The sequence below is a fragment of the Acomys minous genome, assembly GCF_964271855.1.
Source record: "Acomys minous genome assembly, chromosome: 12".
NCBI lineage: Eukaryota > Metazoa > Chordata > Mammalia > Rodentia > Muridae > Acomys > Acomys minous.
The window spans coordinates 52,391,167-52,513,062 of NC_140493.1; the positions used below are offsets into that span (position 1 = coordinate 52,391,167).

Sequence of the window (121,896 nt, forward strand, 5' to 3'; positions counted from 1 at the left end):
GATCACTGGTGTCAAGCCATCCTGTGTATAGATCAGAAAGAACCAATTTTATAAAATCTCTTTAGTCCAAATGAGTAAACTCAAATCAGCCAAGTAGAGGGAAGAAAAAAATAGGATTTTTTAAAAATGTTATTTCAAAAATCACTTAAGGCCATTTGGATCACTCAGCAATGGTTCACTTTTCATGTTGTTAATATTTATGAGTTTTTTTTTTTAATCAATGCCAGGTTATACAAAAGCAAGCAGAAACATGAGGGGTCTCCCAAAAGCCTATTGCAAGATGACCATCAAACAAGGGCTTAGGACTTCTTCTTCTTCTTCTCCTCCTCCTCCTCCTCCTTCTTCTTCTTCTATCCTGCTTTGATGACATGCAATTGAAAAATAAAAACTGAGTCTATTCACCATGTTCCACTCGATGTTTGGATGGATGTATATAGTCCGGCAGAGCACCCTGGACCTTTATAGCCCATTCTGATAAACATGAGCATTTATAACTAATCAAACCCCACTCTCTCCTCTCCTAACTTCCAGGGAAGTTAGAGTCTAAGGTCTGTTCTCAGTATTTAAAAGGAAGGTGAAGATTTCACTCCAAGGCAGACACAATGATAGCACAGCAGGGACAGTGACACCTTGCACGGGGAGCAAGGGCTGGGGGTGAGGACTGGAGCTGACAAGGATAAGCCCAAGCTGGCAAGTGGATCTGAACTCAGTTTTTTCACAGGAAGGAGTAGGGTTGGTGTGCTGTCACCCACAGGGAACAGCATTGACACATCCTTTCAAGGCAGCCGACTGGCCCATTGCTCCAAAAAGAACTTGCTTTAGTGTTTATTAGAAACACGTGAAGAGACTTCTCATCCTTTCGTAATTTAGTCCTTCTGGTTCAGAAACTCGTTAAGTCACTTGAAATGTTAGCTCAGCTACGCGCCTCTCTGGAAGTTATCCACAAGCCTCAAGCTGCAATCCTAGCAATGCACCCACCCACTCGCTGCCTCTGATTTACCCAGAAAGCCCTTGGGCTGCTGAAGAGTTAGGACACCTGAGACCTTAGGACCTGCGTGGTCTAGTCTCAGGTACCAGCAGCCTCACTCTTCCCACTGCTGCTCTTTCAGTCAGCTTGGCTGGTGGCAGCTGCTCTGGGGGATCCATCCTTGTAGGTGAGGAGCTGTCAGGCTCTGTGAGGTAGAAGTGTGTTTTCTTTTAAGCTGATGAGGTTAGCCAGTATATGTTCTCTCTTCTCTCTCTCTCTCTCTCTCTCTCTCTCTCTCTCTCTCTCTCTCTCTCTCTCTCTCTCTCTCCCTCCCTCCCTCCCTCCCTCCCTCCCCCCCTCCCCCACATAACTGTTTTCTCTCTCTCATCCCCTAAGACTTGAGGAAATAAAGGCTCTTCCTGGTCTGCCTCCACCTGAGGCAGGCTGATTTGCTCTAGTACCAGCCCCGCATGCTCTTTTCTTCATACAAAGGACTCTGAGCTGCCTCGGGCCTTTTATTCAAAAGATCATCCATGGGTCCAAAAATCAGAAGTGATGGTTGGCTGTTTAATTCAAAGCAGGTTAGGAAGGAGCAGGCTGAGCATTTAAACCCAGGCTCAATGCAGAGATGGGAAGATGGGCCAGGGTGTGTGACAGAATCTTATGACCAGGAAAAAGAGTCCCTTCCAGGTTAGGAAGCAGGAGTAGGTTGCCCCCAAGTTAAGGCATAGGAAACTGGGAGGGTTTTTTGGTTTTGGTTTTGGTTTTGGTTTTAAATGGCAAACCCTGTTCCTGAGCTCTCAGTATCTGAGACAGGTTCCTCAGATCAAAAGAGAAGTGCTCAGAGCAGGTGACTAACTAAGCCAGGAAGCCAGGTGCTTATTCTCTTTAGGCTGTTATACTCCACAGCTAGTGACATCAGCTGTGTAAGGCCAGGAAACCTGCATCTGGGATCTTCCTAAGAGTGCTTTCACTTGGAGTTTCTCAGATGGGAACTTCACATAGACATGGCAAGACCATCCCCGCCCACAGCCTCATCACCCTCAGAGCCAGCAATTTAGTTGCTTAATCTGAAAGATCTCAGATCAAGGCAGTTCCCAGCAAGTCAGATTCTGCAGGAGCCGAAGTTCCAGATACTCGCTGCGTCTGTAGCCAAAGATGAAAATAGCTTCTGGTCCTCTAAGACTTCAAAGAACTGAGACGCCTGAGCCCACTGTGGGCTGTTTCTGGCATCCAGGAAGGTAGTGATGAACGTGGCTCCCCATTCGCTTATGAAGTGTGAGCCTTGCTGCTTCTGCCACAGAAATACATACACTGGACTCAGAACACTCATATCCTACGGTTTGTGTTTGCTGCTAGGTAGTACTTAGTGAAGTTCAGGCTTCCTTTTTGAGCAGCATACAACAGAACAAGACTGCCCTACCCAGCAGGACTCAATGTACCTTATCAGCTACAAATCCTGAGGATGGCCAGCATCTCTGACACAAGGAAAAGTGTTCTAAACATCCCATTGTTTCAGGGAGATGTGTTCATTCTCTTATATCCTCCTGCACATACAAGGTCAGCAGAGCTCACCTCCCCACCTTGGACCTTCCTCAAAAGCTATACAACCAGTGGATGGCAGAGGAGAGACGTAAACCTACTTCCATTGAGTCCTCCAACCCTTGAGCCCTGACGCCAGGAGCCAAATGAGCACAGGTATGACTTAGATTCTTCTGTAACCTAATATATCTTTGTAGGCATAAGGTTATTGTATAATTTAAATGCTGATTTTTGTACCACCCATATCTGGCTGCAATCCTTGTTCTGAGAATCTCCTGTCTCAGTGTTGTGTAAACCTGCTCCCCAATTGTCCCTTTAGAGCCAGAGGAGAGAATAGGGCTGGACTTCCTGCCAGCCAGGGGAGGAGGAGTTAGAAGAGAGAGTAGGGGATTCAGTCACAGGCAGTGGTCCAGGAAACATCAGGAGACATGAGCGGGAGCAGGAAAGCTACACCATACAAATATCACTGGATTGCACCCTGTGAAGAAGCCGAATTAACTTAGATGGTTAATAATAGAATAATGACTGCTCAGTTATTGTGCTGTGAAGCTTACTTTGAACAAATATTATAGAGTCTCAGTTATTTGTGTGATATCCGGGTTAAAGGAGAAACTAAGAGAAACAAACACGGTTATATAAAAAAAATAATCTTTAACATGTCTGGGGTCTACCTACACTGACACATGCCCTCACCTGAGAGACCAGTGATTAGGGATGAACTTTGCCAAGGCTGCTTTGGATCCACTTCGCTGTCTAGCTTTAGAGGGCAGCAACTGAAAAGCTTCTGTGGGTGTAGCCAGATGAAGGCAGCTAGAGGTAGATGCTAAATAGATGACTATATGTAAACCCCTTCCTGCTGCTACAAAACCATCCACAGGCCCAGCTGGCTCTGAATCATCATGGGGGAGGTACACCTTCCCCATGAAGATAGAGGCACAGGAGCTAGAGGAAAGGGTTTTCAGCATGCTCCCTGCAAGTAAGCCACTATAGGGTGCTTCCACTGCCTATTGTAAACTCAAGCATAACCTTCTAGTATCTTCAGTGGCCAGAAAAGGATAGGAATCTGGAGTCTTACTCTCTGCCAACTCCTCCAAAGCAAAAGCAGTAAGACTGCCTACATCTGCGGGGAAGGGGAGGATGCGTTGGGTGTTCATGACTTATACAGAAAGAGTCTGGTGTAGTTCCAAGATACACGGAATGACACTACTGTAGCTCAAAGATACAGAATGAAACCAGGGTAGTTCCAAAGACTTAGCACTGATGTAACTGAACTGTGTTCAAGCCATTTCCAGGGGGTCACCATAGACCTAGTCTACTGTCATGGCATTAGAGGATGAGAATACTAAAAAAAAAAAAAAAAAAAAAAAAAAAAAAAAAAAAATATATATATATATATATATATATATATATATATATATATATATATAATCATAGGAAGCTGGAAGGTACATGCCACTCAAAAAGGTATCCATAGATCCCTTTGGACCAGTTTAGTTTTACTGTAACCAGCATTGTCTGCAGAATTCCTGGTCTATCTTTTCCATAGAATATCTATATGGTCAAGTATCACCAGCATATATGCGCTGGTCACAGGATTTGCATGAATGAGAGACAGCAAGACCAGAAAGGGAGGAGAGGGATGGAGGGCGGATTGGTAACACCTCTGCCACCTCAGTGCAGCTAATCTTATACACATGGAGGTTGTGTAGAGGCCTCTCTTGATGTAGGAAGATGCACTCTGCTGGCCTTTTAGGTAGTACACATGGCTGGGAGCTCAATATCTGAGAGTGTTATAGTTGGTGTCCTAGTTGGCCTTAACATAGCTGAGTAAAGCAAGCCCTTTGTGCGTATCAAATCCTTCCTAGGATAAGGGCGGTCCTCCTCAAGCATGAGGTTCTAGTATGAACTGGAACAGGGAGGAGTAAATGTGTGGTGACAGGTACTACAGGAAATTAGCCATGGGAGAGTCCAGTGAGTTTTTGCCATTGAAAGTATGTGATGCTCTGACTGAGAGAGATGGAAACTAACTAGGTAGGAGATAACTAGGACTTCTATATAAGAAGCACAAGAAAACTTGGAAAAGTTCAGGTTGAAACACGCCATATCAGGTTAACCAAAATGTCCCTCATGAAGGCCAAAGCCATCCTCTTGAGGTTTATAGCCACAGGCTAAGGAGAACAGGACACCAACTGGTACCTCTGTAAACCTGATTTAGCTTAAGAGATAAGGGGCCTTACCCTGAGAACTCGGAGCTCTTCAAATATTCCCCTGACCAGCCTCTACCATTCTGAATGCTGATATCTGGGCCCAAATTAGAATTTTGTCGTATTTGTAAAGAGATCAGTTCAAAACAAAGTTCCTGGATAAAAGAAACATAAAACTATACAAGTGGACTTAGATTCCAAGGGTCAAGAGCTGAAGGCCACGTGCACAGGGATGGCATTGCTGGCTTTCAGCTACTAATAAAAACCTACCATAAAAACTTTGAATTGGACATTGCAGAGGCTTCACATACCAGAGTATGAACACTGTGATCCACTATTGGCAACTCTTGGCAGAGTGGAGAGATCATATCAAGAACTGGACCTTGAACATAGGTCTTGAGACCCTTTCAGGGAGATGAAAATCTCACACTCCCAGGCTAGTGTCACCTGTGCAGCTGGGACTGAGTACAGCCTCTGAGATTTTAATGCTATGCCTTTGATGCTTAATTTGGCTACAAGTCTTGGGGAAGTCAGACTTGTATCATGTGACTAAAAAGGGGGAAGCGGAGCAACCCAGAATTCTGGATAGTTAGTGGGAGGGGCTACCGTAGGGCCTGAACAATAAGAGCTCCTAATGTCTGGATCATGGAGAACTGCTTTGTACTGTGAAAATGTAAAGGAAGGCTCAGCCAGGACCCAAAGAATTAGATTCCATTTTACACATGTTAACCGATGCCTGATCTCAGAAACCAGATAAGCTTCCTTAGAGCTGGCCATACGTCTAGGGTCATGAAAACAATGGGACTAGACCATGAGAAGCAAGTGTCATCCTGGACACTTACAAGGCCTTTTAGAAACCCATTTGTTCTACTGTAACACAGGAGAATGACAGCTTCAAGAAGGCTCCCTGGAGAGCTGTCTTCCTAGTGTGTACCACTAGCACCAGGTTTTGAAGTGACTGCTGCACTGAGCTTAGCTGAGGGTGCAGCTTGGCAGTAGAAGATAATATTGGCTCCTCCAAAGTTACTGGCAGCTCGCCTAATTGTGATTTGTCATGCCATGTTCAGCTGATATCCCTTGGAGGCCTGCTTTTGTTTTTTGTTTTTTGTTTTTTGTTTTTTTTAGGGAAATGGAGGATTTGGAGGAGAGGGGAAGTGATAGTGGGAACTGGGAGGGAGTGGAGGTAGGGGAAACTGAGGTCAGAGTGTAATCTATGTAAGGAATAACAATAAATAAAACTTAAAACATTGCTGGCAGCTCCAAGACTTCACAATGAGAAAGGTCCTTCAGTATCTACTGCCGTGCTACCTAACATGAGCTACCTCTGCAGGCTTTTGAAGTCCTCTGCTTCCTGTTGGGCCTGGGGAAAGCTCCCTAGACAGAATAGATGACAGTGACTTCCAAGGACTTTTGCCTCCATCAGAGGTTATTCCCCAGATGGATGTGTCCCACAAGAAAATTGCTGGAATTCAAGACATTACTTCTCAGAATATTCGAGAATGCACCTCTAGGTCTCCTACTGGCAAAACCTGTGTTGTAAAGTGCTGGATGAGTTTCTCCAAGAGTTTTCCCCTCAGATATTAGTTATTATTAGTTTGAAATTTGTGAAGGGCAAATCAAGGGGAGGCATCTAACAGATTTCCTCTTGAGTTCCTCAAGAGAAGTTGGTAGTTATCATCTGAAGAGTCCCACTGTAGATGATATCCCAGGACTGTGTTCCTCTGTTCTGAGTGCGGAGGTCCTCTGAGACTATGAGGCCCATCCCATCTCCTTCCCCAGGATAGCCAGCCTCTATCCATTGTCTGCAGAGTCCAAGGCTGCATGGGTAAGAACACTTACTAAGAGGAAGGTATATGTTAGAAGGCAGAATTCTAACAGTCTGTGGGAGGAACGGGCAGCTCTTCAGTCTTCAGAGCAGAAGATCTGGAGAAGGATCTTCCTATGAGCCTTGGCTGCATCCACAAAGGTAGAAATTAAGTAAACCCATTGCACTTCAAATAGACCGTTATGACTGAAAATGCCATGGTTACTTTCTTCATGGATCATTGAAGGCCTTAGTAACCTTTTGACACTTTGAATTCATGTTGCTAGGAAACATTACACAAAACATCGCAATGCTGTCTAGAAGTCAGGATTAATGTTTCCATGACATGGGAGTAAGGGATAAAGTTCCGCCGACACTGTAGTAGCTCAGGCTTTCCCATAACAATGGCCCTATCACTCAAGCACTCAACGTCTGTCTGCCTTGTTTGAGTTGATGACCAGCATGTGATGTGAATGGAGGGAGCAAGAGAGTGAAGAAGCCCTTTGTTTGTGTATAGATGAGCTAAATAGTGAAGCCCCGCCACGGAATGTGGCTCAACAGGGCAATCACCTGTACCCGTCCCTGACACTTTATATTCTGTATTTAAGCCTTTATTTGGACCACATAATCCTGAGCATTTACCAAAAAGGGCTAATAGCTGTAAGCAAGTGCCTCTTGGATGCCAGAAGCATCTCTCCATCCAGAATCTGAGCGTTCTCAAGTGTGCTGTCGATCCAAAGCTTGATCTGCCTTGGAACTTCTGTGATGGGTAATCTTGCTTGTCAACTTGAGAGCATCTGGAATTAACTTAAACCCAGGAATGGCTGGGCACAACTATGAGGGACTTCTGCTCAATAAAATCATTTGAAGTGTGAAAATCATTTCTAAATGAAATATTTGATATGGGAAGACACAACTTTAAGCCACATCTTCTGAGGTGGGAAGACCCAACTCTAATCTGGGACCACACCTTTTAAGTCTTTATTTGTTTCTTTGTTTGTTTACATTGCATCTCCCTCCTTCCTCTCTTTCTGCTCCCACCCTCCCTCCCTTTGCCCCCACCCCCTCTCCTACTCCTCAGAGAAGGGGACCTCCTCCACAAACCCACCCAACTCCTTGAGTAGCATCAGGACTGAGCGCATCCTCTTCCCCTGTGGGACACGCCTTCTGCTGGAGGCCTATGTAAAGGTTGTAGAAGAAGGAAGCCTCACTCTTTGCCTGCTTGCTCTTGCCTTCATTTGCAAAGCCATTCTTTCACTAGTATTAGGGCCTACTTCTTGAGGATTCCACCAAAAACTAAAGACCAGCTGAGACACGCAGCCTCGTGGACTGAACCACTACTGAATTCTTGGACCTTCCATTCATAGGCAACCATTGTTGGATTAGCTGAAGTATAGCCTCTTAAGTCATTCTAACAAGTCCCTTTCTATATAGAGATTCATTCTATAAGTTCTGCAGAACCCTGACTAACACAACCCCAGAAAAGAACAGCAACTTGATTCTGAGCAGTGCCCCAACAAACATCTGGCCTCTCCTGGCTAACATCTCCTACCATTGCCCTTTGTAATTCCTCTTTGGTCTTTGACCCCTCTAAAATGACTTGCCAGGATGGAGGACAGCCCTTTCCCCTACAACCAGGCATTCTTAAACATTATGTACCACAGAGTAAAAAATGGTGAGTTTTATAGAATCACAAGTGGTTCTCTTTAAGATCTAACCTAGGGATTAACTACAAGAATTATCAAATTGATGAGAACTTAGACCCAGGACTGGGAGAGCAGCAAAAACCCAAACCTCAAAAAGCACAGAGATCTAATGCCACTCAATCAAAACCAGAGATGCTATAGGATCCTGTTTCCACATAGGAACTCTAAATCCTTTAAAACCCTTCCATCAGTCTAGTGTGGTTTAGTGTAGTCTCCCAGATGTCAGGTCAACACTGAATGTGGCTTCTGGGATAGCTGGTGTGTAGTGAGCTGCACTTTTAGGATCAGGAGCCTTCACTTAGTGTCATGTCTGTTCCTGTGAAAGGGTGCTCCTACCCCTGCTACGATCCCTTTATGTGAACTTGTTTATACTCGGTGAGGTATAGCTATGATCTGTAAATACCCGATAATTTGCCAGAATAGTCCAAAACCTCTGCACCTCCTGCTTCCAATGCTTTGTCTTGGTTTTTGTTCTGTGTCTCTGGGCAGGGGTGGATAAGCTCTGCTTGTGACATTGTGAGTGTGTTTGCTTAACCATCAGATACCTGGGAGTGGTTTAGAAACAGAAGCATTACCGATCTCCAAACAGCATATTGGGGGAGGCTTAAAAATCTGTCAAATGCTTGATGTGAGAGTATGTGTCTGGTCTTATTGTAGCTTCTTATGCCATATTTAGTTGGTGTTCTTGGAAGGCCTGCCCTTTTCTGAGGGGGAGAGGATGGGGTGTGAATCTAGGAAAAAGGCAAGGTAGGGGAGAGAGACTGGAGGAAGGGGAGGAAGGATAAACTGCAGTCAGGATGTAATATTAGAGAATAAATTTAAAAATGAAATGTTTCATTATAATCACACAAAACTCTTCCAAGTGCTTCAGGGTGGCAATGATTGCTATGGCCTGAGCCTCTCTGTTTATAGGTGAACGTGCATTCTTTTTCCATATGGACACTCTCTGAAAACACTGCTTGAGCCACATAGCTTAGAGTTATGTATTCTTAGTGACAGCTGTCTGATACATCAGAAATCAATGGGGTCACAGTTCTGTTGCGTCTTGAAACCACTGAGGGGTGAAAGGAGCACAGCAGGCCCAGCATGTTATGATTTGGAACTAACCTTTCATTAGATGTGATTCCCAGTGGAGCATCATAGTCTTCCATCATTACTCAAGAGGCATAGGCATTCTGGCCTGAGGTTTGTTACATCTGACATCAGAAGGCAGCCTCAGAAACAGGAGGCTCTGATTGAAATACAGTAATCAAAGTTCTCTTTTGTCTTGAGGCTACATACCTCGACTAATTTGCCATGGTTTGCTGTCCCTTAATGTTACTTTTGATGACAAAAGAGACTTAATCACCTCTACCTCCATCACCATTGGTGAGGTCACATTAAACTCAACCTGTGAGATTCTGGGTTGGTAGTCTTCAAAGAAAAGCTATGTCAATATTTAAAGTCACAGACTTTGTTTGATTGCTATCAGAATCTTTAAGTACATGATCCACTCTTTATGTATAGGGGTTTAGTAGAGCCACAAAAAAGATACTCTGGGCCTTATGTGTGATGTTATGTACCTGATTACTTAGACCATCAATAGTAGGTTGCACACTTGAGTAGAAAGAACTATTGAGTGATATCATAAGAAAATAGGCTTGGCTTTCTTTCTCAAATATTCTGTGCTCTGAACTTGTTGGTAATCTCTGCCTCACAGAGAGGTCAAAGAGAAAGATGACTTGAGGAAATATCTGCCAGGTTTCCCTTCCCCTCCTTAGAACCATGGGTAGGAACTAAACCTCAGTGTGAGAAGTGGCTTAATGTCATAGGAACCCCTTGCTGAGAGTGTTTTCCCTCGGCCTTCCAGCCTGAGCCTGACAGCCACACTGACTACCTGCTGAGCAGTACAACATCACACCAAGGCAGTACATCCAAAGACTGCTTGTAGTAGGTGTTCCTCCAGGTAGTCCTATAATTTAAGTGACTATCCTTAGGTACTTATGGGGTGCCAAAAGTAGCATTTGTATTCTTTGTATTCTCACAATATGATGCTTTGCTTGTGTTGAGAACACTGGAGAAAGATAGGTCTCTGATCAGAACAAACAAATTTCCCAACAAAAGTGTCTCCAGACCTTGTCAGCAAGGTCAAACCTGAAGTTGCACTTTTCTCAAGAGTCTTGGGGCTGGAGAGGTGGCTCAGAGGTTAAGAGCACTGACTGCTCTTCCAGAGGTTCTGAGTTCAATTCCCACAACCACATGGTGACTCACAATCATCTATAATATGATGGAATGCCCTCTTCTGGCATGGAGGCATACATACAGGCAGAACACTGTATACATATACATAAATCTTAAAGAAAAAAAAAAACAAGAGTCTCCAGCCAGTGTAAAATGATGGTTATAAGCCACTTGTCCCCAGATTCTTCTACTCAGTGTGGTACAGAGAGTTCACTATCTCCATTTTCATAGCATCCTCTAAGTCTTAAAGTCTAAGGACATAACTGATATATCTGCACTGTTCATTTCCCCATAAGCTACAGGAGATATGCCATGGTCTGCCAAAGATTATCTGTTTGTCCTAGAGTCCTTGACAAAGTGACATGAGCCCACCACAGTTCAGATGGTATCTACAATGAAGTTGGTTCCCCTGAGCTGAGCTGAAGTTACCTGGAAACGGTGGGTCTCAGTCTCTTTGACGTTTTCTCACCCACACTATGGGTGATTAGGGAGATTGAAAACCCATGGAAAATGGGAAGAAGAGCAGAAGTTAAAAAAAAATCTCTAGACTGACAAGAATTCCTTCAGCAATGGGGGTAGGGCCATGCTGGTGAGGAGGTAGAGCTGGTACAGCCTGGTGTAGTTCAGCAAGTGTCATCTGCAAATCCCTCTCCTCCAGTAGCTCTACTAAAATTCCACACCAGAATATAGTTCAGCCCATTCTTCTACTACAGCCGTTCTTAAGCTTTCTCCTTACACCTGTGGTCAATGATATTTGACAGAACACATCTTCTGGAATATTCTAAGTGAGTGGCAACTAAAAGGCACATGCAATTAAGAACACAAACAATCAGGAACTTAGATTCAGAACTTAGAAAACCAGATGCCCAAAGCAAGAGTTTGGAATTCTGCTGCAAAACACACCACGGGGTGACATAGTAAAAGACTCTCTTGCCGATTGTGATCCAGTGTGTTGATTCAGTTGATTCAAAGCAAGTGAGAAGATATTTTTTGTATGTGTTTGGGTGAAATGTTTTGTAAGTCTATGTTAGAACCATTTGGTTTATAATGTCAGTTAGCACCAGCATTTGTTTATTCCTTGTCTTGGTGAGCTGTGTATTGGTAAAGAGTGGGGTATTAAATTCTCACACTATCGGTCTGTGAGGGTCAATATAGTATTTAAGCTATAGTAGTGTTTTACAAACTTGGATACCCTTGTGTTTGGTGAATAGATGTTAAAAATTGAAATGCCCTCTTCGTGGATTTTTTCTTTATATACTGTTTTTCTCTATGTATTATTACTTTTGTTTTGAAGTTTATTTTGTCAGATATTAAAATGGCTACGCAAGTTGATTCTTAGGTCTATTGGCTTGAAATATCTTTTTTTATCCTTTTACCCTGAAGTGATAGCCATCCTTGATGTTAAGGTATGTTTCTTGGATGCAGCATAAAGAGAGATCCTGTTTTCAGATCCATTCTGTTAGTCTTTTTATTGAGTAACTGAGATAGTTGATGAGATCAATGACCAATGATTGTTGATTCCTGTTAGGTTGTTATTGTTAATGGTGGTGGTATGTGTATGCGTGTCCCTTCTTTGGATTTGCTGGTCTACTCAGGTGTTTGTTATTCTAATAGGTCTTCCTCTATGTTACTTGGTCTATTTCCCTTGAAGTTTTCATCTTTCTGTGTTCCATGTGTTTAGTGGTTTATTATGTGCCAAGAGCACTTTCCTGTCTGTTCCAATCCATTTGATGTTATGCTTCTTGCAGTTTGGTAGGCACTTCCTTCTTTAGGAAATTTTCTTCTATGATTTTGTTGAAAATATCTTCTCTGCTTTTGAGCTGGGTTTCTTCTCCTTCCTCTATTCCTATTATTCTTAGATTTGGTCTCTTTATAATGTCCCATATTTCCTGGATATTTTGTACCAGGAGTTCTTTAGATTTAATATTTCCTTTGACCATGGTATCCATTTATCTACTGTGTCTTCAGTGTCTGAAATTCTGTCTTCCATCTCTTGTATTCTGTTGGTAAGGTTTGTCTCTGAGGTTCAAGTTCCTAAATTTTTCATTTCCAGATTTTCCTCAGTTTTGGCTTTCTATATTCTAATTTTCACTTTCATATCTTTGAATGGTTTTATTCATTTTCCTCAACTGTTTGTTTGTTCTTGTAGATTTTTTAAGGAATTTATTCATTTCCTCTTTAAGGACCTCTATCATGTTCATAAAGGCTCTTTTAAAGTCTTTGTCTTGTGCTTCAGCTTTGTTGAAATACTCAACGCCTGCTCATGTAAGTTTGCTATGGTTTAGTGGAGACATTCTACCCTGCCTGTGATTGTGTTTTCACATTGGTTTCAAGGCATCTAGGTTTGGGAAAATTGTAATTCTAGGTGCTGATGTCTTGTCTTTGTTGAGTAGGTGTTTTGCTCCTTGGTTTCTGTTGTGTTTTTGGGTTCATAGGAGTGTGTTGTGGCTGTGTGTTGCCTCACAGGAAATTCTTCTGGAATCCTGCTAGATGTGGCCACTAGGAGTTCCCTGTAAAATATGTTTTAGGTATTGGAAGCCACCATTTATACATTGGGATGGGCTAGAAAGTGAGGAGCTGAGGCAGAAGGGTCCACAGGAGGGAAGGAAGCAGAATGTTCCACCAGTATATACTTAGTTCACTGATAATGGGGGAATAGATTAAAGAGAGGCTACAACAGTGTAGACTGATACAGAGCTGGGGATGATGGTGAGGGATTGGGTATGGAATAGAAAAGTGAGAGGTGAAGATCTAATTTACAGTTAGATTACCTGCTTCTCTGGATGGGGTGGCCTTTTGTGGGTTCCTAGGAAATGCCTGCTGGAGTTGGAGACTTGGATAAAGGTAAGAGTAGGGGGAAGCAAATTTGGAAGGGTACATCTGCCTGATCCACTAGAGACAGAAGGATGGGAGTGCAGCAGCCAGTAGTCTGAGGCTAAGACTAGGGTCATAGATTTTTGAGAAGAGGAGTTAGGGGTGAATATCTGTAGTTATCCTACTTGCTTCCCTGAATGAAGTCACCTTGTGTTTCCATAACTTCTCCAGGCGACCTAAACAAGATGGGCCAAGCCTATTTAACAGGTGCTGAGTTAGGTCTGCAAGTATACATTTCTTTATAGAAAACATGGTTCTGCATGTATTGTCCTTGGCTGGTGCCATAGCTTGAGCAGGAACCCTGGGCCCAGATCTGCCTATCATAATGTTCTTCTTGTAGGTTTCTAGGACCCTCTGGATCCTTCTATTTCCCTATTCTCCCATGCTTCTCTCACCTAGAGTCCCAATAGGATGTCTTCCCCTCTGTCCTACTTTCCTTGTAAGTGAAGACTTTCATGGGAATATCCCTTGGGCTAGTGTGCAGATATAAGTGAGTATATACCATTTGAGTCTTTCTGCTTCTGGGTTTACTCACTCAGTATGATCATTTCTAGTTCAATCCATTTGTCCACAAATTTCAGGAATTCCTTGTGTTTAATAGCTGAGTAGTATTCCATAGTGTAAATGTACTACAGCTTCTTTATCCATTCTTCTACTGATGGACACTTAGGCTGTTACCAGGTTCTGGCTATTATGAATAAGGCTGCTATGAACATGGTTGAGCAAATTTTCTTGTTGTGTGCTGGAGCATTTTCTGGGTATATTCCAAGGAGTGGAATAGCTAGGTCTTGAGGAAGCCCTATTCCCATTTTTCTGAGATAGCACCAGATAGATTTCCAAAGTGGCTGTACTAGTTTGCATTCCCATCAGCAATGAAGGAGTGTTCCTCTCTTTCCACATCCTCACCAGCATGTGGTATCACTTTAATTTTTGATCTTAGCCATTCTGATGGGTGTAAGATGGAATCTCAGAGTTGTTTTGATTTGCATTTCCCTGATGACTAAGGAGGTTGAGCATTTCTTTAAGTGTTTCTCAGCCATTTGATATTCCTCTGTTGAGAATTCTCTGTTTAGTTCTGAGCCCCATTTCTCAGTTGGGTTATTTGGTTTGGTGGTGTTTAATTTCTTGAGTTCTTTATATATTTTGGATAGTAAACTTCGAACCCTTACCTAGATCTAATCAATGGACAGGATATTCTCCACAATTGAGTGGAGAGTGGAGTCTGACTTTCACATGAACTCTGGAGCCACATATTTGACCACGTCCCCTGGGTGGAGATGACTGGTGGCACTCAGAGGAAGGATAACAGACTACCAAGAAGAGACTTGATACCCTATGAGCATATACAGGGGGAGGAGGTCCCCCTCAGTCACAGTCATAGAGGAGGGGAGTAAGGGGAAAATGAGAGGGAGGGAGGAATTGGAGGATACAAGGGATGGGATAACAATTGAGATGTAATATGAATAAATTAATAAAATATATTTTTAAAAAAGCATGGTTCTGATACCAGAATCTTTAACATGAGTTGAGTAATGTCATATATGTGTAATGGTTCCTTTCCAGGTTTCAGTGTATAGTCTTGGGAACCACCTCATGAACTCTAAAGTAAGAGTTGTTTGAAGACTCATTTCTACTTGAAGTGAGAGGACTCCAATGTTTGTAACTTTGAGCTAGAGTCCAGTGAAACTGGTCTTACTTCAGGAAGTGGGAGGTAGAACATCCTTCACTGTCTGAGTTGAGAAATCCTCTATCCAGTGGTGCTCTGTGCTGTGTTGCCTTCCTTGCAGGTTTTACAAGACAGTGTTCTTATTATATCACCTACTAGAATCTAGTGCCATAATTTGGATGTAACTATTTGACTACGAAAACCTTTGGTGTCACTAGCAAGATGAAGAAATTGTTTCTTGGCCCAATGCTACCTCTAAGTCATAACAGCTGCTGAGAGCCTTAGAATTTCAGGCAGCTTCAGAAGGATTATTTATAAATACACTCCAAAATCACTCAGCCTGGTCTCCAAGAAACAAGAGAGTGAACTACTACATCAGAAGGAAGACTCCATGGTGACAGATGACACTCACTAAACAGCAGCTAGGAGAGGCTCATCTAAGGGGAGAAACTGTTCTAGAGAGTTTCTTGAAGGAAGCCCATGGTCACATTAGAAACCTAAGAAAATGTGGGAAACTTGAGACAGGATGCTTAGTGTCAAACTGAAATGTATTTTCATGACACAGCAATCCCAGGTCTCTAGAGCTTAGAGTACCAGGCATATTTGGTAGACAGCAAGGTGAGCCCCTTGTGCTAGGTGAAGTATATTGCAGATGATTGTTGGCATTACCAAGAAGACCTTGTCTGGCCTCAGGTCTGAAACAGTTAACTTCTCTTGGGGTGCTTGGACTCTGCCGGGTAAACTATGAGTTTATGAGAAACAGAAATAGCTGAGAGGCCACATCAGAAAACCCAAAAGGGTCAGTTCCATGAATGGTGGCATCAAAGCCTGTCCAACTAGAGCTTTGGTTTTAAAGTGAAGATCAGCTTCATGTACTGCTTTCCAAGCTCTGCCTCCAGTGCCACCACTATCCACTGTGGTGCTGTGGGAATGAGAGATGAAGCTCAGCATGGTCAGTTTCCCTGGTGTTCAAAGCCCCTGGTGGGAGTTTCAGCTTGCCTGACATTATGAGCCTCTATATCATACCAGGTCTCTTGTGTCATAACGTCAAAGTGCAGTTGTCCTGTGCTACCCAGCTCACGGTATTTCATCCACTGAGAAATCCCAGGTTTCTGGTGGTCCATCTTTTGGTTCTTATAGTAAGAGGACTCCAAACATTAGTAGGCCCCCAGACCTTAGCACAACTGACTCCATAATGAAAGAGCCCTTGAGGCTATAAAACTCAGCATGCAGATAGCACCATCTGCCAAAAATGAAAACAAGGACCTAATTCTGGGGAAGTTCTAAATGTACTAAACCTTGATTTTCAGCTTCTGTAGTTCGACTTTCTGGCTAACTGCTCTTGTTAACTGAAGTACCTCGACCCAGAGTGTGGTTTGTGTCTTAAAAACTCATCCTGGAATATGGCTCAGGGCTACACTGGGATTCCAAGCACCCAGTGTAGTGTCTGACTAATAAATACATTTTATTGGCTTGAATCCACACCCAAAACTGTCTTCTTTGAATACCACACAACACTTATATGATTACCAGAGCAATTTCCGATGTAATATAGTTGCTGACAGATGAGGGGCACTGTTTGCATTTCTATAGGAGTCCATGGTATAATCATCCAGCTGGCACTCTCTAATGGACCCAGGTGGAAATTCTGTCCTAGTTTCATCCACTGATGTATGTAGTGAGACATGTCTGTGTGACATGACAGTTCATATTATAGCCAGTGCTTAAGATGGAGGCACCTTCTCTTGTTCTGTGCCCAGGTCAGTAATTTTGAGTTTGGTGCCTCAACGCAATGGCCCATACATGTACAGCCTATGATCCCTAAGTCTAAGCCAGTAGTGTATTACCAGGTTATAACTCAACAGAGCAAAGGAAGTCACGTGACTTCTTTATGTGATTCTCTTAAGGAGATACAGACCACTGCTTGCTGCAGGGATTTTGGGCCCTTTCTCTAAGGAACCCTCATTTCATGTTCTAAAACTATGGCCAAGTTCTTGGCCTCTCTGGCCCTAGAGGCAAGATATTCTATTGACTTCTCAACATGAACAAACCTGAAGTGTGGCTAAAAGCAGCTTCCTGAATGCAGAGACGAATGCATCAGATGTGTCTGGACCTGCTCAGTTATTCGCTCTTACTGCTGTTCTTTCTGCCCAGACATACCGGACCCTTCCTAAGCAGTAGGAACTGCTTAGGAACAAGCTACCTACCTAATATGCGTTGCTTGTCATGGTATGTGGAAAATAGAAGGCCTCCAGCCATAAGTTGCCTATTAAAAATGTGGCTGACAGTGTCCTTTAGCATGACAGTGATGGGTTAAGAAAAATGACCTCATTTCAGAGTTTGCCTTAAGTGGAGACATGGGGCACCTCCACATTAATGTTATGTCCAGTGCAATTGTTTCTAAACTCGAGTCCACTTGATGCAGGCGGTACCCTGAAGCATCCTGGGGAAGCAGCTCAAATTGTCCTGATCCTGATCCTTAAATGTGCAATGACCCATGTTCAGCATGGAAATGGTCGTAAAAGTGAACTCCAGAAGCTCATAACTGACCTAGCATCCCGTCTCTTATGGAGTCAGGAGCAAGGTGTTAGCTGGAAGGAAGGTCCTGCCTACAGACCTGCCTGCATTTCTTATTATACTTCCCCCTCCACAGACTTTGGCTTTTCTCTTAATATCTTTCTTCACTGACTATTCCTCCCATCTCCAGTCTTTTTTGTCCACTCTGCAAATTTTAAAGTTCATATGAGAGAGATTCCCATGATAAAACCTTGACCCAGGGGTATCCTATATCTCTCAGATTTTCTTCCCCATTCATTCACTTCAGGGGTTTTCCTTGGTGTTGGGGGAACTCAGTATAATAGCACATGACTAGCATAAGAGTTTCATCTCCCAAAGATTTTGTGATTATTCTTTGCAATTACCTAAAAATGACTGTAGATATATATACTTTCCAGGTATTATAGCTCTTAGCTCATCGTCAGAGATGGCTTGTTTCTGAATCAGATGCACTGTGTAATCTTAGACTGTGTCATGGACGTTTGAGAAGATCATATGCAATTTAGTGTAGGGGACACTTGACCCACAGCCTTGGAATATGCTCTGTATTTTGAGTGTGAGCATGGACACTGCCTTGTTGCCACAGAAAGGAAGTGAGGTAGAAGATACAGTTCTTCCCACAAGCTGTGGGACAGTGGGGCAGCCCCTCATTATTAAAGGGATTGTTATGGTTTATGTGTGAAATAAACCCTAGGGGACATGTAAAATGTCCTCTGTAGGCTCATTCATTTAGATACTTGGAGGTTTAGAGCCTTGCTATTAGAGATAGAGCAGTGCAGGGCTTTTTTGTATTATAGCTTATCCCTGCTTTACAGTACAGTGATCTGCATCCTGACCTGCCAAGGTTGATGAGTCTATGCCCCATGCTCCCACTGCCACAGATTCTGTCATGGGTGTTCCGCCCTCTGTTGCCATGAGCTCCATGGTCCTCCTGCCTTTCCTGCAGTAAGCTGAAAGGGAGCCAGAATAAACCACCTCAAGTAATTGCTTCCATCAAGCATTTTGACAAATATAAGAAAATTAACTTATAGGGCAGAAAGAAGGGTTTGTGTTTGTTTTGTTTTTTGCATGAAGTCTGTTTCTTTACTCATCATGTCAGGGAATGGCTTTTCTCAGTTCAAACAGATACAGGTGTTTTTTTTTTTCATGTTTGGATGTCCTTTCCAAGAACATCCAGAATGGATCTTCCATATGGTTATTTCTTATATGTGCTCTGTTAGCACTGTCTTTCTGGAAGAACATAAACACAGGAACATAACTGAGTTGCAGATCGCTGTCACTGGCTTAGGTTATTCCCTACAGTAACAATTCATACCGGGGTTTTCAGGATATTTTTATGAGAATCATGTTAACCTCTAGGGATTGTTACTCATATCTGAGAAACTAATAAGTCTTTTGCTTTTGGCAATTTCCTCAGTGAAACTTGGTGGCTAAATTATGTCCAGATGGTTCATGTGTAGCTGCCAAAGCAGGTGGTCCTGCTACTTAGGTTGGTAGAGGAGGGTGGTGTAGGAACTCTTGTCTGACTCCAGAACATCTTCTAGCTGGAGTTGCCGCTTTGGTGAGGCAATGGATGGTTTGACCTTACCTGCCCTTGGCCAGGGCAGATAATGATGTGGGGCACCTTACAGCTTTCAGCAGATTTGTGGAACCAAAGCTAAGAGCACTAAGGCTACTTGAACAGTGATGGGGTGAGGCAAGCAGAGTGCTCAACAGTTTCTGGAACATACAAAACAGGTGAAAAGGACCCAGATGACCATCTAGGCCCCTGCCCTCTAACCAGTTCTTTTTCATCTGATTTTTATATTTCCATCACTGTTTCACTGATTGTGTGGGTTTTTTATAAGTAGGTATCAAGAAATGGTCAGATAATAGGGATACTTGTTAGACTTAGAGTTTTGGAAAAGATTAGGAAGAAAGTAAGGTTAGGCAGAGTACTGAAATACTGAACTTTATGAGTCTGAGACCTGGGGTCAAACCAAATAAATCCTTTCTTTATACTACCCTCCCATTCTTGCCATTCACTGGGTGTTGTCAGTTACTTACTGCATGCTGTCGTCTTGCTGGCTGCCTGAGGGAGCTGTGACTTGGGAGATGTAAGTAGCTCAGATAGGCAGTCCCTGGTAGCACTGCCACCTTCTAACTCCATCACACACAGCTGAGCAGAAAACCTTCCACAGGACTGCCTCGTTGAGGTTTTTACAGCATCTCCCACTTACCCCACTCCAAGAAATTGTCACATGACCCTGGATTGTAGGCATATATTACAAGTACATAAAACAAATATTTGCTTTTATATCATAAGGAAATTAATCTTTTGATATAAGAGGAAATAAAGAAATAATCATTTGAAATAAGAGGAAAGAAGGTCTGAGCTCATGGTTTAATGTGTTTTTACATGAAGGGCTGAGTTTTGATTTAATGCTGCTGCAGGACGTAGAGCATCTTCATTTTTCATAGATGATCAATATTTTGATTAGAGAATCAACAATGCTGAGAACACTGCTTCATATAAATATGTATAAAATAGAAGACACACGTTAGGGGTCATTTCAGAAATTATTGACAATTCTGTGCTATTCAAATTACAATGTAATGATTTTTTTATAATGAAACTCGTGTTTGCAACTCAAAGAGCAATTTTAAAAATCAAACATTCTAACACAATATAATCTAAAGCTACACTAATTTGATGCATGATGAAAAATGGTGGTAGGCAAGTGATCCTTGTTTCCTGAAATTAAGTCATTAGGTTTCTATAAGAGCAGAAACTTTTATGTACAGTAACAAAGCACAGTTTACAGCACAGCAGTTTCCTTTGAGCTGAGGCCTTTGACCAGCATCTGTCAGTGTTTGGGGAACATTGTGCATATCATATTAAGAAACAAATGAATTCACAGGATACAACATAAGTGAACATCCCTAGAAATGCTTCAGGTTCATGATATATTTGACTGATAATTTTCAGTAGTTGTGTATTCAGTGAACCTGCCCCCCTCATGTGGCTCCAGTTTAAGAAATCCTGATCTAGACACAAAATAAATGTAGAAAAAATAAACTGTCCATGAGATTTAGGACAGGAAAAACTATTCACATTATATTTGCTTCTGTAGCTCCTGTCTACTACCTGCATTCAGTTCTTCCTCATTGCCTAATACTTAACTTTACTCTATTTTCTACATTTTATACTGTACCCACATGTACACTTGTTTACATATACACAGATATTATTGGTTGGTGTATATTATTGACTAATGTATACACAAATTGTTGGACTTTTCAGTTTGAGTGGTAGATAACTTCATACAAATATATTTGATAGTAAAAGCATAAAGTCTAATGTGGAGCTATAAGGCTTCCATCCCAAGTGTTTCTTCTAACTGAACAGAAGTTCATTGGGATGTACAGACCTTGAGTCTGGTTCATTTGATTGTATTTTTTTAATTTGATAGTTTACAATAAAATTTATAGATGAAAATTTCAAACTTGACAGTGGTGGAGTCTACGCATCCAAAAATGGGCAATGAAGGTTTGCCACAACCTGTAGAGCTTAGAGGTTAAGCTAACTGAGGCAATGGGTAATGATGCACACAACAGAAAAGCTAGGTAAGGTGGGCCATATGCTCTGACAAAGACAGCAACAGAATCCCAGAAATTTGGTGTTTATTATATGCTTTTGAGTGAGGAGGCAGGGTATTGTATACAGTTAAAGGAAGAAACAAGCTTTTTTATATACAGCTGAACAAGGAAGAGGAAGGTTAGCTAACCTCAGTAGGAGGAACTATAGGGAAGCAATTCCAAGTTGCTATCACACAGGAGAAGAAGCTATGGTTGGTAATTTTTGCATACTGTCAACATCTGCATATGGACCAGGGTGAGGCATTGACATTCCCATGGGTCTGAGGCACTGGGGTCCTTGAGATGGCCACACATTCACTCAGGACTCATCTACTCCTTACTCTTTCACTCAGGGATTCGTCTGCTCCCCACAACTCAATGTTTTGCACGTCTGGGATGTACCAATGTAATTCAACCATATCCACCCTATTATTAGGGGTCCAAACACCCAGGAACCCCAGTTATATTTTCTTCCATTATAAGAAGTAGATGCAGCCACCTGGCAGTGGTAGTGCACACCTTTAATCCCAGAACTCAGGAGGCAAAGGCAGATGGATCTCTGTGAGTTCAAGTCCAGCCTGGTCTACAGAGTGATTCCAGAACAGCTAGGCTACCCACAGAGAAGCCTAGTCTTGAAAAACTTAAGGAAGGAGGAGGAGGAGGAGAAGGAGACAATGAAGAAGAAGAAGAAGAAGAAGGAGGAGGAGGAGGAGGAGGAGGAGAAGAAGCTGTCATACAAATGTGTCCATACAACATACTAAATCCAGTCTAAATCACAAGGCTTGATATAGAACACCAGGAATAGTTGAACAGAGCCAGTTGGGGCTTCACATGGTTAGGACTGCCCCCAGAATGGAGGAAGTCATTAGTATAAATAGGTATGGAAGGACATGAACAAGCTATTGGATGAAAAAGCAACAGCATTCATTGTAGATCCTCTAGATGTCTCTCCTGCCTGGACTTAACCTGAATGGATGACAACACTAGACACACCATAAACACAACTTCTGGGTTATTTGCTCCTTCTCCCATTATTTGCATCAGCCTTTTTGTCTCCCCATGTTGGTGGTGTCGGCCTTGTAGTTTGGGCAGGATGCCCCTCTGGATTGCTTTATTGGCTTCAGAGTGCTGCCCTTTTGGTTCTCTGTGGGCTCTGGTGTCATTTTGTTTATAGCTAGACTGGGGCTCTGCATTTAACCCAAAGTGTTCCATTTTTTGTGGGAAAACACACACATTCCCTCACCCTACCACATCAGCATGGAGGAGGGACAAACAATTTTCCCATCATGACATCTTCCCATCACACCTTAGCTTTTACTCGCCTGTACTTTGGCCACCAGTACCGTGTAGTGGCAGTGATGTCTTCTTCTGATCAATTCTTAAAATTTAATGTAAATAAGACCATATTTACAGAATCTGTAGGGGTAGGGAATTATTGCTTTTTGTTTTCTAACTATTCAGACATCTGTGAGATCTTTCTACAATAGCTTGCCCCTATGGGTTGTAAGCTATTCCCTGTTGTACATGAAGGTTTTTTAATGAAGAACAGATATAAGCAGGAACATTGCCATACTGGGGTGTTATGGATGGCCCATAAGGGCAAATGCAGCAGGACAGTGAGCCGCAGTATGTTTCATAGCCTCCCCTGTGTGAGCAGAACATGTATCAATAGAAACATACACAAACTGTGCCCTCTCACAGGAGGAGGAGGCAGGAGGACCATCCGTCTGCCAGAGAGCACTGAGTTCTAACACTCTGTGTCTAATGCCACTGTACACAAGCTGAAAAGGAATGCACTAATTGTTTGCCTGAACTGTTCCCTGAAAATAGCAAATTCTCCGCATCACGAGGAAGTATTTTGATGGTACATAACATGACTGTCATGGTATGTACATAACATGACTATCAAGGCAGACTACACAGCAGCAGGGAAGAACAGGGACCCTGAAGACCAACGCACTGGTGTGACTGAGTATGACCAATGTAGCAATTATTCTGGCAGCAATGCAAGAATTCCTGGGTCCTGTTGGAAAGATAGTGTTCTGGATAGATTTATTTCAACTTGACACAAACTAAAGTCATCTGAGATGAGGGACTTCAGTTAAGAAAATGCTTCCGTAAATCAGGCTGTAGGTAAGCCTGTAGGGCATTTTCTTAATCATTGACTCTGGAGGACCCAACCCATTGTAGGTAGTACTATCCTTGGACTGGTGTTCCTGAGTTCTAGAAGAAATCAGACTAAACAAGGCATGAAGAGCAAGCCAGTAAGCAGCACCCCTCCATGACCTCTGCATTTGCTTCTGCCTCCCAGTTCTAGCCCTGTTTGAGTTCCTGTCTTGCCTTCTCTCAGTGATGGACTATAATGTGGAAGTATAAGCTAAATAAACCCTTCCCTCCATAACTTGCTTTTGATCATGGTCTTTTATCACAGCAATAGAAACCCTAACTATAAGAAGAAAACTTGATCATGGGCCAGCTAGCCTGATGTAATCAAACAAACTAGGAGGTAAGGACCAGTGCTTGAAGATGTCCCCTAACATCCACAGTTGTCCACAGCATTCACATGTGCTCATAAATACACATCAACACACAATTACAGTTTAATATCATCCCTCTGATGGTCTTGATCATTTTGAACAATCAGAAGCAAACACTGAAGTAGTATTGATGTCTTCTGTCTCCTGCTTGCCAGTAGCTATATTCTAGATTTAGGAATGATTCTTTTATAACATGAGCAATTTGTGGTATTGATTGTAAGTAAATGTTGATATCAGTGTTAGAATTAAAATTACTTGCACTGGAAAAAGAAGAAAGATAGAAGTCAAGCTGCTCCGGGTAATTAGCCAGTTGGACAGTGGACTATGGTCAGAACCAATACTCTTGCTCTCCTGGATATGGGACAGTAAAGCTCTTGACCTTGCATTTTGACATCACATTTGTGTTCCCCTCTTGAAATGAATTTTGCCACCAAATCCTAATTAAGATTTTAGAATCCTGGGCAGGGAATGTCCCAAATGCAGCTATTCCAAAATACCCTGCAATTGCCAGACTACCCCAATATAGGGGGCAGTAGATGATTTTAGAAATGCTAGCATAAGAGGCTTGGCTGGGTCCCATCTCTGTCCTTGATTATTGGATCCATCCTAGCCTCCAAAGTTAGATGGTGTGGTGACAAAGGAGATCGCTGTCCCCTTCAGAAATTGGAGAAAGCTGAGAAAGTTCCAGTGTAAGCTTACATAACGTCTGAGCCAATTAAAAATCTCCCAACAGGTTTTGAAAATCAAGAATTTTTAAGACAATGTTTGTGAATTTTCTAGCCCCTGAGGGGAGGGGGGGTCATAAAGATGCTCTTATACACATATTTTTTAACTTTTCTGAAGCACTAGACCTCAGGTCTGAAGGCTGATTTTTGTTGTTGTTGTTGTTCGTCTTCTTCTTCTTCTTCTTCTTCTTCTTCTTCTTCTTCTTCTTCTTCTTCTTCTTCTTCTTCTTCTTCTGTTTCTTCTTTTTCTTCTTCTTTTTTGGTGGGCTGTTTGTTTGTTTGTTTGTTTGTTTGTTTGTGGTTGACAAAGATGTCCACCAAGTCTACAGAGGCAGAATGGCTGATCAGAAAAAATATTATCCATCCTACACAAAATTAAGATTGTATGAAGACAAATCGGAATGTAAATTTTGAAGGCGTTCCCTGGGTCACTGAAGTTGTGATCTGGACAGAGGACAAAATGAAGAAAGTTACTGTGGTGGGCTCTCTTAGTGTGGAGCTCATGACCCCGTGAGACAAAGGAAGCAGTGAAAACCCACCAGATATCAAGAAGGGCTGAGCTTTGGTAGAGGTTAGGGCTTCAGCCTTGCCATAAGATATTTCTGCACTTGGAGAGAAAAGAAAAACTCCTTAGTTAGTTATGCACTGGTAGTCTATAGCTATTGCTTAAGGAGCACCACTCTTTTTAAAACTTTATTGTAATTTGCTCGTATTAAATCCTGAATGTTGTATCCCCCACCCCACTTGTATCTTCCCTTTCCCACCTTTCTTCTCTCTTCCACCCTATTCCCTCCCCTATATCTCTGACAGAGGGAACTTCCTCCCCCACCATGTGGCTACAGCATATCAAGTCTCATGAGGATAACCTGCTTCCCCACCAAGGGGAAGTGATCAAATTGTGGGCACCAGTGTTCATGTCAGAGGCAGTCCCTACTCTCCCCACAACAGTGGAGAATGGGTCCATTGGGTAGATCTAAACGGGGAGTCTATGCATGCATTGCCCTTGGTTGGTGCAAGTTTGTGAAGGCCCTCCTGGGTCCAGATCCAATGACCTTGATGGTCTCCTTGTGGGACTCCTGAACCCTCTGGGTCCTTCCATTCACTTCTTCCATACCATTCTCAGCACTCTACCCAGAGTCCAGCAGTGAGTCCCAGTATCGGTCCTGATTCCCTGCTGGGTGGAGTCTCTCACAGGAGATCTATTTTAGGCTAATATCAACTTATAAGTGAGTATATACCATGCATGTCTTTCTCAGTCTGGGTTACCTCACTCAGAATGATCATTTTTAGTTCTATCCATTTGCCTACAAATTTCAAGATTTCCTGGTTTTTGATAGCTGAATAGTATTCCATTGTGTAAATGTACCAGGGGGGGGGTTTTATCCATTCTTCAGTTGAGGGACATCTAGGTTGTTTCCAGATTCTGTCTATTATGAATAAGGCTGCTATGAACATAGTTGAGCAAGTGTCCTTGTTGTATGGTGAAGCATCTTTTGGGTATATACCCAGGATTGGTATAGCTGGGCCTTGAGGTGGCACTATTCCCAATGTTCTGAAAAAGGAATCTCACTCTTGATGAGAAATAGTTCATGGTTTATATAGGGTTAGACACTGTCATAATCTTGTGACCATCATAGAGAGGTCTTTTTCCTGGAGCTTAGCAAACTTTTACAGAAGTTGAGAATTGCAGGCTTATGGCTAAGAGTTGTATCCTTAGTAAAAAGGAAGTTCTAGCTAAGTGGACATTGGTTGTGGTCATTTCTCAAGGAAGAATAGTGGATGCTACACTTTTCAGAAAGAGAGAAGGAGCAAGCAAGTCCACAAGCAGATATAACTAGTTCAGGGACAGCTTATTACTGCTTTCTTTTTACTGTGTAAAAGAACATTTCCTAAGGACCCTTTGTTAATTGATGTCTTTATGTAATATTACAGATTGCTGTTTTCCTTTCCTTCTTCACTACCAATTCAGTCAGACCATGGGAATTTGGGGGTGGGAGATTCCACCCTTCTTTTTGGAAAGTTTAGTTATGGCCAGTCTAAAGGAAGGCACACATAGGTGTCAAGATGCCAACCAGACTTGCCACTCAGACTTGTGAGAACCTGGGGTGTATGGAAGCCTGGGTGCTCTGTATCCATCTTCCAGGACCCCAGCCTATAGAAGGGTGCTGACCATTCATAGAATGGCTCTTCACCCTTAAGTTAACTTCTAGAACTTCTTCACTGTCCCAAAGACTGGTTTTCTGGGCAATTCTAGATGCCATTACATTGACAGTATTAACCAGACCCACCAACTTAAATTATCCTGGAAAAGGCTGGTTGTCTGTACAAATTATAATACATAATGTCTATCTGATATGCTAATGTGCCACCAGGGACACTGGTTTGGGTGTGAAACTGGCTCTGCCAGCTCCATTGTCCCTCAAAGCTAGGTTTTTTTTTTTTTAAGCTGACTACTGTCACAAAGTTCCCAAATGTTAGGTTTTGATAGACTTCTCTATTCTCTTTATCACATCACAGGGGGCTGTTGGGATTGATCTCTAGGGCTTCTGCAGAGCTAGATGAAAGGGCTTGGTGCAATATCAAAAGGCGAGGTCTCTGAATCTCAGATGTCTAGATAACCCTGAAGAGAAATCCTCAAATCATTTTTACAAATTGCTTAAGAGCCTATGGGTGTAAGTATGTAGGCTTGGTTTGTGCTGCTCTAGGATGCTCCTTCCTTAAATCTATGCTCATCTGACACACAGTGGCCCTTCTATATTGCCCTGATTAACATACCATGAGAAGACCATCTGGGGCTGGCAAGTATTTCATAGCTTGATGGGGGATCAAAGGGATTTAAATGATGGGAGTGTTGGAGCACGCTGATGGGCTGTAGTGCACACTAAGTTCAAAAGAGCAAGAAAATAGACATAACATCTACATAAAATCTACCCTCTTGTGCTGGTGTAACAGAGACGTCAACAGAGGAAATGGCTCTTCTGGTAGGCAAGTTTTTCAGTGTTTGGTCCTTTCATTTATTAAAGGCAGCTCTATTCTTTCAACATTCACTTACGTGGGGATATAAACAAAGCAACCTACTTGCTTTCTTCTTCCTATAGTGCAAACTTCTGAAGTAGAATGGTAGGGTGAATTTTAGAGATGTTAATGGGGATGGATGGAAGCCACTGAAAGGCCATATGAGGATTAAATTTGGGTGAATTTTAAGAGAGAAGAGGGTAGACTCTTTAATGAATTTCTTCCCTCTTTCCAAACTCTCCAAGTGCCTCTTCCACTCTGCAACGCTTGGAAACTCAATACACTGCTATCCCATACTACACCCAGCACCTGCCCAATGTAGGATCGCAATTCAACAAGACCTTTTTGCTAAGCTTAGTCCCAATCTCCTTCTCAACAGGCCCCATTTCTACCTTAATGTATGTATAAACTCTAGTTCATACACAGGACATTTCTCCTGTCTGGCTTATTCTGAATAATATGATAATGTATAATTGTATTCAGCTTTCTGCACACAACATAATCTTGCTCTTTATGGCTTGAATAAAGTTTATGTTTCTGCACCCATTTAAACTTGGTCCTGTGAGCCTGTATCACAAGGGACAGCATGGACCACAGATCATGGATGCTTCTCTTTCCAAAATGAGACCATTTCCTAGTCCAGCACTCCTAAATCTGGGCAGGGAGAGCACTGGATAGACCATGTGGAATTGAAATACTTGGGTCTCCTGAAACAAGAACTGCTTCTCCACTTAAAGCTATTTTTATTTTCCTTTTTTTTTTTTTTTTTTTTTTTTTTTGCTATTTTTACTACTCAGAATCAGTGTTGTCAAATTACTTCTTTATTCAATTATCTTTTATTGGTGTATATTATATATAGTTTCATTATGAAATACATTAACATATTGTTACATTCACCCCCATTAGCCTCTTGTATTCTACTCTGGCTGATCACCTTCTTCCCAGATATTCTTTTTCACGGTTTTCATACGGTTTTCTTTTTTAAATATATTTTAATGCAACATATTCTGATGAGTTTCCCCTCCTCCAACTCCTCCCAATCCACACAAATCCACTTTCTTTTTCTTTCATTAGAATAAAATGTACATGATAATAATAAATAATAATAAACCAGAATAGAACAAAACAGGAAAAAGAGCCAAAGAAAAACTGAAAGCACATATAGATGTTGAGATAAACACATTAGCACTCAGAAAACACACAAAAATATTACATTCAGAACTCATAATATATAATCAAAATATCTGTAAGGAAAAATATACCCAAACAAAGCATTGTGAGCCAAAACCTCAAAAGAAAAACTACCATTGAATTCATTTTGTGTTGGCCATTTATTGCTGGACTCTAGAGTGTGGTTTGTATATCCAATGAGATTCCACTGGAGAAAACTAATTTTTCCTTTGTGAGTAATTGTCAGTTGGATACCTTCTGGGTTATGAATGGGTCTTCTGTCCACTTTCCCTTTCAGCACTACGACTCCACCTGGGTTGCAGGCCCTGTGCGTGTTGCCAGTGTCTCTGTAACTTCATATGTGTATGTCTTAGTGAGCAAGAACAAGTTGGGGAGGAAAGGATTTTATTTTGCTTACAGTTCCATATAACAGCGGAATTGTTTCATCATCAAAGCAGTGAAAATGGAAATTCACACAGGGCAGGCACATGGAGGCAGGAGCTGATACAGAGACCATGGAGGGGTGCAACTTCCTCATGGCAGAGCTCAGTCTGCTTTCCTATAGGATCAAAGGCCACCGTGCAGGGTGGCACTAGCCACAATGAGGTGGACCCTCTCTCATCAATAACAAACTAAGGAAATCCCCTAAAGGCTTGCCTACAACCAAATTTTATGGAAGCGTTTAGTCAATTGATGGATTTTGGATGACTTTATTATGTGTCAAGTTGACGTAAAAGTATCCAAGACAGTCTCTCTCTCTCTCTCTCTCTCTCTCTCTCTCTCTCTCTCTCTCTCTCTCTCTCTCTCTCTCTCACACACACACACACACACACACACACACACACACACACTTTTTTAAAAAGCCAAACATGGTGGTACATGCCTGTAATTCTGGCACTGGAGAGACAAGGACAGGAGGATTCCTCAAGCAGCTGGCCTGCAGGTCTACCTGATAAAATGTTCTCTTAGGAGACCCTGTTTCAAACATAAGGTAAGCAGGGATAGAGGGAGATGTTAGACATCCCCAACCTCCACACAAAAACGCAACTGTTATAACTCTAAAATAAACATTGGATACTTAGGAAGAAAAGAGTCGATGGATGTTTTAAGTTGGTAATGACAAGATATGATAGATACTGATTTACATTCAGAATTTTAGACACACCAAGATAGGAAAGATGTTTTCTTCAAGGCTTCCAAATACAAATAGCCAAAACACTATGAATGTAACATTTATATAATTCTTGATTGTTTTGTGGTTCTGTGTGCTGTAGGTAGTTTGTTGTATATATGGGTAATAATATAAATGTATATGAAAAAAATTTTAAGTCTTAACAAACTCAGAAAATTGAAAACAAGTAACTCATCTTGAAATTCATTAAAGGTTATTAGATTTATAATAAAGCAAGTATTAGAAAGCATAAAATAATGACTAAATGATAGATTGCTATAAAACCATTTTTTCCATAAGGTAGATTTTTTTAGGGTTTTAATTTTTAGATGTTTTTTTAACAGTATAAAAAGGAAAGCAAACTATAGTCCAAGTAAGTGCCAGGAAGTCACAGTTGAGTACTTAACACCCCACACATTAGCCTTTCCACACTTAGAAACACAGAATTTCCAGAAATTACCTAGCCCTTTTCTAATTGATTGCATTAAGCCATAAATCATTACTGTACTGCTGGAAATAAGGAACCTCAGATTGTGTGAAAATAAATTATCATCATCCATCACCTGAGACATTGTGAGTAATAGTGAAATGGAAATACCAACCACTTAATTGGCCAACACTTGACATCGTCTTAATTCTCCCAACAGACCCCTAGGCAGCTATTCTAACCTCGCTCCCCTTATGTGGAAACTCAGGCACAAGTCATTTGAGCCTCAAGCAAATTAGAAAAAAACTCAAGTCTTTCTCAAACTTAATAATTTAACATTTTATGCAAATTTAAATAATTCCAAATTGGTAATGTTATTGACTATTATTGAAAGCAAGTATGGTCAAGATATAGAAATGCCCTATAGGTTTTTCTTAGTTTAATTTGCTACTTTTCTGTATGTGCTTCATCAGATATAATGATCACACCAAAAACTGTTTGCAACAATAACAAAATATAAAAAACAAGGCACAACACACTGGAGTTGGGTGTTAATTTCCACTGAAATGTCTGTCAAATGACCAATGAGTTGAAGCAAATTCTAAGTTGCCAAAATTAGCACAGCACTGAATTTTCCAGAAGGAAACTGAGTGTACCAGAGTGTTGCTAGGATGTCATCTGAGCAGGGATGTGGGCAAAAGAATTCAGTAGTGGTTCAACCAGTCTGACTGACATCAGTCTTGCCTCTGCTGCTAGAGCTGCTTGCTGCCTGCAGCTTTCTGCCCACCTTAGAGTTAATGCTGCCCTTTCTTGATAGTTCTGGTCATTGATGAAAGGAACTGGCCCATGTGGAGAAAGGGAGCCCTTAAGATAGGCTGTCCTGTTTTTGTTGAGACTCCAAAGCCCTATTTTGTGGCTGAGAGACTTGACACAGGACCATAGCTTAGTGAAGGAGGAGGCAGGTCAAGACTATTCTTCTCAAGGTTCATGTGTGGTCCTAAATATATGATCGTACGGAACTTCTAAAATGCCCTCTGTACACACTGTGTATTCCCAAATAAGGAATATAGGGCTGGGAAGTACAAGGTCAAAGAAACTGTTTTGTAGAAATATTCCAAGAATATAGATATCCAGACATTACTGAGAGGGTCACATGTGTTTCTGGGCAGAGCCAAGAGTCCCTGCCATTGTCAGCATTAGGCATCCCAAAGCTTAGAGAGACAATGAGGTTTCACCAGGCCCCAGCTCAGTCAGGAAGAGAGCATCATGAAAAGTAGTCAGCCTAACAGGCTTCTTAGATGGTCCTTCAACTCATACCCATATCAGCTGGCTCTCTCTGCTCATGATTACAGAACCCCAAGGTCATCACTAAGAAAACCAACCACATGTGTATGGTGCTCCCCACATTAAATTCAGGGTCTTCCCAGGAGGTGCTTCCTCCCCTAGTAGAAGAAGAACAAGATGTATTTATTCTTGCTTTAGAGAGTCTCTTGGCCAATGTCTCCTGGAGAACTTTCTAGGCCTTCCAGAACTCAGCCTCATTCTAGGTATAACAGACTGTGGCCTTGGTACAGAGGAGCCCGGGGAGTCATGACTGAGCAGCTGGCTTTTGAAAACAATGGCCGTATTTCCATGATAGGAGTCCAGCAAACAGATCAAACCATGGCATGTTGAAATAAGATTTAAAATGTACCCTAAGGAGACCAGGAGTGTAAGGATGGCTAGCTCTACCATACCTCTACTTTGTTCACCTATCCTCCCTATTCAGAGAGGGAGGACTATGTAGAGACTGACTCTAGATTTCCAGGGACTTCCAGCTGGTCTCAGAAATCCTGAAACTGAATTCAGAGCAGGCTGAAAAGGAAAAGTCAGGCTGTAGCATCTCTCCTCTTTCCTACAAGAGAGCCCAGCCTGGTTGGTGGAGGTAGAGCAGCAACATCCTCTGAGGGAAAAAAAAAATAATGTGGTCCTCAGTGAGCCACTTGGACACAGCTTGCTTGTCTTTCCCAGTTGTGAAGAAACAGGCACAAAACCTTAGGCTGAGAAGTGGTCAGTCATCACAAGGAGCCAAGACCTCAAAGATAAAGGTCTGCTCACACTATCTATGCTAAAGTTGCTTAAAACTATAGGGTACAGCTCTTCATGTACTAAGCCCGGACCTCTGAAGAGATGGATGTGAGAACAATCAGGATGATACATCAGCTTCAAGCCCTAATGAACACAAATGATAAGTAACATCTGTGTCAAGTTGTGTCTGCTGTGGCCATGTCTCCAGAATGGCATGGTATTGTTTTTTCATCTTTCTTAACACTGCTTTTCACCTTGTCCCTATGTTTCTATGCTGGGTGAGTCCAGACCATAATGTAGGTGTGACTGTTTTAATAAATCAAATCGGAGCTACCTGATAATAAACCTCTCCCATATGAGCCTTGAGCAGAGGTGGCCAAGCCCCTGGCCCCAGTATGCATGGTCATTGATGGAGAGTTCTGAGAAGGCTATCTCCAACCCAAATGCCAGTATCTTGGGGACCGAGTTTCAAAGACGTGAACTTTGATTCAATCTACAGCTCCACTGTAAGCCAGTTACACCGCATGCCTAGCTCTAGACAGATACTAACCCCCATAGACATCAATTCTAGACAGTAAATTTAATTCTATAGTATATGGCCACCAGGATCCTTCTCCCACATAATACAATGCTGTTAAAGTTCATTCAGCCAGTGACACTTATTTTTCTCGGCCTCTAAGGTCAATCAAACATACAAGTAACTCACCCTCATCCCATCACATATGAGACAACTCGCTTTGACAAAGGGCTTTTAGCAAGAGCTATAGCCTCTGGTATGAAAGAAGCACAAAGACCTTGAAGTGCTGGCCGCATCCTCAGTTGGAGACTTCTCCTACAATGTATCAAAATGAGTGAGTTGGTGACCTCAGAGTTGAGGCACCCTCCAAGGGCAAACGCCACTGTTATGGAACCTTTGACTCGTTACTTAAAGGCAAGAAGTGGTACTTATTCTTCCATTACCAGTCTGAGTCTGGAGTGGGAGAAAACAAGGACTTTAAGTGCTTCCAATAAAAGGTCTTTGTCCCACAGGCCAAAGCAGCATGAAGCACTCAGAAAATGGTCCAGACCCCTTTTAGGGTGTATGCAGAGAGCCCAACTCCGGTTTTAGGTCCTTTGTGCTCTCACCACCACCGCTGCCCCTGCTCTAAGTCCTGAAGCAGAGCAGGAAGAGCCTGGTGTCTGGATAAGACAACTCCTTGCTTTAATCAGTTCTGCACAGCTCTCGGGGAGACTGGAAGTAGCTCCTTAGTCCTAGGCTAGGCTTGCCACAGACTCCTTTCAGGGCAGAGTCTCGTAAGGAGGTTGTACTAGCTGTATTTTCTCATTACTGTAACCAAATAATGTCATGATAAGTGGCGTGAAGGGTTTGCTTTGGCTCATGATTTAGGAGGATGCAGCATGTCATGGCAGAGAAGGCACGGTATCAGGACACGCCCATCTCTGGTGGCTAAAGTGTGAGGCTACACACTTGCTCACATCTCCATGGACCAGGAAGCAGAGAGAGGACAAAAAGTAGATCTAGGCTTATAAACCTAAACCTCAGAAACCTACTTCCTTGAGCTTAAACCTCCTCTTTCTGAAAGTTCTAAAACAGTGGGATCAAGTAATCAAACACATAAGGCTATGGAGGACAATTCCTATCCAAACCTTAAGAGATACAATGGGATTGGAGTGGGGGTGGCCTAGCTAAGCTGGCTGACCAAGGCTGCAGAGTGCAAGTATGAAAATCCAGAGATGCTGGTCCCCAAGGTAGCAGCAAGCTCTAATGGGGGACTCTGATGATTTTAAAGCAGCAATTTGGACCAAAGTCTTTGGAATATTCAACAACTTGACAACAAAATACTCAACCCAACTTGGAAGGACCAGAAAGGATCCATTTCCATGTAAGGGCAATCAGCAAGTGAACAGGTGACAATGGAAATGTTAGTCAATCTCAGGAGAGACAAGAACAGACACACTTCTTATCCAGAGAGCTTCCAATAGCTGCCCTATCCAGACATGACTTCCAGCGCACTTTCTCTAAGTTCCAGAATTGCCTCTCGGAAACACATGCAACCTAACAACACCCAGGAGCTGTAAATGGATGGCCTGTATCAGGTGGTGGATTCATCCTTGGAATTAGACCTTCCATCACAGAATACATGGATGACCCCCTCTGTGTTGGTGTTCTGCACCTCTGGTCTGCTCACTTGTACTGAAAGATGGAGAAGGCATGCCATGTACTCTGAACATTTTCAGGCTTCCAACTTCTTTTTCTTATAAGATGTTGAATTTTATGCCTCAAAACATCTTCTCTAATAGAAGTTGAGGAGGAAAATATAACAGAAAGAGACCAAATAAAGGACATGCATGTGGTTTCTCTCCTCTATCCTATCCTACCTGCTTTCTGACAGATTCTATTGTGCAGATGTGGGTGCAGGAAGAGAAGGCAGTCTTGGTAACAGAGTATTAAATGATATTCAAATCCCTCTCAAGAAATCAAGTTATTTCTGCTCAAGTACTCTAAGAAGCTATAAGAACTATTTACTTCAAATACATACACTATAAAAACAATATCAAAGAATTAAGATAGGATTCTCTGAGTGTTCCGACCTTTCCTGGACCTTTCATCTTATATTTCTCTTCACTGACTGAGCGCTCTCCCTCTCCCTCTCCCTCTCCCTCTCCCTCTCCCTCTCCCTCTCCTCTCTCTCTCTCTCTCTCTCTCTCTCTCTCTCTCTCTCTCTCTCTCCCCTCCCCCCTCTCTTTCTCCAGTCTCCAATCACAGCAGTGCATTTTTGTCTAGAGTGCTAATAGTCACTTTAAACCTTAAGGCCTAGAGTCAAGGGGTGTTAAGCAAAGGAGAATGGTAGGGACGGGGTCAGTTGGCTCAAACTGGATTGCTCCTCGCTGCCTGCCTAATCCAACTGTTCCTGATTAGGGAGTTTCAAGAATCCAGAAGGGCTCCAGATCTGTTAACTCGGGGCTATACTGAGGGAATGTTGAAGGAAATTGCCCCTTGGTTGCTTTGGCCTCGCTTGAGGGAAAAATAAAGATTCCATTCTTAGTTCCAGGCCAGGTGCTACAAAGCCTTTCCTAAGTCTCTTGACAGACATACAAAAGTGGATCTCTGTTGTTGGAGGAGTTCCTATAGGTAATAGATTCTGTGCTGGGCAACCCAGCTGTCTGATATACTGTTTACCAAATACAATCACACGTCATCAACAATTAATAAATGAGACCTCATGAAATTGAGAATCTTCCACATGACAAAGGACACCATCATTCAAACAGTGTCAGCTTACAGACTGGAAAAAGATTTTCACCAATTCTATATCCAAAATATGTAAAGAACTCAAAAAAACTAAAGATCAAGAAAGCAAATAACCGAATTTTAAAAAGGGTAAAGATTTAAATAGAATTCTCAATAGAGGAAACACAAATGTCTGAGTAACACTTAACCCTTAAACATCCTTAGCCACTGGAGAAATACAAATGAAAACTACATGAGATCCCATCTTACAGCAGTCAGCATGGCTAAGATCAATAACTCAAGTGACAGATCATTCTGGCGAGGATGTAAAGAGGAACACTTGTATATAGCTGGTGGGAGTGCAAACTTGTTTAGCCACTGTGGAAATCAGTGGCCGTTCCTGAGGAAGCTGGGAATCTATCTACCTCAAGATCCAGGCACTGGATCTTGGGCCACTCTTGGGCATATACCCAAAGATGTTTCATCCTACCTCAGAGACACTTGCTCAGCCATTGACTACTGTTCTCTTCATAATACCAGGAAATTTGAAACATTCTAGATGACTCTCAATAGAAGAATGGATTAAGAAAATGTGGTATTTTCCACAATAGAGTATTACTGGGCCATCTAAAAATGACATGAAATTTTCAGCAAATGGATAGAACTAGAAAAATTATCCTGAGTGAGGTATCCAAGACCCAGAAAGTTAAAAAATGGTATGGATTCACTTATATGTGGGCATCAGTGATAAGCAAGCTACAATCTATAGAAACACAAAGGGTATGGATAGAGTAAGGGACTAGAGGAGATAGGTCTCATTCGAAAATGGACATAGAATAGATAATGTATGGGTAGATGGGGTAGTTTGGAAGGAGGGGATCAAGTATAGATGATGAGGAGTAGTGGGAGGGAATAAGAGAGAGACAGTGAAAATTTAGGGTCATTTGAGTGGTATTATGTAAATGTAATACATACATATATGAAGGTTATCTAAATGAAATCATCAAATAATGGGGAAGACAGAGACCCAACTGGCCACTTGTTGTTAACATACAAGCTTCCAGTACCAGGTTTTGGTTATATATAATTGATTGTTGGCCAAGTGGACCCCACAGGAATCGGCAAACAATCCGGGCTATTGCCGAGACTATAGGTTGCTCTGCACAAATGGACAGCATTTTCCCATTGCTGAAGATAACACCTACACAACTCATTGAACATGAAAACATTGAGTTTGTGCCTACATAGAGCCTTCACATCTATGTTCAAGTGTCTTAGTTCCCATAAGGTGCTCTGAAAACTATCAAAGGAGAAGTGTAAATATCAAGCCAGCCACAAACCCTTTAAAGTAGTGTACAACCTGCAAGATAGATAGCGCAATGGTGGCACAAACTTGTGGAAGTAACCAACCTATGTCTGATCTGACTTAAGACCCATTCCACGAGATAGAACCCACACCTGACACTGCTTGGGTAGCAAAGACCCTGAGACTAAATAGCCCAGGGACCTGTGACAAAACCAAAATTGCTGGTTTAAAAAAAAATGAAAAATGTAGTAATAAAATGACTCCTAATGATATTCTGCTTATACTCATAGATTAGTGCCTTGCTTATTCATCGTCAGAAAAGCTTCCTTCTGCGGCAGATAGGAACAAATACAGAGACCCACATCCAGACATTATGCAGAGAGTGAGACACCTTGGAACATTTAGCCGTAAATGGAATGTCTCCATCAAATCCTTTTCCTCAGAACCCAGGGAACCCTATGAAAGAGGAGGCAAAAAGAGTGTAAGAGACAGAAGGGAGGGTAGATACCCCGAAAACAAGACCCTATAAATCAGCATAAGCAAGGCTCATATGAACTCACAAGCCTGAAACAGCAAGCACAGGACCTGCGTGGGTATGCACCAGGCCCTCTGCATACATATTATGGCTTCCAGTTTAGTGGTTTCTTGAGATTCCTGGGTGTGTGTCTTTTGTGCCTTCTTTTGGACTCTTTTCCTTCTATTTGTTTTGTCCAATTTCACTATGACAGTTTCTTTTATCATATTTTGTTTTGTTATTTTTTAAATGAATGAATGTGGCACTAAAGGAAAGGTTAACAACTGTAAACTGTCTTTTATATTTCCCAGGAGAGAGAAAATCAGTTTCCTCCAAAGGAGTGACACTGGGTATATCAACCACTCCAGGGCGTGTCTCATGCTTAGAAGTATTTGAACAACAAATAATGGACTGCACGTGTGTGTGTGTGTGTGTGTGTGTGTGTGTGTGTGTGTGTGTGTGTGTGTTGCTTTTTTATTTGGTTACAGTTTGGTGGTCTTGTTTGTTTCTTTTTTCTCTTTGGTGTATTTTGTTTTCAAGGTTTTTAGGTTTGGAGTGTTTTGTTGTATTGGATTCTTGGCTTGTTTTTTGAGAAAGAATTTAAGTTGGGTGGGTAGGGAGGAAGAGAGGATCTGAATGCACTAGAGGAAGATATGATCAAAATATATTCAAATTTAAAAATTATTTTAAATAAGGAAAAAGAGGGTGCCTGGCTTATGCAGTTCTACCCATGGAGCTTATCACTGTGGTGCCTCACAGATGTCAGGCTCCTGGATGCCTCTACCTACAAATGAAGCTGTGCACGGGGCCCAGCCATATCCCCTCTATTTTTTTTTCTGCCACTTATAAAAGTGTCTATCTTATTTTAAGATTATAGAGGATGTAGAGTGTTCTTGCCATACTGTGCTGACCATTTGGGATTTGTTTCTAAAAACTTAAAATGAAAACAAGATGTGTGGCCTCTCAAGGATTCTCAGTCTAATAATTAGGCCAGAAATAGCTAGGAAGACAGTTTTTTTTCTTCAGATGAATTGTTCAAAACTGGTCAGGTATCCGTGCCCCATGCTTGCTCTCTTGGCAGTGTTTCTGTTCAACCTTGTGTTCATTTCTAGTTATCACTGAGCACGTCGTATATTGCAGTTTGGTTTGTGTTTGGCGTATTTTTTAGCTATTTTATTTGGGTTCTTATACTTCTACCTCCTAAGCCTTACTCCTTCCAACCTCCCAACACTAAGTAAGAGAGAAAGAAGGTGAGCGGGGAAAGGGGACATAGCCCTCTTTAGACTGCTTACTGCTGATTAGGGACTTCAGGTTCCTTGGTGTAAGTCCAGCCTTCCTCACCAGATCTCCAGTTTCTCATCAAATAGCAGCAGCAGCAACCAGGAGCCACCCTACCATCCTTCGGGCTCTGGCATGTCTACCCTCTCAAGAGTCCCCAGAATTTCAAATGTGACCTATCTGCAGCTGCCAAAATTGATGCCCCTCCTGCTAGTGCACAAGGCAAACCGTAATCACCTACTGTGAAGCAGCCTCTTATCCCACATCTGGGACTAAAACAAAAGCATGTTCACATAACACAACTGGGTTTTTTAAAGAACCCAAAACTCTCACTACAGGTTTGGTTCATAGTCATAGAATTTCCAAAGTGGCTTATGTGATTCTCACTTGTATCCAGTTTAGCAAGGTGCTTTGAATTCAGCTGCCAAATGTATGATATATATTTCTAAGAATCGCATATTTAAATTTTACTGAACATTCTGTGTCTCTTATTTACTAGGCCTAACACACTTACTTTAAATACTAAGACAAAAAAAGAAAGAAAGAAAGAAAGAAAGAAAGAAAGAAAGAAAGAAAGAAATGGGTTCCTGCAGCCTTCACATGGAAATGCCCTCAAACTAACACCTCTTTTTAAACTTTTTACATATTTTATGTGTATGGGGTGTGCCTGTATATATCTGCATATACGTGCCCAGTGCCTTAGGAGGACAGAAGAGAACATTAGACCCCTGGGTCTGGAGTTACAGACCGATGTGAGCTAGCTACCACATGGGTGCTGGAATGCAAATCTGAGTCATCTTGAAGAGTAGCCAGCACTCTTAACTGCTGAGCCATGTCTCCAACCACAGTATCCCAACTGAGGACAGAGGACAGATGTCTGGGCCACTAGTGAAAGAAGGCTCTGGAATCAGAGGCCATCATCACAGCTTTAGTGAGAGTTGGGTGCTACAGCCCAAGGAACCCACATGAAGCTCATTTGAAAACTTGCTGTCCAAGCCCACATTTCTGTTGGTCCCTAGTCAGGTGGCTTTCAGGACCACGCTGGGTCCTGAATCCAACTTTCAATACCAGCATTCATAACATGCTGATCCAGTATGCATCCTAGGTCTAAAAAAAAAAAAAAAGTCAAATTAAGTCTTAATTTTCAACTTGGGCATGATACACTCTTCTTTTGAACAAAAATTAGAGTCTTTTAAATTTTTTCATACAACATATTTTCATCATATTCTTTTCCAGCAACTCTTTTCAGATCCTCCCCACTCACACAACTTCATGCTTGGCCCCACCTGCCGCCTCTCAAAAGTAAAGAAGATACCAAACCAAACTCCAAGAAGGCAAAATAACAAAACAAAATGTGCACAAAAAATAGGGAGTCTGTTTTGTGCTGAGCAATTTCTCCTGGGCATGGGGCCTGCCCTTCAGTGTGGTTGATACACCCAGTGACACTCCACTGGGGAAAACCGACTTTCCCTTTGCCAGCAGGTACTAGCTGCAAATGGCTTCTTGGTTAGTGAGACCCCATGTCTTCATTTGCTTTTCTATGGCAGGATTTTATCTGGTTTGACCCTGTGCAGATCTTGTGCAGGGTTTCAGTCTCTTTGGATAAGCATGTATAGCTTCCTGGTTGTGTCTGGGAGACATTGTTTCCCTGAGGCCACCACCTCTTTTCCTTTATAATCTTTCCACCTCCTCTTCAATGTAGATCCCGAGTATTGAAGAGAGGGGATTTTGACGAAAATATACCATTCAAGGGCTGAGTGCTCCGAGGCCTTTCTTTCTCTGCACCTTGCCCAGTTGTGGTCTCTGTTGCTATCTACTGTGAAAAGCTTCTCCGAGGGTTGAACAACGCACTGACCTACGTGTAGAGCACTGTGCCATTGGGAGTCATCTTATTGCTATGTTCCTTTAGCAGAATAATAGCAGGAAGTCTTCCCTAGTGCCCATGACCTACCTAGTAAGTACTGGACACTTCAGCAGTGTCAGTTCTGGGTTCCATCTCATGGAGTAAGCCATAAATTCAATCAAAACGTCATTGGTTACTCTTATAATATTTGTGAAGTGGTTGCAGGCAGGCTGCTGTTTTTAGGTCACAGGGTTTGCAGCTAGGTAACGTTGATGATGGTTTCTGTCCTCTGGTACTGTGCAAAGTACCATCCAGCACTGTAAATATTAGTTCTAGTCGGGTACCAGCCACTTTTACTAGGATCAATGACAGATGTGACATCTTTAGCAATAGGACTTTACTGTTAGATTATAGATGATAGATAATTATGAATTAACATATAAAACATTATACTTTCTAGTTTCACTTTTTCTGAAAGAACTAGATCTTTGCCCCTACATGGTTGATTAATTCAAGGGCCTATCCTTTTAAATTATACTGTTATTATTTAAAATAAATTTAATTTAAATATATTTTGATTGTATTCTTCCCCTCCTCAAGTCTTTCCAGATCCTCCTGTCTTCGTAACCACCCAGCTTTAAGTTCTTTCTCAAAAAACAAACAAAGAATTCAAATATAACAACAAAATCAAGAAAAAAAACTATACCCAAAAAGCAAAACTACCAAACTGTACCAAATAAATTTATGCACACATGCATGCACACACAAAAAAAAAAGAAAAAAAGAAAAGAAAAGAAAAAAACCTGTGGACTCTATTATACTTTGGTCAACTATCCTGAACATGAAGTTTGTCCTGGAGAGATTGATATAATCTGTGTCACTCTATCAGAAAAAAACTGCTTTATCCTCTCCCTGCAGATACAAGTGATAATTCAGTGATTGATCCTTACTCTATTGGCTAAGTTTTCATATATCCATATGTTACTAATTTTCAATATGAACAGAACAAAACATAAAAAGATAACACAAAAACTGTCACACCCTTTAGGTATGTGCAACTGAGCCTAGAGGTAAATAGATTTCTGTAATCTTCATCAGGAACTGCCCACACTGTTTTTCCATAGTGGCTGTACATGTTTGCACTCCCACCAGCAATTTGTGAGTGTTCCCCTTACTGTACATCTCCACTAGCATGTGTTTTTTATCTTAGCCATTCTGATGCATGTAAGATGGAGTCACAAATTTGCATTTCCCCAGTTGGCTAAGGATGTTGAAGATTTAAGTCCTACTCAAACATTTGAGCTTCCTCCATTGAGAATTCTGTTTAGGTTTGTGCCCATTTTTAAATGGGCTATTTGTTTACTTCATAACTAGGGCTCTTTTTGTTTTGTGTTTTAGTTCTTTAAATATTGCTGATAGTAACTCTCTATCAGATGTGAGGTTGGTTTTAAAAAAAAATATTTTCCCATTCTGTAGGCAGCCGCTTTGTCTGAATGACAGTGTCCTTTGCCTTGCAGAAGAGTCTCAATTTTTGATGGGGATTGCATTGAATGTGCAGGTTGCATTTGATAGGATGGCAATTTGTACTATGTTAATCTTATTGATTCATGGGCATGGGACATATTTCTATCCTCTGATACCTTCTTCAGTTTTTTCCTCAGTAACATGAAGCTTTCTTTCACTTATTTGGTTAGAGTTGCCCCCAAAATATGTTATATTCTTTGAGGCTATTGGGAAAAGTGTTGTTTCCCTTATCTCTTGTATCTCTGGGATGATCTCTGCTTGACCATGGTGGATAATCTTTTTGATGTGTTCTTGGATTCATTTTGCAAGTATTTTATTAAGAATTTATACATCTTTGTTCATAAGAGAAACTGGTCTGTAATTCTCTTTGTTTGTTGGGTCTTTATGTGGTTTGTGTATTAGGGTAACAGTAGCCTCATAAAATGAATTGGGCAATGTCCCATCTGTTTCTATTTTGTAGAATAATTTTAGGACTATTGACATTGACTCTTCTTTTAAAGTCCGCTAGAATTCAATGCCAAAACCCCTGGGCTTTATTTTAGGAAGGGAGGGACATAATGACTGCTTCTATTTAACGAGTGGTTATACACTTGCTTAAATTGCTTATTTTATCTTGCTTTAACATTGGTAAGTGGTATGTATCAAGAAAATTATTCATTTCTTTTAGGTTTTCCAATTTAAAATGTAAAATTTTGGCATATTCTTATGATTCTCTGGGTTTCCTCAGTGTCTGCTATGTCCCCCTTTTAATTTCTAATTTTGTCAATTTGGACATGCTCTCTCCAACAAGTAGTTAATTTGGATAAGAGTTTGTTAATCTTAATTGATTTTCTCAAGGAACCAACATGTTGAGTCTTAGTTAGGGTTTCTACTGATGTGAAGAGATACATGACCACAGCAACTCTTATAAAGAAAAATATTTAATTGGGCTGCCTTATAGCTCAGAGGTTTAATCCATTGACATCATGGCAGAAAACATGGCAGCGTGCAGGCATACATGTTATCTGGAAAAGGGGTGTAGAGTTCAACATCTGGATCCATAGGCAGAAGGAAAAGACCATCACACTTGAGCATTTGATACCTCAAAGCCCACGCCCATTGACACTTCCTCCAACAAGTCAACACCTCCTAATAGTGCCACTCAATGACCAAGCTAAATTCAAACACATGAGGCTATGGGAACCATTTCTACTCAAACCACCACACTTTGTTTCATTAGTTCTTTGTATTATTTTTATTGTTTTCTAGTTTTATTTCATCCCTGAATTTGATTATTTCTTGTTGTCTGCTCCTTTTGGACATTATTTCTTCTTTTTGTTCTGGAGTTTTCAAGTATGTTGTTAAGTTACTAATATGATATCGCTCCAATATTTTTTAATGTAGGCACTTAATGCTATGAAATTGCCTCTTAGAACTGCCTTTATTGTGTTCCATAAGTTTGGGCTTGTTGTTTGTTCATTTTCATTCACTCCTAGAAAGTATTCAACTTCTTTCTTAACCTATTTTTCACTCAGTAGAGAGTTGTTCAGTTTCCAAGAGTGTGCAAGCTTTCTCTTGTTTCTGTTGTTGATGACACCGTGCTTTACTCCATAGTGGTCAGATAGGATGTAGGGTGTTATTTCAACTTTTCTTGTATCTGTTGAGACTTGCTTTGTGGCAAAGCATGTGGTCAGTTTGAGGGAAAGTTCAATGAGGTGCTGAGAAGAAGGTATATTCTTTCGTGTTTGAGTTAAATGGTCTATAAATGTCTGTTAGGTCCATTTGGCTTATGGTTTCAGTTAGATGCAGCATTTCTCTGTAGTTTTGTCTGGATGACCTATTGGCCGGAGTGTAGAATAGCTAAAGCCTCCCACTGTCGGTGTGTGAGGATCAATATGTGGTTTAGGCTATAGAAGTTTGGTTTGGTTTGGTTTGGTTTGGTTTGGTTTTTACAAACTTGTGTTCCCTTGTATGTGTAACATAGGTGTTAAAAACTGAAATGTCCTTTTGGTAAATGTTCCTTTGAGTATATACTATCTCTTCTGATTAGTTTTGGTTTAAAGTCTATTTTGTCAGATATTGAAGTAGACCAGGATATCCCACCCTATTCTGTACATTGGCTTGTTGACTTTTATTGGCAATACAGAGAAGAAAAGGTGAGATGTTTACATAAACGTGAGATAGGAGATGCTTAGAATAAACATCACAATGCGATGCTTGGATTGAAACCAGATAGTGGGGTAGAGAAGTCAGAATTTGAATGAACAAGGGTAAACTGTACACAGTTCACAAGAACATTATGCCACCGGGTTTTGGTGATTTTAATAAACTAGATTGTTGAGTTTTGAGGGTTTTCTGCATATTTTGAATATAAGCTCTTTTTGAGACAAGGTAAAATATTGTCTTAGCTAGGATTTCTATTCCTGTGAAAGGACACCATGACCATGGCAACTTTTAATAAGGAAAGCCTTTAATTGTGTCTGGCTTATAGTTTCAGAGTTTTAGTCCATTATCATGGTAGGAAGCATTTTGGTATGCAGGCAGATATGGTGTTGAAGAAAGAGCCAAGAGTTCTACATCTGGATCAGCAGGCAGCAGAGAGAGAGAGAGCAACACTGGGCCCAGCTTGAGCATCTGAAACCTCAAAGCCCGCCCCCCAGTGACTCAGTTCCTCCAACAAAGTCACACTTACTCTAACAAAACCATAACTCCTAATAGTGCCACTCCCTATAAACCTGTGGAGGCAATTTTTATTCAAAACACTACAGATCTTTTCTGCCAGTCTGTGGCCATATTTTCATTCTTTCAACAGCACCTTTCACTGAGGCAGAGTTTTTATTTTCCATAAGATTCAACCAAAATATCCTGGTGGATGATGGTTTGGGTATTACATCTCAAAATTCACTGACAAGCTCAACATCTCCATTTTTATCCACAATGTTTTCTAGAATACTTGTAGTTTTATGCTTTACATATGGATAACCAGTTGTGCCATCCTCATTTTTTGAAAGCAGTTATCCTTCAGTCTTTGACTCTGGGCCTTTGGCAAAGTTGAGCGAACTGTGTAGACCTGACTATACATTATTCTATATGATGAATCTGTGTGACTGTTATTCACAAATAACACACTATTATGATTATTGCAGCCCGATACTTTTGCCCTTTGGAGATAGTTAGTAATGATGTTTTAGTTTATCTTCCTGTTACCCTGATTTAAAAAAAAAATGTCCTGACAATGATAAATTAAGAAAGAAAGGGTTTATTTTAAAATCACTTTTTCAGGTTACAATCCATCAGAGCAGAAAAGCCAAAGCATTAGGAGCTTGAAGCTGGTGGAAGAAGAGTGCAATGAACACATGCTTGCTAGTACTCAGCTTGCTTTCTCCACCCATATATAGCCTAAGCTCCCTTGCCTAGGGAATAGTACCACCCATGGTGGGTGGTGGGTCTTACCAACTTATCAACATCCCCACAAACATGCTAAGAGGCCCATGTGCCAGGTAATTCTAGATTTTGTTAAGTTGGTATTTAGCACTAAGTTGGTATTTAAGTTGGTATTCTCACATGTGGTTATTTAAACATTATGCTTTTCTATTTCTTCTCATGATTTTATTTTCATTTTTGTGTATGTGTATATGAGCACATGCGTTTCTGTGTAGATAAGATACACATGGATACCAGCAGAGGGAATAAGATCCCCTGGTGCTGCCATCCCAGGCAGTGTACGTTGCCCAATTGTGGGTGCCCTCTGGTCCTCTGGAGGAGCAGCGAGTTCTTTTGAGTTCTCAGACATCCCCCTAGCTTCCCAATCACTGGAGTCTTTCACTCTAGAAATCACCATCCTTTGCGCTAAAACTCACTCAAGAGTTTTGCTGTGTTATTATAGCTTTGTTCACATGCTTTTGTAAACTCTGGATTCCTTGTCCCTTGAAGTTACTGGAAGTCACTGCTTTGTGGTCCTGGCGGTCAGGTGATGACTGGGCGAATCTTTAAAATTAGAAGATATGTTTGTAAGCTTTTTCCAAAGGGATCTGCATACATTGGTATACTTACCAGCTGGGGCAGGCAATTTACAACTCTTGCTATGGGTTTTATTTCTCATTTTGCAAAGAGCTTCAATATTTATGCACAGGGAAACCTGAAGGTTTTCTGGGTCTTCCCGGGCACACAAAAATTCAGTACTTGAATGTGCAAAGATTACTATCAGGGCTATGTGTGTGTTACCACATAGGCATCCCAATGCCATTTGTTTAAACTTTAGAGGCATCCTCCTCATAGCCCCATGAGGAGGGATGCTTCCTCAGCCATTTCTGATATCAAGTGTTGGTCCCTGGTTATTTTCAACATATTGTAACACAAAGATGGTCACAGAGTTAAGAAGCAGCCCTGAGGTTGTCGCTTTTCAAGTCAAATAGTAAACAGTCAGGTTGGGGGTTCTCAGACCCTCCCTTTGTTCTGTCCTCCCCAGTGACTGCCAGGCTCTGGTTTCCACAGCTACTGTGCTTGTCCAGCTACGATGGCTTTCAAAGCTACCAAGGAGTCAGAAAGATGGGCAGATGGCAAGTGTAACATCCCAGATGGCACTGATCTTAGTGAGGTTTGGCTATTTCTCTCAGGTGTTCCTTAGATTGTTCAGCATTCCTTTGGTTAACGTTCATAGTTCTGAAAATGGTGACTTCTGATAAAGTAGCCAGTGTTGTCTTCAGTTTTTCAGAGCCTATTCCTCACCTGTGGAGGAGTTTCTGTGTTCAGCCTTATCAATTTCTAATGTTTCCTTCATGTTTAAAAAAAGTTAAATTAGCTTTTTTTAAGTTTCTGGGCCAGTTTTCTTCATGTTATAGATAAAATCTAGAGCTATAGCTCATTGTTTGGCATTAAACTCTCAGTATTCTCATGAGAAAATGAAGAAGTTAAATGTTTAAAACTACTAATTTAGTTAAATCAATATGAGAAGGTTCGTGAACAAAACCTTAAGAAACTGGTCCACATGAACTTCAGAAAGGTCCATTTATTATTTATAAATTAGGTCTTTAAAAAAAAAAAGCAAATGTAACAAACATCCTGTACTAGTTACTTTTCTCTTTGCTAGGACCAAATATCTGACAAGAAGCAACTTAAGGGAAGAAGGGTCACTTCGGCTTGCAGTTTGGGGAATACAGTCTGTGCTGGCAGGGAAGGTACGGTAGTGGGTGGGGCCAGGGAAGTTGGGCCTATGAGACACTTCTTGCTTACATAGCTATGGGCTAGGGAGAGAGAGCAAACAGGAAGCACGGCTGGGACTGTAAACTTCAAAACACCACTTCCTCCACTAAGGTTCCACCTCCTAAAGATTCCATTGCATCCTAAAACAAATGGTACCAGCTGGGGATCCAAGTGCCCAACGGGCACAACCAAACTATACCATAATACAATAACTATTTTGGCATTACAGTAATGCTTAAACTTTATTAATATTGTGTTGAAGTACTCCAAATTAATAATTATGTATATATGCCTTGTTTCTATAGAAAAGCTGTTCACAAAACAATGTTTAAATATACAGGCACAGGAGATCATCTAATCTTATTGCATCTACTCAAATTTTTCATGACTTACAGGGGGAGATATCTGCACTTCAATTTTGTAGGTTTTTTTTTTACACTTTTAAGGGTGAAGCGAGTAATCACAGCTAAAATCATTGAAGCCAATTAGCACTTGACTACAAAAAGAAATACCTCCCTAACTCAATTAGCAACTTCTGGCTAAGAAATTGCCAAAATGAAATCTTAAATTTCTCACTAGTATTCTACACAATATTTTAATTGCTTTCTAATTATTCACATTTTGGGGTATTGACTCTTTTCATGATTTATTTACAGGATTTAAGGGGAATTTTGAAGCTGGACATGGTGGCACACTCCTGTAATTCCACCACTTGAAAGAGAGGGGCAGTGGGACCAGATTCACAAGGCTATCTTCACTTACATACAGAGTCCAAGGCTGCCATGAGCTCCATGAGACCTATCTGAAACCACAGCACACCAAAAGACCAAAATCAGATCAAACCCCACCCTCCTACACAGTAAGGGAAATTAGTCCCAAATTAGAATTTGCAAGACTTGCAAATATTTTCACTTTATTTTTTCTACTGAACTCAAAGCTTTTAGCTCTTGATTTTAATCCCATCCTCTGTCCAGGTCTGATTGCTCTATAAAAGACTTTATCGTCTTTAATGGAAATTTTAATTGGGATTAAATAGAATTATGGATATGACTTAACTCCTACCTTATTGTTGACATTTCTGCAGAATACATTTTACCCTGGGGTACTGATAAACCTCGGATCTCTAATTTTTCTGAGTGAATAATTAAGAAACTCATAAGGTTTATCAAACACCCAACTTGCCTGTGACACAAACATATTCTAAATAGGAGGCTGGAATAATCATCTGACAAATTTACCAGTGGAAATTTCCTGTCTCCAGTTAAGCATTATAATTGATTGTTGAGAAGGTATCTTTCCAAACAATTACTCTCAAGTCTTCACCAATGCTGAGCACTAATTTCACCCAATTATCTCTGTATATTTCAAGATGAATCAAAAAAATCTAAGACCACTGCTCTTTAGTAAAAAACAAAAAACAAAAAGACAAGACCAAACAAAAACACATTTTCCTTCCTATTCTACTTTTTTGACGAATTTGGGGATTTTTTTCCCACCATTTTAAAACATCTGCATTTTTCAATCCAACAGAGTCCGGTTGTTCTTTGTGTTGACTCCTGTTTGCTTAAATGAAATCAGATAAAATTCACTACCTCCCCTGTGTCACAGGAACTAGAAATCTAGTCACTATATCTGCCAGGGCCCCTTACCTCTGGGGCCCTGAATACAATTTACATATTTTTAATAAGAAATACTTATGCTACGCCTCAAAGCAAAGCAGAAACTGATCTGTTTCTTCATCTCTAGTGTATTGACTTGCTAAACTGAAGCTTCACTGTGCTCAGTTCCCTGAAGACCAGCTTCAGGCCTTAGGGAAGAGCTGTGATGCTTCTAGTGGCTGCCTTAAGGACCTAAACTCTGGCTAGCAGGTGCCACCGGCTCTCTACAGCAGTGTGCCTCTAAATTAGAGTTGGTGTTCCCCTAACACTTGTTCTTCTGTTTACTCAAGTAGTTTCATAGGTGAGCGATTCTTTAAATTAAATCATTTCTGCTTGAAATACCTACACCGCTTTTTTCTGGAATTTTGTGCCCTAAATTCCATGGTTTGATGTTATCACGCCCTCCCACACAAAATGGTCAGCCCGGGTGTCTCCATTGCACTGGAAGATCTGAGTGACCTGAAAATGACAGGTGTGGCTCTTTACATTGTCAATACCAGGCACTCTCAGAGAATCTTGGTGCTTCTAAGGCTTCTTTAATAGAATGGAATGTCTTACCTCCCATAGCCGCGGGATTCAAGTGCTGTAAAATCAAACCCAAATTGTGGTCCCTCGAGTTACGAGGCAGCATTTTACTTAGCATCTACACTGGAACTCAAGCGAAAGTCAGGCTCATTTGAATAGCTCCAGTTCAGTGCTCAGGATGCTAGCGTTTCAAATTAATCGCAAACTCCCAAATCCTACAGAGCATCATGGCTGATTGAGCACCCACCCCCTTGTCTGTCTGAATTGTCAATCCTCCTCTTGCTTCCCCTGATGAAGTGGCCCTGCCAGGGGGGCTCTCAACCTCCACAAAACCCACCTTTACCAATCAATATGCTAGAACTTACTCAAGAAAATGTGGAGGAAAGAATAAAAAGACCAGAAAGCTATGGGTATTGATGTGTCTGTTTCATAACCTCTTATGCACTGTCCATCACACTGTTAACCTCTCTTTTGCTTCACTAACAGAAAAATGGCCTAACAGCATCCTGTCTTGGTGGACCCCATGTACCTTGCATGTATCCCCATCTCCACGTTTGACTCAAACTCACATCTGGGATTTTGAGGTAGTTATTACTGCCAAAGAGTGATGGAACTTACCAGAATTGTAATCTTCTGTACATTCTACTTACATCTCTGGTTTCCAAAGAGTTTAGTTAGTTCCAGTTCCTAGCAGTGAGAATTACAAAAACCCACCAGAGCAGAAGCATTGGATGTCCCCAACACTGACACATCTGTCTTCTTCACCCAGGGCTGTCTGCAGGCTGGGACTGCATGTACCACAGACATGCAGCACCTGAGACTCTGTGCCTCCCGACATCATCCTAGACAAGAACTGACAGTCACTTGATTAGCTGCACTTGGACAAAGTAACCTTGAGCTGCTGAGTCCTCCAGGTGTAAGCAGGCTGGTTGCACATGGTTTGCCTGCTTGACAACATACACATTGTTTGGAAAATGATCCCAGGAAACACTCATATGAGAAAGAAAAGTGAGAACCTAACTGGCCTAGGAATCCTTTTCCCAAGGGCTGCTTGTAAAACCCTGCAGTGGTTGCCTACCTGAAATCCCCTCAGGAAGAAGGTCTTGAACTGGGTCAACAATTGTCAGGTGGCAGCAAGGACTACACTAAAGGGGTGTAATACCCATGGCATGTCAATCATCATATGACGTGACTTCTCAGTTGAGAGTCATTGGAATGGGACCAAGGAGGAAGGAATGGACTGTCTCACACATCTTATTTACATAGTGTATTTGACCATGTCTGTGATAGCTTGAGTTGTCACACTGGGTGGAGGGTGTTATTGCACCATGTGGAGGAAAGGGTAATACTAATACTGCATATCCTATAATGTATGTGAAACTCTCCTTCACTGGGAAAAGGCATCTAGCCTCATGTTACCCAGTGAACATTAGCACACCAAGTATCTCTTGAGTTTATCATTGTGCTTGTCTAAGCTGTCTATTTCTTGAACACTAAGACATTTACCTTTTTAAATTTCTTCTATGTGTGACTACCCAGTTCTACCAACACCATTTGTTGAAACTGCCTTTCCTCTAATGTATTTTTGTCATCTTTCTTAAAAATCAGGTTGCTATAGCTGTACAGTTTCCAGACACTGTGGAAATCATTAAACTAAACAAACTAAAAGACGAGCTTGGTGGTAAACACATTTGATCCCAGAACTCAGGGGGGCAGAGGCAGGTGAAGCCAGCCTTGTCTCCAGAGTGAGTCCAGGACAGCCAAGGATACACAGAAAGACCCTATCTTGGAAATAAAAACTAAAACTAAAAACATAACCATATGATCCAGCTATACCACTCTTGGGCCTATATTCAAGGATTCAAAATCAACATCATACCTATTGACTGCAGCCCTATTTGCAATAGCCTACCAGTCAAGAGGAATGTATAAAAGCAAAGTGCAAATACGCAATGGACTGTTATTCAACCATAAAGGAGAATGAAATTGTATCATTTGTAGGAAAGAGGAGACAATACTATTAAGCAAAATAAATCAGATGCAGAAAGAAAAATATCATATACTTTCTCTCTGTAAGACCCCCAGCACGGTGGTCTTAACGTGGAGACCCCCACCAAGAACCAGCGAGACCAAGGTTTCGGTTGCAACACGCAAGAGGCTTTATTGCAGGGGGTCGGGTACCCGGGCGTCTCAGTCTCTGGAGAGGCTGGCGCGCCGAGCGAGTCTTTCGGGGGCCTTTTATAGGGATTTTAGCGGGAAGCGCGGGTACAGAAGCGAGAAGCATAGTTACAGGGCTCTGATTGGTAAATTTAAATGAGGCGAGGTTATGGCCTGGTCATCAGATGGGCTCTAGGAACAGGGGAGTTTACCCGTTCTCTGGGCCAGATGGCCGACCATAAATACCTTGTTTGACAAGGACAAACTGTTTCTGTTATCTCTGGGCCCCAGGCCTCATCTTATTCCGGGAACCTATTATTCTAGTCTTGCCTTGCAAGATAGTGTTACTGCTGTTATGCTTGCTATGGCAGGTGCACAGGGGAGGGGGTCTTACACTCTCAACCATGGGCCTAGATTTTATGTAGATACATAAATTCAAACACTTGCCCGGCCCAAATTCTGTACATCACAGTGAGCTTTGATACAGTTAGATGAATTGCTCTGAAGCCTTAAGGTTTTGCACTTTTGCTGTCAAATACATTTTTATGTACTTATCTACCACGCAAAAAAAAAAAAGTAGAAAACAGTTAGTTTTATAGCTTCTTTCATGGTCCTGGTGTCCTTCTACCTGTACTCTGCCCCTCTCCTCACCTAACCTCACCTTCCCAAGGTTCCCTTCTAACTGTTATACAGTGCCCGTACTGTTTATGCCTGTGCATGAGTACACCATAGGCCAAAATCCCAATAAAAGTGAGAACATGAAGTATTTTTCTTTCTGAATTTCTGTGACCTCACTTACTATTGTATATTCTAAGCCCATAGATTTACCCTAATTTTGAAGACTTGCATATCTATATAAGAAAAACACTTAAAATCCTCAACTAGGGGGCAGATGGCATGTGTGGGATAGCACATGGCTGAGAAGGGTGTGGTAAGGGATTCTCACTTTGAGGAAGCAGAACTGCTCTGGTATGTCAAGTAGGTAAGAACTTAAAACAAGGAGCTAGGCATTTAGAAAACAAAAGGGAAGCTGGAGAAGGTGGGGCAAGGGAAGGGGGAGTACCAGCACTCAGACTTTCCTCCAGAGAATCCCAAAGTCACTGTTGCCCTCTAGGTCAAGAACAGCAAGCAATCGACTCAAATGGTCATTGTTTACAGCTGGCAGCCATAGGAAGACAGATGACTCAGGAAGACAACAGCATCCTGCAAAGTCGTCCCTAAATCAAGACCATCCAAGCTTTGCCCCTGCCACCTACCTCAATGAGAACAATAGCTTATGTTCCCTTCCATATCTTTCTGGAGGGATTAAGCCTAAACAAGCAGACTGCCACAAAGGGATTCTGGGAAAATGTAGCTTCAGGTGAAAGAAGGAAGGAGAAGAGATATGTAGGTGGAATGCAACCTACAAGGTCACCCCTTACACAGAAATGGCACACGGGCAATAATAGCTGGCTACAGTCCAGGATAAAGTCACCTGACAGTGCCGCTAACCACCTTCAGGAAGTGGGACAAAGTCACTTCTATCGTGAGTTTGGTTTCTACTCATAAAATGTGGCCACGCACTACAGGTGTATCAACTGGCACATGGATCCAGATCAAGGTTTTAATTTTAAGATATTTATAACACGATTTTTTTTATTTTAAGTATATATGCCAGCATGCTTTATGGTATTTAAATATCAAAGCTTAAATGTCAGTGGACACAACTTGGCTTCAGCAGCTAACCAGCATACCCTGAACCCATTATACATAATGGTGCACACTCATATCTATTAACACGTGACTTTTCTGTGCCTTCCATTGTCATTGGTTTAAAACACCAAATCCTTGGTTATCTTCACATGATGTCCCTCTCAGCTCTCCAGTGTCATCTCATGCATCCCATGCTTCTCTCTGTTAGGGGACAGCTGAATCCATTTTTGTTTTGTTTTGTTTTTGTTAAACATAATGTTAGACTTTAATTTATTTCTATATTGTTCCTTATGGTGTTTTTCTCCTCTATAATCATATCCTCAGTCAAAGGTCAATTTTTTAAAACTTGTTCTTCCTCCATAACCTTGTGGTTCACGTGTCATAAATTGTTGCCCTTGTTTCATGGTATGTTCTGGGAACTGACTGATCATAATGGGGCACACTTTGGCCCAGCTGTAAAGTAAATCTTACCTAGCAATATTTTGATGTTTGCTCATGGTTTTTGACACCACAACACTATTCCTTGTACCAATATATCTTGGCTAACATTGGTAACTTCCAATGCCTCTTTTCCTACCCCAGGACTTTCATTCATACTCTTTCTCTGCCTGAACATTCTAGATTATGTGTAACAGACTTGAACATTTAAGTCAAAGCACATTGAAACAATTGCATAGAGAAAATGAGGTTAGGGGTTGAGGAGATAGCTCAATCAGTTCACTGCACAGAACCTGCTTGTTGTTGTTGCTGCTGCTGCTGCTGTTGCTGTTGTTGTTGTTGCTGCTGTTGTTATTGTTGTTGTTGTTTTAATATATAAAAAGCCAAGTAATGCATGCTTGAAATTGTTAATCCTGAGACTCATGAGAGAAAAACCAATTCCATGATTTTGAGCCATATTTGAAGCAGGTCCATTCCTGGACTTCAGTAAGTGGTCCAAGTCACATTTTGCAGGGGCTTAAAAGGGCAATGCCCATAACTTATTGCATTTCTCATCAGGTCCCAATCCAGGGCAAACATACATCCTGACATATTTCCTGCCTGCATGTGGTCAAGTAAATCTTGTACAGTTGATTCAAACAAACTTGTTTAGGGTAGTGATCACATGGCTTATTCCCAAGAAATACAGCTCCCAGCATTCCAGGAAGTTACCTTGTCCTTGGAAAAGTGAGGCTTAAAGAGTTAACTTTGGTTTTTTGATAGTCCCAAAACTGGAGAGGCCAAGACAGGATTCCTGCTACTCCTTGAACAGCCAACCTAAGCTATTTGGCAAGCTCCAACCCAGTAAAAAACCCTGTCTTTAAATTCAAAATGTGTGACCCCATGAAGTATGAAACCCAAGAGTCCACTGGCCCCTAACACACACACACACACACACACCAATGCATATAAACAAAGAGAAAAGAAACAACACATGAGTTTTTAAAAGATGTGGCTTGAGTGTGCCTGACTGTGGAGCACTTGCTTAGCATGAGCAAGGCCCTAGAGTTCATCCCTAGCATCATGGAAAAAGAAGAAAGATATTTTTATATTTTGGTATGGTTATATTCGACACTCTACAGAAGCTTATTAAATTACTTTGAAACTCCATGACAGCTAATTTGTAGGTACAGAGCAAATTATCTGTGTAATTTGATGACATATTTTTGTATCTAGTGAAGCATATGCTTTCCTCTTGAAGTCTTTAAAATGGAGTGATCCAACATGAAGGAGAAATTTTTACCAACTCCAGGTTTACAAGTTGCTCAGGAAACATCCCATCCAGCAAACTTTGTTTCATGATCCAGCTTGAGAAGCATGGTCTTCATTAAATGGTAAAATACATCAACTACACCAGATCTCACAGGCATCTCCATTTTCTGTGTGTTTGCATTCAGATTAAAGTATGAGTTGTAAGCCCTCATGTGTCTCCCTTACAATATCTCTTTTCTCCCAGCACCCAAGAGAATACATGGAAGTTAGCAGACTACCTGAGTTCTTTAATTAAAGATTTATCTATTTTATGTTTACATATTAGTATTCTGTCTTTATGCACACCAGAAGAGGGCATCCAATCCTATTAAAGATGGTTGTGAGCCATCATGTGGTTACTGGGAATTGAACTCAAGACCTCTGGAATCTTGAGTTCTTCTCACAGACTGTCCATCTCACAGACTGTCCTTCTCACAGACTGTCCATCTCATAGACTGTCCTTCTCACAGACTGTCCTTCTCACAGACTGTTCTTCTCAAGACTGTCCATCTCACAGACTGTCCATCTCACAGACTGTTCTTCTCCCAGACTGTCCTTCTCCCAGACTGTCCATCTCACAGACTGTCCATCTCACAGACTGTCCATCTCATAGACTGTCCTTCTCATAGACTGTCCATCTCACAGACTGTCCATCTCACAGACTGTCCATCTCACAGACTGTCCATCTCACAGACTGTCCATCTCATAGACTGTCCTTCTCACAGACTGTCCATCTCATAGACTGTTCATCTCACAGACTGTCCATCTCACAGACTGTCCTTCTCACAGACTGTCCATCTCACAGACTGTCCATCTCATAGACTGTCCATCTCATAGACTGTCCATCTCACAGCCTGTCCTTCTCACAGCCTGTCCATCTCACAGACTGTCCATCTCACAGACTGTCCATCTCATAGACTGTCCATCTCACAGACTGTCCATCTCACAGACTGTCCATCTCACAGACTGTCCATCTCATAGACTGTCGATCTCACAGACTGTCCATCTCATAGACTGTCCTTCTCATAGATTGTCCATCTCACAGACTGTCCATCTCACAGACTGTCCATCTCACAGACTGTCCATCTCATAGACTGTCCATCTCACAGACTGTCCTTCTTACAGACTGTCCTTCTCCCAGACTGTCCTTCTCCCAGACTGTCCATCTCATAGACTGTCCATCTCACAGACTGTGTATCTCACAGACTGTCCATCTCACCGACTGTCCATCTTGGCAGAGCATGAGGAACAGAACTGAGCAAGCATTTGTAGATTTTAACTTGGGCTATTGACTCTGGCTTCACCTTCAGTGCCCCAATCTTTGCATTGTGGTTTTAGTCATCATTTTTGTTTTATTTCTTCTCAAGTCTCTGATGAGGTTGAAGACCAGATAGTTTAGTTTTACAAATAAACTTAGTTGCTTACGGCTTAATATGTTTTTAAGTCTAAATAGATGTTTTAAGTTGATAATGATAAGATATGAAAGATATTGATTTATACTCAGAATTTTAGACTCACCAAGATAGGAAAGATGTTTCCTTCAGGGCTGTCAAATACAAATAGCCAAAACACTAAGAATGTAAAATTTATGTAATTCTTGATTGCATCATGGTTCTTCTTGTTATAGGTAATCTATTGTATATATGTGTCATAATATAAAGGTATATGCTAAAAAATTAATAAAAAACAAACAAAAGAGAAAAAACAACTTTGGTGTGGTTAAGTGTGCCAGTTATCCCAGCTAAGGACTTTTGTCAGAGCCAGAATTTTGCTAGGAATGCATGGAGAAGTCTCACATTTCATCACAAGTTGAGCATCATTCCAAAGACACTCACAGAGTATTTGATGTGCCATCAAGAAAGCCAAGTCCCTGACCAAGCCTGTCTGTCAGTTCTCAAAGTCCACTATTCACAGTGTTTGTCACACTTGACTTGACAATTGCATCAGAGGTTGTTATTTTTAGGTACAGGAAAGTTGTACTTGCTTAGTAAGCATGAAGGAGTATTTCAGGCATGTTCTGCTTGCTTAGGAGGAGTGGTGTACATTTTTTATGTCTCTAAAACAACACTCCCAGAATGTTATTGTGATTTTTTAAACACATGACTCTCAGGATTATCTGATTTTCCCATCTTACCATGCACAAGCCAGGGAAGTACTCTAATGACTTTTTTCAAAAGTCTGCAGCATGCAGGATCCTCCTCACGGAGCAGTCCTCTCACCTAGGGTCCTCCTTGCGTCTCCAAGACAGGCATCAATAGCCACATGCCCAACACTAAAGGAGCTTTCCTATAGGGAGCTTTCATGAGGGATGCCCATGCTACTCTCCTTTTTTTTCTTTTTAACTTAGAAGGCCATTTGCTTACTCTCATAGCTGTTAATCTTGTCGTTGTCTGGAATCGTCACGTGTACCACTTCAAAATGTTCATCACCTGCAGTCAATCTGCAAATTCAGGTGGAGTCACTTTTCCTCCAACTCCATATCAGCTCCCAGGTTTTCACTTGTTTCTGGAGGAAAGATCTGAGCGGACTTCTTCTGTGTTACTTCATTGCTTATGGAAGAGTGTTGGCTTTGACTTGAGGCTATTAAAAAACAAGGGAATCTTGAACTTTGCATGCAAAAGGGTGGAACTAGAAAAGATCATCCTGAGTGAGGTAACCCAGACCCAGAAAGACACACATGATATATACTCACTTATAAGTGGATATTAGCCCAACATAGATGTCCTCTGAGAGACTCCAGTCAGCGAGAGATGAGAAACAGATACTGGAACTCTAGGAGGAGCACTGAAAGTGATATGAAAGAATGGGGGAATGGAAAGACCCAGAGGGTTCAGGAGTCCCACAGAGAGACCATCAAGGCCAGTGGATCTGGACCCGGGGGTTGGGAGGAGAGGTTGCTGCACAAACTGTTGCACCAACCAACAACAGTGCATGCAGTGAACCTAGACAGAACTAGCCAGTGGAAGCTCATTTGCTAGGAGAGCAGCCTCTGACATGAAGTCTGGTGCCCCATGATTTGATCAGTTCCCCTTCATGTGGAGGCCCTGCGGGCACACTGAGGAAGGAGAAGCAGGCTGTCCAGATGAGACCTGACATGCTGTGGCCTTAGGTGGGAGAGGAGGTCCCCTTCTGTCAGAGGTCTAGGGGAGGGGAATAGGGCAGAAGAGGGAGGGAGGCTGAGAGCAGAAAGATACAAGTGAGGAGCTAACAACCAGGATGTAATCTAAATAAATTATAATAAATTAAAATAGAATAGAATAGTGATAATAGATTCTTTTAGAGGCCTAACTTACAGGGTAGTTCAGGAGGGAGGGTGAATCAGGAGAAGGCTTTGGTATGTATTCATATTACAGAAAGGCTTAGTAGGGTGAGCTCCAGCATGCAAAGAAATTTTATCCCAAAGGAAGTAAGCAAGCTGTCATGGATAGATCTAATATAATAAGGGACACTCCAAGAAAACTGTGACCCAGAATAGGGGGTGCCGCAGAACATCCTGATGAGTCACTGCTTGATGAGTCATATTCGTCTGCTTATTTGGAGTGTCTTCTGAAGAACTTCATATCTTTTACTGGTATTTAGAGGAATATTTTGACTGAGAGAAGCTTCTAGACTCTTCCAGAACAGGATCCTTCCCCAACACATTAGATCACATACAAAGGGAGGCAACAAATGGCTGTCTAAAGCACTTTTATAGCCCACAATAATTTGACTTTGGGTCTTTAACCCACAGTCATTGTAGTATTCACCAACCTTGGCTATTTGATACAGGTGCAGCTTTTTGGGGGAACCTCTATTGGCCAAGCATCACATTTTATGTGGAAGCCTTATAAACTGACCTGATGATGTGACTGCTCCATGATGTGGTTAAAGGGAAAAAGAACCTGGGGGAGGGAAGCCTATGAGCTGGAGGTAGTTTAGGGTATGATAGGGGGTGAGAAGGTCTTTGAAATGTATAACAGGTACATGTAATTCTGAAGGAGCCACAGATAGCCACTGGTCCCTTCTGTCATTGGTAAGGGAAATGACTCTTTTGGTAGAGGGGAGCAGGGCTCACAAATTCTGGAGGAATGCTGGCTTTTATCTTAACTGCCAGAAGTCTTGCTACAGTCCAGGTTGAGCTAATTTGTGGATATCTGGGCTGCCTTTTGGATTTTGGGGAACAGGAGTTTTCTTTGGGCCTGACAGAGGCCAAATAGTCTATGTCTCTTTTTGCTATAAAGTCATCCGTATAATCTGATAAAAAAGGAAGCAGCCTGGCTAGGAAGGCAATCTTCCAGAGAGAGCCAGGATTTAGTAACCCCATTGAGGAAGAAATCCTGACCACAGGGTAGCTGAAGTAAAAGCATCTTAATCAACTGACACCAGTTTTCTTTCAGAGTATTGACCTTTGACCCTCGGGATGTTAATGACCCTTAAAACTTCTGTGGTGGGGTGAGCCTGTAATCCCAGCACTCAGAGAGGCAGAGGCAGAGGCAGGTGGATCTCTGTGAGTCTGAGGCCAGCCTGGTCTACAGAGTGAATCCAGAACAGCCAAGGCTACACATAGAGAAACCCTGTCTCAAAAAAAAAAAAACCCTCAAAAAAACAAACAAACAAAACAAAACTTTCTTATAGCCAGGTTATCTAAGTTTTAAATTTCATAATAATTTTACAGACAGAGTAATTTAATTTTTTAGTTGTGTTCTTATTCCCATTTTGGAGCAATCCTTTATCTTAGGGGAAAAAATCTTATCACATAAAATTTATTTCCTTTTCCTTTAATCTTCTTTATCAAAGACACATTTGATATCTATTAGTTTATATTCTCATTAAATGATTCCCTCTGTCTTTAAAAAAAAAAAGTCCTTGAAATTTTACATATATATAATGAAATATAGTCATATACACCCCTTATTTGCCCCTGCCCATCTCTTCCAAGATTTTTCCCCAACCCACCCTCTCCCAATTTCATGTCTTCTTTCTTTGTTTAATAACCCACTACATCCAATCAGTGCTGTACACATGTACATGTATATGGAGCTCATCTTTGTTTACAAGATCCTGAAAACACTTGTATTTTCAATAAAACAATTATATTTAAATGAAAGCCTGGGGAGCTGTGACTGAAATTGGGAAGCATATACATCATATTCCAGTACTTAGCATTCATAAGCACAGGCAAAACACGTTACATCTGAAGGCATACACAGTTAGGTTGGAGTAAAAGAGGAAATATTTTTGTATCCTAGTGAGACACATTAGCATCACCAGTAACCCTCCAGATAGCTTTTATGTCTTTAAGTGGGTGAGCTGGGTGTTTGTATTTTTCTGGACAGGAGGATGAGACAGGGTCTCTCTCTACGTAGGCCTAGCTATCCTGGAACTCACTATACAGACCATTATCTGCCTGTGTCTCCCAAGTGTTAGGATGTGCCACCATGCCCAACGTGCTGTTGTTGTTTTTTTTTAATGGCCATTTGTCCCCAAGTTTAAAATTGTATCATATCTTGGCCTGACAAAGATAAGGAAGCTAAAAAAATCTGTTCTTTAGACAGGCAAAGTTAGTATCCATTAAGTTTAGCGGAGATTTTAAATAGTGGCTAGCCATTAAGGATAGACTGCCAATAGTCTGAGTCCAGTGGATCTGGAAAAGGAAGAGAAAGGAGCAACTATCTCGATGACCTCAGAGTTCTCCCCACTGGAACTCTGTGGCCACACCACAGTGACCAACTCAAATTCAAGGCATCTTAGTATTCTGTCATTCTGAGCAAGGTTTGGAAAGACCACTGACTCACTGCTAGAGTCTAAAGGAACACTGACCCCGTGTTAGGGTCTGGGGATTGTGATCAGCGTTATGGAAAGAGATATTCTGGTGGAGACCTAGGGACTCACCAAAGGTCTACTGCTGAAGAGTAGAGTAGACTTAATAAATATGTTTATAGGGGGATGATTTAATCAGCTTATGAAATATTGCTGGAATAGTCCAGCAGGTGCTATCTTGAACCTGAAAGGATAAGACCCAGTAATCATTCAGTCTACGAGGCTAGATGCCTCAGCAGGGCGGATATAATTAATACTGAAGGCCTAGAGAAGTCCTGGATATGATTGGTCCTCAGTCTATAGTGGGAGGCCAGAAATGATTGTTCTAGCATCAGTGACAGAATCAGCAGCAGCAGCAACAGGGTAAAGTGACCTTGTGGTTGGTGGGAACACACGTAAATGAAGGTCAATCATTTTTCTTCTTACATAACCTTTTTTATTCAATCTAGGCTAGGCTGTTACCAAAAGGCACCATCTACATTTGGGGTGGGTCTTACCTCATCAATTAAGGCATCCAAGATAATTCTTCACAGAAGCACCCATAGACCAACCGAGTGTAAACAGTTCACTTGTAGCTCCCTGCTAGGCGACTCTTAAGATGTGGCAAGATGACATATGAAACCAAGTTTCATGATATTATACTGTTCACTTGGCAGGAGCCAAGAGATTCAGGTGTCTTGTTTTAAGTTCTTCATAAGAAGCTAGATATAGTAATGTAACTATGATAATTGTTTCACTAGATGTTTTAAATGCAATCTGTAAATTAAAAATAAAATCCAAGACCACCATGCAAAAAGGTATTGCATTTCAACGCATTAACCAACTATTCAGATGAAATTTAACACTTATAATACCACCCAGAAGAACAAAATTCTTAGGGACAAATTGAACGGAGGGGAAAGATCTGTACCCTTAATATCTATAAAAGAAAATGAAGATAAGAAAAAAAAAGCCCTAAATGTCCAACTGATTAGTGTATACAGAAAGTATTAAATAATAGTTGATTCTGTGTTAACATTTTATTGCTTTAGTATGATGGAATATCCTGTTATACTGAATAATTCCAAGAGAGTGAGTAGCATTTATAATTGCTGTATAATATTCTTTTACTATAATATGTTGGAATGCCCTAGTTAATGTGATTATTTATATGAGTATGCATACACACAGAAATGTTATTCAACCTTAAAACCTTGCTGTTTGCAGCAGCACAGATATGAACCTAGAGAACATTGCACTGAGTGACATAAAATCTTAGAAACATAAGCATGCACCTGGGTGTAAAGAAAACATTCTAACTCATCAAAGCAGAGTAGAACAGTGGATTCTGAGAGATGAGGAGTCAGTTATACAGGATAAATAAGTTCCAGAAAGCTAACCTTTGGCATGGAGATTCTAATTAATACTGTGTTATAAGCTTGGACATATAGCATATGCTTGGAGGTGGCCAGGGTTTAAGTATGTGAGATGATGGATGTGTTAATTAGCTCCATTATGGTAATGTATGTTTATAAAACCGTGTGTTGTGTGTGTTCTTATTTGTCAAGTATCCCTCAATAAAGCTGGGCCCAAGTTTATGCAGTCATTCTTGTGTCTGTTTGGGAAGCTATGTTGCAAACTACCTTTTGAAAACTTACAAGGGTTTTGTTCCTGGCCCATTAGAATCTGTGATGCTTAGGAGATGTGTGCATAAGAGTCAGGTAAACCATGGCTGGAGGCCTGCAGGGTCTTTGAATCGAGGCATTTATCAGCTCACACAATACTGACCACACTTTTAATTTTCATGCATAGTAACCTTGTATTTGCCATTTGCATTCAGTCTTTGAGTTACTTCTTGCTAGTGGCATCAGTGCCTGGAATGCCAACACTGGCAGTCGTCGCAAACAGGTGGATGGTTGGTGAAGGTCTCACCTGGCTGACAGATGGTAGAGAATTCTGCTTCATAGTCTTTCTTGGCATCTGCTTTGGATTTTTTTAGTAAGTTTGTGCCAGCCAGGATAGTGAACAGTTCTCTGCTGTGTGGACCACTGGGGATTTCTGTTTGCCCTTGAATCGTGGCTGACATTGTAAACTAAAGCCTTTGCTTTCTTCCTATCCACAGCCATGACTGAAATTCAGAAAATGCTTTAGCTCTGATTATGTAAGTGGGCAATGTTCTATGTCCAGATGGGATTAATAAATTAGATTACAGTGCCTCTTGAAGTCAATGAGTTCTCTTCTAATTGGCTTAGAGAGACAAAGAAGCACTCATATGAATAGACTATCCCTCGAACATCCCAGGAAAATCAGAAAATTGAAATGTAATACTCTTAAAGTACTCAGTGCAAAAGATATTCCTATAGAGACCAACTCAAAGAAAATGACAAGACACCTGGAAGCCTTGGAGAGGCCTGCAAACCACATGTCCAACAAAGGAGTGCGTGCCTCAAGTCATTGAAAGCCTCTTACGACTCAGCAATGAAGAGACAAGCCAATTAAAAATAGGCCAAGAACCTAGACACCTCTTCCAGCTGTTGTCCACATCGTCCACATGGCCAATAAACACACCAAAAGATGATCAAAACCAGCTATCAGAGACATGCAGGTTAAGGAGGTAACAGGACTTCTGCCAGTAGCTGATGCAAGTGATAAGGGGAGAATGTGAAATGGCAGGTGAGCCATGTTGGGAGGGAGATTAGCTTCTTCTCACAATCTTAATCTGAGTAATTTATGACCCAGAAGTTCTCCTGGGTATTACCTAAAAGAAAGTCAAAGAGCATTTGTATGCACCCTCTACACTGGTGTTCATGGTGGCTTTGTTCATAATAACTACCAAGGGGAAGTGGCCCAAGTATTCATCCCCTAAAGAATAGAGATGCTAAATGCATACGCAGGGAAGTGCTGTCAAAAAGGAAGGAAGCCATCATACCAGTGCAAGTGCACAGATGAACCTTAATGGAATCTTGTCCCTAGAAAGATGGGCCAGCAGTTAAGAGTACTGGCAGCTTTTCCGAAGGTTTGCTTGCTTGCTTGGTTTCCCAGCCCTCACACGATGACTCATACCCACCGGCAACTCCAGTTCCAGGGCATCAGACAGCTTCCTGTGGCTTCTGAAGGTACTGTATGTGCATGGTGCATAAGTAAGCATGCAAGCAAAATACCCATACACATAAAAATAAAATAAAAGGAGACTAGGGCATGGCCAGGGCTGTTGTGAGTGGCTATGGGGGTTTCCTTAAGGTGACAGAATGTTACGAAATTAGATTGTGGCCATTTTTATGCCACTCTATGGATACAACAAAATACTAATATACACTTTACACTTAAAACAGTAACTCTTTGAGTTATATTCCAAAATATTCCAAATCTTTTTAATTTAAATAGGCTTACATACATTTAGATAAATACTACCCATTGAAACTTTGTATCTTAGTAAGAATAAACTTTATATTCTGATTTATCAGTATCTGGTATAATTAAAGTATATTTTTATTCTACCTGGAACATGTTGTTCTTAAACAAATACAGATCTATTTACCAAAGAACTGATATCGCTATGTTTATGGAAAACTTAAATCAGTGTTGTCCTTGCTTGGGTGGTTAGTTAAAGATGTTTTCACATAGCTCAGGCTAGCCCAAACTCATTCTATAGTCAAGGATGATCCTGAACTTGTGATCCTCTTGTTCCTAACTCCCAAGTGTTGGGATTATGGCTTAGGCCACCATCCCTGGCTACAATCTGTGGGAGGGGGGAACCATTACAATGATGAAATTGCATTGTTGCCATTATCTTGTAGCTTGTCAGTTTGATGGTAAGTTCCAAGCTCTTCAGTTACCTGAAACTAAAATGAGTAAAATAATGAAGAGTTATTGGGATGTCTGCATTATTTCTAAGCAAAACAGAAATACTCAAACCCAACATGACTTAGCTTAAAGTTTAACTTGGGACTTTGCTACTATTTGGTTTTTTTCATTTGTTTTCCAAGACAGGGTTTCTCTGTGTAGCCTCGGCTATCCTGGAACTCACTCTGTAGACCAGGCTGTCCTGGAACTCAAAGGGATCTGCCTGCCTCTGCCTTCCAAGTGTCAGACTAAAGGTGTGCACTTCCACTGCCCTTCAGGGTTCTGTTTCTTAAGACACTCAACGATACACTCTTTCTGTAGTATATAAAATCATTTTTGAAACTTTGAGTGTGTAAGGGACACATGGGCTTCCTCATCCAAGCCTGGAGATGGGGGCCGGGGTACTGGGGGATAATCTCAATGGCCCAGCACACAGGCACGGGCTGAAGATATGCTTGTTCTCAGTAAAGAGTGATTTTTATCTTGAAACAGCAGCTCTCAGGCTATTTTTCTTCTCTAAACCCCTTTAGGATCTTTGAATTCTTCATCCATTTTCATATGTTTACGTGTGGTTTGTTCACATTTTGCATGTGTACAGAGGCCAGCAATTGATGTCTGGATGAAAGGCAAGCGCCACCACCACCCAGCTTCCTTTTTAACTTTTAAAATTAACAGAATGGGTCAGATTTTAGTAAGCCTGGGGCCTTTGAGTAGAGCAGGAAAGTCCCTGCATCTGACAATAAAGAAGCTAACGCTCACCTTCTGCTTCGTCCTGTAAGTGTCCCGCCCGTTATATCTGTACCCTAAGGATGTTTGTCCTTTGACTAATATTTATCTTTTAACTGTACTGCTTATGTCTGCCCAAAGTTTTAGATGTTTTAGTCAGATTCATCTCCTTTATTGTCTGACCTCTGGGTTTCCGCCTTAATCAGGTTTGCACAGGATTAAAGTGCCATTTCTATCTCTGCAGAGAGATGGCACTTTATATAAACTCATCAGTCCAGGGGGACTTCATTCTAACAGGAGAATTATGGGCAGTTTTATTCTCATGACTCCAGGCAGGGTTGCAACAACAAACAGCAGACAGATGAAAGTAAAGAATTCAAAGTTGGGCTCACTTTTGGACAAATTAATCCAAGAGGAAGTTACTGCGTCTTCAGTCCTTGATGTGACCTCAATGCACGTGCTGAGGTTAGGATTGCTGTATTAGCCAATGAAACAGAAAAACGCATCTTCTCTCAGCAGCCCTGGCCTCTTCATTCAAGCCCAGGCAAGTGTGCAACAATGGCACTGGGGTCTATCCTTAGTGCAGAATTTTGCTTTCCATATTCTCTTATATGTCCAGCAAATAATGGACTTTTAATAACTACTTCTCAAGTTGATTTTTAAAATATGACAAAGAATGAGCCTATCTTGGTTGATACTCAGTAAGTATAAGGTCCTCTGTAAAAAGGACAGGGCACGTGCTAAGCTTGCCATTGAGTCTAATCTGATTTGTATTGGTTAATGTTCTGAACTATGTGGGGCTTAGCATTTGATCAACACCAGGGTCACTTACTTGGTTCTGCTCTTAATGGCCCCATATTATATTTTCCAACTGATCTACTCTGCAACAAAGAGCTGCAGCAGGCATCCAGACCTAGGTATCTTGCCTGGGTAACCTGGACCAAGGTAGTGCCAAGGATTTGAAATAGGATACACATTCACCAAGTAAAGTTCCTATGACCCAAGGCTGTCTCTACAGAAAAAAATCTGTCTTCCACAGGTACCATCTGCTCACCAGAAACCATATTTACCAAGCACAATTTCTTTCCTTATGCCAAGGGCTATCCTGGGCATCAGTCACATGCGTAGAAACACAAACTAATACTGACCAGTCTAGTTCTCCATAGGAGTTTGGAAATGATATCCAAAGATTATTAATCACAGAAATCTAAAGTGAAAGATCAGACCAATGGGCATGGTCCCCTGGAGGCTTGGCCTCTGGGCTATTGAATCACTCAATGTTGGTCAAGGCTAGAGTACATGTTGCTTTCTGCTTCCTGTCCCCAAGGTTTTACCCACCCAGAGGGGACATCCTGAATGAGCAGCTATGCCTCTGGGCTTCAGAGAATTGAAGATGCCGTGATGACAAAATGAATCCTATACAACGTGGGCTGGGCTCTAGAGAACAACCAGTGATGTGCATATTGATCTTCACAGAATCTTCTCCCACTGATAGAGTGATCTCACAGCCCTGTAACCCAGAAACAGGCTCCAGAATGTTCATAGCTGCTCTTGACAAATAGAAGAGCAAACGTTCCATAAGAAGTAATCTAGAGTCTGGGAAAGATGACTCCATGGGTAAAACGCTTGCTATACAACATGAGTACCTTGACACGATGTGCTGTTCTGTTGTCAGGAGAGCATATAGAAACTTGGAAGTAAGGGTCACATTTAAAATGGGAAAGGATGTGTGTGTGTAAAGGATTGCACTAGAGAAGAGGTCTAAAATACTCCAGGGCAGTGTTCAACTAGGCTAATAACCAGCTCTAGGACTTCCTCATGTGGAGACCTCTCTGTGCAGACCCCTACTTCATCCAGAGATGTTGTAAAGCAGCCACAAGCTTATTATTAAACTCCTGAGCAAGCCACATGCTCAGGAACAAACACAGTTCACTGTGTCCCTCCAAGCTCCCAAAGGCACAGTGGTTTAAAAACATCATGTTCTCTTGCTGTGCGTGACCTTCTTCGATGGCAAGGTCACCTTGCTTTAGGACCTGGGCTTAGCAGCCTCTATCTTAAAACCTTCTTGTTTGTGTAATGAAGGAAAGTTCTGGAATGTTTTGTGCTGCTACTACTTAATACTCTTTCAAGGGCATGGTCAAGTCACTTCACTCATGGCTCATTGGCCAGGATGAGTCATGTGACTGTCCCCACCCAGGAGATCAGGAAGTGCTGCTCCCTACCCCTCCCCAGGAACAAACTGGTCTGTGAAGAATAGATTCATCTGTCAAATATGTCTAAAGCTTTGAGCTGAGAAATCTCAGCTTCTTCTTGACAGTGAACTCTGGGAAATCCTATACACTGGTGGAAAGGGACCTGGAACATAGTGGTATGTGTGGCCTTTCAGATACATGTGCATCTTTCATTGTGGTGGGGGCTGAGATGTGCGGCTTACAGGGCAGTCCGTGGAAAAGCTCTGTAGGGAGCAACATCTTCACATGTAAAGTACCGACCCCACACCCTGGCACGAGGTCCTTGTCCATATGCCCATTGGGACCTATTTGTGAGATTACTGACTATATACAAGTGTGTGTGTGTGTGTGTGTGTGTGTGTGTGTGTGTGTGTGTGTGTGTGTAATCTCTATGGTCCCTGTAGCCTCTTTCCCAGAACACAGCTGATAAGAAAATGTGGTATGACATTAAGGCTCTTAAGGAGCTAAGGTTTCACCTTCCCACAACTGAAAGAAACTGAAGCATGTCCTCTTTCCTTGCAATGTTAAACATGATGTATCACTTCTAATTGTCCGTAAACTGAAGGGAGCAGATGGATCTAGCTCTTTCTTTAAGGCCACATCATGGCTGCCTATGACCACGAGGCTAATCACCCTGACAGAGGTCCTCTGCAGCTTCACCCCAGCTTCCTCTCTACAAACCTTTGTACTAATTATTCATCTCCTGTATTATTCGATGTAGTTATTTTGGGGGTTGTATTTAGATCACCATTTTGCTGTATCCCCCCTCCTTATTTTTTTATTATGAAATTGCCATTTGTACACAAGGAAAATGGAAGTTCAGATGCCACATAGCAGTGGCATGCTGTTGTGAATCCCAGAGCAACCTTGTCACCTTAGTCTTTCAAATCCTATAGTATAGAAAACTGCTCTCCCCTCTTCAGAAACATCCCCCAAGTGAGTGGTGGCTATAACTGGGAATATCATTTGCTAGATATAATTCTCTGACTTGCCTTAAACCATCACAGCCCTGGTGAAAATATAAAGCTCAATAGCCTTGACCCTTACAGACTCAAGAAGATGCCTTGCCTGTTACCCTAGAAACAATATGGTGGAAGAATAGGGTGCAAGGATTTCTGTTGCTCCAGTCACTATGGGCGATCACGGTGGTGGACAGAAATGAGGTCAGATTTGGAATGGGAAAGATGAACCAAGAATCCTCAAGTTCATTTATAGGAGCCAGGGGGAAGTTGCCTTTGATGACTGTGTGTATAGAGCAAGAATTCATTTGTGTGCAAAACAAGGTTTGAAGTGCTGATTGGAAACCAGGTAGAAATGTGGCAATGGCCATTGATAGTACCAAGTGGAGTCTTTAGGAAGGTATGGATGAAAGGAACAAAGACAGAAGTGAGCTGGCTGGGCTCTCAGTCCACAACCCCAGTGTACCTGCAAGGCCCAAGACCCTGGGTTCTTAGCAGTCCAGGTGTCTGCCAATGAGTGGAGGAAAAATGACTGCTTAGACTCCAGCATGTAAACACAAGAGTCTTTGCAGGCTCCGTGCAATGGAGGAAAGGACAGTATGGGTGTTTTACTATCAGGGTGCCCACCTCTGATCAGCTGCTCAAGAAAGACTAGAACACATCTCAAACATGCCAGAGACTTTAATTTAAAAAATAAAAATAAAAAAGTGCAATAGTTTTCAACTTTACAACAGCAGGTGATTTTCCTGTAAAGACATGTAAAATATATACAGCATGTTTACCGCATTTGTTACAAAAAGAAAAAAAAACAGAAGAGATGCAGTCCCTGCTTTTTTTTTTTTAAAGGTAAGCTACATAATAAATACATCTGATGTTCTCTTGATGGTTGTTGTGTTCTAAGGCCATTTGTGAAGGCAGAGAGGATGAACACAGGACATAGACAGGAGCACAGGTGACTCTGTAGTTGGGCAGGGATCGCTGGTGATGCCTCTTCTGGTGCAGGGTTCCGCCAAAGGCCTGGTGTCTGTGTTGGACCTGTCATGTAAATACACCTACCAACCCTAGGATAAAAAGGTAGATTCCCACCAGGGCTCAGAATACAGTATGCTACCCTCCTGGAATGTGACAGTGGCCAAGGAGTACTTCAACCCCATTTCCTGTAGAAATCTCTAGGTTTTCACTACCCCCAACCCCACGAAGGCATTCTAGCCAGCCTTTGGCAGCTTCATCTTTAGACCCAAACCCAGGTATTCACACTATACCGTACCACACAAAAATACCCAATAATGCAGATCCACAAAAGAACAAAAGAAACAAAATACATAGATCTATAGATACTTAGTGAATATGTTTATGTATACACACACACATTCTCTCTCTCTCTCTCTCTCTCTCTCTCTCTCTCTCTCTCTCTCTCTCTCTCTCTCTCTCTCTCTCACACACACACACACACACACACACACACACACACACACACACACATACACACAATTACATGAGGGTCCATACCCCTTGTCCCTACCTCCCCACCCCACACATACCCCCCCAATGAACCCTGTGAGTACATGCCAGTTACTTTGACAGAGATGCGTTTGACACTAATTCAAATTTCGTGTCTATGCCTGGAGTCACAAATGACAGGCGGTTTGCTTTTTGCTTTTTGGCTGGTTTTGTCGTCGTGAGGTACACAGATACACACTGGGCTGAGGTTAAGACTATACAGCTATGAGGGAATGTTCTACCATTTCTTGACCTGCTAAAAACAGGCTAAAAAGCTTCTTTCCTGTTTATCAACTGTCTGGGAAAAATTCAGTTCATCGTCTTTGACATCCTTTGTTCCTTGTCTTCTGTGTGTGGTTGTAAACCTTTCTATCAGCATATGGGAAAATAACCAAGTACCTTAGATTTCTACTAGTGGGACTGACCTGACTCCTATGCAAACTTTGCCCAGCGGGATTCACAGTGTCTGCCCTCAGCGCAGTGTTCATTTGGTTGAGGTTTCTGATAAGGCAGAAGATGGGCTGAGATGACCTCTGCCGGGCCTTCCCAACCCAAAACCAGCTGTCAAGATGCTATTTGTGGCCTGAATAAACACATGTATAATTAGCCCTTTTCTGGAATATGCTCTTCTCTGAGGAGCCATCAAATTATAGAGAAATCTTGTTAATTGTGGGTTCTGCCTCACTGGGTCCCCACTCATTGCATTTTGCCCATTTCATTTAATTTTTATTTTTCTACCCAACTTCTAAAGTCCCAGCTTGGAAAAAAAAATGAAAATGCGTATCAAGTCATGCTCTAGTTCCTGTCTTTGCTTCCTAAATCTGCAACAAGAACTTACATATCCTAGAAACATGAAGCCTAACTGAACTCACAGCATCTTGGGGTCAGAGAGAACCTTCCATCACAGAGCTCTCAAGTAGCTGAATCTGTGAGACTGTGGAACCAGTAGTCGGAATCAGCTGCTACTACACAGAAGTGTCCTCAGAGCTGCAGCTCATGTCTGGAACTAGGTAATCCTCTCTAGGTGACGAAAAGTAAGGACTCCTTAGGAGAAGGAGGGTACCCACTGCCATGCCATTGCTTGAGAGAAATAAGGGAGAAGATACTGGATGGATAATAACTGGGAGCAGACCAGTTCTTCAATGAGAAGTCCCCAGGAAATAGTAATTGGCCCATTCTTAAGAACTTAGCTCATCTCAAAATGACTTGACCTTGTCTCTCCTCTGACCTCTCCCACCAAAATGCCAGCAAATCATTTAGAATGGAGTGGCATGGCTTTCATCTCCTCTGTAATAGTGTGTGTCCAAGAGATACTTGCTTCTGGTCTGGCCATTACATCCTCTATAGAGGAGATGAGAAGTGACTTGCTAAGGGTCTGTGCCCCAACTGTATATAAGGAAGGAAGGGAAGGATGGGATGGCATTTAGGAAGATATCCAGGGTCCCCTCTACCTCACTGCCTAGTAAGCTCCAAGGGGCAAACCAACACCGTTTTCAGAGCCAAAGATATACCTGAAGTGTATAAAACTCTCCCTTATCCTACCTTGCACACCAAATTGAGCACACTCTCTGGATACCAAGTCTTCCCAGACCTGGATTGGAGCCTCCAAATAGTTCAGGACTCAAGAGCAAATGGGACGCTATGAAGCCAAATATACCAAGTATACTCAAGTTTCTTCCTTTTTTCCCACCTCCCCGAGACCTTAAGCTACCCCCCCCAACACAGCCCTTCACCATGTTGGTTGTCACCATGTAGAAGGTAAGGTGAGGGGAAACCAAGTCCACCCCTCCCACTGTCCACCTTTGTGTCCCCACACAATTTCAGACAAAACCAAGGTACCCTTTGGGGTCAGATTCCCAACCCCATTTTCTAGGTCAGTTACAGCATCTGCAGAATAGGGCTCTACACCCATCCTTCCAGAACCATCCGGGGACGGGATGACAGGACTGAGCAGTTCTGTGCTCTAAGTCATTCTCGGGTCTACCTCTCAGGAAGGGGCACCTGGCAGGGTCACACAGTGTTATCGGAGGGGTCCAGAAGAAGCCCTTTGTCCTGTGCAGGTGAAAGCCACTTTCTGCCATGTGCATGGGCCTGCTGGCCACCCTTCATGCCAGAGAACTCACTACCGTTGGTCCCGGGTATGTCCTCTGGGGTCCACTGGTACAAAGATGATGCCTGAAGACAAATGTCTAAAAGGTTAATAATGGCAATTATAGGCTTTGAATATCACGTGGTTCCCATCTTAGCATTGATGTGAATGCAGGAAAAGGAGCCGGCACTCACACCAGGGACATCCCTGGAAGTGTCTCCCATCCATTGGGAATCCATGCAAAGCCTCCTCCCCAATGTGAGGACCACCCATGTGGTTGCCTCAGAGATTAAACCCCTCCCTCCTCTCTCTAAGGCATGCCCTTGTATCCTTTTCTGTGTTTGAGGCTCCCATCCCACCCCACCCACCCACTCCAGTACCAGCCCTCTGAGATCCGTTGACACCTAGCTTGGAGATCCAGTCTTGCAGCTTTTTCTGAACCTTGTCAGCCACCTGCTGAACAGAAGTGCTCTGGCTGCCCTCCTGCCCACCGCCCACATCCCTGCCTGCAGCAGAGCACACATGTACAAAACATGACTTGGTGTTTCATCTGTACAGTGCTGCGCCAGAAAATGAGTCTGGAGTTGCAGTTACGATTTGAGCTGCCACAAAGCAACAACCGGTTGATGCGAAAGGGAGGCCCTGAGCTGGGCCAAGTGCATATGCTTTCCCAGGAGCAAAGCAGGTGCTCGGTAAACATTCACATCTAGTTCCCACAGGCACCCTGTGCAGTGGGAACTATGTAGAACCTTCAGTGTAAGAGTGTGAAAACAGATGTGGACATAGAGGGATAGATCCACCGCCCACCTGTGAGTGACAGGTTGGTCACGGGTGTGTAAAATGCCAGCCCCAGGCAGCTCTTGCTATACTGTGCTGCTGTGAGGTTGGGAGAGGGAGCAAGAAGTAGGCATTCTTGTCTCTCCCAGGGCCCCGAGGTGCAGCGTCTTGTGTTGTGCATGACCCTCCACTCCACCACCCCCCGCAGCCACCCTCCCTCCCTCAAGAAAATAACATTGCCCTACATGATTCCCTTGAGACGTTCCCATCACCAAACCAAACTACTACAGGGAGAAATATCCCAGCATGCTTCTAACAGTCTGAAAATGTACCCACCCCCCGACAATGTAGTGCCTTTGCTGTAGATAACTCCTGGGCCTATGGCTAATGGCCCACTCAAACCCCAAGGCACGTGCATTTGAGTAGCAAGCAATGCAATGCAAACCAGGACTTGGGTTATTTCTAGTGATTTGCATTGGAATACCCCATGTCTACTTCATCCACATAACTCATGCTTGGACCTGCTTGATCTCAGGGCCTCTCTCCCCTCTGTGGGTGTTTCTTAACTCTCTGCTCCTATGGCTGACCCATGGGACACTTGCTTCTCAGTGTGTTCACCCATGAGAAGCAAACACAGAGGAACACAGAGAAGGACATTGCTAACTTCACAGGGGACAAAAGGGGCAGGAAAAGACTTTGAAGGAAGGACCAAGCCATTCCATCTCTATCTCCTTGCTGTTGCGCAACAGGGAGACCCTCCAGGAGGGCAAGCAAATGTGACACAGCCATCGCAAGTATGTGTCATGGGTTGGAAGGGAAAGGAACGTGCTCTAGAACATGCCAGAGCAAACATCTCAAAGACAGAGATGACAAATGATAGCCCCTTGGTGGACAGGGCAGTGACATGACAAGTCACACTTCTACGGTAATGAATGAAGAGATCCTGTGGTGGTCATCACCACTTATGAGGTTGCAGCTAGGTGCCAAAGTGGCCCAGCAGATTTGCAGGCAAGGGACCCTATGAGGAGCATGTCTCTGGGCCGTCTGTCTAAGTATAGCTGGGCCATTCCCACAGGTGTTTAGGGGAAAGGGTGCTGACACTCGCCCCTCGTGGAAGAGGTCCCCGGGAGAGGTCAGAAATCCGAAGCCTGCTTGGGCTTCACAGTGAGACCCAGCATCCATGGACGCCTCTCTTGAAGATGCAGTTAGGTCCCCTAACAGAGGAAAACAACATTTAATATGACTTATTTATTCACATCAAAAGCAGTAACCACAGAGGTCCCCAGAGAGACAAACATCAAATGCATAAATCAGGGCTAAACAACATCAACTACATCATTTTCTTGTCAACAGTTTCTCAACCCGAAGGAACAAGCAGACGACAGCAGATCTTGGGCATTCTACAAGACTACGGGCATGGGGTCCTCAAAAATATCAATTATCAAGAGACACAAACACAGTGAGGGAGATGCCCTCAATAGGGGGCGGGGGCTGAGGAACAACAAGACAAGCAGGTGTGGGGTGTGATCTTGGATGGCGTCTTAGATTCACAAACAAGCTCAGTAGGACATTTTTTGGGACACTTGGGGAATTCTTTATACAGATTATATTATTATATTAAATATTCTTATGCTAAGTTTCTTAGGTGTAACAACGGCAGTACTATGTAAGAGAATGCACTTTTGATGGGAGATATACAATGTTATCTTTGGCTGAACCACCTAAAAGCTGTAGACACCATGACAGCTCCTCTTTCAACTATCTCAGTGTTGAGGGGGTTACTGAGGCTGGGGCTCTGGGTGAGAGGTATAGGAAAACCCATGGTGCTGTTCTGTGAACTTTTCTGCCATCCTTGGATTTTTTTTTTCCAAAGTTGGTGTCAGAGGAGTCAGGATCATAGTCTTTTGTTTTCCTGAAGCAGCAACCTCTAGCAAAATGTGGTCAAGATGGGACCACAGAAAGTCAACCTAAGCCCAAGATTCAGGGAACCCATGATGCATTGCACCATGGTCCACATAGTGACCAATGCTGTATGCCAGCACATGTGTCTCTTCATCTTTCCAGCTTCCGTCTCCTGCCACAATTTTGGCTAGCTTTTTTTTTTGGGGTGCTCAACCTTCAAATGTGACCAGATCATCCAAGCCAAAGCCAAAGATCCTTGGTGAGCCAAGCTCATCTTGTATAAAATGTCCCTAAACTGTACCATCAAGTTCAAGAGAAAGCTACAGAGGCCCAAGGAGTGAAATGACTTCCAAGAGCCCAGTGAGGCAAGACAGAAGAACCAGTCCCTGCCCTCCTCCTCTTTTCTCATCTAGGATGCCTTCCAGGTCCTGAAAAGACCTTGACTCTGGAGGAAAATGCATCTTACATAAAGTCACACCACTACCACTTTCCGAACTAAGCTACAGTTCACAGATTCTGGCAAGCTTAGAGCTGGTAGTGTGGCCACACCCCAGCGCGCATCTCAGATCTCACACCTCCGCAGGCACTCTCGAATGAGTCTCTGACTTAGGGCTTATCATTTTAGACTATATGAAAGTGCAGCCAGGAGCCTCCGTGATAGGTGATCATTTCCTGATCTTTCTTTCTCTCAAAGCGCACAGACAAGGAAGATTTCTGAGAAACCCCGACCTTTCTAGATTCCAGCTGCGACGGGATGGCACTGGGATTCAAGGTCTGTGCAGCTTTCGTATCTGGATAAAATTGATTTTTAAAAAAATGACCTGTTTCAGCTTATCTGCTCTCCAGATGTCTTCTCGATCAGATGCATAGAGGACATAAGGTGCTCCCATCTGCTATGGCCCTGCTGAATGCTGCTGGCACCCCATCAGTCAATCACTCACCATGGGCTCCCACAGCCTCAACAAGAGAGTGACAGATTGCATTTGGATCATGGGATTTCTGGTCTTAGAGGCTGTTGCCATAGCCTCAGACTAAGTGGGGCAACCAGAAAGAACAGAGCTGGTTGCAGTTTGGGGGCTCAGAGAGGATCGCAAAACCCAGAGGGGAAATTTCCCTCTGATGTTCAAAGTCTAACAGGCTAATGGGTGAGACAGCACCTTCTTCCTGTGATGGGTACCTTGAAGGGTCAAAATGGGATGAACACTAGAAATCAAGCAATCCCAGAGCTCTGGGTTACTTCATACCATTGCCTACTTCTTCCTGTCCTTGATGAAGTAAAGATGGAGATCACTTAGTGAAGAGTTCAAGTGAGTCAGATATCTTATTAGGTATATACAAGGCAAATTGACTTCCAGGCACTGGACAGCAAGCCAGCCTCCAGTTCCTGAAGCTGAATCCCTTATGAAAAAACAACCTGACATGAGGTCTGTTGAAGGGGTTTGGTTAACTGGAGGGAAAGGTACAACAACCACTTGGCTGAAAGAAGTTACCAAGTGCATGAGACAGGGAGAGAGGCCTTGGCCAGAGACACAATAAAGACCAGCAATAGGGGATCTTTGGAATGCTGTACATAACAGTGACAGAGCAGCTAGGACAACAGCAAAAGGAAGGGTAAAGACCTATATTCTAGGCACGTAACTTCATATATGCTGACACTTCCGAATCTGTCTCCTCTTCTGAAAATGAGGGAGTCAGTGGAGCTCCCATTGCACGGAGGCCCTTGGCCTTTACTGGCAAGCTCTTCATAGAAATGGCCCACTCCCATCCTGTAAAGAAGAGAATCATTCAGAACTTGACTTCTCCCTGCCCTCACCCAAAGGGAGCACATCACCAGATGTACTCAGAGAACAGTCTCACCAGGTCCCATGCTAAGGAACAAATGGGCCATTGGAGAAGAACCACTCCCAAGGAGATAAGCCAAAATTCATTCCCTCCCTTGGTGCTATTATGTTAAGCTTGGAAGAGTCAACTGGGTGCCTCTCCTTCCAATACTGAACTGGCAATAAATAGCCAAAGGCATGGGAGGGTTACAAGAATGATGACCAAGTACAAGTTACTTCAGTTACTTCCATCAGTGGTTATCGAGAGGAGGAGAGAGAATTCACTCTACAGCCCTTTACCTTACAGAAAGGGTTATCAGCTCTGTGAGAATATAGGTGTTGTCTATACTTTGCTGGGAAGAGGGGTCTCCCTGTCATTACATACTTCCTGCACAATGGTCACTGTGTGACCACTCTGCACAAACACATGAGTGAGAAGCCACCTCTGAAGATAGACTGAGCCTATGTCCCTCTGATTTAACTCCTGGGCCTAATGCTTGGCCCTGTGGAGACACAGAGCAAGGTGCCTCCTCCACTGGAGGGCTGAGTCCAGACACCTTTGTGTCAGGGAGTCCACCTTCTGGACCCTTCTTGGTAGGGACTGAGAGTGGATCTCCTTGGTTCTCTCAGTGCCTCAGCGCCATGATCACACATAACCCACCATCATTTGAGGGCAAATCTTACAACAGTTTCAGGGGGGATTTCCTACATGTGTTCCAGGAAGCCTCCTCTGAGGTGTAAATTACTCTGCATATAGGCATCAGGATTGTCACGTCTGTGACCCGAAAGAGCCAACAATCTCTTTGCAGAGCAAAAACATTCAAGAAGAGTGATTTGCTTCTATTCTCTGGACAGACTTGAGAGCCCTGTGCAGGGCAATTCCATACAACAACATCTCAGACAAGCGAACTGATAAAGACCTCGAAGTTTGAATATGTCAACTTTGGCCAAGAGAGTCTAAGGTTCACAGACTCCTTTTGAAGGTCCCGTGTCCTAGACGAAGGGGATATTTCAACATAGGGTGTAGCATTAAGTGCATGCATTGACTTTCCAGAGGAGTCCTGGATGCTCCTGGTTTCAGCCCAGTGGCACACATGCTTGGGACTGGTGGCATTTGGATGCTGTGTCCTTTAAGAAATCCTGAAGACCAGTAAGTGCGTTCCTTGTGCGTGCGTAGTGTAGCCAAAGCCCATTTCCATCCAAAAAGCCAGGAACTTCCAGTATACGAAGAAGGAGTGGGAGGATGAGTGGATGAGTGACTTTTAGAGATGGCAGGGATGGCGATGAGAGAAATTAGAGTCCCTCAGTGAATGTGGAGGCCAAGCTGCCCTTGGACTCCTGCAATTGAAAGGGCCTACAGAGGATGTGCCATATTCTCTAGCCTCAACTGTCCCCTAAGGGGGTCATCCTTTATTGAGAGTGGGGAGGAATTTCTCCACTACCTAGACAAAAGCATCCCCTGAGATTCACAAGTTCTCAGTAGGCCAAGATACAGCCTCTAAAACTCTTCCTGAGACCAACATGAACTTCTCCCTATTTACAGATCAAGCGCATTTTAGAGACACTGTTTCCTGAAATATATATCTCTCTCTATATATATTTTTTTTAACAAGGACTGCCCTGTCACTTTCTTGTTAGGAAAAGAAACCACATCATCATTCTGATACCCATTCTCATCCAAGCATTCCAAAACTAGGACTCTTATCCATGCAGGTAGAGGCTCTTCGGAGTCATCATCGTCATAGTCATCATCGTTAGAAAGAGGAAAATAATAAAATAGATACTCTTGGGTCCCAACAATTTTCCTATTCCTACCCTGACAACTCCAGATGCAGGGGAAAAACTGTTGGAACTAGAAATACTGAAATTAAAAATGTCTTGAGTAAGTCGACACTAGTGGCTCCTGACTATTCCTTTGACACTTTTGCTTTCTTGTGTCAGTGATGCATACCAGTTCCACAAAGTGCACACTTCTTAATATTTAATTTTAAACTGGCAGGTTAACCTGATCCCTGTGCTCTTGCCTACCTACACCCTGAAAAGAAGTGAGTGAGATTCAGAAGCTAGCTGTTTGAAACTATGGCCATATGATCCATCTTGGGTCAAAAGTGCCTTATGGGATGTGCTCAATTTGGCAAGGTAATAAATCCAACCTTGCAAGGTTTAGTTTGTTTGAAAGCAGCCTCAAGGAGACTGCTAATGAAAAGGGGGAGTGAGTACCTGATACTTTCCACCTTGTCGCACAACACACCTGCACACAGAAGCACACACACTCATGTTGCACATGCATACGCACAGCCACCCAGTCCTTGGGGAAGAAGAGAGGAGTTAGGTCAGAGACATCACTACGGGTAGGCAGTCAAAGGCTTCGGGATGGGCATCCTCTCAGCTCTGTCTTGGTGCTCTTGTTCTCACACCTGTCCTAGGAAAGCCACCCCAGAGAGAGGAGGCAGGGTGGGGAGAAATGTAAGGCATAACTCTGCTGGGGAGAAAGGAAGGAATCCATGCTTCATGCTCAGGTGAGAGTTTCAGAGAGGATGGGCCTCTATTTTCCCTTTGGACAGCTCTGCCTGGCTGGAAAGGCAGGAAAGAAATGAAACCAGGAAAGGAGGGAAGAAAGAAAGGAATGATGATGACAGTAATCACAAAAAAAAAGAGAGAGAGTAATAATAAATAAGGAGGGAAAGAGGAGTTGGGACAATGAAACTTACATCCGCATGACAAATGACTCTTCGTCTACTTCCCTCCCCACACTTAGATGGACTTGCGACGGAGGGTCAGCCTGTGGTTCTCCCCGCAGGTGTGCATCCCAGGAACCATGATGAATGGGGGCCGGAGAAAGCTGTTGGCCAGTAGGTTTGGAGGGATCTCTTCAACCCTGCAGGAAACAGAGTGGACAGTAGCCCGGACATTCCTGATGTTGCCACGAACACAGGGAGCAGCAACAGGAGCAGCAGCAGCAGCAGGAGGAGGAGGAGGAGCAGCAGCAGCAGCAGCAGCAGCAACAGCAACAGCAGCAGCATCGTCGTCGTCATCATCCTGGAAGCCGGCAGTGTGGGGAAAGCAGAGATAGCACAGGGTCCTGCCGTATTTCCTCCAGAAGGACATGGATAGCTGTCGCCTGCGCCTGTTTGGCACACGAATAATCACTCTGTTCGGATTTCCAGCAAGGATCTCCGCAACTTCTCCCTCCAGAAGCTCCTCGTCGGTATTCATGGTCAGAAAGCGCAGGACCACAAGATTGAGAAAAGCACCGATGACGGTCAGACCCACCAGGATGTACATGAAGCTGAAGGCCACATAGAATGGCTTCCTCTGCAGTGCACCCTTGGACTGCAGGGCCACAAAGTCACCAAATCCTATAGTAGTCAGTGTAATGAAGCAGTAGTAGTAGGCGTGGAAGAAGCTCCACTCCTCACATTGGGAGAAGGCAGCTGCCCCGAGGCACAGCGTGCCCATGCAGGAAAAGAAGCCGATGGTCACCATGTTCTCCATAGAAACATCAGTGTTGCGCATGCCACAGCACTTCTTGATACGCTTCAGCAGGTAACGCACGAAGGTGTTCATGCGCTCGCCCAGGCTCTGGAACATGACCAGCGTCAGAGGGATGCCAAGCACAGCATAGAACATACAGAAGGCCTTTCCAGCGTCAGTTCCAGGAGCAGCGTGTCCATAGCCTATGGGAAGGAGAAGAGTGGGGAACAAGACAAATAAGAGGCAGCCCCATGAGCACCGGAGAAAGAGGGATTCAGGGAAATGCCAACACAAAGGGATTCCACGTGGAGATTAAGTCCCTCTAATCACAAAATGTAAAATCAAAAAAAAAAAAAAAAGCTACAAAAACCCAAAACTTTTTGTTTTGCTTTGTTTTGTGACAGGGTCTCATGTAGTCCAAGCTAACCTCCAACTCAATATGCAGATGAGGTTGGCCTTGAACTCCTGATCCCTGCTAGCCTCCACGTCCCAACTGCTGGAACTACAAGCGTGTGCTCTCAAGACATTATTGGTATCAACCTGAAGCCACGAGTAGAAACTTCTATTCAATACAACTTTGTTTGATCTAAAATCCCCTTATGCTATTTATTAGATACATGTAAAATGTGAACGCAGTTTGCATTGACACAGGAGTCCCTTCCCTGAAGTAACTCATTACGTGGATATGAATATCCCAGATCTGAGACGGTCCCAAGCCCTAAGCACAAAAATTGGCTGAATCATTTTTGGATGAGGGGTGCTCAGTAGCCTTAACGACCACCTAAGAGGCAAAGAAGCCTCAACTGAGGATCAGCCCTTGTATTGGTTTGCTATAGGAGAGGATGAGGCGTGTCAATAGTCTTAGAGTAACACAACTTATTTACCACTAAGCACAAAAGCCTGAGGGAAAAATAATGGACCATCCCTAGCCCAGATCCGCATAAAGGCTGAATGCTGAAAGAGTAGGCACTGTGTGACAGCAGGAGGCTGACGCTCCCATGTGCCATCTCTGTCTAACTGTACAATGGCCCTAATCAAATGGGGTGATGACTGCAAGCCCATAAACAAGAAAGCCAGCCAGTGAGTTAGCAGTGTAATGAACCTGAAATCTTCAGAGCTAGGGTTTGAGCCTGGCGGTTTTGGGCTGCCGAGAATGAAGCTAAAAGCAAGAATTTAAGTGTTGAGGGGGGGGGGGGAAGGTCATGGCAGAGTAGAAGCTTTGGTTCACTTTGTTCAGTCCTGTACCCCCATGCCTAGGCAGTGTCTCAAAAGTAGGGAGTTGGTACAGTGATAGAATTTAACCTTGTATCAAGAATTAACCTTGAGAGAGAGGGAGCACAATGACCACAAAGACCTCAGTGCCAGTTGATTCTAGTCCAAGTTCTGAAATTAGCATTCCCCCCCCCTAAAAAATGTACATCACGGGCAGTATTTGGAATGTGAAGGCTAGAACTCATCTTCAACGCCTGCCCCTTCAAGGAAGGTGACATATATGTTTACCCAAGTCACATGCTCATGGTCACTTCACCACCTTTATTATGTTATATCCCAGAGAATCTCTGTCAACTGACATATGGGATGATGATGTCTCTAGGTGGATTGTTGGGTAGATCTTCTGAGACCAGAGACATAATAGGAACCTACCAAACTCAAGTCTCCCTCCCGCCCTGGCTTCTATTCTCCCACAGTCCTCTGCTGTACTTCATGGTCTCTTCAGAAGACCTGGCCTCATTCTCTCTGGCCCCCAACCCCACCACCCCAGCTAGCACTGAACTCCGTTGCCTCACATACCCCTCATCCATTACAATGGAAGATAAATGGCTTAAAAATAACCTCTCTGGAGCCAGACCAGAGAGGTTAAGAGTAGGGAATCAGAAAAGCAGAGAAGGATGTCAATGTATATTTTGATACAAATCATCCAATGAAGAAAGGAAAAGATTGAAAAAGGCAAGACACAAAGCCCCAGGGACAAGAAGATATCACAAAGATATTCTGGAAAGATTAAAAAAAAATGGGACAGATTCACTCTCAGCTAACTCTAAGTAGGATAAATGTGAAGAAAGCCACATGTCAGTTAAGTTATAAGAAAGCTAAAGAAGGGCCTGCTGAAAGGCAGACAGAGAAAGTGGCACAACTAATACCAAAGCGCCAACGCCTCTTAGACTGCTGCCTTCCAGTCATAAGCCATGAAGGCCAAGAAGCAATTGGAGCCACATCAATACAGAGTCAAGGGAAAGACCCTTAACCCATAATGCCTTTTTTTTCCTGATTTAAAGCAAAAAAAAAAATTAGAAAAGGTCTCACTCTCTAGTAGAGTGTGGCCTGGAACTCACTACATAGCTTCTCCTTGAATTCACAGAAATCCACCTGTCTCAGCCTCCCAAATGCTTGGGTGACAGGCATGAGCTACCACTGCAGGCTTTCAGATGTCATCACTGACTTCCCACTACACTGAAGTCTTGCCTAGTCGTCAAGAGGGTTTGAGCCTAGAGCCACTATCCTTCATGTCCCAGGCTGTGTCTGCCCAGGGTGAGGGTGCCATGCTGCCTTCTCCAGCTGCCCAGTATGGAGAAGGTGGTGTTGGGGAACTTGCTACTGAGAGGAATGAAATATTTAGGGTTTTTGACAGTAGAGACTGAAGCAGGCACAGATCCCAATAAAGAATGACTCCGGCTGGCTTTGAGAAGAGACATGCTGGGGAAGGGGGCTAGCCCTGGCCCCTTGTGCTTCTGAGATGGTTCCCACTTCAGCCCACAATGCAGCTAGCCTTGCATCCATCCTCCCACAGCTCCCTAAATGCTCTAACCCTGACTTCCCACTTCTGTGAAGAGGACATGAAGTGAAGCAATATCTTTAAGTCATATAGCTCTTATAGCTTGCTCTCCTGCATTTAGTCATTGCTCTGGAAGAGATGGGTATCACAGTCCACGGTTACCCCACACTAAGCCATCGCTTATTCACAGGAACCAGGCAGATTGTTTAATACAATGAAAAAGCACACATCCCTTCATGAGCTTCGCTGATTCTTGCCAGAAACATGGCTTCCTGGTCAGTTTCCTTTAACTTTGTATCTTGAGGAAGCATGTGAAGCCCAAATGCATTTTATTAACATGCAAGTGTGCAAAGCATGAATTTCTCCTGGAAAGTGGATAAAGGGAAGGGCTGAGATGTCTTCCATCCATAAAAAGGCCACAAAACCTTCCCTTGTGGGGCAATGCAGTACCACCCACTGTGCCCTGACTGTGCTGTGAGCCCAAGCCAGATATGAATTTGCCTGGGGTGGGACACACTCCAGCCGCCAAGTATTTCAGGCTTGGATTCACAGCTTCTCTGTGATTTTAAGAAAGGTTGGGGATCCCTATTCTCCTCTACACAAGCTTGGATTCACAGCCTCACCATGCTTTTAAGAAATTCTGTGGGCTCCTATCCCCCTCCACAGGAGCTTGCCTTTTAGAAGCAGCTGAGAAAATGCTGTGTACAAAGAGCCCACGGGGTGGCGGGACCATGGAAGCCTTGGCCTGTGCGCTTCCTAGGCCGCCACCAGAGGTGCAAGGGTGCCCTCTGGCGGGTGATCTGTCACTGAAGCACATGAGTGCACGCACCGGTCTCTCACCTGCCCAGGTTCCTTCTTGGGATGCGTCCAAGGGGAAAGGCACTAAAGTTTTTCACTGGGAAAAACATATGTTACATGGTGGATTTTTCTTTCAAAACGTAACATCAATCAATGGAATTTTGGCATAGATAAAATATAAAAACAATAATCGCTAGTGTTTATTGAGAGCACATAATACTAGGAACTGAGCTAAAACCTTTTTTACACTCGATTACTCATCTCCTGGGGAAAAGAGGGTACCCGTTTTCAGGTAGTCAATATTCTCCCCAGCATTGATGAGGCAGTCCCATGATATTGGGCTTAGCACGATGACTTTCTAAGCTCCCATGTCAGGCTGATCTGGGCCTTAATCCTAACTAAGCCCCTGATGTTAGCCACAACCACAGTGCAAATGAGGTGTCCACATTGTCCCCATGGGCAGAAAATGGAAATCCAGGTCCCTCCCATTGATCCTCCCGTTGCATCCACACAAAACCTTCTTCCCTCTCTGTATTCTTTCTTGTAACTCCACCAAAATATGGAGGGGCAAATCAAAGAATCATAAGAGAGGGAAAAAAAGGATAGAAATCTGACTGCTGTTTGAGAAGTCTGTGGTAGAATAAGAACATCAGTAACTGTCGGCAGCTGCGGTCCTTGAATTGGATGGTTCGGCAGAAAGGAGTGCCTTGCTTTCCTGGGCTGATGGTGTTGGGCTCAGATGGCTTCAGGTCAGTTATGGTGAAGCAAGATTTGTGGGTGAAAAAAAGATTTGTGGGTGATGAGAGGTAACGAAAGCCCTGACTTGGCATAGGGAAAGCCTAATCCATTTGAGGGACAACCTCCGTGTTTCATATGGTCTTTAGCCTCTGGCCTCTCTATAGCAGTCTGTTCTAGAAGCTACCCTCTATTATTTGCAGTGATCTCTCTTTTGTTGGTAGGTCCCTCTCCCCGGAGTCACAAGAGCACTGGATTTCCAACCTCCTGAACGAGGACTTAAGTTCACAGCCTTGTTTATGGTACAGTGTCTCTTTGTGGGCTGTGGTGAGGCAGGGGGTTGGGTGGATTCCCAGGGGCCAACAAGGACCCCAAAGGCAAGAATATACCTACTTAAGCTTCTTGGTTGAAGTTTCACAGAGAGAAAACCATGCCAAAGTGGAGCATTGTCCTTGATATCCTTCCCAAAAAAGCAAGGATGACAGTTGCTGGGGTGGACACTTGTGCATCTGTCAGAGTCAATTCCCATCAGCCAGCATCGTGAGACACCACAAGCAAAGGGTGCAGGCAGGCCTTGCCAGGGGACGCGTGATAGCCATAATTGATGCATGATCGCAGTTAGAGATGGATGAACCTAGTCCCACTGGACCTCCTTCATGTCTCAGCTGTATAACCTGGGCAAGTCACCTAACTTTGCAGGACCAGAGACACCAAAATCCAAACAAGAAAAGAAGAAGAATACCCCCACCCACCCACTCTTGATTATCTCCTAGACTTCAATTATTTTTAGTTTGCTTTCTGATTCTTAGACTTTGCCACTTTGAAAGTTGCTGGCTATAGGAATAATAATTGTTTACTGGAGAAATTCATATCATAGAAAGAAGCAAGGAAAAAAAAACAGAAGAGAGATGAGAAAGTTGAGGAATGTCATCTTTCCACTCAGACCTGGGAACTTTTCCTTGTGTTTCCCAAATCCTATTACTAAATATATTTTCCATGGCAGAGAGCAAGCTGCACATAAGCAATTATAAGAAAATGCTAACACTAGTCTATTGCCAATAGCATTCTTCATAAGCATCATTTTTAATTCATAAACTCCAAGTAGAGGCGCCACAATTTCTTCACCTAAATAGACTAAATGGGGAATGTGGTGGACCCTAATTTGCTTCTGTTACTAACATCAATTTATGTTTTAGCCAAAAGCATACTGTTTCTGGCCTTAGATTTTTACTCCAAAAGCAAAGACAAGAAACCATTAAGTGCCACCAAAACGGCTGTACTAGGCTGTACCAATGGGAGATATTGTCCAATGGCTTCCCCACCGTGGTAGATGACCACTTCTCTTCTCTTAGAGGAAGAAGTACTTGGGGAGGTCAAGTGTTTGCCCTGCTCCAATAAATTATAAGCACTGCCACTAAGATAGCCACTGCAGGTTCTCTTCTCGGGGTGGTGGGTGAGCGTGTGAATGGAGGCAACCAGGACTAGAATCTGCAGTTGTGCAGCATGCTCCCTAAGGGAAAGAAACTGAAAAGAATAGAAAAAAAGACCAGAACCTCAGAGACATGCAATGTTCCACACTCATAGGAGATTTGGAAAAAGAGTGAAAGTGGCAGAAAAGTACCTAAAGAAATAATGAGCAAAATCTTTCAAACATTGATGAAAATGTCAGTCTGAACATCCAAGAAGCCTAACGAATGCCAAAAATGATGAGCTTCAAGAGAGCCACACCTAGATACATCACATCTAAGTGCAAGACAATGATGCAGTGTTAAAACAAACATGAGAAAAGCAGCTCGTTGTTAGAAGGATTCCACAATTAGGTCCATGAGTGACTTCTCATCCCAAACCAGAGTTCAGAAGACTATGGGATGTCATGGTCAGCATGCTGAAAGAAAGTGTTGACCAAGAATTTTATGTCCATTTAAACTACCATGAAAATTCAGGTAAATTAAGATCTTCTCAGACAGTGATATGACATGGTCAAAGGGCTGAACAAAAGTGACAGTCAGTCAAAAACTCTATATCCAACTAAACTATCACCCTAAAAAAGATAGACAGTAAGACATCCTACATAAACAACAAAAACTGAAAGCTTTCTTTGCTAACAGTCTTACACTGCAATGAATATTTTTTAAAGTCCTTCCAATTGAAATGAAAGAACTGAAGTCAGTAACCCAAATTCATAAAAAGAATTGAAGAGTGGCAGGAAAGGTAGCTACATATCTAAGTATATGAGTATCAGATTGTTTTATTCATAACCTTTCTCCTTTTATATAAAAGGTAACTGCCTAACTTGTAAAGCAATAATTTTAAAGCAGCTATTCAATTATAAAGCAATGATAAATAGATACATAAACATTTCATTTTTACAACAATAATGAGAGAAAGAATGGATTTATGTTAGAAAAAACTATATTAGAAAAAAAAGCCAAGTTGTAAGATAGTATCAACTCCAGCTAGCTGTTTTTAAAGATGCCATTGTTATTTCAAGAACAGTTAACCAAGGAACTGACTCAAAACATAAAAGAAACAACACAAGAATGGAAATGACACACTAGAAAAAAATCGACTTCACACACACACACACACACACACACACACACACACACACACACACACACACACACAGAGCCAGTAATGAAGAAGTAAAGGAAGAAAAGAACACAGAACCCAGGCATCATGATGGCAGATTTAACACCTTCCAGATCAGTAAGTACATTAAATGTAAATTAACCACATGCTCTAGTCAGCAGTTAGAAGTTGGCAGATAGACAAGGATAAAACAGAAGCCATGACCCAAGAACATGCTGCTGTCTATAAAAGACAACACTGTAGATTCAAAGACAAGAGCAAATTTAAACAAAAGGATGGACACAAGGCATGTCATACAAGCTGGCCAAAAAAAGCTGGCATGCCTGTACTAGCACCAGATTAAAAATAAAAATGTGTCCAAAACAAATAGACGTCACAGAGACAAAAATAAATAATAAATAAAAGATCTTTGAAGTAGTAAAAGAATCGCTGGACCGGGAAGGCGCTACAATCATAAACGTGCAAATGTCCTCAACAGAATGTCCTGATGCAGCGGCTCCTAAGCCTTGTCCCAGTCTCAGCCAGTGGCTGCAACACTAAGATTGCTCCTTTCATTGTCCTTTTAGGAGACTTAGAAGTCTATAAAGGGCCCTGCATAGGCATGAATGTAGCAGGTGTTTCTCATGCTAGACAGGAGTCACAGAGAGCTCAACCCTGGGCCTGTGTCCACTGAGTCCATGAAGGGCGCAATTCCTAGTGACCAACAAGCTTGATGTCTCTCACTTTTTTTTCCAGGGCCTATGTATAAGGAGGTATGCTAACTATATCCAGTAGTGGGTAGCAGTGTCCCTAAACTAGCATCTGGATCCTCTCCCTTCTCTGGAGTGGCCGTGAGTCACTTCTGGCCCAATGTTCAGCAGCAAACCTCGTTCCACTGCTGTCTCTTTCAGGGCCATGGTTGGCCAAGCCAGTCCATTTGTTCTTCCACAGTGTCAGTCTACTATCTTTATACCTTCTTCGCACTCCAGCCTTGAGGCTCCTATTGCATCTCCTCCCTGACTGGAGCAGGGCAATGGGAAAGTTGCCACTGTGGCAGATAAGAAAGATTCAAACCGAGAATTGCCATGAAACCCACCCATCTCACTCCTACACACATAACCAAAAAATGGCAGAGAGCAGGAAGCCAGGGGATAAGTATATATACATGAGTCCCATAGCATTCCTGGCGAGAGCTAGAAATCTCTAACCACCTCAAAACCAGCATCATGCAAACAAAATGTAGCGTCTTTCAGTAGAATATCATCTTGATAGAAATAAAGAAAACACAGAGAGGGGCCAATGCTCACTGTATGTGGGAACCCCCAAAATGCTCTGTTAGGTGAAGAAGCCAGGCGCCAAAGGCCAACTACCACAGCACACAATTTGCCCAGTCCCACCAAGTTGGAAAGTGAATTCATGGATGTGGGGGTAGGGGAAGAGACAATGGAGCAGGGTGACTGATAAGGAGACGTTGCTTTCAATGATGAAATGCATAGAACTAGACAGAGGTGATTGTTGTTCCACGTGGAAAGCTAAACACCACTGAGCTGCATGCTTTCCAATAGTTCTATATTATGTCTTTTGCCTCAATTCAAATGGGGACAGGATGATCAAGAATTCAATGAGGTGATAACACAGGTGGGCACAATGAAGAGCATCCCCCAAGAAGTCACATATTGTGTGTTCTCTCCTCAGCTTCTTATCATAACACTGGGATTTTATTCTCTGCTGAATACAGATGCCCTACATTAATGATGGTGTGCCTCCAAATAAAGCTAGTGTGAGTCAAAGACACTGAAAATCAAAAGTGCCATACATTGAATATAGCATTGAGTACTAACACAGCACCACAGCACACCAGTGTCCTTTGTCTCCCTTTGTTGTCTTGTGCCTTGAGGGAGCTGCAGCCTCTTCCACTCTCCAGACTATAGACAGAATGCTGCCTTGCAGAGCACTAGCCTAGAGATTAGAATTTCCTCTTATGCTCACACAGCTTGAGGGAGCTGCAGCCTCTTCCACTCTCCAGACTATAGACAGAATGCCGCCTTGCAGAGCACTAGCCTAGAGATTAGAATTTCCTCTTATGCTCACACAGCTTGAGGGAGCTGCAGCCTCTTCCACTCTCCAGACTATAGACAGAATGCCATCTTGCAGAGCACTAGCCTAGAAATCAGAATTTCCCCTTATGCTCACACTGCTTGAGGGAGCTGCAGCCTCTTCCACTCTCCAGACTATAGACAGAATGCCATCTTGCAGAGCACTAGCCTAGAGATCAGAATTTCCTCTTATGCTCACACAGCTTGAGGGAGCTGCAGCCTCTTCCACTCTCCAGACTATAGACAGAATGCCACCCTGCAGAGCACTAGCCCAAGAGAAGATAAAATTTCACAATTTGAATTGTCTTTTTTTTCCAAACATAGATTGCTTTTTATCTGCGATAATATTGAGCCATCATAAACTGGGACTTCTGTATGGCTAAGGAAGACTAGGGGACTACATATGTGTGTAGAGTCTCTCCCCTGCTCAGTCCTTGGTGGTCTTCTTAAGCCTTAAACTGAGACCACATCTCTGCATCATAAAAGAAGATTCTACTAGTGCTGTCCGATCTAACGTTCTTCCAGGGTGGAAACCTCATTCTGACAGCTGTGGGGTTGGTGTGGAAGAGTAACAAAATGACAAGTTGTCTATCTTCCAAATGGAGGAGGAATGTGGGACTCACAGGTCTTCTGGGACTCCTAAGTATACACAGCACTGCTACAGGCAACCATTACTGACTAGTAGTGCCCAGGAGCTCCTGTCCTCATGCAGCTAGTTCTGAGCCCTGTCCCAGACCTAGCTGCGCAAACCTCAGTGGTCATCTGGGGCTCTCTGAGTCTGATGCTGCCAAGATTTCAGAGCCTAGTATGGGCTCCTACTCTAGATTCATGTTAGCATCCAAATTTGATGGGTCAAGATCTGAGGTTGAAGCCAGCTACCCACACGTGATGGCTTTACTGCTGTATCTCATGAAGTTTGTAGGGTCCCCATCTGTCATCGCCATAAAAGTACTTTTCAGCTATCCATGGGATATCTATGTGATTCAATGTGGAAGCAATGGCCATGTCCAACACATGTCTGACACATACCAACTGCTAATGTATATATTAGTGGCGTCAAAGCTATCAGCCTTATGGTTTCCAAAGGGGCAGAGGTCACTCTTAATATGTATTGTTTCTCAGGTATACAAGCGGTAATGGTAACTACGATGAAGATATTTTGTGTCCATTTTTATCATAACATAATAAAAAGAAAACAGAAAGTGTTTTATTTCCTTGTGCTATATCTTCTTTGAGTCTAAGCAAGATTAAGGTCCCCTCCTTCATTCCAGCACCTGGACTAGCCTTGATTTAACCACTAAATGCAAACTCGTGCTTAGTCAACATTTACAATTCAAATACAGAAGACTTGTAAGGACATACCTTCAAAACCTATACATACATTCCTTAACTCCCATCCACGTACCCACTTATCCTCTCCTTTTTATTCCACGCATCTACCTGTCCATCCATTGTCCATCCATCCTTATTAGCTCAAGTAAAATCCATATTCTACAGCACACAGAGGCTTATGCTGAGTTCACACTGCCCTGTGACAGCCAGCCTCACTTTCAGGTAACAGGACCTCAGAGGGGGAAAAAAAAAAAAGGTAAACTGAAGCCCCAAGTTCCTCCTATAACCTATGGGAAGTAGAAGCTCAGAGTTGTCAAGACAGTAGCATACAGGCTACATGACACACTAACTAGAGACCTACATGTGCCTAACCCAGTGTCCCCAACATGTGGGAAGTGAGGATGCTGTGACTGAAAAAAAATGAAACCACCAGAGGTTCAGGAGTAAGCTGGAGGCCTAGCTAAGATTAAGTCATATTTTCTGCATAAACAGCATGGAAGGCTGGGAGTGTTTCTAATATTTACATGAAAGAATGAGCCATCAGACCCTTGGTGGTTAAGGCTCACAGCACTGAGCTTCTTTTTCTGCACTTATCAAGTTTTTTTTTTAAGCCTCTAGAAAAGAAACCAGCCTCAGAGCACACCCAGATCCTGCCAGGAGGCTGAGCCATCAACTGAGTCCAACTGACAGATATGTCCAATGGATGGACAGGCAGACATTCTTCTATCTCTTGAAATGACACTGTCTAGCTCCCCCCGCCCCGCCCAATACCACTTCTCTTTTCATTAATTGTCTTATTCCATGCCCCTCAATAAGCTTCAGATTTCTGGCTTTCGGGATGGTCCCTATAAGACCACAGAGCCCTTCCCCCCTAAAGCCAAAAGCTCTTCACTCAGCTAGAACGACAGCAGAGGACAGGAGGACTTCTAGGTGGCCCTTAAGCTGAAAATTGATCTTCTCCAAGAGTATTTTGGTTAGGCATCTATTTGAACCGCCCCCCATCTCTTGTCACAGCACGCTGCTCAAATCTTTCCAGACATCTAGGGATACTATGAGATTCACACAGTCAACTGTAGATGCCAAATTCACTATCAATGGTGGTTTCCAGTAGGGAACACAGATTATGAGTGTATCTTGTTTACCTTCTATTGAGGGATGCAGTGCAACAGGAGACACGAATTACAGTATTGGGTACCAAAGGGTAGACGGATAACGGGTAAAAGAATGGTTGCTTGGAAATGGATGGGTGGGCCACTAGATGGAGAAATGTGTGAACAGATGATACGTGGAAAGTGAATTGATGATGGATGGATGACGCATGGAATGTGGATGGAGATAAAATGGGTAGGGGGATTGGTGGGTAGATGAAGGCTTAACGGAAGATGGAAACTAGATAGATGGATAGAGGAATGGATACAAGGATGGATGGACAGGTAGCCGTATGGAATAGAAAGATGAGAAGATAAAGGGGTGGGTTCACATGGAATGTATGGAAGGAAGATGGATGAATGGTGGGCAGACAAATGGATGAGAGGATAGTGGATATATGACTGGATCAATGTGTCGCTTAATGGATGGATGGATAGTGAATGGGTGAACAAATACTGAAAAGATGGATAGATCCATGGTATACGGACAGAGGATGGATGGATATATGCATGGGATAGAGATAGAAAATGGATATATAGATAATGGATGGACAAATGAATAAGTGGGCAGTGGATAATGAAGAGACAAATGGATTTGTCTATGAAATGTGGATGGAAGATGGATTGGCAGATGGATGGGCAAAAGTGGACAACTCAGTAGATGGATATATGGAGTATGGATGGAGGGTGGATTGGCAGAGGGATGGAGAGGTGGATAGCTAGCTAAATAGTTCAAATAGGCAAATGGTGGGAGGGAGAAAGTGAATAAATAAGTGGGGGCAGGACAAAACTTTGCTGGAAATGGACAGGCACGTGAGTGGACTCTGGTGGGAAAGCTGGAACTAAGCCTGACATGTCAGAATCTGAGTTTCCTCCCCTCTTCTGGTCTTCTTTCTCAGATACTGCTGGTGAGCAAACTGACAGTGGGGGGTGGGGGCGAGTCTTAGACTCATGTGTCCTCTGGCTGTCGTGCAGTATAACAGTCCATCTCCTTTCCCTGGCTTGGAGCTCACTCAATGTCCAGGACAGGAGTGCAGGGCTCCACCACCTCTGGTAGTCACGAGGAGCAAACAAAACAAAGCACTCCTTCCCTGACTTGCTCCCAAAATAGCCTCTCACCACCCAGACACAAGGCTAGCTGGCTCTCTCCCCCATTCAAGCCTGACTCGGCAGATTTCCCAAGCCCTGAGCTGGGTTGGGGTACCAATGCGGCATAAGGCTCTGTGACTCCCAGCGAGTCCAGGAGAGAGAATGCCGAGGCTATCACTGCCTTGGGAGAGGAAAAAGGAGTCGAGGTGCCTCACCCTGTGTTGGAGACTTTGTGATCATCAATATTTGAGAAATCCTCCCTATAAAAAATTCCCTTATCTCGTGTCAGTAAACTAGGGCACAATGAGATATTTCTGAAGAAGGTTGCACAATCTAGGATGTAAACGCATGCAACCAACCCCAATATCTCACTGTGCACCTGCAGAAGCATCCCGCATCCCAAGGCTCTGCTGGCAAGAGTAGCCACCCTGGGTCACCAAGGAGGGATTCCCTGGGGAGAGGACAACTTTCAGAGAAAGAATTCTGCCTGTAGCAAGGGAAAGATACATCAATGGCACAGAACCTTGGAAAAGGCCCAGGAGCCCGTTGAGCCTCGGTTTCCTCATCTATAGGATGGAAACAGGAGGGAAGAAATCAGGAAAATAAAGGTGGAATCAGAACTCTGATTCTCCCTCAGTCCCCCAGGCACCTCTGTGTCATACTTCTCAGGAAGATAGCAAGGGGTGTTGGAGATGATCCCTGGGTGCAGGTGAATCAGCCTCACCTTGTGCCCTAGGACTAAGCTGAGCAGATAGGAGAGGCAAACAGGAGATGGGGAGGGTCTGGATGTGGAGCCTAGCAACAACAGACCAGCCAGCCTTCACCTTTCTGCCTCAGATGTCACCAGCACCTCCACTTCTGACCTTCACCATACCATGTTTCTCTCTCTCTCTCTCTCTCTCTCTCTCTCTCTCTCTCTCTCTCTCTCTCTCTCTCTCTCTCTCTCTCTCTCCCTCTCCCTCTCTCTCTCTCTCTCTCTCTCTCTCTCTCTCTCTCTCTCTCTCTGCTAAAGGGCCCTCCCTCCTCTCTTCTGGGTCATCCACTGCTCCTTTGCCATCTGTAGGCAGAACCAGCCAGCAACAGTCACCTGAGTGAGCTGCTAGGAGTGCTGCATCTTGGCTGAGGACACCTCCTGCAGGAAGGCATCCCCCACCTCACCATCCCCCAAGGCATGAGGACACTTGTGGACCACTCTAGCAGGTGTATACTGATCAGCCTGGAAGCCAACCACCTGCCCTTCACATCAAGGAGTAGTATATCTGTAGCAAAACCATTCCAAACTCTCTAGCTCGTCATCAGGATAAACAGTGAAACCACCAGGCAGCCCAGACAAGTACTAAAATCACACTCTACCATGATCTCAAAATAGACTCCAGCTCACAATCCCCATGGCAACGCCCTGGGTCTGAGGACTGTCTCTAAGGAAGGAGGGCAGAGGGGTGTGGGACAGGGCTAGCCCAGGCTCTGACCACTTCATGTAAAAGTCCCATTGTCCACAGTGGGCACACAGACAAAGAGGGGCCTGTAGGGTCTTAAGCTCCACTGAATCTCCAGGGAAAGGAGCAACAGTGGAGGAAAGGCTTAGTGAGTCCAGTGATTAGGGAGTTCCCTGCATTGTAAGGGACATGACACTGGGAAGGGATTCAGGCTCTGTCACAAATGGATCCTCCACCCCATCTGAATCCTCCTTAGCTTTAGGGTACCCCACAATGCTGTGCTTAACCAATCCCAGGTCAAACCCACTCACCACTAGCTAAGTCTGTTCAGACTAGGATGAGGCCCAGCAGGTCATGGCTAGCAAGTCTTCCTGGACACTTAGGTTTGAAGACACAATTGTCTGCCCAGCACAGGATCAAAACATTACCTGCTAGAAGGCAGCCTTGTTCTTGCTTATAGTGTCTTTGGGAGGTGAGATGTCGACTGTCTTTGTCAGCTTGAGAGAGGTCTTGGCCTTGGCCTTCTAGGCTCCGGGATTATTGTAAATAAACTGCTGTTGTTTATAAGCTTGTTACTATAGCTTGGACTAAGCTCTGCATACTGAGTCTTTGCCTCACCAAAGTTGACCCCTGCTTGGAAGCATCTCTCCTTCTCTCTCTCTCTCTCTCTCTCTCTCTCTCTCTCTCTCTCTCTCTCTCTCTTTCTCTCTCTCTCTCCCATTTCCTAGGCATTCTAATAACTACCCTATAATGCTAAAGTTGAAAGACAGGAGTGCCATCAATTGCTAACACCAGACCTTCCCAGGCACAGACCCTACCCCACTGGTCTCTTCCTTTGAGCCACCTGGTCCCATCTCATGACTACAGGGACCTGGCAGTTGTGCCTGAGACTGGCAGGAACTGGCAGCCTCCCTTCCTGCTGGCAATGCCTCTGCCTAGACCAGCCAAGAACTCAAGCTCAGATTGAACAGCAGTGGTGGGCAGCAGGGGCCTAAAGTCCCAATGCCTGAGTCCTGAGTGTGGCAGATAGGCAATATAACTGTAGTCAAGAACTCACGCCAGACCATAGATCACCCTATCTGGCCTCCTGCCCCACTTCCCATTGCTCTGATCTAGCAAGTAGCAGCTCTGAGGGCTTGTGAGTCCTTCATACCTTAGAGGGGACACAAGATGCAGTCTTAGAGATCAAAGAGGGGCAGCAGGAGAAAGCATCCATCTCCCCAGACATACATGTGGCATTCATGTATGTTTCACTACTCTTGGGGCTGCAGCGTGTACCACTACAGGCAATGATGTGAATAATAATGCACCATTCCCTGTCTGTCTACCTGGCTCTGACCCAGAGCCCAGCCAAGGGCCTCATGCATTATCTCACTGTCTCTCAAAGAGCCTCTGGGAAGCAGCCCATTTCCACCCATTTTACAGGTGGAAACACTGAGTAGGGACAGGAGGGGAAAAGAAAAGACAGAGGTGTGGCAGGTGGTCTCCACCTAACATAGTTTGGATCTGGCCCTGCAGATTTCCTTATGGCCCTTGAGGGTTTGTTGTTGTTGTTGTTGTTGTTGTTGTTGTTTTGTTTTGTTTTGTTTTTTGGGGGGAGGGAGCGAAGCCAAGGATACATGTGGAAGTAGTTTGCCCCCAAGCAGACAGCACGTGGTACAGAGCCACTGACTGCCTTCTGCCCTAAGAATCAGAACCCTTGTTAGGGTCAGCTTCTCAAGGAACTCCGCAGAGTCAAACCCCCATGGTGGTGAGACATACACACACACACACACACACACACACACACACACACACACATACACACACACTACCTAGAATGCTACCCTTCCTCTCTAGATTCCTCCTACTTGGTAGAGATGTCAGCACCCTGACCCTGGGATTGAACTGACAGATGGACAGGTAACAGCGGGACAGTTAGACAGTCAGCCCCATGCCAAAAGCTCAGAAAGAGGAGCCCGAGGAAGGAAAGGGACCCTTTTCTGTGGGTCCACCGACTGAAAGTTCCAGAAGAACCTGGGAAGCCAGGACAGGCTCCCAGGTGTCATGGGACTCAAAGAGAAAAGAGTAAAGCCAACAGGCACCTTGAACTGTACAGAGAGCCCCGAGGGACACAGGATGAACCGGGCCTCATGGGAAACACACAGCCTCCTGCTCAACCATCCACTGCTTCTTGCAAGCACCTGCTGTTCAGATTCGTGGGCTGATGTTTTTCAAGGATTTGCTTTTCTGAAAGACCCAGAGAATATTCTCAAGCAGTTAAATATAGCTCTAGTGAAAGCTGTCCCATTTACATGCCTATGTTCATTCAACAAACATTCTCTGAGGGCCTGCTTAGTGCTAGACACTGGTGGGCGGACAACCCAGCCATTGGCAGGTAACAACATGGTCTCTGGCTAGAGGTGCTGGGGGCAGGGCATAAAGTCTGCTTTGGAAAAGGCTGATATGACACGAGTTGACAGGTGCTTAGCTGGCTGGAGCCCTGAGGCTGCAGAGATACAAGAGAATCATCTAACAGCCAGAGAGGGATGTACAGAGGAGGGGTGCTGAGTAGAGAGAGTGTCCACCATAGCCTGTGACTCATTCTATGGGGCAGGGGTGGAGTGAGAGTCAAGGCTACATGTCGGCAAGAATTTGGAGCTCAAAGGCCATGGTAAGCATTTACATGGTTCATAAAGAGCCTCTGATGGTTCTCAAGCAGGGTGGTAACTTGGTGCATATCAACACCAGCCTTGAGCTACCACAAATGCATGCAACTGGGAGGAGGCCAGGTGTGGAACATTGTCAGAGTACAGTGTTGCATAATGCTGTGGCCCTCCTCCCCCGCCAGCTCTTTAAAACAAATGCTTAGATCATCTCCAAAGGAAGCCAAAAAAAAAAAAAAAAAAAAAACAGACAGGGGCCCTGCATATGCCCAGAATGGATCTAGGCTGAGCTGGAGAGCAAAACTCAGAGATTAAAAAAAGCAAGAAAGGAGGAAAGAGAAAGAAGGAAGGAAGGGAGGGAGGGAGGGGAAAAAAGAAAATGTGTGTGTGTGTGTGTGTGAGAGAGAGAGAGAGAGAGAGAGAGAGAGAGAGAGAGAGAGAGAGAGAGAAGGAGGAGGAGGAGGAAGAGGAGAAGGAGGAGGGGGAGGAGAAGGAGGAGGGGGAGGAGAAGGAGGAGGAGGAGGAGGAAAGAAGTTTTCTCAATGACTGGGTCTCCTGAGTGTGGGGGAAGGACTTCAGCCAGGAACAGCAGGGACCAAAAGGAGCCCAGCATTTCCCTTCTGCTATATGGAAAGGGAAAGACCCTAGCACTGTTGGCAGATGCTACCTGTAGGAAGGAGAAAGCACTGGGGAAATTGAATGCTTAGCACCCTGCAGATGCTAAAGAGGATGGGCACAATAATATCCTGTTAGTCTCTCATTCCTCTCCTGAGAGATGTGGGGTACAGGGCAGATGGCTAGAGAATAGGAGGAAAAGAAATCAGCCAGAAAAAAAAGTTCACCCACCCCTCACCTCTTCCCCTCTGCTCTCAAGTACTCCCTGACACCAGGTTCCTCCTAATCACCCTCCTCCCCTCTGCCCTAAGAAATCCTCCCCTAGTGCCAGCTTCCTCTTGCTAGCACCTTCTCTCAGAGGTACTCTCCTGTGAGTACCTATTCTTGCTCAATCATCTAGTCCCACTTTTATGTGGTCCTTGAGGATATCCTGAGATATCATAGCAGCTGATGGTTTCTGTCTTTCGGAGCAAGCCCTAGGGCTGTGTCATCATCCGTCATACTTCACAGCCAAACCTGCGTCCGGGCAAGTTTCACACTCTAAAGCCCAAAGTGAGAAGGCAGGTGTGGCCATGTGACCCACTTCTAACCTACTGGGATAGAGGGAAAAAAAATTCTTGGGTGGAACTTCTGGAAAAGTGTAAGGATAATCTTGGCTAAAATAACCCTTTTGATGTTTTCCATCCTTCCTGCCTAGAAAAGCAACGTCCTCAATACAGGACAAACAGGAACATGTCAGATAAAGTAGAAAAATCAAAGGAGTTTAAGCCCCAACTAATCCTGGGCAGTGGACCCTGAAGACTGATTAAGCACCATTACTCACCTGGATACTCCAAGACCTCTTCTGCCTCTCCATAGCCAGGGCTGAGCGTGATCCTCATCCGGCAATGGCATTTAGCGAAACCACAAAATTACATACCTGTGCAGCCCATTGCCATTTGTTCCCTGGGATGGAACCTAGAGCATTTGTTTTTGTTTTGTCCCTTCTATCCAAGAAAATGTGGACTCCTATCACATCCCTACAGAGGTGAGTGTACATGGATCCCCAGATTTTCACACTGACTTTTTCACCTATATTTGTATCTTTTGTTACAAGCCATGTCAAAAGCTTCCTAGAAGAAAAAGTGTAAAAATAAGCTAAAAACATTAACATTTACATAACAAGTGCTAATGAAAGAAGCTGGCTCTAGGTTCATTAGGGTGGAAAGGGAGGTTCAGACCAAAAGTATCAGACACAATAAAGAAGCTTGTTGTCTCTACCAAGAAAAAAAAATAATAATAACAAACAGGAACCTGTATGCATCTAACCACATAGTTTGCCCAACTCAAGGAGACAGTAATAAACTGCAATAACAAAGCACCAAATGAGACTCCAGTGGGTCATCTTCAGGAGCCAACAGACTTGATGACAATGACGAGGCTATAAAGCAAGGAACACACACTGAAGAACCCAGGGAGTCAAGTGACTTGGACGTGTGAGTAATGGGGCCTACATGTGGGGCTGCTGGGACAGTGAGGGTCCTAGACAGAGCACATGAGCCAGGTGTGCTGCATACAATTTAACAACGTGATGATAGCCTGAGACACTGTGTGCTCAACTCAGTGTGCAAGGTTCACTAAGCCAGTAATCACTATTTTTCCATCCCCCGAGAAAGAAAACATACATGAGTTTGAATTAATATAATTGTATAGAACTTTACATACGACAGAAAAGTAAATGTTCTTTTCAAATAGCTGTAGGACTCAGCAAAAGATAAATTTTTATCAACAAAAGAACCCCCCCCCAAAAAAAATAATTCAAAATACAGAAACTGTGTATTTGGAATTTGCTTATGGACCATGACACTCAGTACATGTAAGCTGTTTTAAATATTTAGAATGGAATAAAAAAATAAATCTAACTATCCCAAGCACCTTGACATCCATTTTGTAGTCATTATTCTCCACATGTAATAGATGACAAAGGCCAAAGCACAGTGAGGTCAAATCTCAAGGTAGCTCAACAAGCCACAGTCAATGACAATCAGCCTCAGAGATCATGATCCTAATCTCTCTGCTAAGAAGCTTTCACGTGCATGCATGTTGTATGACTTTAAAACTCACATGCTTAACTTTTGAATTAAAAAGAGAAACTCATAAAATATGTATAAATAGGTGATGATGAGAATAAAAAGCTCATTTGAAAATCACTTGCAGGTCATTGATTGTAAAAAAGAAAAGAAAAGAAAATTCACTTGCAATTTTTTTTACAAATAATTGACCATAGGATGCAGCCAAAGTGGCAAACAGAGGACAACACATAGCCTTTAATACTTTAAGTGTGGGAAAGGCCTACTGAATGCCACCACATGAAACCAGGGGGGAAATATAACTAAATAAAAATAAAATAAATGTTTATAAATAGAAAACAAGTATCAAAGTAACCTACTATAAAACTAATAATGTTGTTAACTAATTCTCCATATTTTTGAATAATGTAAGAGCCAAATAAAACACATGTGTCAGTCAGAGCCTGTGAGCTAGACAGCTGAGCGAAAAAAAAGTGCAAGCTGAAGCTCTGCAAGCATCTGCCTACCTAAGGCTTCCTAATTTAGAAAGACAACTGCTATTCTCTCAATTCACCATTTCTTGGGTTCTAAGCTATAAGCAGCCGCACACAACTGCTGAATGATTCAAGCAATACACGTGAACAGTACCAAGAAGATGAATGTGCTTTTGTGCATTCTGTAAGCCTTCTCTACCGTCGCTTACTACTGCTCCTTCCCAATGATGAGATGGCCATCTCACAAATCCATACACACTAGCCTCCACTTCTTCTGTGTTTACGTTCCCCTGGCCTGAGCATCGTCCCCAACAAACACCATAGTAACCTTCTCAGCCACTAGAATTCTTCATCATCCAGGTGTTGTCAGAAAAGAGCTTATCTCCAAGACCTCCCAGCATGGATACTCCCTTAAGCCAGGGCCCCCTCAAGCTCCATTGCCTCCTTATGATAGAACGCCATGCTTAGCTTACCCTGCCCTGTCCTGTAGCAGCTGCCATCACACCCCATGCCAAATCAACTATAGGTAAGTGACCCAAACGCCACCCCAGTTTGTGAGGGAGATTGTCTGGGTGCATCAGAGACTGGCTGGATGCAGAAGTGAATTATAGGAGTGCAGTGGACAAAATGATTGAATGGTGTTAGAGGAATAAATACATGGAGAAGCGGGTGTCAGGTCAGATGAGTGACAGCATGTGTGTCTGAAAGTGCCTGAAACATGATACCATGGCAACTGAGCGAAGGGATGACACGAAAGGACTTAGTAGTTTAGTGACCAATGAGGAAATAGTTGATGAGTGTAGAGTAAACTTGGAATACAAGAGCGAATCAGGGAGCACATTTCAGGTATTTAGGTAACAGAATGGCACCAGGACAGATGGGAACGAAGGTGCAGGGGAGATGTGATGCAACAGCAGGTGCAAGTGAGGAGTGAGTGGGTGGGTGGGGATGAGGTAGTGGAGAAACTGGGAACATGAAGACAGGTAGGAAAATAAATGGCAGAAATGTGGGGTAAGGAGAAAAACACCAGATAGGAGAATGAGTGATATATTTATGAAGATGGGAGAGAATAGAAGATATGAATACATTTACAAACACAATCGCACATACGGAAGTAAAGGACATGGAGACAGTGACTGATACAATGTCAGATGCTTGAAATAGAGACAGGTGACTGCAGGGCTGAACAATGCAATGGTAGAGTGAAGAATGGGTGGCAGGTGCACTGATACCCCAGTGACACATTGGCAGGGGCAGGGGGAATGAATGACAGGATGCACTAATGGCAGGTACAAGAAGACTTAGTGGTACCCTGACAGGTGGGGAGTAGGGGCATATGTTGAAAATGTGGGATATGACTTTCTCACATACTCTGGTGCCTCACCTTTGACCATGTCCCCTGGAGGGGGAGACCCGGTGGCACTCAGAGGAAGGACAGCAGGTTACCAAGAAGAGACTTGATACCCTATGAACATATACAGGGGGAGGAAATCCCCCTCAGGAACAGTCATAGGGGAGGGGAATAAGGGGAAAATGGGAGGGAGGGAAGAATGGGAGGATACAAGGGATGGGATAGCCATTGAGATGTAACAAGAATAAATTAATAAAGGAGAAAAAAAAAGAAAATGTGGAGGGCTGTGATATGCAATGTCAGAAAATAGAATGAGCCACAGATTTAAGGACTGAGCAAAACAAAGCATGAGGGAGAAAAAAAATATAGGTGTATGTATAAAAAATTGAGTGGCACTGAGCCCAGTGGGAAAATTAATAACACATGCATGGAGAAATGAATAAGACAATGTCAGAGAGGAGAATAAGTGACAAGTGGGTGCATGGCGAAGTGATACAGTAAATGGAGTGATGAAGGGATAGTGCATATAAGACTTATATAATAACAGAGGATGGACTAAATTACAGGTGCATGGAGTGCTAGGTGAGGCAATAGCAGAGTGAGGACATGATGGAAGGTTGGAGAAGGGATGCTGTGTGCAGCGTGAAGTGACACAAGCGGATGAGAACTAACTGGCTCATACAGAGATGAGGGCTACATTTGCAGAAGTGGGGGCGAATTATAAGATACAATAGTGGGCAGAAGAGTGAATAACAGATACATATAAAAATCGAGTGGCGTGACAGAAAACGATAAATGAATGGCAGGTGTATTGCGCATAGAGTGATACAAGGAGTAATTACAAAACGGTGACAATTGCCTTAAAAGTTAATGTGACGCCTTACCAAATGGAGAAAAAAAAAAGATAGTAGGTCAGTGGACAGCTGAATGATACAATATCTGATGGATAATGAATTATGGTCGCATGGAGAGCCATGTGACAAAACAGTAGGTGAGAGAATAAATGACAGGTGCAGGGGGGAACTGAAGGACATAATGGTGAACGGGGGGGGGGGGATGGGCGACAGGAACATGGAGGATGGAGTGAAATCATTGCTTCTTGGAATGAGTGACAGGTCCATGGAGAACCGAGTGACGTAACGATGCAGAGGGGAATGAACAACAGGTTCATGGAGAGAGAAGTGGCAGGTGCATGGGCAACTGATGTGGTGATGTATAGAGTAATATATGACAGCGGCAGGAGTGGCTGGGAAGTGTGATGGTGCATGGACCGTGATCGACAGTGGCATGGAGGATCAACTGATGTCACGGGGTATAGGATAATTAATGACAGTTGCCTGGAGGACGGAATGATGATGATGTAGCATATGGGGGAATCAAAGAATGAGCGCTCTCCTAGTATAAAGGGGGATAGAAGATAGATACAGCGAAGGCGGAGTGATGCAGTGGTTTTAGTGAAACGAGTGGCAGTACACGGAGCACCGCGCGATGGATGGTGTGGTACGTAGGGGAATGAATGGCAGGCGTGTGGAGGGCTAGGTAATGCGATGGTTCTTCGGAGAGTGAGTGAGAGCTCTTAGGAGAACTGAGGAAGGAAGGACTACACGATACAATAAGGCACAGGGGGACGAGTGACAGGTGCAATGGGGACTGAGCGACTGACGCAGAGTGTATAGTGGAATGAACGGTACGCGGTGTCATGCATAGAGGAACAGGTGTAAGGCACATGGAGGATTAGGTGACGTAATGGTGCACGGAAGAATGGATGACAGGCACGCCGAGGAGTGAGTGACACAAAAGCGGACAGAAGAGTGACGGGATACTAACATGGGTGGAGAAATGAATGGTAGCAGCTGGACAACTGCATAACATGATGGGGGATAGGGGAAAGAATGACAGGCTTGAGTGACAAAATGGCAGGAAGGGACTGAATAACGACAGGCGCATGAAGGCTCAGTGGTACCGCAGTGGACAGAAAGCAAGTGAAAGGTATAGGAAGAACTGGATGGCACCGTTGTGGATGGAGACGAAAGGACAGGGATGAAGAGGAACTGCCTGGATGCCGGCAGATGGAGAGTGGCAAGTAGGTGAAGATGCGAGCAAACCAATGGCAGGAGGGAGAATGACTGAACGGTGGGGAGGAACTGAACAATCCACGTCAGACGAGGGCATGAATGGTGAGTCTAGAGAGCTGGTGATGCAGTTTAAGACAGTGGAAGGAAGGGGGAGTACAGGAGGTTGGAGGGATTTAGGGGACCATAGAAAATGAACGACACGTGCCCGGGAGACTGTATGATGTGGAGGTGAACGGAACAAATGAGTAAGAGGGAGTTGGAGACCTGAGAGTTACAATGGCAAGTGAGGGGGGGGGTGTCGAGTGACAAGTATCTGGACTATCAAGTGGCACAACAAAATAAAAACGGGGGAGGGGGAATGGATGACCAGCATATAGGTGACTGAGAGAACGGTGGGAAAGGAAATGGGTGACAGGTGGGAAGAGCTATGGCACAGTGGGAGATGGGAGGATGGAAGCTCCCTGGACAAGTGATGATGCCTCAGAGGGAAGCTAAGACAATGGTAGATAGAGGAAAGTGGTAGCTGTGTGACCTTAGTCATACAAAGACGGGGCTAGGGGGTGAGCGGCAGGTGTGTGGAGAACTAAATAGTGAGATGGCAGCTGGATGTTTGAATGACAGTTGTGGGGAAGACAAAGATGCAAGGAGGAAATAGTTGAAGAGAGGATGGAGGGAGGAAGGTGAATAAAGGGAGAGATAAAGGACTGCGCGGCATATGCACGGAGCACTAAGTGTATCAGTACTCAATGGGGAAATACATGGCACGTGGGTGGAAGGACCAAACGGTACATTGATGAGATAGGAATGAATGCCAAGTCTATGGAGGACCACATGACACCAGGGCAATTTAGGAGAATGGATTATAGGTGTCCAGTGACTGTGTGATGGATACAGTATCAGGCAGGAATGAATGATGGAGGAATGAAGGCTTAAATGCCACAGTGATTGATGGGTGAAGGGCTGTATGTGTGCAGAAAGCTGGACGGTGCAATAGATGACGGGGTGAGAAATGCAAGGGTGGCAACTGATGACAGGTTATGTGTGAGAAAGGGACACCCCGTGTCAGAAAGAGGAGTTTCATGGAGGAACGGGTGATATGACAGGGGGCTGGGACCATGAGAGGTGCTTGTGAGGCAGTGAGTGGAGCAGATGGCTGATGGGAAATGAAGGGCAGGTCCATGAAGGGCTGAGCAATACAGCGGCTGGTGAAGAAACGAAATGACAGGAAGGCATAGAAACTAGTGATGGTATGTTAAGGTGGAAGGATGAATGGCAGGTTCACAGCCGCTGAGTGACAGTGATTAGTGCAAGGGCGACAATGTGCGTCAAGGGAAGAAGTTGAATGGCAGGTATTTGTAGGGCTCCGGCAGTGCAACGTTGGGTAATGAAATGAATGTCCGTGAGCATGGAGGCCTGGATGGTGACTGGCTAGTGGGGAACGGAGTGGGTGGCGGTGACAGTACCGGATGAGGCAATGAATGGCAGACCCACAGAAGATTGGAAGATGCGGTGGTGGGTGGCTGAATGGTTGAGTAGCTGTGTGAATAAATAATATGTGCATAGGAATGAGTGGATAGAGCTGTCCAAAGTAAGTGTACATGGACAGCCATTACTAGGATAGCTGCCATAGCCTGAATCACCTCCTGTTCCTATTTGTCCCTCTCTGGTCTTCGTAGGTTAGCTAACCCAGGACAGAGCAAGTGAATGTGGCAGGTGCCTGGAGGTCCTTCCCTCTCATCGCATTCCTTTTTGAGAGCACTAGGCTAGCGAGCCCCTGAATGTCTAGGGAGACATGTCTGTGATGCTGCCTCAGATGAACAGCCCCACTTCCCTGTTTACTCCATGGCATCTGTAAGCACGATGTTTGCCGGAGAGCCTTGAATTGAGTGAGGAGGGCCAGGCCGAGGACTAGGAAGGATGTAGGGAAGCAGACCTGTCTGCAGGTACCTCCTGCATCCTCAGCATGATGGATGCCAGCCTGGATATGAAGAAGTAAGAACTCGCTTGCTCCTGGTGTCACGCATCACCTGGGCTTGGCGCTAAAGGCTCACTAAATGGCAAGGTGGGGCTCAGAGGCACACCATGACCCTTGGGATGACTCCTCAGTGAGAGCCTGAAGTAAGGAGACTCTACTTGCACGGTGGTCTTCTATGCTCTCTACCTTTGTGTGCATTGCCTTATCTGCCTCAGTTTCCTCATCTGTCGAGTGGAGCAGTGTTTCCACCAGCTCATGGATGGGAAGAGAGAGGGGGGATTAAGCTCCATCATTCCTCAGGCATCAGCCTGTCCCATGGGTCCTGCTTCAGCTTTGTAGTTCTTTGTGTGCGATGCCTACTCCATGCCAAGTACAGCACTGGACACTGTAGGTTCGGGGAACAAAGGCAGTTTAGACTTGAAGTAGAATGATCTGAATCCAGAAGGCTGAAATTGACTGCAGGAGAGGAGGGCAAGGATGGGGGCTTAGAGGACTTGGGTGGGGAAGTTCTATGATGGGTAAGGATGCTGTGTGTGTGAGTGTGCATGTGAGTGCATGTGCATGCGTGTGTCTGTGAAGATGTTGTGCATAAGTGTGCATGAGTGTGCAAGGGGGATTTGTGAGTGAGTGTGCATGTGTGTGCACATGTGCATGTGAGTGCATGTGCATGCATGTGTCTGTGAAGATGTGCGTAGGTGTGCATGAGTGTGCAAGGGGCTTTATGAGTGAGTGTGCATGTGTGTGCCCATGTGCATGTGAGTGCATGTGTGTGTGTAATGATGCTATGCATGCATTTGCATAAGGATGCTGTGCTTGTCTGCATGCATGTATGCATGTGTGTGAGCATGTGCACGTGTGTGTAAGGATGCTGTGTGTGATTGTGCATATGGATGCACATGCACACCCATATGTGTGTGAGTGTGTGTGTGTATAAAGATGGTGTGCATGCATGCATTTGTGTGCATGTGTGCTATGTGCACATGTGTGCATGTGTGTATGTTTGTGTGTTTAGTTTGGTGGGTGGCTCAGGGTAAATAAAGGCTCTCACAGAGCTTAGCTGTGCCTACTTCACACTGAACTACACAAAGTATCTGGGTTTCCAGTACTGTTTGTCAAGGCTAGACCTTATCTTGTCATCTGGACTGTCCCCAGAGTCTCAAAGCATTCCGTTCAAACAAGGCAGAGCAGGTACTTGACAGAAGTGTGGACCATGAGCACCTCAAATCCTGTGGTGAATGCTGCCCATTTTGTGAAAAGTTGTTCTCCTCCGATCTGCTTCTGTCTTGGACAGGCAGGACTTCGTTGTCTGTCTGGAATAGGGCAGGATCCCTAGGGATTTTCTCAGCAGGCCCCACCCCTGCCTGCAGACCCCGGGTCCTAAACCAGTCACCTCCACTCCTATGGCAGCAACCTCAGCTTCAGATAGACTCGGGTTGAGGAAAGTGTGTGCTTCTTCCCTGTTCCCCAAAGCCATAGCTAAAGAAGAAGACCCACGAGCCCACACTCCTTCCCCCATGACACACTAGCCTTTAAGTTGTCCTCTGCAGCTCTGCAGATGGCACCGGCCGTCTTCCTTTTTAATGACCCTAGAGGTAACCAACCTAGATCACAGATGTTACACAGGAAAAAAAAATGAACTGTGATAGAAATCCCATCTCTGGTACATTCTGCAAAGACGCTGACCGTGGGACAGTTTTAGCTTGAACCTCCCACTGTGGGAGGTGATAAGTTTATACCAGTGATATATTATGCAAGCTCCAAGACCTTGTCCCCAAACAGAGAAAATTCTAATAAATCCCCTGTGCCCATGCAGACCCCCTTCAGCACCACTTACTTCCCCCTCTTGAACTCTTCCCTCTCAAGCACAGCTACCTTAGGACATGCACACATATGCATGTGTGTGCATGTATGCATGTGTGTATGTGTACATAAAATTAAGTATGTTCATGTGTGCATGGGTGTGTATGCTCATGAATGTGTGTGTGCATGCATAGGAGTATGTATGCCTGCCTACATGTGTGTGCCTGCATGTGTATAAATGTGCATGCAATTAAGTATGTATATAAGTGTATGTATGTATGTATGTATGTGAGTGTGTATGTATATGAATGCATGCACATGTGCATATATGTGAGAGAGAATGTGTGTATGTATGTGTACATGTATGTCTGTATGCATATAAAATGCATAAGAATGTGTATGTTTGTGTGTATGTAAGTGCATGTTGTACACATGTAAGCATGTGTATGTATGTATATTTTCAACCTTTTCAAAAAATCAGTAAAAAAAACAATAAAAGAAAATTTAACATTTCCTCTTTCTCAAGTGGCCGTCATTCTATACTAAAGACAGCACCCTTCTCTGGGGGTCAGGACAACAGTTGTGTTTAATTCCTCTTCCCTTGACACCAGTTTCGTTGGAGTTTAAAACATTGGGAGCCTAGGTCCAGAACTGCTGATTATACCAAGAAAGCATAACTCAGTAAGAGCTGCCCCAAGCTTTTGTTTGGTTTGGTTTTTCAAAGAGTGCTGCAACACAACTGCGCTTGTCCTTAACCCCAGCCCTCTCACAGTGTTACCCACCACTTGGGACTAGTCAACAGTTTTCTGTGCTGGTTTTATTACAAGGAACAAGCCTGAACACCAAAGTCACTGTTTCAGAGCTAGATCACAGAAGGCACTTTGGGGGGGGGGAGATCCTTCTCCCGCCTGCCCCCCTCCCCCCGTGTGCGTGTCATGGGCAATATTCTTGCCTTCCAGCAAATATACATGCCCCCAGAACATATCTGTATATCACCACCACAGTTCCAAGACAGAAAGGACAAAATGGCCACTGGCCTCTTCTCCAACCTGGAAATGCCGCAGGCTGGGGGTTGGGGCTTTAGGGCCATCAGGGGCAAAACTGGTTATGTGAACAACAAAAATGTAACTTCCTTCCCCAAAATACAAAAATGTAACCCAATTTAGCACATATTTAAATAAAGCAATTCTTTAAAAGTCTTTCCAAGCAAGAAGCAAAGACAGTCTGTCCCGGGCTGGAGCTTCCTGTTGCATATGGCACCCTGAAATCCTGTGTCCTTCTTTTTCTCCCTCCAACAACACAGAGCTTTTCAGACACACACACCCAAAAATCATGCGGACATTAGAGGAGGGGTCCAGTAGAGGAAGACAAGTGAGGGGGATCTTATCAGGGGACAGGGGCAAAAGAGACATTCTGATCCTCATAGGTCCAAAGGGATCGCCCAAGTTATTCAGCCATAACAGGGCAAGTGGCCAGCCAGAGACACCATTCTGCATCCTGCCGGAAGGACATCCAACAGATCCCCTAGGATGAAGTGTCGCATTCACATTCCCACAGGTCTCAACGTGAAAATCTAGAGGTGTCTCCCAACCACCAGCCTCAGTGGGGGTGCAGCCATAAGGATCAAGCAGAAACTGCTCTGTGGACAGTCACCTGAATGCGGGGATCTATAGGCAAGCCCGTCTTGTACCGGAAGGACTTTTTTTCCAGAGGGGGTTAAACTCCCTCCAGCTTTCAAACAACATCCAGACTCCTCCTGGCCCATGCTCAGTCCACAGGAGCAAATAAGCACTGCTGTATCCAACCCACCAGGACTGCATTGCAGGTCACCTGCTGCCACCCCCATCGCAACCACAAAACAGAAAACTCTTCTCCCAGGACCTAACATGCTCCACAACTCAAAAGAAAAATAACGGGTGCTGGATTCTTGGTTCCCAAAATGTCCCCAGGTGAGGAAGGATCCGTGCCACCCCCTCCCTAGCCCGATAAGCAGCCTCCTGTCACCTTGGTTCCCAGCCAGCTTTGTCCCAATTTCCCCAAGAAGTAGTAAGTATAAGGCTTGGAACCCACTCAGGGAAGCGTAGCCAGCACAGGGGCGTTCGGTGGGTGGGTGTCTGCTGTAGGATTATTTTTAGCGCTCCACACTTCGCAAAAGTGGCACCTCCACCCTCAAGACAACAGCAGTCTGTCTCTGGGAGTTCACAAGCCTGGCCCAGACACCAGAGCAGTGTGGGGCACCAGACAGGATCCCTTGGAGAAGTGAGATCATATCCCAGAGGATATAGACACAGAAACTGGGGCTGTCTTGAACCTGAGGAGCCCCCACCCAGCCTTGCTCAGTGTGTGTTACCTCCACTCCCTCCCTTGGACTCCTCCCTGTCTCCCAGGTGCCTGGTGGAGGCACACCCACCCCTTACCTATAGTTGTGATGACGGTGATGGCGAAGTAGAAGGAACCCGCGAATTTCCACTGGACACCAGCGCGGTGAGGCTCAGATTGCAGGATTACCAGCTCCAGCTGTTGGTAGTCGTCAGAGCTGATGTTGTACTTGCCTCTGATGCGGACCTCTTCGGCTTTAAGTTTCTCCTCCTCGCGCATCTCATGGTCCGACTCTAGGGCGTCGAACACCGCGGCACCCACCAGTAGGTAGGTGAAAGTACAGGCAATCAGGGACAGGGTACGCACGTTCTGCCGCTTCATGGCCGCAAAGAAGGAGCCGCCAAATGGGAAACGACCCAAAGCTCGCGCGTCCCAATGCAGCGCTGCGCGAACGAAGCCTCCTCTGCGATGGAGTCTAAGTTGTAAGCGGTGGTAACAGCAGATGCCGCAGCTGATGCTGGAAATTTCGGAATCATCTTGGGGGTCCTCACTGTCAAGAACTTGACCACCTTCAGGCTGAGGGCCATCCCCGGGTGCCACGGGCCCCTGGGATTCAGCGACTTCAGCCGGCTCCCCGGACTCTGCGGGTTCTGCGGGCGCAGCGGACGCCCCGGGCTCGGCAGGCTCGGCGGACTCCGCGGGCGCAGCGGGTTCCACAGGCGCAGCGGGTTCCACGGACTCAGCGGCTTCCGCGGGACCTACGGGTTCCGCGGGTTCCGCGAGTGCAGCGGGTTCCGCGGGCGCAGCGGGTTCCGCGAGCCCAGCGGGTTCCGCGGGCGCTGCGAGTTCCGCGGGCGCAACGGGTTCCGCGGGCCCAGTGGGTTCCGCGGGCGCAGCGGGTTCCGCGGGCGCAGCGGGTTCCGCGGGCCCAGCGGGTTCCGCGGGCCCAGCGGGTTCCGCGGGCGCAGCGGGTTCCGCGGGCGCAGCGGGTTCCGCGGGCGCAGCGGGTTCCGCGGGCGCAGAGGGTTCCGCGGGATCAGCGGGTTCCGCGGGATCAGCGGGTTCCGCGGGTTTCCCGAGCGAAGTGGATTCCGCGGGAACAGTGAGTTCCACGGGAGCAGCGGGTTCTGGGGGCGCAGCGGGTTCCGGGGGCTCTGCGGGCACAGTGGGCGCACCCAGTGCAGTTGATTCTGCGAGTTCAGCGGGGTCCACCGGCTTGGTAACCACCACCGAGAGGTGCGAGATGGTGGGCATGTTCATGGCATTGCTAGGGCGCGGGGGCCAGCGATTCTGGACCCGGGACATCCTATGCCAGGCCTGGGTCAAGCGGTTTGCCCCATTGCGGATGGTCGTGCGGATGGATAGCCCAAGCTCGCTGCGCATGGACTGCCTGGCCCTAGGCACCTCGCCCCTCGAGCCCGCGGCCTCGGCTAGACCAGGATCAAGATCCGAAGCCGGGACAGAGGGCGACCCGGGGAGGGGTTCCGCATCCCTCTGGATGCGTTCCCCGGCTAGCGGGGCCCAGCTAATCGCCTCCAGGGTGGCGGCTGCCCCGCGGGGACCTACTTCTGTCTCTAGCTTTCTTCACCCCCTTGGGTTGGGGGAACAGAAAAGTTTGCTAACGGAGGGCGTCTATAGAATCTCTGCAAGCAGGGAGACAGTCTATCTAGAACGAGCAACCGGCAAGAAAGCCCGATGCCCTAAGGTCCGAACGCCCTGTGCCCACCTGGGCGCGCGGGGCACGCGGGGTGCCCGCCGCGCGAGAGCCGGTCTGCGAAGTTTGTTCCACTCAGTCTTTGAAGCTCAGGAACAGGGCGAAGCCCAAGACAGGATCCGCGACGGAGCTACCTCGGGGGCGACGAGGGAACTGCGCGGCGGTTGCCGGCCAGCCAGCTCCTCCCCGGGCGGCGGGCGAGGTAGCGGCGGCGGCAGGAGACGTCCCGCGGACCTGGAGGAACTGAAGGGGAGGAATGGGGACAGGCAAAGGTGCGTCAGCCGCCGGAGGATCCCGGGACTCTGGCGTCCCGGAGTCCAGAGAGGCAGCCGCCGCTCTGGTCTGCCTGAGGCGCAGTGCGTGCGCGCCGGAGGGAGCCCGGGTGTATGTATTCGCGGGTGTGCGTGCGCGCGTGTTTGCGTTTGACGGCCCCACTCCGGCGGGAGGGACGCGGGGCGGGGGAGGCGGGCAGTCTACTCCTAGGACCAGCTTCCCTCCCTCCTCTCCTCTCCTTTTCTCCCTCCCTCCCTCCTGCAGCCTCTGGGTCGCGCCACCTCCCGCCTGGTCTCCAGCCAGCTGGCGAGGTGGTGGTGGCAGCTCCTGCAGCAGACCTAGTGCTGTTCAGGGTGCACCCGGTGGAGCCCAGGAGTGATGGCCAGTGGGGGAGGAAGTGGGGTAGAACTGGGTGCCGCCAGGATGCGGGGGATGGGAGGCCAACCGCTAGAGGGTTTGGGCTGGGGATGGCTTGGCTCCCTTCTAGCACTGTTCCCCTAAGAGTGCGCACAACCTTGGCAGAGTAGAGAGTTTGAGGGACCCGCAGCTGGAGATAAGAAACGAATTAGACCAGTGGAGGCAGATTAACCTCTTAACAGAGAAAACGGAGCGCGGGGAAGAGAAGGAAAGAGGGAATAATAGCACTTAGGAGTGCAACGGCAGTGGCCACACACACACCTCCAGCTGCAGCAGCCACCTGGCTCAGCAACATCCTACAGGCTGAGGCGCTGCCTTCTAGAGTGTTTGAGTTTTGACGGCCTCCTTAGCCCCAATGGTAGAGTGTGCCCCGGTGCTCCTGCACCCGCGGAGCCCCCCAACTACTCTTCCCTGGAGCTCTGGCGAATAGCGCAGACAGCCACTCTTAGAGTTGAGAGTCTAGAAAGGAAGGACAGGAATTCCCATTCGCCCTCTCCGGCAGTCCACGGGAGGGTCCCTCTTACTTTTCTGATCATTTCTTGTTTTCTCTTCAGAGGAGCGGAGCGCTGGGAGCGTCTCTCTCGCGAACCACCAGGTTCAAGCCTGGCCAAGCATCGGGCCAAGGAACCCCTAGTCTTTGCACGCAGAGAAGAAGGCAGGATTTCTCTGTTTAGGCTTTCTGGGTCCGCCACCCACCCATCCCTCTTTAGGTCGACCAGAGGTTTTCTTACCCACAAAGTGTTGCTGCTCAAGGGAGCAAGTTAAACAAAGCTTTTGAGAGTCTGGGGCTTGCTTTCCTTGGCCAGGCTCTCTGTTCCCTAGCTAAGGAAGCAGAAGAAAGGTTCTGGTAGCCACCAAGCAACAGTTGAGAGGCCAGAGTTACAAACTGGCTGCAGAGATAGAAACAGCCTGTAAATCAGACCCCGCTGCTGAGGAGTTCGAAGATTTAGGCGCCCTGTGTTCTTCCGCCTCCTAGACCATACCCCAGTCTCTGTCTACCCAGACTCATAACCCAGTAGGATAAGTGCCTCGTGTAGGCTCCCAGGTAAAAAGTTTTTCACCCAAATCCGAAGGCTTGTGAATGCACCACAGGGCAGGGGCATCGGCGCTGTGCACTAAGCCAGAACAGTTATGTCTCTGCGGTGTCTTTGGATACCCGGAGAGGGGGGGCCCACCAGAGCGAGTGCGCTCCCCAAAATTCATTTTGGAATCTGAGGCCCCGTACTTGGCAAGTGAGCCTGGCTGCGGGATGAGTCACCAGAAGTGAACGACAAAGAATCCCAGCAGCTGGTAATTAATTGAGCGGTGGCTCATCCCACGATGGAACCCCAGTCAGGCCTTCCGCAGCTCTGGCATCGGTGGCCCCCTGAGTCACCCCGTCGGGCCTCCAAGAGGTCCTTAAGGGAGGGCGTGTGTGCCACGGTGCCACCAGGGGGCGCTGGACTCCGACCCACAGATCTGCCCGCTTTTGAGCCAACCAGACTGCGACGGAGTCCAAATTGTCCCCAAAGGCGAGTGCAGGAACGGGGGATGGGCTGAGCTTCCAGAACGGGATTCCAGGCTTTGCGCAGAAACACTTGTATTCGGTTTAGGAAGCTCCAGTTCCGTACAGCGTTTCGGAAAGGTGGAAAGGAACTTCAGCTTGAAGGGCCTCCTGTCCAAGACCACAGAATCACTCCCAGGCAGAACCACTTGTCCTCAGACTTCTTTCCAGCTTTTCCTGCAGGGCGCCAGTTGTTTTGCAGTCCCAAGTTCCCCTTCCACACCTCACAACCCAGTCCTTGAATGTCTTTGACTGCCACCCACCGCTGGAACTGAAATTATATAGACAAGAGCCTGGGTCCTGACAATTCTGCCTGCATCCTTAATACCTACCCATTCTCAAGAAAGATGCTTAGCCACCACTGCAGGTTAACACCCAGGGAACAGTAGAATGGTAGCAGCACACCTCCCACCTCCCGCGCCCCCCCCCCCCCGCCTGCCCCAATCTGTCCCAGGGGTGGTTCTGAGAGTCCCAAGGGTTCGGTACTGAGCTCAAGGAATTTTTCTTTTTTAATGCTGAAAAATGTTAATGGTAAGATGCCATTTGTTGCTTGAATAATTGCCAATTAAGCTCAGACATTGTTTCTGCCATTGTCTGGCATAGGCTTTGTCCACCTTTGAGTCAATGACAGCTTCCTCTCCTCCCCGCCCCCACCCCCCACCCCCCACCCCCAGGGCTACTGGTTGATAGGTGTAACCCCGGAGCATCTTGACTAGCCTTGGACATGAGCAGGAGGAGGTTCAGGGAAGAGCTGAGACATGGAGAGAAAGGCTTTGAGGACGTCAATACAGGGCAAGCTGTGGCCAGTGAGTGGGTTCACAGCCTCTCTGGGTCCCTTCAGGAGCCAGTCTCTACACCTCCTTCCACTTTGCCTCTTTCTTTAATAAAAGCAAATGCATCTTATTAGCTAATAAAACACGTCCTGGTTTTATAACTCTGCCGCCTACTTGTTTGTTCTGTTCTGTACCCGCCCGCATTCTGCAGCCCTTTCTCCAGCCCTTTCACAGAGAGAGGCCAGTGGACCAGCAAATCCTGGCTCCACAATGAATAAGGAAGGGGGGGGGCGGGACTCAACTCCCAGGCAAGTCCGTCTTCATATCCCTACTCTGTGTCTGGCCATAGAGGCTGCTGCTGAAAGGAGGGAGGGAGGGAAGGAGGGAGCGAGAAAGGGGGGAGGGAGGGAGGGAAGGAAGTGCCTTGCTTCTGGCTGATGCCACTGCTAGCCCAGGGAAGTTTCTTTTCTTTCTTTCTTTCTTTTTTTTTTTTTTTTTGCTGAGAAGGAGCCAGAGCTGCCAATGGCTCCCCGGACATTGTGAATCCTTGTGAATGCCAAATGCTTTGTCACAATCATATATCCATCTTTGAATGCAGGCAGAGAGTACAGAACCATCACCACTTTCCATGGGAGAAAGTGAGTTTTCTCATGGCCCCTCCTCCAGGGAGGAGCTGTGTGGAGTCTTCCCACCATGGAGCTTTGTGATGGTTAATACAGTTTGTCGACCTGACAGGACCTAGAATGGTATAGCCTTTGGCCGCACTTGTGAGGTATTACCTACATTAGGTTAATTGATGTAGGAAGATACACTTTGATTGTAAGCAGCAGCATTCTTTGAGCTGGAGTCTTGGACTGGTTATAAGGGAGAAAATGAGCTGAGAGCATTAGCATGTATCTCTGCTTCCTGACTGTGGATGGAGTATGTCCAGCTACCTCAACTCCTGTCACTATGCTGTCCTTGTCATGATGGGCTATCTACCCTGGAACCGTGAGCCAAAACAAGCCTTTCCTTCCTCAAGTTGCTTTTTCCTCAAGGTATTTTATAATAGCAGCAGGAAAATTAACTGGTACAAGAGCAGAACCGCCCTCCAGTCTTGGCTCTGCTCCAAAGCCATGCAATTTGTATAGTCAGTCTTCTGCCTTCATTTCAGCCTTCCAGCAGTGTCAAAGTCCAGAGAAATGCACCCTATTGTAGGGCAGGCAGCTCTTCTCAGTAAGTTAAGTTCTGTGGTTACACCATTTCACCAACCCTGGGTTAAACAGAGCAGAACATGGGTCTTTTCAGAGACTTTGATCTGCTAGCAAGGACTGCCACCGCCACACAGTAGTATTGTGATGGGAGTTTCCCAGACTCAGTGATGGAACTGCCTATGGGTGAAGCAGCACCTGGTCCTTTGAACAGACTCACCTTGAACATCCATGCTGGAAGTCCACCAGCAGGGCAGACTCACTCTCCTGTGCCATGGCCTTCTCCACTAGAGAAAACCAGATTAGTATATATTCGGGTTTCTTTAGGTGGCCTGATCTCTGCCCGTCTCCCACCTGGCCCATAAATATCTATATTGCATTCCCCCATGGAGCCCAAGTTTCTGCCAGGATCAACTGGAGTCTGGCAAGTAAGGGTGATTTGACTTATAGAGGTGCTTGTCTCTATGTCTTTAATCTGAGTTCAATCACCAGAACCCCCATGGTAGAAGAAGAGAATGGACTCCTACAAGATGTTCTTTGGATTCTACCTGAATATACATTATGACATACACACACACACACACACACACACACACACACACACACACACACACACAAAGCACCACCACCACAACAACAACAAGAAAATAACAGAAATCAACAAACGTACTCACTGAGATTTCTCAATGTTGTCAGTGTTCTCAATTCCCCAATAAAAAGACACAGATTTAATGAATGGATGAGAAAATAGGATTTTAAAAAAACACCACACTTTAGCATCAAGAATAGAATAGCCTCATGTTAAAAGATGAAAAAGGATAATTCAAGCAAATGGACCTTAAAAAGTAGATGTATCCATTTTAATACCTGACAAAATAAACTTCACACCAAAAGTAATCTTGAGAGAAGGACACTAAATACTCAATGGAAAAATCCATCAAGAAGCCATTGAAATTCTTAACATCTATGCAACAAACACAAGTGCACCAAAATTGATAAAAGGAACACTACTACAGCTTAAATTAATACTGACCTTCACACACTGACAGTGAGAGGCCTCAATTCCCTACTGTCACCAGTGGACAGGTCATCCAGACAAAAACTAAACAGAAATACTGGAGCTAATTGAAGTTTACAAACCCAATGGAGCCAAAAGATGCTTACAGAACACTTCACCCAAACTCAAAAGAATATACCTTCTCTGCACCTCATGAACTTTCTTCCAAATTGGCCACATCATTGGACACAAAGCAGTTCTCAAGAAAGAAAAGAAAACTGAAATAACACCTTGCATACTATCTGACCATCACAGATTAAAGCCGGAGAGGGATAACAGAAATCTTACAAACTCAGGGAAACTGAGCAATCCTCTCCTGAATGAAAAAATGAGCAAGACCAAAATTAAGAATTAAAGGCTTTCTATAATTAAGTGAAAACGAATACACAGCATACCCAAACGTGTGGGACATAAGGAAGGCAGTTCTATCTAAGGGGCAAGTTCATAGCACTAAGTGCCTAAATAAAGAAGTTCAAGAAATCTTCTACTAGTAACTTAATACCACACACAAAGACTCTAGAACAAAAAGAAGAAATCACACACAAAAGGGGTAAATAGCAACAAATAAACTCAGGGTTGAAATCAATAAAATAGAAATAAACAAAATATGCACAGAATCAATAAAACAAAGTGTTGGTTCCTTAAGAAAATCAGTAAGATTGACAAACTCATCCAAATTAACTATAATGTAGAAATAGAATGTCCAAGTTAACAAAATTAGAGATGAGCAACAGGCCATAACCACAAACACTGAAGAAATCCAGAGAATCAGAAGGACACACTTTAAAAACTCTGTACTCCCTGAAATTGAAAACTCTAAAAGAAATGAATAATTTTCTTGATGCACACCACTTACCAAAGTTAAATCAAGATCACATAAGCAACTTAAACAGACCTGTAACCCTTAGTGACATAGAAGCAGTGATTAAAAGTCACAACCAAAAAGCATCCAGGGTTAGATGGCTTTAGTACAGAATTCTACCAGACTTTGACAAAAAAAGTTAGTGTCAAAAATCCATGAATTAGTCTACAAAATAGAAACAGACGGAACATTGCCTATTTTGTTTTACAAGGCCACAGTAATCCTGACACCCCAAACCATATAAAGACCGATTAAACAAAGAGAATTACAGATCAATTTCCCATATAAACATAGATGTAATGTTTCTCAATGAAATACTTGCAAAGTAAATCCAAGAATAAATGAAAAAGATCATCCACCATGATCAAGCAGGTACTAATATCCAAAATGTTAAAGAATTTAAAAACTAGATATCAAAGCAAATAGCCCAAATAAAATGAGAGTTAGATATAAACATAATTCTTAAAGGGAAATTCAAATGGCTGAGGAGCACTTAAAGAAATATTCGACATCCTTAGTCATCAGGGAAATGCAAATGAAAACTACTTTGAGATTTCATCTTACACCTGTCAGAATGGCTAAGTTCAAAAATAGCAGAGACAGATCATGCTGGTGAGGACTAGGATAAGGGGACACTCACCCATTGCTGGTTGGAGCACAAGGTTATACAGTCACTATGAAAATCAAAATGCCAATTCCAGAGAGAGCTGGAAATCTATCTACCACTCTTGGCCATTGTACCCAAAGGACTCTTCATCCAACATCAAGGACCCGCTCAACCATGTTCAACCAACATGCTCAACCATGTTCAACCAACATGCTCAACCATGTTCATTGCTACTCTATTTGTAACAGACAGAAATTGGATAAACCTCCCTAGGAAAAGGGAAAAATAATTATGGGTGGATGGGAGACAGGAGACAGGAAGGTAAGGATCATGTGGAAAGAGAAAGGGAAGAGAGAGTTGAGGAAGGGAATATGGGGAAGGACAGCTAAAATTAAGGAAAATTTGAGGGGTGGTGTGGAAACTAAATACAGAAGAGCCTTCCTAAATTATATACATATATGAAGGCAATCTAAAATAAATCACACAAAAAAAGGAGGCTGAGTGGACAACTCTTGTCACCAAATGAAGTTCCCTGTACCAGGATTGGATTGATCTAATTGACTTGTGGGCCAAAAGGGTTCCATGGGAACCCCCAAACAATTCAGGCTGTTGCCAAGACTGCGGAGTGCCTCCACAAATTGACAACAGGGCCCCATTGCTGAAGACAACACCTGCATGATTCAGTCAGCATGGGAAAAGTCAATCTGGTGTCTACTTGGAGCTTTCACCCTTACCTGCTAGCATCTTTGTTATAGGAAGGGTTCTCTAAATGTTAGGAAAGTGGAAATGTAAACACTGCATGCCCAGCAATAAGTGGCCAACAGAAATTGTGCTCAGTGGTATCTTTGAAGTTTCCTTGTCTCGCAATGTCATGTCAGGTTTTCCCTCTTTTTATCTTTTTTAAAATTTTTAATTTTTTTCTTCTCTCCTTTTATTCTACAGTTTCTTTGCATATATATTATGGCATCCAGTTTAGTGTTTTTATGGGATTCCTGAGTGTTTGGATAAGTGAGTCTGTTACTTTTGCCTTCTCAGACTCTTTTTCTCCTATTTGCATTGTCAATTATGATGTGTTAGTTTTTTCTTTTATCTTATTATATTATTTTATTATTATTCAATAGAAGCCTTTTTGTTTATTAACAGGAGACAGAAAGGGGGTGGATCCAGATAGAAGGGGAGGCGGGGAGGAACTGGGAGACGTAGAGGGAGGGGCAACCAAAATCAAGATGTATTATATGAGAAAAAAAAACTATTACCAATAAAAGAAAAAAATCTCAAAGAATTAATAAAAACGTTATTTAAAACAACAACAACAAAACATAAAAATAGTTGATTGAGAAGTTACTAGGAGACCCAATCAAGTTTCCCGGTCTTTAGCTGGGAGATGAAATAGGATCCGCTTAATAAGCTAAAGCCACCAGACAATAACATCTGGGAAGAGCTACCAAGAGTTAGTGACAGACAAAAGAATTTTCCCCTTGCTAGAGGCTCTTGACTGTTCCCCAAAAACACCTTCCAAGCTCCCCATCATTAGAATCGCCATGTCCCTGGATGAAGCTCCAAAGCCCACTCAGACTGTGGAGCAACGATGGCTTCCAAGTCAGGCCTCAGCCATGGTGCCCATGCTGTCACCTGCTCCTATGATTTGGTATGAAAGGGCCCTCCCATCTCACTTTCTCTATGGTAAACCACAGCACAGTGGTGAGTTGGCCGTCTCAAGAATGGAGAAGGAGGTTTGGAAGCTTTCTGGTGGCACTCAGTCAAGGTAGAAGTCCCATCCTGCCTTTTTTTTTTTTTTTTTTTTTTTTTGTCAATTTGACACAGAGTCATCAGAGAAGAGGGAAACTCAGCTGAGAACACTGGCCTGTAGGCAGGCCTGTGAGGCATCTTCTTGATTGATTATTAGTGTGAGAAAGCCCAGCTCTTTGTGGGTGGTGCCACCCCTCGGCAGGTGGCTCTGAGTTGTTTAAGAAAACAAACTCCCCTTGATGGGGAGGCCTAGTGGCACTCAGAGGAAGGATAACAGGCTATCAAGAAGAGACTTGATACTCTATGATCATATAGAGGGGGAGGAGGTCCCCCTCAATCACAGACAGAGGGGAGGGAAATAGGGTGAAAGTGGGAGGGAGGGAGGAATAGGAGGATACAAGGGATGGCATAACAATTGAAGATGAGACTTGATAGCCTATAACCATATAGTGGGGGAAGAGGTCCCCCTCAGTCTTAGACCTAGGGGAAGGGAATAGGGTGAAAGTGGGAGAGAGGAACGGGAGGATACAAGTGATGGGATAACAATTTAGTTGTAATCTGAATAAATTAATAAAATTAAAATTAAAAAACAATTTAGGGGGCGGGCGTGGTGGTGCATGCCTTTAATCCCAGCACTTGGGAGGCAGAGGCAGGCGGATCACTGTGAGTTCGAGGCCAGGCTGGTCTACAAAGCAAGACCAGGACAGCCAAGGCTACATAGAGAAACCCTGTCTCAAAAAAAAAAAAAAACCACCCAATTTAGATGTAATGTGAATAAATTAATTTTTTAAAAAGGAAAAAAAGAAAAAGAAAAAGAAAAGAAAACAAACTGAGGACACCAGTAAATGGCATTTCTCCATGGCCTCTGTAATGATTCCTGCCTCCAGATTCCTGCCCTGAGTTCCTGCCTTGGCTTCTTGTGATAATGTACTGCAACCTGAAAGCCAAATTAACCCTTTCCTCCACAAGTTGCTTTTTGGATATGCTGGGGTTTTGTTGTTGTTTTGTTTGTTTTCTTTTGTTTACAAGACAGGGTTTCTCTGTGTAGCTGTCTGTGTAGTTTCTCTGGCTGTCCTGGAATTCACTCTGTAGACTAGGCTGACCTCAAACCCAGATCTTCCTGCCCCTACCTCCCTAGTGCTGGGATTAAAGGGGTGTACCACCACAGACTGGCTTGGTTATTGGGGGGAGGGCTTTTTGAAGGCCTTGTCCTCTCCTCTGCCAATTTCACTTTTGTGGCAAAAGGTATTTTTGTAAATTCATCTGAGGTGGCAACAGCTTGCAGCATGACTTGACATCCCTGTACACACCCCTGCTATTTTGAGGATTCACAGGTGTATTGTTTATATCTTTACGGGCATTGTCAACTCCTAAGAAAAAGATAAGACGAGCAAAGGCTTCCAGAGTGTTGCAAATGCTCCTCTACTTCCAGTTCTTTGGTCTCCTCTTTGAGGAGGCAATCCTGGGCCCCCAACCTACTTCTAAAACACCACCCCAGCTGTCTCCCATTTTAAATAGCTTCTTCTTTCAATAAAGCAGTTACTTCCCTCTGCACTTCCAAAAGACAGGGAAGAGTGTACATATAATCCACCTATGTTCCCATCCCTGGTATAATGCCCAGACTAGACCAAGAGAAACATTGACCAATTAGAATTGAGGCCCAGGGACCTGTGGGAGTCCAGACACATGGCTGCTATAGTTTCTCCATCTTTGAATTGCTCTTTGCTGCAGATGTCACCTATGAGTGATACAAGGTAGAGGGTGATTCACAGAATCAGGAAGTGAAGATTTGAAGGATCACCCAGGGGCATCTTAGATTGCCATTGTCCCAGAGAGTTCCTCAGCAGAGAGAACGTTAGACTGTGGCCTCCAGGCTGAAGGATGGGTGAATGCCCAGCTCCCAGAATTGCAGTGAGCAAAGTCTGAAGATGTGCCTGTTAACAGCAAGAGCTTGCCCAAGCTTTGCCTCTCTTCTTATCTGTCCAAAGACAAGTTGCCAGTTGGTTCTTCTCTCTTTGACAAACCAGGACAACATGGCACACAGAAGCCCAGGCCTGTCTAACATCAAATGCAACTTCCCCCAAGGTGCCCTGAGGTCCCCTAGGGCAACTAATTAGTCCAGCAACCCAATTTTTGTCTCCAGTACCTATTGTAGGGTACTTATGACCCAGCAGTAAAGCCAACAAAATACATGCCTTTATGGAAAAGGTGTTCTCATGGCACAGTAAACAGTAACGAGTTTTCCAATTGGGTAAATCCTAAGAGGCTGAATGAAGACAGAGTTTGTGTGTGTAATGTATATGTGGCAGGCGAGCTAGTGGAAAGATTCCCTTGAGAACAAGGTACTTGAATTAAAGCTTGGGTGACAGGTCAGAGGAATCAGCCATTATAAACACTCTGAGCAG

The 121,896-nt window shown here is 44.0% G+C and overlaps 1 protein-coding gene across 2 annotated transcripts; it reads right to left on the reverse strand.

The window, feature by feature from the left end:
* Positions 1 to 69,107: 69,107 nt before the first annotated feature.
* Positions 69,108 to 110,827, reverse strand: KCNK9 (potassium two pore domain channel subfamily K member 9). 2 transcript variants are annotated; one of them, XM_084749846.1, is made up of 3 exons: positions 109,405 to 110,827; positions 79,244 to 80,209; positions 69,108 to 74,024 (listed from the first exon to the last, which is right to left on the reverse strand). In XM_084749846.1, the coding sequence occupies exons 1-2, from the start codon at positions 110,687 to 110,689 to the stop codon at positions 79,287 to 79,289; spliced, it is 2,208 nt and encodes a 735-aa protein (XP_084605972.1). In that variant the 5' UTR covers positions 110,690 to 110,827; the 3' UTR covers positions 69,108 to 74,024; positions 79,244 to 79,286. The 2 variants fall into 2 exon arrangements, with proteins under 2 accessions (XP_084605972.1, XP_084605971.1); XM_084749845.1 differs by having other exon boundaries at positions 69,108 to 80,209.
* Between the last annotated feature and the right edge of the window lie 11,069 nt (positions 110,828 to 121,896).

Coding starts and splice junctions, on each gene's coding strand:
- KCNK9 (XM_084749846.1), bottom strand. CDS start 110,689: ATGCGCAGCGAGCTTGGGCTATCCATCCGCACGACCATCCGCAATGGG. Junction 80,210..109,404: donor CACCGTCATCACAACTATAG/GTAAGGGGTGGG, acceptor TCCTTCCCATAG/GCTATGGACACGCTGCTCCT.